Genomic DNA, 144,179 nt, shown 5'->3' with positions numbered 1-144,179 from the left:
CTGAGTCAGAGCTGAGTTAGGCTCTGTACCCCCTCTTGCCAGAAACTGGTAGTCAAAGACGAGGAACTTTCTTCTTGATAGCTTCCAACCTAAGACAGAGTATGCTTGATGGAAAGTATATCTCCATGATGGGTAAGGAAGATCAATCAAGAAGGACAACCTAATATAGGCACAGTCTATCTGAGTGGTCTGGGGGACCCATTTTTATATCAACAAGGGGAAATTGTGGAGACTCACAAAGGTTTCTTAGTGAGATCTGAGCTTGCTTCACCCAGAAGGGCTGCATTAGAGGATTGCTTGGCCACATGAGTGGTTACTAGGTTATTGGAAGATTTTGCATTTGCCTGTGCTGGGGGGGGGTCTTTGCTCCACTCCTTGGCATTCCTATAAAAAGCCCTTTAGAGGAGACAGAAATGGCCAGTGGATAAGGATCCAGGCCCTCATGAGGCTATCCTGAGTTTCTACCTGTCTCTCTCCCCTCTATATTTCTACCTAAATCTCTTATTCCTTTTTCCTCAAGAGTACCCTGGGGGAAAAGTGGGAGCTGGTCTCCCACATGGTTCTGTCTTATTTCACTTAATATTATGAACTCTGCATCCATTTTCCTTCAAACAACATAACCATTATTCTTTATATCTGAAAAGTACTCCATTGTGTACATAATCCATTGTCTTTTTTTAGCCATTATCTGTTTAAAGATACCCAGGCTGACTCTATAATCTGCCACTGTGAATATTGCTATAATCAATATCTATGTGAAAGTATTTGTGGGGTATATTAAAGTCCTTCATATACATACATATATATATGCCCAGGAGTGGTATTTTGGATCATATGGTACTTTTTAGTTTACTGAGTAGCCTCCATACTTCTTTTCATGCTGCCTAGATTATTTTTGCATTAGTACCAGCAATGTACAGGGAAAGCTTTTTCCTCACATCCCACAGTATTTACTCTTACTTATTTTGTTTTGTTTTGCTTTAAGGATAGCCATTCTGGCTCAGGAGACACAGAATCTCCATTTTGTTTTAATTTGTGTTTCCCTGATTGCATTTCTCTGGAGAATATTTATTTTATATGGTAATTTTAATTGTCCTTTGAAAACTATCTGTCCATTTCATTAGTGCCTTTATTGGTTGGATTGTTTGGTTTCTTGGTGTTTAGTATTTTGAGTTCTCCACATATCTAGAAGCTAATCACTTACCCCACATTTATCTAGAAATGCTTTTTCTTCCATTCTGTATGTTGCCTCTTCATCAATGATCTCTTCTAATGTACAGATGTTTTTTAAATTTTATACAATCTGATTGTCAATTCTTGGAGTTCTTTTCAAAGAGTACTTATATAGACTTATATCTTGAAATCTTGTCCCTGGATTTTCCTCTGCAAGTTTAAGCTTCATATCTTATATGAATGTCTTCTATTCATCTTGAATTGATGTTTGTACAGGGTAAAGGATGGAAACCTAGCTTTATTCTTCTACATATGTATACCCAGTATTCTCAACAACATTCATTGAAGAGGCTTTTTTTCTCCAGTGTTTGTTTTTGTCCTCTTTGTCAAAACCAACTGGCTGCAATGAAATCCTATATTCCATTTAATTATATGTCTATTCTGGTGCCAGTGCCATGATGCTTTTGTTAGTATGGCTCTGTAGAATAACTTGAAATTAGGTCCAGTGATAACTCCAGCATTGATATTTTTCCCCTAAAGATTGCGTTGGCTATTCTGAGTATTTTGCAGTTCCATATAAATTTTAGAATTGTTTTCCATTTCTATAAATAATGTCATTGGAATTTTTATGAAAATTTCATTGAATCTGTAGATCACTTTGTGTAACAGAGACAGTTTAAAAATGTTAATTTTGCTTAGCCATGAGCATGGGAGGTCATTCCATGTTTCAATGTCTTCTTCAATTTCTTTCTTTAGTGTAAAATCTTCATTGAAGAAGTCTTTCACTTCTTTGGTTAGGCTTAGCTTTGTTTTGTTTTTGAGGCCATTATAAATGGAATTGTTTCCCTGATGTCTTTATCAGAATGCTCATTATTGCCATTTTGGAAAAGTACTGATTGTTGTACATTGTATTGTATATATTGAATTGTGTGGTGATACTATTATATGGTTAATTTTGTATTCTCTTCATTGCTAAATATGTTCATCACTCCTAAGTTTTTTGGTAGCATCTTTAGGATTTTTTATGAATAAAACTATTTTGTCTGAAAGTAAAGATACTTTGACTTCTTTCTTTCCTATTTTAGTTCCTATTAATGCCTTCTCCTGTTTTATTGCTCTAGCTATAATTTCAAGCACTATTTTGAATAGAAGTACAGAAATTGAGCACTTTACCTTATTATTGATTTTAGTGAAAATAATTTCAGTTTTCTCCCTCTTAATATAATGTTGACTATAGGTTTGCCATACATAGTCTTTATTATGTTAAAGGATATTCCTTCTATATTTAGTTTACTTGAAGTTGTTATCATGAAGGGTTGTGAGACTTTGTCAAAGACCCTTTCAATATCTAAACAGATAAGCCTATTTATATAATGTCTGAAATCTATTGATCCACAGAACCATCTTTGCTTCCTAGATTCCTGGTATGAAGCCAATTTGATGATGATGAATGTTTTATTTTGTTTCAATTCTGTTTATTTATTTTGCCATCTACTCCAAAAAGAAGATTCTCTGTTGAGGGTTGAGAGATGTACTAATCCATGGGTATAATGATAAATCATTAGGAGTCAGTTTAACATCATGTCCATTCAGCATATTAAAAATAATAAGATCTTTCCTAGGGCCTATGATTTATCTAACCACAGGTTCTTGGCCTAATAGTGATGCCTAATATGGCTTCATCTTATGAAGCAGGACTTAAATCCAATCGGAAATTAGTTGGTTACTCCCATGATGTTTGTACCACCATTGCACTAATTGGCTTGTCCTGCCAGTTTAGTTGTTATTGTAGCTCACACAGTTTACACCTGGATAAGACTGATGATTTTTTTTTCTCCTCTGTTAGTGTACATGGCATCTTCTGGCATCATGAAAGCTACACCATAGACACAAAGCTTCCAGGTTAATACCAACTTGATTTCTTTGTGTTCCATGACTCAAATAGGTCCTATCTTCTGCAGTAAGGTCTCACCATCAAGTTCTGGATAGTAACCAAGAGCAATGGAAATAATAGCCTTTAATGTTTGGAGGTATTTGGAACCCCACTGATCCACAACTCCAAAACGAGCTTGGAACTGTGTAGCAGGAATCTTAACAGGTCTTATTAATAAAATCAACTCTGAGGCCAGTTATTGGGGTGAACACTGGAAGATCAGAGACAGAACAAACCACAGCTAACCTCACCTGGCCAACTTCTCAACTGATCTTGTTTCCTCAGACTGGAAGCTTCTCAGTCCTCATCCAGAATGAATCTCAGCTGAACTGTGGTGCTCAAAGCCTAAAAGCTTAACCAGCCAAATGCTTAACCAGCCAAATGCTTGTAGTTTCTGGTACTCACGCCTTATATACCTTTCTGCTTTCTACCATCACTCCCTGGGATTAAAGGCTAGCTTTCTGGGATTAAAGGCGTGAGTCACCATGCTTGGCTGTATCCTTGAACACATGGATTTCTGCTTCTGGAATTCTAGGATTAAAGGCGTGTGCTACCACTGCCTATCCTAAGTATCTAGTGGTTTTTCTGTTCTCTGACCCCAGATAAGTTTATTAGGGTACACAATTGTAGTGGGTAGCCATTCCAGCTTTGATCTGGAAGTTCCAACCCCCATTGAGACTTCAGTAACTGTCACGCCTACAAGGCGGGGCGAAGGGAGGCGCCTGGAGACCCGAGATCTGGATCGGCGGGGCACTCTCTCGGGTCCAGGACCCTGGATGGTGGAGGTGGACAAAGCAGAGCTCCAGAGAACACTGCTGGACTGTGATACACCTTCCCCAGACCCCGCGACCTACCTATCCATTAATTTGTAAGTTAGGCCATTAAATAAATCTCCTTTTAACTACGTGGAGTGGCCTTAATAATTTCACCAATACACAATATTTTGGGGAACACAATACCACCACAGAAATGAGCTTTTTAGTTGATGATCTATGGTGTCTAGAAGGAACATTGTTTCTCTGTTATTGGGTAAATTCATTAAACTCTTTTTGTATGCGTATATTTATGTACATATATATGCATATGTATGTATTTTAGGAAGATTCTACAGAACTAGTTTTCCATGTGACTTTCTCAATGGCCTATAGTGTGAACTATCCCTCCCCAAATTCCCTCCTCTATCTTGCCATTCTTTATTTCATCTGACTCAGTCATTGCTGTTCCATTATTCCCCATTCCTCCTTCATATCACTTGTCCTTCATCCCTCCCTCTTAATATCCCCCCATCAATTCCCCCTACCATTTTACTGATCTCCATTGGTACTCAAATTTAAATACAGTAATCCAAAGTTTCAGAGCTAACATCCACACATAAGGAAAAACATGCAACATTTGTCTTTCTGTACCTGGTGTGTCTCACTCAGGATTGATTGTTTCCAAATCCAACCATTATCTGAAATTTTCACAGTTTTGTTGTTGTTTTTTTTTTTGAGGAGCTGAATAATATTCCATTGTATATGGGTACCACATTTGCATTATTCATCAGTTGATGGGCATCTAGGCTGTTTCTATTTCCTAGACATTGTGAGTAATAAATGAGCATGTATTAGCAAGTATTTCTGAAGTAGGACATGAAGTGCTTTGGTAATAAATCCAAGAGTGGTATAGCTGGATCATATGGTAGATATAATTCTAGATTTTTTTAAGCATCTCCAAACTGATTTCCATAGTAGCTAAACGAGTTTGCACTCCCACCAACAATGAATAAGTGTTCCTCTTTCCCAACATCTGTACTACCATTTTTTTGTCTTTTTTTTCATCTTAGTCATTCTGACTAGAGAAAAATGAAATCTCAAAGTAATTTGCATTTCCCTAATGGCTAAGGATGATGAATATTTTTTAATATTTCTCAGCCTTTTGTAGTTATTATTTGAGAACTCTGTTTAGTTCCAATTTCTAATTTTTTCCTGATGTCTAATTTTTTGGTTCTTTGTATAACAGATACCAACCCTCTGTTACAGATATAGCTACATGATTTCCCCACCCCAATTCTTAGACTGCCTCTTCATTCAAATAATGGTATCTTTTGCTATAAAATGGGTTTTTTTTCAGTTTCATGAGGTCCCATTTGTCAATTTTTTTGTATGAATACCTAACTAAAAAGATTCTGTTCAAAAAGTCCTTTCCTGTGACTATAGTTTGAAGCATGATTCAGGGTATTATTAAGTCTTACATTGAAGTCCTTGATCTATTTAGAGTTGAGTTTTGTACAGGGTCAAAGATATGGCTCTGGTTTCATCCTTCTATGTGTAGCTACTCAGTTTGAGCAACACAATTGCTTCTCCAATGTGTATTTTTGGCCTTTTTCTCAAATTTTGAGTGCTATTGGCATGTAAACTTATATCTGGGCTGTCGATTTTATTTAATTGAGGTAATGTATCTGTTTTTGTGTCAGTACCATGCTGTTTTTATCACTAGAGCTCTGTAATATAACTTGAAATTGGGGTGATGTTGCCTCCAGCCCTGTTTTTGTTGTTCAGGGTTGTTTATCCTGCGTCGTTTGTGTTTCCATGTAAAATTCAAGCCAAAGGTCCCTTCCTGGAGGAGTGGAGCACAGGATACAGCGTTTTCAGGAGTGAGGAATGGAGTGGTAAGCAGGAGTTCAGGAGTTTCTATTTGGAAGAAGGGTCCTTGATTTATTATTTGTAGCTAGAGTTTTCCTGCCTGGCCCACGGTCAGGGCAAATCTCTCTCACCCGCCAGTCCCACAGCCACTCAGACCCAACCAAGTAAACACAGAGACTTATATTGGTTACAAACTGTATGGCCGTGGCAGGCTTCTTGCTAACTGTTCTTACGGCTTAAATTAATCCATTTCTATTAATCTATACCTTGCCACATGGCTCGTGGCTTACCGGGATCTTCACATGCGGCTTGTCATGGTGGCGGCTGGCAGTGTCTCCCTCACCCAGCTTCCTGTTCTCTCAATTCTCCTCTCTGTTAGTCCTGCCTATACTTCCTGCCTGTCCACTGGCCAATCAGTGATTTATTTATTGACCAATCAGCAACACATTTGACATACAGACCACCCCACAGCAATTACTTACTTTTCTTTCTTTGTTTCTTCCTTCTTTCCTTCCTTCCTTCCTTCTTTCTTTCTTTCTTACATTCATTTCTTTCTTTCTTTTGTTATTTTATGAGTATTTTGCCTACATGTGTGTCTGTGTACCACATTTGTGCCTGGTACCCTCAGAGGTCAGAAGGAGGCACCAGTTCCCCTGGGACTGGAGTTACAGATAGCTGTAAGACACCATGAGGGTGCTGAGAATTGAACAGTCTTTTATAAGAGCAGCTGGTACTATTTACTGCTGAGCCAACTCTCAAGCCCAATTCTTTTTTTTTTTTAACTTTTCCATTTTTTTAACTGATGTACCCTTGTACTGTAGAACTCTAGTGTCCTGCCATAGTCATCTACTTCAATGTGCAGTCACATCTTGGTGGCTTAGTTTTATGTCATGGAAGAAGGGGCAAAACTATTCTTTTACTCTGGTGTCCTGACCGGTTACTGAAGCAGGTTTGTATTCTTAAGTTTCTCATCCTAAGTAAGGATTTGCCCACAGTGTACATTAAGCCAAATGAACTCTAATTAAATAAATTATGTTGTTACATTTATCAATCAAGTAGAATTTTTTAAAGAATTCTTTTTATTTCTGTGTGTATGTGAGAGAGTGTGTGCCATATGTATGTGACTCAGTGGAGGCACCATAAGAAGGTGACAGATCTCCTGGAGCTGGAATTTTAGGCAGTTATGACATAGCTGATGTAAGTGCTGGGAACTGAACTTGGGTCCTCTGGAAGAGCAGCAAGCACTCTTAACCACAGACATCTCTCCAAGTCCCATCATCCAAGTATGATGATTCCATTTCCATTTCTATATCTTAGGAAAATTATTCTTTGATTAATAATTTATTTTCAAGCTGGTTTTGGTGGCACATGCCAATGGTCCCAGCATCTGAGAGACTGAAACAGAAGGATGGCTGCAAAGTTGAGGCCAGCCTAGGCTACATGGTGAGTTGAAGCCAGCAGGGGCTACACAGTAAAATCCTGGCTTGACAAAAATATTTTCAGTTGGCATTCTACAGCGCACTACTGTCACTGCCACTGACCACAGAGCAACTTACTATTTCAAAGTTGACTTTGAATTACACGGCCAAGGGTATGCAATCCAGCAGCTTGTGGAAGAGAAAAAATTGTACCATGTGGCCAGTTTTCAATCCTACGCTAACCCTCCCTTGCGAAGGGCTTGAAGAGTCAGCTGCCTCCCTAATTGTGCTGTATCTTCATAATCTCAGCCCAGGCTCTAACACAACTCCTGAGAGATATGTCATTAATATTTAAAATTAACATGATGCTTTTAGAGTGTCACTAGATAGAGATACGAAGTGAAATAGGTAAAGCATGAGGTTTGCCTTTATTCTTTGCATGGAGTCCAAAAGCTGGTCAAGAGTTCAAGCAATTGTAATAAAACTAATGTTGCTCAGCACTTATGGTTCAAATACATGATTATATCATTTAAGTTGAATATGTAAGAATTGGCATCAAATCTAGTTCTGGAACCAAAGCCTCTGTGGATCCAAAGCCCAGGCTCTTAGTACTTCCTTGCATTGTCTCTTCACAGGAAGAAGCCAGAAAACACTGTCCTAAATAGAGAAGCTCAGAGCACTTGGTTGTTAGAAAACCTCAGAGAATCAAGACAGTGAACAAGAGCAGAAAGGGGGATAGATTCAAAGCAAATAGATACACTCTGACCAAAAGTCACAAGAGGTAGAGAGAAAAGGTGTGGCCAAACCGAAAACATAGCCTGGGAAAGGAATGGGTATTGCCAAGACAGATACACACAAAAAACCACGCACATACATATGTAAAGTAAGATACCCAAATACTGAGTCAAGCAAGGTTGTCTGGGAGCAGGTCCAGGTCTGCCAGCATGATTGGTATTCAGATGACAGATCTGTCAACAGGAAAATCATGGTACTTTTCCCGCAGTCACCACACCTAAGATAAAGCAGTCACCTTCTTCTCTCAACCCAGAGTGTGTCCCCTCAATGAGGCTACACTCTGTATCTACACCTCAACAGAACACTCCCTCGCTGCTGTGCAGAGCATAATCCTCAGTTTTCAGAGATCATATCCTGTACAATAAAGCTGTTGCCTTATCTTCACACCTAATGCTCCTTACCTGTACCTAAGCCTTGTCACACCTTTTGAAATCTTGTTTTGTCCAATTCCAATCTGTTAGTTTTTGTTTTATTGTATTATATTGTATTATTATATTATATTATTAGAATCTCTTAGAAACCTTCTTACTTTCTAATGAGAGACAGAAAAGGAGTGCATATGGATGGGAGGGGGGCTGGAAGGAGTAGAGGGAGAGGAAAACATAATCAGGATATATTATGTGAGGGAAAAAAATCCATTTTCAACAAAAGAAAAAGTGTGAAAAATATACACATTGTAAATATAAATTTTGATGGGCTTTAAGAAATTTAAACATTTATGTAATGACTTTTCCAGACAAGATGAAAACTTTCATCACAATAAAGAAAAGAGAGAGAGAAAGAGAGAGAGAGAGAGAGAGAGAGAGAGAGAGAGAGAAAGAAAGAAACCCTTCTCCCAGTACAGCCTTTTTAATGTTGGTTCCGGCTATTAGAGCCACCACCAATATGGTGTCAAGCAGACACGCTTAGAACAACGTATGAACTGCTCTCTCTGGGGCCTTCCTCTTGAAGACACTGCAGCTTTTACAAATAATAGCAGGGATTATACTGGGGAAAATGTTCCTGTTTCTATGCTGTCTTCTGAGCCTTTCAAAGTGATTTCATAGGCATAATTACCTTTTTCTTTTATTAGTTACAAAATAAGGAACTCATTAGATGTACAGGTTTGTATCTCAACAATGAGAGTGCCAGAATCAGTTCTACTTTTTATTACCGTGTGACCCTGAAACATGATGTTCTTTTTTAGACAATAAAGACACCCACTTCTGCCTATTGCATAAGCTGTTATGAGGGTCAAAAATAAATATGAAGTATATATAAAATAATATTTAACCATGAGTTCTATAATAAAATAGAGTTTGAGTTCTGGCACCACTATATTTACATTCATAAACAAATTATTTAACCATTCTAATTCACATTTTCTAGTCTGAAAGATTAAATGAGCACCACTATTTTTGGATTACATATGAAAAGATTAAAGGTGCAGAAAATTATGAATTTAGCATACATGCAGACAGAACACTGTATACATCATAAATAAATCAATCTTTAAAATAAAAAGAAAGTTATGACTTCAAAGATGCCTTGTTACAGGGACCAGCACTCTTGTTCAACCATGATGGTATCCTGACTCTTAAGATGCAATTTTTGACCAATTATTCTGTTTAGTCAATGGTCTCTAGTATTTTATCCAGGACTGTTCTATTATTGGAAGAAGAAGGGAAGTCATGTGAGTATGTGACTGGAAATAAGACATTTTTATCTATAAAGTTCCTACTATATATCAAATTTCATACAAGACACACATTGTCATATTCCTTACCAACATTTATGAGGAAGGTATTGTTAATTTGCATAGGAAAAATCTAAATACCAAAAGTAATTAAATAAGGTATTCAAAATCAAAGAACAAATAACAAGCTCATTGTTCTAGTTACCTAAATCTTTTCTGTATGTTCCTATAGTTGGCATCTAGGTCTGGATATAATCATATGCATGGAATTACAGGACTAAAACATACACTAACATATAGACTAACAGACTATATGTGAGTATATACACAGGTGTTGTGAGTGTTAGATTTGATCAGGCATGAAAAGCGCACAGAAGGCTGAAGGTGCCAAGAAGATATTCCAGAGGAAGTAAAAGATGACCTGGGTTATATAGGAAGAATTGGAGTGTCAACTAACAACAACAACAACAAAAAAGCAGAGAGGGAAAAGGAGAGTAAAGGTTGTCGACTTCCTATGGAACTTGTATGGAAGCCCTACTTCTTGACTGGCATACTATGTGTGTCCTGTAACTCAATTACATTCCCCATCACCTAGGTACAGAGTCAACAATCAATAAATAATTAAGGTAGAGTGAACTACTTTTAGGAAGTGCTTGGCTGAGTTTCACGGCAGCTAGGTAATTTACAACCTGTAATAATACATCTTTGGCAAATACTAATTTCTCAAGAATCTCTTGATTCTTGACATAAATAGGGGAACTACAGATGTGTCCTCATAAATAAGATACAATTTTGGCAAGAGAAGGCTGGCTGGTCAGACCCAAAAGGTTCACAGAGAGGCTCCTCTTTTGGTATATATGGCTTATCAAAAGAATACATCCCGATACAGGCTGTGTCACTCTCCCAGAAGTGACTATATATGTACACATGCTGAGTTATGCAGATGAATTTGTTAGAACTGCAGAGCATAAGTTAAAAGACACATTTATTATTTAGAAAAATAAAACTGTGAAAAAGACCTATATCAACCTTTTTCCCATATGAATACAAAGTGCATGAAAGGTCAGACTGTGCCATAGCAGTCATTAGTTATAAGAATAATTTGGGGTTGGGGATTTAGTTCAGTGGTAGAGCATTTGCCTAGCAAGTGCAAGGCCCTGGGTTCGATCCTCAGCTCCAGAAAAAAAAAAAAGAATAATTTGGAGGTGAGTGGTGGGGAAACAGATGTTATCAAGTAATAGTCTTTCATTGTAGTAGTATTTGATGCAATTTATTAAAATAGTGTTAATTTTTTTAAAACATAGAACAAGATTGGTTTATTTTGACTATACATTTCCCCTCTCTTATTAAATACTAGATAATGTTGAGAAAGGTTTTCATTGAAATGTTTATAAGCAGGAAGATTCAGGAGAATTTATGGCCAAGTTGGTAGCATATCCAAGTAAGATACTCATAGTAATTATTCAATAAATCATAACCTGTTCTTCTAGACTCATCCATTTATCCACTTACTCAGTCCATAGAGTTTTGATGGTGGTGGAGAGAGATAAAATAATTATTTGACCCTAAAAAAGCTTATTTCTAGAGATTTTAAAAATACTGCAAGGCAGTCTCTCAGTAATTTTACAAAATAAAATATGAACTTACAAAAGATAGACACACGTCACTAAGAAACTAGTGTTATCTCTCTGCATATACCAATTACAATTTTATTTATCACCAAAAGGAGGTAAGACTGTATACAAAACCATACTCAATCAAAATTCCTAGCCTGTACTCTGTGTGCTTGGGTAAGGGGGTAACCTCCATTTGAATTCATCACCTACAAAGATTCAAATGCCAATGAGCTGTATAGAATGCCATAAACAAATCATATGCATTAAGCAAGGTAAGTAGGTGAATCTTCTTGGAGGGGGAGGATGGCTCTTCCTCTCACAAAGCTCTGACCTTTATCATAAGCACAATCCTGAGCTTACCACCTACTAAGACATGGGTGTTAACCAAGGTCAACCATCAGCATTTTGGCCCTAACTCCTCTTTAAATGTTGAGTTTTCCCTTTGGCCATTTATATGGGGATGGGAATGTGTTCATGTAGATTATGCTATGGTCTCTTCAAAAAACTTTAATGGCCGGGCGGTGGTGGCGCACGCCTTTGATCCCAGCACTCGGGAGGCAGAGGCAGGCGGATCTCTGTGAGTTCGAGGCCAGCCTGGGCTACCAAGTGAGTTCCAGGAAAGGCGCAAAGCTACACAGAGAAACCCTGTCTCGAAAAAAAAAAAAAAAACTTTAATGTTTTCATTATTTATTATGATCAATCTGATTTTTATTTGCATTTCTTTCATTTGTCTCTTTATCATAGCTGTACTATTTTTGAAGATGTGTGTAGTTCAGTGGTGGAAAAACAGATTCATTGTTACTAACACTTAAAAATATCATTTTATTAGGAAGTCTCGAAATAATTTTTTATTTTATAAATAATGAGCATTACCAATTTTACTATATATAAAGGATGGAGAAATGAAATTCTAACATGAAAAGTATTTTCCACTAAGCAAAGTGTTCTAGTTAAGCATTTATATGCATAAACATATACATTTATGCATATCTCCGCTACTATTGAGTCTATCTGATTTTGAGTATACAAAATAAATTAGATACATTACCTAGTAAGAAAGAAACCAAATCACAAAATGGAGTATGATCATGTGAAATCTTACTCTAGAGAAAATTTGTCTCAAAGGCATAGTATTTCATATTTAATTTTTCAAAAGGCCCACTACGTTCTATTGTGTTATGGAATGAAACTTAAGCTTTTAACTTTGAGTTATAATCAAGATAAAACTATGACCCTTTGAGAAAAAGTAATGTGTTAAGAAAAGCTTTTGGGCAGCGGTTAAGATAACCATGAATTTGAGGTCAGGGAGATTCCCCTCTCAAAAGAGAAAAGAAACAAAAGCTTTGATGTGGAAGAAACAATCAAACAAAAAAGGAGGTAAATCATATCAGGGCAAATGTCGTTTTTGGTCTAAGATGCACATGTTTTGAGCCATTTTGATCAATGCATAGGCAGCATTCCTGAGACAATTTGCTGGGCTGTGGTAGAATTCTTTGATGGAGGTATCAGAAACACTGCTTACATTTTTTTCCCTAAATATTGCCTCTTAATTTAAATTTTTATGTACATACTTTCCAACTCTAATATAATCTAGTTGTAGAGAAAAAAATTAAACTTCTAGAGACCAGAGGCTAACTACTATTTTATATTTCATAAGGTTAAGGAAGATGTTTCAATTCGGTTCATCTTCATCAAGACTGATATGATGATTGAACTATCTAACTATATTTAATATTGCATAGTACTCATTATTACATTAATACTTATAGGAAATATCATAAACACTGCTACATAGCATATATAATATTCAATTAAATATTGAATGCTTATTTTAAAAGCAAGCTTATATAAGAAGGGTGTAAACTGTTATCAAAAAGAATATCCTCATTTATTTGGCATAATTTTGTTTCTGTACATGCAAAACAAGAAGAATTCCTCAGATTATTAAAATATAAGCCAAAGTGGAAAATCTTTTGGAGACTTGAACTAGTTTATAATCTATAAAATCATGAGGAACTAGATTATAGTCATGCTATTCATATTCAAAGTCATGAAAACAAATCAAGACCAATAACAACAATATTGTGCTTCCTAGACTTCACCAAAAGTCCATAGAAGCTTGTCAGAAGTGCTGTTTAATAGTCATTCAAACAAGTGCATATATCTCTGTCATCATGCTGTCAATCAGAACAAGACACGTTTGAATCCTTTATCAAAACCTGAATGAATGTGGAGTAGTGATTAAGTTCTTCTTGTTCCAACAAGCTGAGCCTCACCTTTTATTCCATATTTGTGTAATTGGCATGAAATTTCCCATTCAACTGAAATGGATCCTAGGATTTGGATAATAGCTTCGTTTCTGAAAAGATTTCAGGGTGAGACCAAACAGAAATGCCTATATTGTGCTGGTATCTTAGGTTCTGTGGATTCACATAACCTCCATTTTGTGTTGCTTGTGTGGAGTTTAGAGCTAAAGCGCCTCCACTTTTTTAGGCATACATCTCTACCTTCTTTAAGGAAGAAGTTAAATGTTTCCTGGATCCACAAACTGATTGCTGCCAAAGTTTATTATAAGTCAAAGTCTTTTGACATGTGGGTCAGTTTCCTTTACCTCACTCCACCAGCCTTATGTCAAGAATTGGATTGCATCTCAACTGACTCATAGTGACAAGCTTCCCTGCATACTACACAGCTGAAGCCAGTACTTTCATACATTATTTCTGTGGATTCTCATCATGCTGTAGGTCTGGGAGGGGAGATCCTGTTATCTCTGATTTTGTCCAATAGGATTCTGAGCTCATTCTGCTTCCCCATTTGAAGCACTGGCATGAAAATGTTGCTGATTCCTCTCAACAATGACAGACACTAACTGCACACATCAATAAGACTTAGCCAAACTGGTTATTTGGCATCATGTAGACCACTATTTCCCAATCTACCAGTGCATCATGCCTTTGGTGTGCTGGGGAGACGCCTTGGGCGTGTCATAGTCCAAGGTTTCCTCATTTCCACCGGCTTCCTGTTTGTCACTTCTCTAGCTTCTAACTGTCACTGCAGCTGTATCTCACTCTTCAGCCTGATGTCAAAAGCAAAAGGACAGAAGTCCTCTGGACAGGTGAAGCTCACCTAACTAGGTAAGACGGAGATTCACCACAACCAGGAGGCAGATGAGAGTGGCCATAAGGTACAAGGGCTCTGCAGTGAGGCTGTCTGCATGCCCATCCTAGACCTGTCACCTGTTGGTTCTGTGACCTGGGGCAGATCGTAAGTGTCTCTAAGCCTTTGCTTTGCTATTGGTGAGGATGCTGCTCGTGTGAGCATTTGTGGAGCTTTCCTACATTTAAGTAACATAAACACTGAAGACTATCTTGGAAATTTTCAATAGATGCTATTTTTAGTGTCAGTTTTTAAATTACATGTAATATCTGTAGATTGCATTTTAAAGAAGATGTAATGTGTATAAGAGGCTACATGCATGAAAAGAAACTGTGCTTTTAAAATTTAGACATTAATTGTATATAGTAATGGATTTCTAGTATCAGACTCTCGCTCATTCTAACAATAAGAAAAATAGTAGAAACATTCCTAAGGAATTTATGTTGCCATGTGCCATGTCTGTTGTGTCGTGATCATCACTGTCACACTATGAGAAAAGTCATGATGTTATTATCTTAGGAATACTAACAAATAAACCTAAGACACAAAGTGACTAGCGTTCTTACCCACAGTCAGAAAGCTTGTTTGTGGAGAGGCTGACTGACTTCGGAAGCAGCCAGGACCAGGACATGAGCTCACTTGCTCAGATGGTGTTGGTCTGTCTTTGAAGATATGATTCTTTAAACTATGGCAATGGAGTGTGACTACATGTGGAAACGTGCAAGTCTGGACTTTGGGAAATGTTCATGGGAAAGCATCACATCTCTCAAAACTGATTACAAGTTTGATGACTTAGTGGAAACTCCATCTGTTCATTGTTCCTGTGTACTTTGTGGGATAAAAGGCAGAGATATAGACAACTGCACTGTTTAATTTGCCATGAGGTCAAAACTTGCCTTCTAAACTAACAGCTGAACAAAGATCAGGTCATAAAAATACCTTAATTAAAATAAAATTTGAAAGGCCTCCAGATTGGGTTAAGTTCACTCCATTAGATGACTAACACTCTAAGTACCTGTCACTTTATTTGTTTCTTCCCTGAAGCACTAGCTTTCTCTGTTGTTATTTGAGTTTTCCATGTGGTATTGTTTTAATTTTAGTCATCAACATAGATGGATAAGATTAACCCTTAAACATTAAATGTTTTATGGCAGGCATGCCTGTGATATGGTTATTTTTGACAACAGCATGTTTGATACATGGAACTTTAAGTATTAGTGAACTCTTGGATTTGGAAAATGGAGTGAATCCTGAAGTGCGGATGAATGCTGTAAGTCCAAACAACTTCAAATAAATGGATTAGTGGGTGGACAAATTGTAAAAGGCCCAGATCTACTATAGCAAAAAAACTTGGAAGAGAGAAATAGTTTGTAACATTTTTGTGTCAGGCTGGCAAATCGGCTCCTTTGATTTAATAGCTGATATTTTATCTATAAGAAGCAGAATTGTTATGTCTTTTATATTCATCAATCCCCCTTTTTATTTTTTTAATATTATTATATAATTTAATTTAATTTTACATATCAGTCACAGATTTCCTTGTTCTCCTCCCTTCTGCCCCCCCTCCGTCTTCCCCCCAGCCCATCCCCCATTCCCATCTCCTCCATGGCAAAGACTCCCCTGAGGTTTGAGTTCCACTTGGTAGATTCAGTCCAGGCAGGTCCAGTTCCCTCCTCCCAGGCTGAGCCAAGTGTCCCTGTATAACCCCAGGTTCCAAATAGCCAGCACATGCACTGAGGACAGGTCCCGGTCCCACTGCCTGGATGCCTCCCAAACAGATCAAGCTAATCAACTGTCTCACTTATCCAGAGAGCCTGATCCAGTTGGGGGCTCCTCAGCTATTGGTTCATAGTTCATGTGCTGGATCAAGAACAGAGAGGGAGAACAAGGAATAAGAGATCATGGTAAATGAAGACCACATGCGAATAGGAAGAAGCAAAGTACTAGAGAGGTCGCCAGAAATCCACAAAGATACCTCCACAATAGACTACTGGCAATGGTCAAGAGACAGCCCGAACTGACCTACTCTGGTGATAGGATGGCCAAACACCCTAATTATCATGCTAGAAACCTCAGTCCCCCTTTTAAATTCATACCTTTAAAGCCATTTGAATAATTCATGACAGCATTATCCTGGCATGGAATTTTACCATCATTAAAGCCAAGAGTAGAGTCAAAAAAGAAGTAACAAAGAAGTGTAGCCTAGGCAGATTGATCAATACTAAATACCCACCCCCAATATTTTAGTAGATAGCTTTTAGCGTTTTGTTTGTTTTTATGAAGACTTTGTGTAATAGATCTCACTTTACAACTACCTATGGCTATAGATATCATATAATCTAGCCCCATAAACTTGTTAGTCACTTTGTCTTTATGGTGTCTCCTGAGAGGAGGAGCTGAAAATAACTCTATGTCTACTACAGAGTGAAATTATCATCTACAACGGCTATCCCAGTGAAGAGTATGAAGTTACCACTGCAGATGGGTACATCCTCGCCATCAACAGGATTCCCCATGGCAGAGCACAGACTGGGCAGACAGGTACAGATGTGTCTCCTGGGAAGAAAGACGCATGACAGAAATTTAATAGTAGCTATTCATCGGGAGACGAACAGAACTGTTAAAATCGGTTTGAGTTATTGCAGTGGTCTTTTAATGGCTAACAAGGAGGCTTTATATTTTCGCTCCACTTCTGTAAAGACTGGAAGGGTGAAACACGTCTTGCTGAGGAAAATCAGGCCTGCTCCTCAGGTGTGAATGCCGAGGTGGAGCCCACCTTTATTAACTCATTGCTGACTTCTCTGGAAAGCCAGTTTCCTTGCTGTTAGAAGGAGGTTTGCCGGATGGAGTGAAGTTGACTCCAGTGAGGTGTCCAAAGGTCTCTTCTCTGATCCCTCTAGAATCAATGGGCTCCTTCTCTTACCACAGGGTTGAATAACTGCATTTCCGAAGGAAAAGCTTTCTCTAAGGATGAAAGTGAACATTCAGGCATCCATGATCATAGGGACAGCTTGTGAAATGAAAGAGCCAAACATGTGAAAGCATGGAAATTACCCTGTAGAAGGGAAGCTGGTTGCAGCTGCCCTGTGCAGAGGCTGAAATTAAGTGTAAACCAACAATTTTCAAAGGATGGAGGGGGTGCTATTCATTGACACTTGCCTACCATGTTGGTTCTGCAGCTCTTTTCCTCAATTCATACTCAGGGCAGCCAAAACCACCAGAATCACAGTCTTCCCCTCTGAGAAAGGAATAGGTGAATCAAAGGTTTTCGAATGAAAAAATCATAGTGGCATGTGGGAAGTTCTCCCATACAAAATATAGTTTTCCAAGTTAGACTTAAATGTCAAGAAACGAACAAATATATTTTAATAGAAGATCTATTCTAGGATATGGTTATACTCTTCATAATGCTCTGTTACCTTCATTTCAAATTAAAAGAGCATCTTGGACCTTGTATATTTTTAGTTTTGTCTTTTGTTAAATCATGCAACACACTTGAGGGAGAAACAGCTATGGAGAGAAGAATTTCACAGGAATAAATTTAAGGAGAGAAAGTTGTGAAAAGATGTGGAGTTCGAAACCATTTGTTAGTTGTAGTTTTCTACAAATTTTTAATCACTTAACACTAACCATCTCCATTTACAGATGATGAGGACAAGCAGCTTCTGAAACAGGCACAAAGTCACACAAATAACAAGTGACAATACCCGAATTTAAATTTGGGCAGCCTGACTCCAGGACCTTTATTTTTAGTCGTTAAATTATGGTGCTAGTTGATGCTGCTGCTGTTGTTGTTTTTGTTTTAATCAACAGCACCGGTTCTCTCATTTCACTGAACATTCACTCACTCTTGTGTTTTTTTACTCTTTTGCCCTTTGCTTTTTGGGGGCCTGCCCCCTAGCTCCCAAATAAATACATGGAGGCTTATTCTTTCTTATGAATGCCTGGCCTTAGCTTGTCTTGTTTCTAGCCAGGTTTTCTTAAATTATCCTGTCTAGCTTTTGCCTCCAGGCTTTTACCTTTCTCTATTTCTGTATGCCTTTCTTTACTCTGTTACTTGCTGTATAGCTGAGTGGCTGGCTCCTGGAGTCCTCCCCTCCTTCTCCTTTTGCTCCCAAACTTCTCTTTCCAAATTTTTCCTCCTACTTATTCTCTCTGCCTGCCAGCCCCACCTATCCTTTCTCCTGCCTAACTATTGGCCGTTCAGCCTTTATTAGACCAATCAGGTGTTTTACACAGACAAAGTAACCCAGCTTCACAGAGTTAAACAAATGCAACATAAAAGAATGCAGAATATCTTTGTGTCATTAAACAAACGTTTCACAGCATAAACAAATGTAACCATCTTAGTATAATATTGTACAACACTAAAAAATCAAGAAGCTGATGCATGCACCCCAGTCAGCTCAGAACCATGATATAGTATGTGCACCAGCAGCTGGTGATATGAATTTAATACTCTAAACTAATATACTAGTGACAAGGGCGGAAAGGTATGCTCTGTGTGCATGCGTGTGTGTGTGTGTGTGTGTGTGTGTGTGTGTGTGTGTGTTTCTAAAGCATTCCTAGCTATAAATTTCTCTTGCTTCTTCGCTTCACACCCCCTCGTCCAGGTCCCCGGCCAGTTGTGTATATGCAGCATGCCTTGTTTGCAGACAATGCCTACTGGCTTGAGAATTTTGCCAATGGAAGTCTCGGGTTCATTCTAGCAGATGCGGGTTATGATGTGTGGATGGGAAACAGTCGGGGCAACACTTGGTCAAGAAGACACAAAACTCTCTCAGCAAATGAAGAGAAATTCTGGGCTTTCAGGTAAACTGTATCTAAGAAAAATCTCCAGAAAATTGGAGGGGTTTCCTTAAATATAAATTCATAGTTAATACATAATATTTTGGGTTATAAAACCCCTGTGGTTTCTAACATATCCAAAGTGAAAAACAGAAAGCAGTATTAATTCTAATAGTACTTTTGCAAAATAGTACATTTTGCAAAAATAATGTGCATTTATACTTATTTAAAGAAACTGTTAGCTGAGATTATATTCTATACTCCCATGTATGGTGGCTTACACTTGTAATGCCAGTACTGGGGAAGCAGGAGGAATTCCATGAGTTAGAGGCTAGCTTGGGTTATATTGTGAATTCCAGGCCAGCCATAGTTCGGGCCTTGTTAAAACAACATGACTATACCTCAAATAACAAATAAATATGCAGCAACAAGAAAAAAAGAGATCCAGAGAATGGAAGAGAAAAAGATTACATAGTATACCATTTTAGGAAAAACTACAATATGATGTTTTAAAGTGTTAATGAACAGTTAATAAGATTTTTTTGGTATTTTGACAATTTATTTAGTAGAACTGTTTTCTGATTTCATTAGAGGACAGGGTTGTCCCTGATAGACTTCCCTTCCAAAGGTCCTAAGCACCAAGTTGACTGGCATCCTGCTATTAGATAGAGAGCATATCATTTTTATAACAATTAATAGTCATTGCTCCCTGAACAGGCTTGGAGGAGTAAAAGAAAGGAATACATTGTTAGGGCTACAGCTGTGTGGAGGGGCAAAATTTAGGAAACATTTTGAATCTAATCAATGGCACAAAGCCTGGAGCTGTTTCTCTGTGAGGCACCACAACAATTCTCCCGTACTTGGTTGTATCAATTTGTTGGTCCCTTCATGTACTTTTTACAAGGTCATGGGGTACTTGAACCTACTGAATATAATATGATCCTTTTTGTTCTCCTCCACAGATGCTAGATGAACGTAGGATTTTGGTATTGATATTATAGGATATTGAATATATATGTACAAATACTAACAATGACAACATCAGATTAAGTACCTACTAACAGGCAAGTCATTTCTTTCATACAATCCAAGCCCCATAGCAGACCTATAAGCCAGGTACTCCCTGTCCATTTTTCAAGTGGGCATACTTGTGGTCATAACATTTAAATAACTTCCCTAATGTTATCATCAGCTCTCAAATGATAGAATCATAAATGACAAGAGTGATGGGTATTGAATAACACTCATCAGTACCATAGGGAAATCAGAAGCAAAAAAAAAAGAGAACGAAAGCAAGAAAAAGGGGAGCTAGGAGGAGTGTGAGGAATGAGAATGAAGAACTTGAGAGAGTATGCATTAGTCCCCCAGCCATTCCTGCTATCAGAAAATAAACAGAATAAATGCACAAAAAGTTGCAATACTCTCGGTTTAACCGGGTGCGTAATGATACACGCACCAAATAAGTAGGTGGCAAAGAGTTCCTGTGTGAAAGAGTCAAGCCAGTGCCTGCGTTTTAAAACTATTGTTGTATGTGTTTATGTGTTGTTTCATTTTACAGCTTTGATGAAATGGCCAAATATGACCTCCCAGGGATAATAGACTTCATCGTAAATAAAACAGGTCAGGAGAAGTTGTACTTCATTGGACATTCACTTGGCACTACAATAGGTATGTTTACAAAGGTTAATGTTGTGACAACTAAATTAGAACTAAGTAATTGCCGGCTATTTATATTGCCCTTCATGCCCTGTCCTGTGCTGAGAATAACCCTCCTATTCTGTGTATCTGTGAACTTGTAGTCCAGAAGCTATGTGTATGAAGGGCCAACCCTACCCTTCCTTCATTTGGGGTCACACCCACACACACAACTGTCATGAAGACACTAATCTCCAGAAAGAGTTCATGTCTAAAGTCCAGGGAGGTGATTCTAAAGATAAAGTTTACAGATGCCCTTTTATGCTGAGAAAATAAAGCTTAAAGCAACAAGACAAATCAACAAATCGGAAGAACAACAGAATCCGTATCAGTCACACCCGCCTCACAATCCATATACACTCTAAATAAGTTAAAAGCAGGGGCTCAACTGTAATTTGAACGAATGAAAACTACTTGGTCACATTTGTTTATGAGTTGAAACACAAAAACTTACTGTAATAAATCAACTAAATTTATCTATTTATATGACCTAATATTTACAAAATAGCTATTAGAAAATAAAAATTAAAAAAAACTTATTCTCTATTTTTAAATGTAATATAATTTCCTAGACATTTGCTTGGTTTTTTCTGTAACACTGGGGCGAGAACCCAGAGCCCCAGACATTTTGGGCACGGGCCCTACCATTGAGTCACACACCCACCCCAAACTTTGCCCAGACATTTTGAAAAGAAATCGATGCTCTTATTCCACATGAAAGTTAAAAGAAAATGATACTGACAGAGATTTGAATTTATTACCAATCTTCCACTGAAATTTCCAATTTTAGGAGACTTAGTCATGAGAAGCTAAGGCATTTTAGATTGGGTAAAACTGCAAGAAACAATCAATCTTATAATATTCCCATTACTGCCATTACTATTAATCACCAAAAAGAAATGCCGATCAGTTCTTCATGCTGATAGCATTCTACAAGCCTGGGAGAGGAAGTGAGCAGAAGAGAAAACAGATTAAAAAATTATCAACATATCAATAAGAGAACCCCCAAAGAAGCCAGACAATTATATCACAAATATATCCAGCACTTTCTAAGCATTTGCTGTGTTTAGGGATCTGTGTTCAATATTTTTCCTCCCCTGATCTCCCAAAGAATCCCACTGATATAGACCGTAGATTCAGAGGAGGTTGGTTGGAGCCCACTAATGGGATCAGAAGTACTAGCAAAGGACTTGACTTGCAACTAGATGAGTGAACAGGACATTCATTCTTACTGATCTGCAAAGAACATACAGTAAATGAGACCCTCATGCCTGGTTGCATTTGAGCATGAGCATATTTCATTAAACACTTCTTACATTTGGGGCAGAATTTTTCTAAATGAAGGAAGGATCCATTTGAATGTTGTTTATTAACCCTGACTCTAGCACCTAAATATCCATCCATAAAGTGCATTGTCAGTGTGGCAATGAAAGACCTAACTTCCACAAATTTCCAAACATCCTCTGAAGGCAAGTTGTCTGTTTGGTACAGAGTCAGTTGCTCAGCTAATTTCCATGACCCAAACAGTGTTAACATTTCATTATTTCTACATATGTTTGTGGGTTGTATCTCCAGCAGAGACACAGCAATGAATCTTGGGAAACTAACCTGCCCAGCTACCCCCGGTAGCTTCCTCACATGCAGTACTGATCCCTACCCTTATCCTCACAGGCATATAAGTGGGTGTCATGCCTGGGCCTTACTAATATCACTGCAGATCCGAGGGAAACATCTTCACTTTGGGGAAGCTGGAAACGGTGTAGGTGGGGTATGAATATCCAACAAGACACCAAGGACAATGACAATGAAACCTTGTTCTAGAGCAGGCAAGAAAGCTTCATTTGTATCTTGTGAACTGAATGTTGACTTCTACAAGCTCTGCGACTCTCCTAACAACTTAGAATTGTGGGTGACCAACACGTTTACATGCTTAGGAAATGAGGTTCACCAAGCAGTAGCTGCTTTACCACATCATCCCTTACCCACCAGCTTACTACCATTTTCCCTACGTGAGTTAAGTGGTCCAGCAATAGCATTTGAGAAAGTCATTGATTTGTGACTAGCTAGAACTTAAGTCAGATTATCTTGGCAGAAGAACTTAGAACACCTTTCCAACTCACTGCAGTAGGAAGACAAAGGAGACCAATGCAGAATTCCACTCACTCCCATTGATAAAATTTTGCATGAGTATATCAAATTTTTACGAGATTGTCTTGTCTCCTATTCTCCCAGGGTTTATAGCCTTTTCCACCATGCCTGAACTGGCACAAAGAATCAAAATGAATTTTGCCTTGGGTCCTGTGATCTCATTCAAATATCCCACAAGCATTTTTACCAGTTTTTTTCTACTTCCAAATTCCATAATCAAGGTAGGCTCTTTGTTTTGCCAAAATTTATCTCAGGATCTCATCTTGTATCATAGATCCTTATTATTTTTTAATCTGTATGAAATAGAAGTAGGAACTTTAGTTAAAATCTATAGAAATCAGAGTCCATGAGGATGTGCCTGAGAGTGGTGTGTGTGTGTGCCTATGTGTGTGTCTGTGTCAATAGTATCTGTAGGTACCATATACAGTTCACTGAATTCAGTCACTTGCAGAGAAGCATGCATAGGCTTTCAGCTGAGCTGAGTTCTACACCGTTTATTGTCTACTAATATATATTTTCATGTTCTATTTAGTTAGGCAGGTCAATAAGTTCACAATGTCTAATTGGAAGATGTTCTTCAAATTACATATGAGTATGATGTCTTGGTTTGACATTAGAAAACCTTTACTAATATACATTTTTCCCTATGAGAGCTTACTCTTAATCTATTGAAGAACCTAGATTTATTCCATCACCTCAATATCTTACAGTTCAAGTTTTCACTTAAATTCTTACTGTTAATTTTTAAGCTGCAAAATAATAGTTCAGTTAACAATTGTGGATTTAGAATTTCATTCACTAAAGAGTTGTTTTTGCTTTTATCTTCTGTTGGTCTCAGTTTCTCTTTGTCATGGCCACAAATAGCATATCTTGAGGCATAATATTAATAGTTTGTTGATACTGTCCTTTGAGTTTTGAATGATTGTAAAAATGAATTTATACAAAAATGAAACCAGAAAGTGAATTAGACAATCACAATAATTCTTATAAAAGAAGACAAGGCCTTATTTTGGGATGGAGTTGTAGAAATGAAACATCAGTGAGCACATGGAAGCAAGCACATTAGTGAGCACATCTTCCATATGTGGAAGATGTTTTCCTACAGCCAAATGACTGCTTACAACACCAGTTTCACTGCCTTGTTTACTTTGAGCAAAGGTAATTTAACAACTATTTCATAATACGTTGTCATTGGTTAGTTTTGACTACTATCTACATCTGGACAAGTTCGATTGAATAAATTTGTTTATCTGTCTGTTCATCTGCCTGCCTTCTTTCCTTCCTTCCTTCTTTTCTTCCTTCTTTCCTTCCTTCCTTTCTTCCTTCTTTCTTTCCTTCCTTCTTTCCTTCTTTCTTTCCTTCCTTCCTTTCTTCCTCCCTTCCTTTTTTCTTTCCTTCCCTTCTTCCTTTTTTCTTTCCTTCTTCCTTCTTTTGTTGATTTTTGAGTCTCCCACTAAATTAGTATGACAGTCCTCGAACTTACAGCAATCCTCCTGATTCTAACTCCTGTACCACCACACTCAGCTGAATAAACTAGTTTGTTAAATGAAATTTGGAATAGACACATCCATCTATAAATACATCAGTTTTGTAAAATGCATTGTTCTTCTTACATACATCAGACGTAAGGCCAATAATGTTTGTGTCTTATCTCTGTATGCATTTCCTATTGTCAGAAATCCTGCCTCTTCAAGACCTAACTCTCTGACTCCCTCACCACTGGTTTTCTGTACAGTTCTTGAACTATACTGGAGATCTGCTCAAGCTTACATCATAAGCTCTAGATTTTTTTTTTTTTTTTTTTTTTTTTTTTTTGGTTTTTCGAGACAGGGTTTCTCTGTGTAGCTTTGCGCCTTTCCTGGGACTCACTTGGTAGCCCAGGCTGGCCTCGAACTCACAGAGATCCACCTGGCTCTGCCTCCCGAGTGCTGGGATTAAAGGCGTGCGCCACCACCGCCCGGCGAGCTCTAGATATTTTAACACACTGTTCTTGTGTGTGTATTTGATGCCCAGCACCAAATTCTCTTTGGTGCTTCATTCTCTACTTTTCATCATGAAGTATGGTTAGTTTAGGACAGTAATACACAGCCAATGCGTATGTGAAAAATAAAACCTGCATGTCCTTCCTGCTCAGTGTAATATTTCGTCTTAAATGAAAACCTCTTTTATCTTGCTTTTCACTGAATGACAACTTGGCAACCACTGATTAGACAAATTACAGACAAGATCCACCATGAAGAAGTGAATTTGGGGTCAAAGACTGCTTACTACAATTTATGATCCTCTGTATTTGAAAACGGATGCCTACTGCTCCTCCCCTAAGTGACTTTGTCCCCTCAACTATGGAAAATAAATGCAAATACAAATAGATTCCCAAATTGGTTCATTCTTATAACTAAGGGAATATCAAGGTACTTAAGGAGACATCTTAAAAAGATTTTTTTTTTATTTTCACAGAGTGTGTTTGGTACCAAAGGTTTCTTCTTAGAAGATAAGAAGGCAAAGGCATCTTACATCAAAATCTGCAACAAAAAGCTACTCCGACCAATGTGTAGTGAATTTATGTCCCTGTGGGCTGGATTCAACAAGAAAAATATGAATATGGTATGTATAGTAACTAAGTGGCCATTTGACATTTGAAGAAATTCCAGCTTTCATTTTTATGCTTATCTATTACACTATATAGATACACAGGTATTGCAAGTCCTTGAAGACAGATATTTGATATGCATGAAGGATTAGGTATCTCATGAACATGACGGCAGGGGAAGGAAAGGTTCATTCCATATTCTGTCAAAGTTAGGAGATAGAACATTATCTAATGAGTGCTAAGAATATTTTCACATCCTTGTAAGCAGCTACAACTTATGGCAATTTCAGTTTACTTCATTTTGGTATATTCAACTAAAAATAAAATTTCAGGAAAGGAGAAGTTTGAGTAAGCAGTGCACTTATTACATGGGTGCAGCCATTAATTTATGAATTTTGATTCAAAGAAAAGTCGCTGCTTAATGTGAAAAGTCTAGTACAGAACAGAAGGAAATGGAATCCCCTTCTGAGGAAGATGTTAGAGTTCTGTTTTATTAGCAACTCATTTCTCCTGCTACTGAGAATTCAAGAAGGAGGAGTTTAAGTTGTTCACAGAGTAGAGTGGTTGTATAGCTAAGCCTGCTGTATTCTAATGAGAAGTTGGCAATTGCTAATTAGAAAGAATACAAGACAGGTCCAGAAGAGATGTTCAGCATCCCATCTCATCCCTATGTCTTCAAAGGCTACACCCAAAAGAAACCACTGATCAAGCCTTCCTTGTTTGGATGTTAGGATGTTTAATAGTTTCCTTTTGTGTAGATCATAGTATCTAAGGTACAGGTATGGTTATTATTTGACTCCATCATTTTTGCCCCAATGATCTCCACAAAATTAAAGTAATCTTTGGAAAGATGCCTCCTTTATTCTTGCAGTATGTTATCTCTCTACAGGAACTTAGCAGGTTGAAGGCATGATTTTTAGTGCATTTATTTATTTGTTTCTGTGGTTATCTGAGACATAGTCTCACACTGTAGCCTAGATTGACCTTAAACTCATGGTTACCCTCCTGCCTCTGCATCTTACTCCTTCTACCCAGTGCTAGAATTAAAAGTATGCCCTGCCACATCTACAAGGTTAACATATTTATTTTGAAGGTGAAAAAATAAAACTCAAACTAAATAATTTGACCAAAATCCTAAAGATGGTAACTAACAACATGTAGACCTGAAATCCAGGATCTGTGATCTATCTGTGGCAGCCTACATGCCTGCTTTGTACACCCCATGCCTGTACCTTATACCAATTCCTGTGCTTGCGTGTAGCCCTTTTCCTGGTTGTTTTTGGCTTAGTGCAGATTTTTGTCCTCAGGAAACCCATGCCCAAGTCACCTTAGCTCTGATCACACTGAGATGTTTCACAAAGACACACACTCAGAGATGGTTGCGCTGTCTTTTTCAAAGCGCCAGTATTTGTTACAAGCTCTTAATTGTCCTTTGTTTCTGAGAGACATAGTTCATTTCCTCTGGTGGCTGTGTTTAACTTCCTAGAGTCGATTGGATGTGTACATGTCACATGCTCCCACGGGCTCATCAGTACAGAACATCCTGCATATAAAACAGGTAACATCTTTGTCACAGAAAGTCAGCCTCATCCTTGTCTCAGTTAATGCCAAAGGTCATAAGTCACCCTCTTCACAGGCTTGTTTCTAGAAGCTTAGAAACTGTCTCCATCTTTGTCCCTGTTGCCTCTCCAGACTTTGATTTGCCTGGAGTCAAGGAGAAAGGGTTTTTATGGTAGAGAGCAAATGTGTCACACAAATCAATCCCATTTTAAACTAGAGCTGGTAAAATAGGCCCTCAGCTGCAGTAAAGGGTGCCCTGAAGCAAGCTGAAGTTTCCTCCAAGAGAGGCGTATCTGGGATTTGACTTTCTAATGGGGCTTACTTTTCCACAAGTTTCTTCATCAAACCAAGAAAAACCATCTTAGTCTCTCTGTTTGACAACGTTCTCTGTATTGATAAGATGTTTGCTTCCTTCTGAGAATCCAGAGCCCTTTTCCCTCCCCACCTGATATTTCTCTAAGATGCACTGTGATTCTCATGATTCTTACCCTGAATATCCTCTCTGACACACTATTTCAGCTTTACCGATCTAATGAATTCAGAGCTTATGACTGGGGAAGTGAAACTGAAAATATGAATCACTACAACCAGGTGAGCTACTCAGAGACCTCACAGTAGGGTTTTGGGAAATTTTGATGAGAAGTTATCTGAGTAAGAAGAATTCTACATGCTAATTTCTAATATTTGTACTGATAGTTTTTTTAATTATTAGTCTGCAGAACCTTGTAATATGCAGACTTTCTAGAAATAAAAGGAACATATACAAAGGTGAATAAATTGTTTGCACTCCCTCTACACAGGGATGTTAAATATATTAATAGTTTGTTTTATCTCAATTTTCTTAGCATGTATATTATCTTTATATAACTGTTACTCTTGCTCCTTTTCTTTCAAATTACAGGAAGAAACAATCAATGTTTCTGACAAGTTTTTTAAACAAAAAATTTAAAGGGTGCATAGTATTGGAAATTGTTTCACAAGAATCTTTACTAGCATCCTGGTAAATAAATACACAGTTCTGATGGAAACCAAACAGAACTGTAGACTCATTTAGTCCTGTGCTTTGAATAAGCCATTAGCCACTTTTCTCTTCTTATGGTTGGAGCTGGACCTCTAAATGTGAAGTAAACACATGGATGCTAAATTTTGAACTGACTTTTTCTACAGTGTGAGTCATCAGGTTTTTATTTCATTTTCAAACCTGAGGCCCTCCAGTTTTCCCAGCACCATTTGTTGAAAAGGTTGTCCTGTCTCCAATGCATGATTTTTACATCTCTGGAGCTGTGTCATTAGTTTCCAGGTATCTGCTGTGTTCAGTTGGTCAACATGTCCTTGTTTTATTATTATAGCTCTGTAGTACAACTTACATTCAAAAATTATGATATCTCAAACATTTCTTTATCTGCTCAGAATTGCATTGGTTATTTATGTCCTTTTTTGCCTCCATACACATTTTATGATATTTTCATCTAATTCTATAAAGAAAGTCATTGCAGGGGGCAGGGGTTACTTTGAATTTGTAAAGTGCTGTGGTACCAGCTGCTCTTATTGCCTTACAGAAACTCCTGTCCTTTATAAGACATAAGCAAACAAACCTTCCTTCAATCCATTGATTCTACGAAGTCCCCATTTTACCCCTCTATTTCTCCCAATGCCTTTTAATATAGAAGTAGAAAAGGCTTACTTCCTTCTCCCTTTCTTTCTTGAACTTTGAAAAAATCTATTTGGGGTCTTTTTCTGTTATACAACAGTCCACTTAAAGTCATTTGCGGCTTTCAATTAGCAAATTTATTTTTCTAATCTCACATTTTGAAGTTCTTTATATTATTTTGGAACAATTCCCATTGTCCTGAATTTCTGTAGTCCAATGTTCTGGTTATTTATTTTTCCTCTTTTTTTACTTAATTTTTTTATTTTACATATCAACCACAATTCCCCTTCCCATCCCTCCTCCAGCTGTCCCTCACCCTCCTCCCCCCTCAGACCCACCCCCATCCACTCCTCTAAAAGGGAGTCAACAAAGCCTGGTACATTCAGTTGAGGCAGGACCAAGACCCTCCCCCCTGCATCAAGGCTGAGTATGGTATCCCACCATAGGGAACAGTCTCCAAAAAAATCAGCTCATGTGTCAGGGAAAGATCCTGATTCCACTCCCAGGGGCCCCTCAAACAGAGCAAGCTATGCAACTGTCTCCTGTATGCAGAGGACCTAGTCCAGTCCCATGCAGATTCCATAGCTGTTGGTCTAAAGTTGGTGAGTTCCTACGAGCTTGGTTCAGTTGTCTCTGTAGATTTCCCCATCATGATCTTGACCTGCCTTGTTCATATGATCCCTCTTCCCTCTCTTTGACTGGACTCCTGGAGCTAGGCCTGATGCTTGGCTATGGACCTCTGCATCTGCTTCCATCAGTTACTGAATAAAGGCTCTATGATGACAGTTAGGGTATTCACCAATCTGATTACAAGAGAAGACCAGTTCAGGCACCCTCTCCACTATTGCTAGTAGTCTAATCTAGGGTCATTCTAGTGGATTCCTGGGAATTTCCCTAGCACCAGGTTTATCCCTAATTCCATAATAGCTCCCTCTATCAAGGACAGATACTACCTCAGAGTAAAGGATTGGGAAAAGAATTTCCAATCAAATGGACCTAAGAAGCAAGCCGATGGAGCTATCTTAATACCTAACAAAATAGACTTCAAACTAAAATTAATCAAAAGAGGAAACATCCATCAAGATGAAGTCTCAGTTCTGAACTTTTATGCTCCCAATACAAGGGCATCCATGTTTGTTTTTCCTCTTTGTTCCTTATATTAGTTACTCATCTTCCCAACCCTCCTAAACTATTGGCATTCTCCTTAGATTCTTCACATCTTCCTCTGTTCTTTGGAGAATTCGGTTGTCTCTAGAGCCTGAAATTAGAGAATCCATACCATTTGTCCTTAGTTTGGTAGAATCAATTTTCTACTCATCCCTTCTCTAGTCAGCCCACAGCTTATACACTACCTGTCTTAACACAGAGCTCTGAAGAAAATGACTCTGCTTTGTCTCAAAGTTTCTAAAAGATCTAGATTCCCTAGTTTGGTACATTGATAAGTTAATTGCTCCTGATCATGGTCTGCATACTCTTCCTTCACTGGGAGGCCTTCCAGCATACATCTTTACCTGTTGTCTTCATTACTTTTCTATTGCTATAACACCATGACCAAGGCTTAGTTTGGGGCTCACAGTTTCAGAGGGTTAGAGTTTATGACCATTAGGATGGGAAGCATGGCAGCACAAAGGCAGGCATGGCACTGGAGCCATATCTGAGAGCTCACATCTTGAGACACAACCATGAGGCAAAAAGAGACACTGGGAGTGGGTTTTGAAACCTCAAAGCCCACTCCCAGTGATACATCTCTTCCATCAAGGCCACACCTCCAAATCCTTCCCAAACAGTTCCACCAGCTGGCAACCAAGTATTCAAATATATGAGTTTATGAGGGTCATTCTTATTCAAACCACCACACCTGTCAAAACCCAACCCCCTTAACATCTGTATTCAAGTGTCTGGTTAGGTATCTTTCCTTACATTTTTCCTTCACAAACTCCCTGAAGGCGGGGAACATTCATTTTGTGGGAGTTTCTCCCCCTCCACTCTCTCATTGTCTAACAGAATTGTGCTCATAGCAGATACTCATTTTGCAGGCTTTCTACTCATAGAAGTCCACATGTTGCTAATGAAGAGTGTCTTTTCATGATTGCTTTTTGTCTCTCTCACAGAGTCGTCCTCCCATCTATGACCTGACTTCTATGAAGGTGCCCACTGCCATTTGGGCTGGTGGACACGATGTCCTCATAACACCTCAAGATGTAGCCAGAATACTTCCCCAAGTTACAAATCTACGCTACTTCAAACTATTTCCAGATTGGAACCATTTTGATTTTGTCTGGGGCCTTGATGCCCCTCAAAGGCTATACAGTAAAATCATAAATTTGATGAAAGAATATCTCTAAACCCAATCCATCTATTTCTCAGTCAAAATTTGCCTCTAGGCCCATGAACAGCCTTAGGAAAAACACTGATGAATAGTGAGGTTGTCTGTAGCATTCACTTGCTATTGCTGAAGTGTGCCTGAGTCTCAGTGCTCCACTGGGGAATATGTGACTTGTGCTTCTCAAAGAAATGTCTAAATTTGAAATGTCACGGTGTTACCCCTTGACAAGGATCAGAAACAGGCTCTCTTTTCAAGCCAAGATGATCTTGTGAACTTTTCTCTGTTAAAGGTACAATTGAGAGAATTGTTATAAGAGGACTTTCTCAAAAGCTGAGGGTATAGCTCAGGAAGTAGAGGGTTAGCCTACCATGCACAAAGCTATGCATTTGAACCTCATAAATATGTTCTCCTCTTTTTCAAAGAATTTAATATAAGCATTGGAGTGTGGCCTAAAAAGAAAGGCTTGGTTAGGGCAGCCATTGGGGCACACATGTGGCTGTGACTTTGCCTTACCTGAAATCATACTTTGACCTAAAAACATTATAAACAAGACACAAAACAAATCTTAGCTCACATCAACAAGCCCGTAAGAAAACATCAGCATGGAAAACTATTAAATTTAAGTTTTCCAGAAGCTTATTATACTGCTACAAACTGGCAGGTGAGCAGAGACACAAAATTTGGATAAATGAACTAAAAATGAATTATTGATTACTAAAATTATCTACCATAGGACAATGTCTGAAACAAAGATGAATTGATAAGGTTAACTGATAACAGAAAGCCTAATGTAGAACTAGAAAAGGAGAAAGAAAGAAAGAAAGAAAGAAAGAAAGAAAGAAAGAAAGAAAGAAAGAAAGAAAGAAAGAAAGGAAGGAAGAAAAAAGGAGGAAAGAAAGAAAGAAAGAAAGAAAGAAAGAAAGAAAGAAAGAAAGAAAGAAAAGGAAGGAAGGAAGGAAGGAAGGAAGGAAGGAAGGAAGGAAGATTCAAATGGAAACACCAGGACAATTTTACTAGAGTTTAGAAGAAAAACCATGGGGCAGGCTGGGAGTAAAACCTCAACTCCATCCTAGAAGAAAATGGAGGGTAGAAGGGAAAAGCCACGCTACTCAAGCTGTCACGGAGGTCAGCCACATGGCTGACATACAACCACTCTGAAAAGGGTGAAGCTTTAGAGAAAGAGTAAGGAAGTTCAAAATGTTGTGCATGGAGGAGAGGGAGCCCCAAGAGCAAAGGAAAGCATGCTTTAAAAACAGAGAGAAGAAGAGATAAGGTATGCTTTACTGAATAGCTCAGAAAAGCAACTGGCAGGACCTATATGACCCTATATGACTTCAGCCCTTAAGTTTCTTAAGAAACTTAAGAGAAAGGGAACTTTCTCTTCTGGGAAGGAAATGCCCAGTATCTTGCTGAAGGCCTAGTTATTCTGCCCATCTCTTTAGCATGGCTTAAAGTGAGCACGCCTCCCTTGCCAAAGTGGTTGAACCAGCCCTACTGGAATGTAGGTCTTCACCCAAGCCAGAGACCCTAGTTTCTTCACCAGGAGGTCACGCCATCCCAGACTCCAACAGAGGCACTGAACATCAGTTAACATGGTTTATAGGAATACAGCAGGACGGCATTAACATAAAAATCTGATTAAAGAGAGGTAAGTTAGGAGAAATCCTATTAAAGCAATACAGTGGAACAAACCATCATTAACAACTCAGTGGCTTCGAGCAACAGAGTTCTTTCTCATGTTTACAAGTTTGTACTTTGTCTGCTTCTGGATGAAATCACTTGGGTTTTGGTTCAAAGCCATAGGATAGCTTCAAGCCTGTTCCACACATATTCCTGGAAGGAACAACTCTTGAGATTATTCTTCTTGTGACAGATCCCAGAAGAAGAAAAGGCATAAACCACAGTAGCTTATTTAAACCTCTGCCTCCTTCACATGGCTAATTCAGGTCATATGACTAAGCCTAATTCCATGGAATGGGTAGTTGACCTCATCTACCATGGAAGGCTGCAAATCACACAGCACAAAATAAATAAGTAGCCAGGGGTGCACAATTAAGAAAAATAATTCATTTTATCACACACAAGTACGAAAGATAAAATTGCAAAATAAACTATAAAGTAAATCTCCCCTGTACCCTGTCTATACATCCTTTCATTCAGAAACAACTCTTAGCAATGTATTTTGCACATCTTTCCAAGATTATATCACAAACCCCCTTTAAAATTAAGTTATCCACTTCATTTTATCACCCAATTATAGCATTCTATAGAGGCTTTCCTTCATCTTCATCTTTGATCACTAAATTTATGCCTACCAGCTCATAATCAAAAGCATCATTATGACTACCTCAAATTCATTATCAACAGACATTTAAACAGATTAGAATCTTTTATAATTATACCCAGTGGTATAATAATATAAGAATATTGTATATGTGTTCATGTAAATGTCATTTGTATCTATGACATAAATAAACTGTACAAATACTATTATATCTATAGTATAAGTATAAAGATATCAAAATGTTGGTTTAAAGAATATATGGAATTTATAATTCAACTTTATATTGTAATCATGGGAAGACTTTATTATTCACTATGAAATACCCTTTTTCATAGAATTTTATATGTTTGTGAATATTCTGTAAAAACTGACAAATGAAAACACAGTGAGAAATTGAGCTGGAGATAGAAACAGAGGCCCAGTTAAGTTTAAAGGTGTGTGTATGGAAAGAGTTTTCCTCCTTCACTGGCTGTCCTGGAACTCACTCTGTAGACCAGGCTGGCCTCAAATTCAGAGATCCCCTGCCTCTGCCTCCCAAATGCTGTAATTAAAGGCCTGCACCATCACTGCCTGGCTCCTCCTCTGTCTTAAAAGCAAGGGAAAGGCAGGAAGGCACTGAAGGGTGTCATCAAAGGGGACCTATTCATTAGACTGCTTCAAAGATCACTCTGGTTGCTGCACAGAAAGTGAAGTACAATGGACCAATAGCAGATAACAAACAAATATGTAAAACTAAGACAGGCCCATCTCTTCCTGCTGTACTATCCAGAAGAAACCATTTCTAGAAAAGCCAGAAGCAGTTCTGTGACCTGCTGGCAAGTCTACAAGCTGCTGGCTGCTTGTGAGAAAGCTGGATTGGAGAGGAAAAGGCACTATTCTCCCCAAACTAGCTTTCCAGTCACATTTTTATGAGCCCTGAAGGGTGACAGTGATCACCATGAAAATCACATTGTGAAATAGAACAATGCCTTTTATACAATGGATACGATGAGTATTATATTATTTTATTACGTAAATATTAAAATATTATTTGGTAAAATATACACAACAAAAACTGAAGCATTATTAAAATAGAATGTGGTGTTCCATGGTAATAACATGATGTCTAATGTATTTTATATTCTTATAGACGTGGTACAATTGTTCCAGCAGAAGGTGATTCAAATATTAAATTTAAGCACACATGAAATTAAATGTAACCCATGCATTTTCTTAAATAAATTGTGCATATGGATTGTTTGTTTATAACTAAAATAGTCTTCAATATTAAAGCTTTGTCAGTCTCAGCAGCAAGTGTGCTTACCTGCTCCCTGGGTTCTCAACATGTGGGTCACGACCCCTTAGGGGGTTGAACAACTTTTTCACCGGAGTCACCTAAGACCATCAGAAAACACAGATATTTATGATACAATTCGTAACAGTAGCAAAATTACAGTTATGAAGTAGTAACAAAAATAATTGTATGGTTTGCGGGGGAGGAACTATATTAAAGGGTCCTAGTATTAGAAAGGTTGAGAACTACTGATGTAGAGAATTCTGAAGTCAAACCTTTTCTAGCTCTTTTCTGCACTTATGAGCCATCTTGTGTGTGAATTATTCTGATAACCAAACCAATCAGCTAAGCTGAGAATATTAATTTTATTTTGAAGGCCACCTGCTCTTGATAAGCTTCAACATAAAGCCCTGTTAAAATATTTATTTCATGTCCTGAAATTCAACTCTTACCTAAGAGTCCCTGGAAACTACTAAAGGTGATCATCCAGTCATAAACCCTGAGTGGGGTGCAGAAGTCAGAATCACCAAGAGCGGAAGGTAATGATAAAAAATTGGAGTGGAGTAAAAGAAAAATTACCACGTCCATCTGTGAGCTTTGATGTGGGGGTACATAGAATCTGAGAATGGTATTCTGGTTTAATTTTGTTTGGTTTGGCTTTGGTTTGAGTTTGGGTTTTCTGAGAGACTGTCTTTGTATGTAGCCCAGGCTGTCCCTAAACACAATCCTCTTGTCTCCCAAGTGCTAGGACTGTGTGCATCACCACATTTGGCTTAGAATGTGTATGATAGTGTGACTACTTTCAATGCGATAAAATAAGATTATGTAAGTGATCGAGATTATGAAAATGCAAATATTATGAGTGGTTTGGTACTAAACAGCTCTTTAATTTTTTATGTTGTTGTAATATATATCTACATTTCTGTATTTGTTTAGCTTTCACCTTTTATTCCCTGTTATTTTTTTCCCACATCTCTCAGTCTTTTACATATGGCTTAAATATTTTTTTGGAGAAGAAAAATGCATTGAGTTTTCTTAAGTGTAGATACCTGGCAATGTCTTTTGTTGCTCTAACACCAAGCGACAAAACTCTTCAGAAATCGCCACTCAAGTTTTCCTCCTGGACTTTGGCATTTTGGCAAAGAAGTCCGAAGTCACAGTTGTCGTTAATACATTTTTTAGGTAACCTGTTGCAATTTTTCAAGAAGTATTACTTATTTGTTCCAATGTCTGTTTTATATGGTTGTGTATTTTATGTTTTATTATTAAAGTTATTCATATGCTGTCCAAATCCCTTCCTCTGATTTCCATTTTACTGTGATCTTTTTCCAACCCACAGGAGTAGGTTTTCTTCGACTTAAGTTGTCTATGTCATACATTTGAATATGTGTGTGTCCGCTTTTTGTTTCAGTCACTGGAGTTAATGTGGTCGAGGAAAATCAGTTCTCTTCTTTGTTTTCTGAGCATCTGCCGTCTCCTCTGCCATTTGTTGTCTCTATGGTTTGGTGATAAATTGCTTCTCAGGGTTGCTGGCGCAGCCATGTGCATGTTAGCTTGCAGTGTTTGTATCTGTGTGTTCAGCTCTCCTATGTGTTTTATCTTGTTCATTTTCCTTCTCTTCCATGCAATGGCATTTTTCATTACCAAAAAAAAATTATTCACACCTACAATATAACAAATGCCTACCCTGGTAAGTGTAAACAGAGTGTTATAAATGGGATTTCTCTCTCCACCACTTCTAGAATATTTTCTATATCATTTCATAAGCATCTCCATATCTTTCTATTTGTGAATATTCAATTACAAATGCATTTTCATATCACATATGAGGGTGCATATTGTGTTTACATGTAAAATGTTACATATGAAAGGTACCTTTTTGACAGTTAGGGGTCATGAAGTCCTCCTATTTTGGGGGGTTTGGGTTGAGTTGGGTTGGGTTTGAGATTACGTTGGCCCAGTGTAATTGCAGGAACCTTAAAAGGTAGAGGCAAGAAGTTTAAATTTAGAAATTGAAAGTTACAATGGAGCCAGGGGTTCGAGTTGTGGGCTAGGAGCTAGGGAAAGAAAACTGTTTCCTAGGAGAGAAAACTGGAAAAGGGAAGAAAGCAGATTCTCCCCTGAAGTTTACGAATCCCTCTGATACCTTGATGGGAGAATCACAACCCTCACCCTGTATTACAAAAAAAAAAAATGTATGTGAATTTAAGTCTTATTTGTGGTAATTCATTGTAGCAGCAGCAAGAAACTAAAAGTGCAGAAATGAATTGTCTCCTCATGGAACTCGGTGCTGTATAGTATCATGCCCAGCATTGCAGTTTAAATCTTGAAGGTCTCTGCATTAAAGGCTTGGTTACCAGCCTGACATGGCATTGGGAAAGAACCTTTAAGAGGTGGGACCTGGTAGGAAGGAGTTAAGCCTCTGAAGGAGACACTGGATACCTAGCACCTTCCTTGTTTCCCAAGTGCATGATGTAAAAGAATCCCCACCACACATTCCAGAAACAGTGAGGTTAACCAATGATTGAACCTTCCAAAACTGTGAGCTTTTTCCTTTTCACAAGTTGATTATCTCAGGCATTTTGTTACAGTAATGGAAAGCTGAGCAATGTACTCAGATATCAGTGGAAATCATTCAGAGCCTCAGTGGTGAACAGCCTACACAGGAAAACTAAACACTGCTGAGGGAACTCTCTTGGCAACCAGAAATAATGGTACTGGTAGATTAAAGCACTCATAGAGGAATTTGGCTTGAGGCAGTGAAGCTGTTTGCTGGGGTGATGGATGACTAAAGGGAAGCTCTGCATACCCATTGTCCTGTTTCCTTTTTACCTCGCCTCCGTCTGTACTACAGAAGACTCCACTCCCGAGCCAGGCCTTTGGGAGCACGGGAACTCTGTACCAAGGTAGGTTATGCCTATACTTCCTTCTGCTCAGAGACTGTACCATCTCTGTGTAGCCATTTTACTCAATGTGGCTGGCTAGTCTTGATTTTTTTTTTCAGTTTCTCACTGTTTTCCTTTTAAAGCTTTCTGCTAGCAATGGTGGCTTCTAAAATATATTTCTCATCTACAAATATTGGAATTTGGAGAACATATTTCCAAATTACCCATCACGGTTATAAAAATTTACATTGTGATTGATATTTTTAAGTGAATTAATTGCCTATTTGAGAGAATGAAGCAGTAAATAAATACTAACCTGTTTTGGAGAAAGAGAGAACTGTTCATTTTATACTATGTGGGATAGGTAGGAATGTCTGCCCATCTTTGTCTTGAACTGACTGTGTATCAGAGAGGAAACAGGGAAGGAAGCAGGGCTCTTGGAACTGGCAAAACTCTTTAAGGGGATAAAAGAATGATGAACCTTTCTCCTAGGGACATTTACATTCATTTAAAGAATTCTACCTTCAGAATGTTCCAGTTGGAGAAAGGTACAGTGGGTAGATAGTCCTCAGTACAGAAAACTTGGCCTTTTCAGAAAACTGTGTTGGAACACGACCAACACCGGACTGGATGACAAGAGACCTGAGAAGCCAGCTTTGGCCATCCACACAGATTGCTAAGCAGAGAAACTAGATGCTTACCAGGCCAGGCAGCTTTAGCTATACCATGATCTGCTGTTGGGGTCACCTAACCCAGTCTCCTTTTCACAGTTTATCTGAAATATAATGCAGAGAGCTTAAGTAAGAAGCTTTTTAATCTTTTTAATCTTTTCCCCCACAAGCCTACAGCTGATACTTGCCCTAATGATAACGATAATAACAACAATGAATGGTAATAACATATAAACCGGCTTCTGTGAGCCAGGAACTATGCTATGCATCTTCCACACATATTTTACTTTGGTTTTACAACCATGCTTGTTGTTATAACCAAGTCATTGTTATTATCAATTTATGAATAAGCACGTTGAAAAAAATCAATGAATTGTCCAAGGAGCTGTAGCTAGGGGAAGGCGTTTGAACCCAGGTCTACTCAACTTCACTGCTCTCTGTTTTCTCTTCTAGGTAGGTTTCTTTGATGAAGAACCCTGTGGCTTTAGGCCTCAATCAATATTGCCATATCATTCCAAACATATACAAGTTCCTATGCTTATCCCCATAATGACATTCAAATTTTTTTAAAGAAACCCAATGATGAGGTTAGAGAGATAACTCAATTGAGAAAGTACTTGCTGTGTAGCTACAAGGACTTGAGTTTGAGTCCCGGTACCCACATAATATGTCAGTGATTGTAATCCTGGGGGATATTAGGCCAGGAGGATCTGTGGGGTTTGCTGACCACCCAAATCAGTAATTTTAAAGAGACCTTGTCTCAAAAAAAAAAAAAAAAAGGTTGGCCTGACCTGACCTGGGCTGGTCTACATGTGCAGATATGCACACACAATGAAAGAAAGAAGGGGAGTGGGGAGAAAGATCTAGTAACGTGTAGCATCTTCTCTTCTTTCCTGGCCCCCGATTAGGTCTAATTACAAGTTTGAAAGATCAATGAGAGGTGAAGGAGAAACTAGTTTCCTTCCAGATTTCTAAGATCATTGAGTCCTTTTATTTTTATTAAAGTTTGTGAATTTTGGGGTGATTTGCTTTATTTTGTCTGGTGTGTACTAATATGATTAAGAATTTGCTGCATTTTTCTTGATGTGAAAATATACCAGGCATATCCCAGACAGTAAAACAGGAAGGACCCTTTGGAAAGAGCTTCTGGGAATGGTGTCTGTGCTAGTGACGGGGTGAGGTAGGCAACCTGCCGATATGTTCTAGAAGTGGGTGTGCCAGGGCATCAATACAAAAGGCAGAGCGCCCAAAAAGAAGGGACAGTCTCTGAAGATACACACACTGCTTAGAGCTCTTGGTGTGAGAAAATGGACATCATTTGGGAGTGTCTGAACCCTAGTTAGATGAAAGAGCCTCTGCTTCCTTCCTATGGATCTTTCTCCTCTTTCATTCCCTCCTTCCCATTACTCACCTCAGTCTCCCTGCAGCTCAAACTCATCATAAATACCTGGGCAAATGATTTCCCTTTGTTTTGCCCAAGGCTCTTCACCTATAAAGTAACAAGTTGCTCCACCAGGTCTTTGCTGTCTGCCCCAGCATTACTCAGTCTTATAACTTAATCTCTTGCAAATCAGGGCATGGTGAAGGCGGAGCTGAGTAGCACGCATTTCTGACAGCAGCTGGCCCTTTAGCAACCACCCAGAACTTGGCCCTCTTCATAAGGATTTGTGGTACCCTGTGCTGCTCTCAGAGTGCTCCTACATACTAACTTTGGAAGCCACCTGAGGCTGGCTCTCCTCCCAGAACTCCAGGACTAAAATAATCCCCAAACATTTGATGCCCCACCTCAAAATGTCCAAAAGAGCAAAGTGCCACAAAGAAACCAATGATTTCTAATTCATTAAAGCACTTAGAGGCACACAGAGAGGAGAATTATAGAAACTGTATCCTCCATTTTAAATGCAACATTTTCAAATAAAAATATCCCACATCTTCCAGCATGCATAGGATAAGTGAATAGAAAGTAGCTAATATAAATAAATGTACCACATAATATTCAAATGTATAACAGCTGCACATTAGAAAATACAGTGATAGAGAAGAGACCATTTTAGAGGTCTTCAGAATTAGAGGTGGGGTTGCAAATGGTAGTATGCTGTTGTAAACCACCTGGCACAGACATTGATGTTCCACTTTGTGTGACTGTCTGATATGATACCCTCTGCATATATGTAGTTGCAAGTTTTTTTTCAATATTGTGAATTTAACTTGCACATGAATGCAAAAAGAAGCCATAAGCATCAGGTCCTTAGAAGGTGGAATCAGAGGCATTTGTGAGCTGCCAAACCTGAGGGCTGGGAATGATACTCGGGTCCTCTACAAGAACAGCAAGCCCTTCTAACCGCCAAGCCACTTCTCCCATACCTCACAGTTATTTTTAAATAGTGACAATCTGCAAACAACTTGAATTTTACATGATAACAGAGAAAGAATTACTCTAAGGCTCTTGAAGTTAACAAATTCTTTATCTAAGTTTTTTACAGTTAGATGTTATGTGTAAAGCATGTTCCTCTAAGTGGGTGGCATCTGGTGATAGATAGCACCTTCCAATTTATGACCTGTAAACCTAGTTTATGTAAGCTGAGTTCTAGGCTTGCTAATAAAAGTCTGTGAACTATGAACATTTCCACGGGTACCCACCAGGCACAAAAAAAGTTCAGTGTTTTTCTAAACCGGAAAACAAACAGTAGATCCCAATGAAAAACAATTTCAGGAAGATTTGTCAACAGATACCACTACTGACTGGCGAAACTTAAAGTATAATTTTTAAGTGAGAGTATGTGTTTTTCATACATCTGTATACAAAGAATGCCATGTCTCCTTAATATCTCAGCTTGTTTGACATAATTGACTTGGGGGGAGGGGGCACACACTTTGCTGTGGGGCTGCCCTGTGTATTTTAAGGTATTTAGTGTCATCTCTAGCCTCTGCCACTAGATGCCAGCAGCACTCCCCTAACAGTGGCAGCCGAATTTCTACAGATCTTGCCAAATGTCCTTCCTCTGGAGAGCAAACAGCTCCAGTTGAGAAAGCCTGCTGAGCTACATATCTCTGTTACATAAGATGAGGATAGACAAGTGACTCCCATCCCAGAGAAATCAGAGAACACTTATAATGTGATCTCTGTAAAATTAATGACGTTAGAAAAATAATATTCAGACTCAGTACCATTCTATATCGAAAAGGAAATTTCAATTGATCTAGAATCAGCTGAAAAAAAAATCTGTGAAAATATTAAAAATATATGAAGAATATAATTTAACCTGAGGATGAAAAAGATCAGTGTGAGTGAAACAGAGATCCTAGAAGGGAAAAGTTCAAATCACTTAACTATGGAATATCCATAATGAAATACTTATGAAATAACTACACATCACAAGCCAAAGTTTAAAAAGAGAAAGCAAATGTGTTAACTAACTTGTAACAAAGTGAAGATCAATATCCATAATAAAGAAAAGGCTCAAGGTGATTGTTCTTTGAAACATTAAGATGAAACAGACTAGTAACTCAAAAGGCAGTCCACAAAAGAAAACTCAATATTTGAAATATATTAAAGCATCATAATCTGCCTCTAGCTCAAGAAAATGAAAGCAAAATCACCATGAGGTGTCACCCCATGAGACTGACCAAATTATAGGGATTTTTGAAATGTTACTATTGAAGGAAGGGTGGGGTCACGGTCATGTTTCTACCAGTCTTTTTGGGAACAGTTTAACAGGATCTTACAGGATATAGACTGTGCATACCTTTGCCTAGGGTTCTGTATTTATAAATGTGTCCTGTGATGATATTTTATCATGTACATACAATATATATAAAATACCTTGAAAGTATATACCAAATTGTTAATGAAAATTAATTTCAGGGAAAAAATTAGAATGTACATCTCTATCTATGCATATCACAGTGGTCAAAGTTTTACACAAATGTGTATTCTATGACTTTTACTACATTACATATTATATGTGTTTAAAATACAGAAATGAAAGTAGCGTGCTGAAATAAGTGGGTTCTGAAATCTGTGATTTTCGTTCTAAATACTATGACTTAAGTCTAGTCTACAAATAAATTCTCAAAGGTAATCCATGATGTTTATGTTCATACCATAGATTCCTTTAAGAAAATAAAAGGGGGGAGGCAAGTGTCCTGACACACCCCAGCAACCCCAGGGCTGGGGAGGTTAAGGAAAGAAAATTAGTAGTTCCAGGCCAACCCAGACCACAGGAGACACTATCTCAATAAAAACAAAAACGAAATCAGAAAAGCTAAAACGAAGATAGGAAAAGGAGAAAGGCCAGGCAACTCTGTAAATCCCTCTAGATGTTTGGTTCCTGCCTTAGATGACTATGCTGGTCCTCCCAGCATCTTTTAATGTCAGGTGGTCTCTGGCTATGAAAGGTTGAGTGCTCTGATCAAGATCACACTGGCCTAGGAAAGGAGGGAGCCAGAAAACACAATTTAATCAACAGATGGGGAAAATGTGATTGCTGTTCTCTCCGTCAGAGATGTGTTAATACCACAAGCTGATGGAGAAATACTGCTTTATCTTAGAAGCCTTGGGACAGAGAGTGAGGAAACAGCCACCAGGCAGCACAAGCCTTCAAACCTGCACGAAGCAAAACTGCTGAGCACTCATTCTGCATCAGGTTCTGCAGTGCGATCTGATGTAACCCTCCTGGCAGCCTTAAGAGAAGGTGCCATTACTGTCACAGCTTGCAAATGAGGATGCCGAGGCTCAGAGACCGTGGGAACATGTCCCAAAGCCATCTCGGTAGTAAGCAATGACATTTGTTATATGACTTCACAACCTGTCTTAATTACTACATACTGAACAGTGTTTGAAATAGTGTTTTTAAAAATTGGTCTCTGAGGAGGGAGAACTAAACTAAGATGGTAGGTGCTGAAGTGACGCCGAGATCCCTGGTTGGAGGCAGAGATAAAGCTGCCTGTTTGGGGAATGTGGAATGGTTTCTAATACTTCATTACTGGAACAGAGTCTATGAGGAACCGGGGCACGCTGGTTGATACAGCTGAGAAGATAATGGAGTCTCAATGGGAACCATGCCTGTGCAGGCATGTCTGACAAGACAGGAGACAGATGAGCCATGCCCATTTGCCTGAATGCCTCCGAGTCTCCTGAGAAGTGAGCCATGTTAAAAGGAGTGGGTTGTGAGTTTGACTCAACACAAACATCTTAGTCATTTGATCCTAAGTCATTGTGATTCAGGTGACACAAGAACGTCGACTCGATGTGTGTCAGTCAAATTGTTCCCATGTCAAACACCCAACTGGTTTCAAGTTACTTGTAATAGCCGAAAGAATCACTTTAATAAAAGTCAGTTGAACACTAATTTGAGAGCCCTCTAGCCTGAACTTAGACAGACAGGGTGGTTAGAGAAAATTTTGTAGATTCACTAAGAAAACCAGGTGGTTAAGAGGTTTCTGTTTTGTTTTGTTTTGCCATCATTAGTCTCTACAGAATCCAGAAGCATATTCAAAGGTAAGGACTCTCTTACTTGAGCATATTGAAGCAAATATGTGTGACTTACGTATGTTAAACACATATGTATTTAACATGTTTAAGTTCATTTTAAATCTAGAACCTGAAGAAACAACTTAAACTGCCTAGCATGCACAGGGTCCTGGGTTGAGTTTCTTCCTAGCAGTGAGAAGCAATTCACACAACATGGCATAGTTATTATCTAAGTCCATCCTTTCGTGAGGAAGGACATGTTGAGGGGACTTTCCACGTGACAGTAATAGTAAACAGTGGATTAAGATACCTGTTTGTTTTTAAGATTTATTTTTGTGTGTGTGTTTAATAATGTGTGTGTGTGTGTGTGTGTGTGTGTGTGTGTGTACCAGCACGTGGGCATTGAGTAGGGGGTGCAGGTGCCCACTGAGGCCAAAAGATGTCAGATCCCCTAAATCTGGAGTAGAAGGCAATATTCAGCCACTGGACCTCTGTACTGAGAATTGAGTTTAGGTCCTCTACAAGAGCAGCATGTGCTCTCAACCACTGAGGCATCTCCCCAGTCCCAATATCTAAGTTTTACTTCTGGCTTTGCCACAATCTAACTTGATAATGCTGAGGGGATCATCTAATTCTGAAATGAAAATGAAAGCCACCTCCCACCCCCATTTGGGCAACACAGCATTTTAAAATCTTAAAATGTCAGCAGTGGGAGGTGAAGTTCTCTTCTGAGATCTCCTTTTGCTTTACTTTAGAGCAAGCTCAGTGGCTTCCAAGGAGAGGATGTGGGGCCTTGTGGAGATAGTCTTTCGTTTCTCTTTTCGTCATCCGGTCAAATCACTCCTCTCTAAAATATAACAATCAACAATACTGTGGACGAATGCTCAGCCAGACTCAGATAAAGACACTTGCCTCTTCACACCTACCCAGCCAGTGGGGATGGTGAAGGATGAGTCATCTGGGCACATTTCCACAGAGTCGTCTTTCCAGCTTTGACTTTGGCTTCTTCACCCACCACATTCCCAAAGTCTGCAAATGGGTGTGGCTGCTATTAGAGCTGAAGAATTGATGTAAAAGTAGAAAAATTACCTTAGTTTTTTTTTTTTTTATTAACTTGAAGCACAGTCTTTACTTAAACTAATGAATCTTCCTTCTTGGCATGCTCAATTAATAGCAGGTCAAGGAACTGTTCTCACATTGCCTCACAGTCTGCTTAACTAGGACATTTGGCTCATAAAAATAATGAGGCTTCCACTCATTATTTGGGTTACTTCAGGTGATTTAACTACTAGGTGTCACTGTTAACAATAACTAGTAACTACAAAGCAAATTTAAAATGTGGTGTATATGTATTGAACTAGAGAGAAGCGGGCTAAACCTAGATTGTGCTCTTACAATTAATATTTTTGTCCAGCACTAAAAATAAGAAGTGTTCTTAAAGATTTTGGCATATCAAATAAAAGTAGTTAGCCCTGCATTTCCTGTTCAGCAGCAGGACAGTGATGATGGAAGCCACCAAATGCTACTGTAGAGACTTGCAGTGTGTTCTGCATGGTCCATGTCTTGCTTTTTATCAAACAAAGATAAGAACTGAGCATAAGGGGGAGGTGCTTCATATGGCCCTCACGTGGAGATGGCCAGCAGGTGTTTATGGGCGACATAAAGCGTGCATGAAACTCCCGGTTGCAACAAGGAAAGTTAGACACACCTAGAAGTGGAAGGATTGGTGTTTACAAGATGAGTGAGAGAGGAACAGGAGGAGCCAGATGGGACTGTGACATTCTAAGCAATGTTTGCAGCCTACACCGTGTTGTTTCATTCCTATACCTAAACCTGCTTTATCTGCTTCAGATTTTTTGCCACTGGAAAATACACAAAGATGTTTTAAACCTACAGGTCCTTCCTCTAGATGTAGTTGTTACATCCTTAGGAACAAAGCAAATGCAGGTGTTGGACCATGTCAGAAATCTTGTCAAGAGCATGGACTGTTTCACACAGAGTGGAGATATGGCTTCTGATCCTGGTGGCTTATTTACTCCAACGAAACGTGAACTCAGGACATATGCCAACGAAAGCTGCGGATCCGGAAGCATTCATGAATGTTGTAAGTTGGGGTTTGTCATGTTTGGAGGAAATGAAGGGTTATGTGTTTTACCATCTGCATCTCTGCAGTAGCTGCATGCTGTGTTATTTTTATGTAGTGAGATGTTTCAGGCTAGAACAGTATGGTGGAAAACACCAGAACTGGAAGAAAACTAAACTGGTTGTCAATTGATCTGAGGGCTTCCCAATCACATCCAGTGATTTCAGGTGAATGATTTAATCTCTTTGGGCTTTAAGAACAACTTAATTTGTCCTTGAATTCTCAGATTCACCCAGTAAACAAGGAAAGAATTGAAACATTCTTGATGATTTTCGGTCTGTCTTTGTTTTCTTTCCTGCTTTGTCCCTTTTATCACCCCTGACCTCTTGCTGTGCAAGCATATGCTTATAGTAGCTTCGTACTCTTAGCCTGCTCTAGATGCTAACGCTGTCCAATAGCAATGAGAGGTCCCTGTTTGTGTTGGAGAAGATGTGTGAGTAAGGTGCACAGAGTCCAAAGACACATGTCTTTGGAAGTCTTCTGTAGAATTTTTGTGTTTACTTCCAAACCCCCCGTTGGTTTTTAGTACATGATCACCATACAGTACCATTTATTCCATAGACAGTATTGAAATAAAAGTGGTAGAGACACCATCTCCTTTTCAGTGCTCTGTCCTGGAGGGATGATTATCTATACTTTTCAAATCAAGGCAAAGGAGCATCTAAACAAGTTAAACAAGCCCTACCGCTGCTCCTTGGTAGACCTGCAATTTAAATTCAGGCTCACCGAAACACACGACTGTAATTATAACCACTATGCAATAAAGCCTACCATGTGACAGGGTGGAGAGTCGACTTCCAGATGGGTGTGATGATGTGCTGGATGCTCCTTAGACTCACCTGATAGCCCCACCAAGAGAGGTAGCTTAATGTTTTGTAACTGAAGACCCTTTTTATAGAAACTTTCTTTTTTTTCTAGTGTTTTTTTGCCTGGTTTCTAAAACTAATAGCCTATAACAAAAGAGGTTTCTATGAATCTCCATAGGTCTATCAAGCTTCATCTGCCATCTCAATGGCTGCTGTCACAGTTTCTGAAACTCACAGACTGTAGAAGCATTCTGAGTCTACAGAGTATGGATATAGGGCTTCTTCCAACCATCCTACTGATTACTCATGTCTGTCCTCCCAGGACATTATTGCAGATCTTCCGGAATCCTAAATGTCCCACACAAAGTCCTCTAGCATACAGAGAGTCCCTTTGGCAAAGATTGCCTTCCTAGACCAACCCCTGCACATGCCCAGTACCTCCAGGCTGCCAGGATTTCTGGAAGGAACTGGATTCCCCCACTGCAGATGCCTGAAGCTGTGCTATGCACCAAGGCTACAAAGAAATCTCAGAAAAATCAAACACCTGGTTTCACTGAGCTGACAGTCCAGCACAAAAGACAAACTCTCAATTATTGATCACAAGACTGAGATAAAGGGGAGAAAAAGCATAAAACAGGGGAAATTAAATTTTGTAGTCTGAAACCAGAAAAATAAATAGGAGCTGGGAAGGGGGTTGCTGGCAAGGAGGTCAGCATGTTGAGAAACTGGAGCAGCTGAAATCTCGCCGTATTCAGGCCTTATTCACAATGAGAGTAGGTTATTGTGCAGTTGACTTTTAAATTCAGTACTTTTATTATAAGAACATTATGATTCCCTTGTATGAAACCTAGGAACTTTGGAGCCAATAATGATTAATGCATTAATACGTTAATACACTGAGCTAACCACCAACAGCTCTGTCGAGTCCTTTAATTTTCTTCTAAATCTATGAAGTTTTCTGTTTTCTGAGAAGACTAAAGAACATCATACACAATTTGCCATTTTCCAACATTTTCTATTAACAATATATATTGCGAAGAATTTCCCAAGGTTTTAAATAAGCTCTAAGAACATTATTCAATTTTCTGTATCACATTATACTTAGTGGTGTACGTATTTGTCCCAGGTTGGTTTCTCAGAGAGCAGACATGTTTTAAAGCATAATTCATGTGCAAGATGTTTATTAGGAACCCTTGTGGCTGGGCATAAGTGGCACACACCTTCAGTCAAAAGCTTCTAGGGGAAGCAGAGGGGACTCTTGACCCCACAATACAGCAACACACACACACACACACACACACACATACACACAGGCAACATTTCTAAAAAAGAACAAACAACAAAGGGTAAATATTCTTAAAGTAATGTTTTAATTCATATAACTGATTTTTTTCCTTCAGGTAAATATTTTGAAATAGAAAATTAGGTTGAAAATTAAATATTAAATATGTTTAGAATTTTTAATTTACACTTAGGAGAGCAAAAGCATTCTAAGCTTCGACTCAGCTTTGACTGTACAGTGAGGTTCTGATTCAAAATGCATATATGTATGTGTGTTAATATACATTATATATGTACATATACATTGATAGATGTACCTTCAAAAATGCTTATGCCGCTGGGCCTTTGGCACATGGTTTCATCCCAGCACTCAGAATGTAGAAGCAGATGGATCTCTGTGATTTCAAGGCCAGCCTAGTCTATATAGCAAAGACACCCAAGGCTACATAGAAAAGGAGACCTTGCCTCAAAACACAAAGGAAAAATTGTTATAAAAACATCTTTAGAATATGCTGGATCTGTATTTTTATGTAGACAAATTTATGTTTTAATATTACCCTGTGTAAGCTCTCTTACCAAATATAGTGTCTCCTGACCATCTGTTGACAGTGTTCACTAACATATAATCCTTTTCTTTCTGAGATACCCATGTCCCTAGCATCTACCTCCTAGGTTCTCTCGTGTTATTCCTATTCAGTCTTAGATAAGCTCAAATTCTCCCTCCTCCATAAAAATTTGCTGAACTAGTCTGTTCGTGGATCTCTCTCTGCTCAGAATTCCTTTCCTCCTTCCTTCCCTCACATCCTTCAGCCATTATTTACCCCTAACCATTCCTCCCATAACAAATTGCATAGCCCTTCTCAGAAACCCACTAACATTTTAAGTGTGTATCTTATCTCTCCAAGTTGTCCCCAACTCTAGAAGGATACCAGAACAAACAGCTTCTTCAACATCTGGAAGCTTGTTAGAAACATCAGTGCCTAGTCTTACTGTATCTTGTTATGTTGTGTTCAGTTGACATCCCAGGGAGGCCTGCTCTTTTATGAAGGGAAATGGAGGAAGAGATATAGTGGAGAAAGAAAGTTGTGGGGAGGGACTGGGAGGAGTGGAGGGAGAGGAAACAGCAGTTGGGATGTAATGTACGAGAGAAGAGTACAAATAAATAAATAAATAAATAAATAAATAAATAAATAAATAAATAAATGCATGCTTTGGGTCTATCCCAGACCTGCCAAAACTCTGAGAATGAAATCCAGCAATTTGTGTCTTGACAAACCTCTAAGTAGGTCTGATGTATGATCAAAACAATTTAACCATGCAATGGTTTGCACACCACACACACACAAATCCATAATGCTTCGTCAGTTGGGTTTTAATTGTGTACTTATTGGATTTTTAATTATATATAATTCCTACTGAGTGCCTATTGTTGGTGTCAGGCATTGCATTAGTGTTCTGTGCATTTTCCTTGCCTTATCCTATATATCATGAACTAGCAGAGAAATCAAGTAAGGAACAGTAAGTAGTTAAGGTTTTCAATATTATACAGCCAACTTGTGTGTTAGGGTAGAACCCAGCGGGGAGACTTTATCATTTGCTTGTTTGTTTGTTTGCTTGCTTGTTTGCGTGCTTGCTTGCTTGCTTATTGTTTTTTCAAGACAGGGTTTCACTGTGTAATAGCTCTCCTGCAACTCGCTTTGTAGACCAGGCTAGCCTTAAAATCACAGAGATTCACCTGCCTCTGCCTCTGGAGTGCTGAGATTAAAGGCATGCTCCACCACCCCTGGTTTGGCATTTCTTCTTAGTGACTATGCTTGCTACTCTGGATTCAATGCTGGGCCTTTGGCACATGGTTTCTCCTCTCTGACTCATTTTGCAGCAGCCCCTGATTGAAAAGGTCCCCTCCTCCTCTGACTGATGAGATGGTGACAAATGGTAAGAGCTGTGAGCGTGCTTAGGAGGCAGAGTTTCAGCGTGCACTTCTACCTGGAGTGGAGATGTTTAGCGAGTGGTCCAGGGTAGGCACGAAGGAGTCTGAGACTCCTGAAATTGCATACAAAGGAAATGTTTATGCATAACATTTTTATAGTTATCCCCAAATCTAAGGAGGGTTTTTACATCTAAAATCTTAAGGATTAATGTTCTTCAGTTTGTAAATTTAAAACTGAATGAGTTTGAGGAACTGTGGGGCCCAGGAATGTCCCCAAGTCATCCCCAGAACAGGCATGCTATTGATTGCAGTACAATGGCCTGATTTCTAACCTGGCCGGAGCCCAAGATTCTATACATTGGCCCTCAATGATTCTGAGACACATCCAGGCTTTGGAATCTGTGTTTTGGTTCAGTGTTTGTCAAATATCAGAATTCTGTGAAGACCTTTTTGAAACAGATTGCTGGGATCTACCTTCAGAGTTCCTAATACAGTAGGTTCAATTGCCATGTTCTGCCTTCCTAGCAAGTGCCAGGTGAGGCTGGCAGAATTGCTCCCAACTACTGAAAACCATGGTCTAGTTCAGTCTCTATATGAAGAGCAAAAAGAAGTGAGAGAGATAGGGTGTAGTTTAGGGGCAGAGCACTTGCCTGGTGTGCAAGGCCCTGGGTTCGATCACCAGTACTGAAAAATATAAAAACTAGTGAAGGTGAAGCCTAGGAGAATTGGCTGGTTTTACTAAATATTATCAGTTAGAGAATAATAAGGACCTTCTTGCAATACCAAAGAAGCTACTCTTAAGATCTTAAACCATGTAAACCTGAACTCTAAATAAATTGTGAGGTTTTTGCTTGTTTGTTTTCTATAGAGTGAAATCATCCAACACAAGGGTTATCCCAGTGAGGAATATGAAGTTGCAACTGAAGATGGATACATCCTTTCTGTGAACAGAATCCCTCAAGGTCTAACACAACTAAAAAAGGAAGGTATGGTTTACTCAATATCACCCCAGTATGACCCCAGTATGCTGTCTTGCAGCACAGACTTTCTTGGTATTTAGAATTAAGTTTGGTTTGTAGGATAGTCTGAGGTCTCTTGGTTAGGCTGAAAGATAATGTCAGTTCCCACATAATGTCTATCCCCATTACCACATTACAGCCTATCCATCAACTATCTCAGACATATGTTTTCTTTTCAAAATTACCTTTGATCTGGAGAGGGAGAGCAGGGGTAGAATGCATGCCAAACATTTGTGGGGCCATGGATTCTGTCACCATTACTAAAAAAAAAAATAAAATAAAATAAAATAAAAACAAAACAAAACCCACAAACAGAACAAAACAAAACAAAATCTTCAAGAAAAATTCATTTTAATGGATTTTTAGAAAAAAAATAAAAATCCGTTCTGGCACTTAATCCATTTCCAAACTTCTTCTACATAGAAATTCTAGAACATTCCCTGATGATCCCTTGAAAAGACCTGGTCATAAAGAATGAAAGCTCCAATGAAGTGTCTGAAGCTCAACACTGTACAATGTGTTCCTCCTCCAAAGAGTATTTCAGATATTTATGACGTTGCCTCATTTTCCACTAAGGACTAAGAACCAGGCTCTAAGTGCACATATTTTAATTTTCAGTGTGTGTTTATGCCATTTGCTTAATTTTGTTTCTGTATGAGATTCTCGACTGACACTTTTTAAACTTTTGTCCTCATCAACAAAGTATATGCCCACTGGTTTCCACTGATCTCTGTGTCTTTTATATTCTGGCTCTACCTTGATAACAGTAACTGTATTGTTGGTCGTGGGTGCCAAAATATAACTTTTTTGGCCCTCTCTATATGCCCACTATAACACCAAGTGCTTCATTTTCTTAATCTCATGTAATTTTTATTATAACTCTGTCACACAGTAGCCCAGAAATTACATGCTAATACTTGCTAGTATATGTCATTCAAATTAAGATGTTTGTAAGAGTGCAAACCGTGTTTGTTGTGGAATGTTATTTTAAGATGTGTTACACTCGTTTATGTTGTGGAACATTTGTTTTAATGATGCAAAGATGTGTTGCATTCTTTTATATTGCATTTGTTTAACTCTGTGAAGCTATGCTACTGTGCCTGTCTAAAACACCTGATAGGTCTAATAAAGAGTTGAACGGCCAACAGCAAGGCAGGAGAAAAGATAGGAGGGGCTGGAAGGCAGAGAATAAATAGAAGAAAAAGAGAGAAAAGAGAAAGAACAAGGAGAAGAAGGCGCTAGAGGCCAGCCACCCAGACAGCCACAGAGTGAGAGTGAAAGTAAGATTTATAGAAATAAGAGAAAGATAAAAGTCCAGAAGCTAAAGGTAGATAAGATCATTTAAGTTAAGAAAAGCTGGCCAGGCGGTGGTGGCACACACCTTTAATCCCAGAACTCAGGAGGCAGAGCCAGTGGCTCTCTGAGTTTGAGGCCAGCCTGGTCTACAGAGCAAGATCTAGGACAGGCACTAAAACTACACAGAGAAACACTGTCTCAAAAAACCAAAACAAAACAAAACAAAGCTGGCTAGAAACAAGCCAAGCTAAGGCCAGGCATTTATAGATAATAATAAGACTCCATGTGTGATTTCCTTTGGAGCTGGGTGGCAGGCAACCAAAAAAGCCAAAAGAAAAAAAAGCCAACTAACAACACATGTTCTTAACTAATAGTGGGCAAATGCTATTGGTCTTTGATATAAAAAGTTCAGAATTCTGTTTATCCCAGTTTATACTTGTACAGCCTTGAAAATGAGTGCTTGTTTAACACATGTTTAACCTGATGTGGGTCTGCTTGGTTTCCACCCCAGTGCCTTTGAACCTACAATTTTCTTTACAGCTTTCAAGACCCTTCTTCTTCCCTGACCACACTACTCAGAATGCAGCTTCACACCATCTATTAACATCTGCCTCACTCCCTCATACTTTCCCTTACAATGTCTGAAGACTTTCCTTATAGTAGCTACTTTCTGGATGGTTTATTGTCTTCTGCTTCTCCACCAGAGTGGAAACACAATGAAAGTAGGGTCTTCTCCTACTTCCTTCAAGGCCTGTGCAGCAGCTAACACAAGACTGAGAGCAGTCTAGGTGCTGATAAATTTATTTGTGAGATAGGGGAATGAAATGTGCAAATAAATGAATACCCTAGGAACAAACTTTTCAATAGGTTCCACAAATCTTACAGGCTTGGGCAAGGCATGGTGCTTCCAGTCAAGCAGTTACTGTTGCTCAGTGTGGAAGAGGACACCTGCACTGCTGAAGGGTCAAGTGTTTGTACTCACAGACTGCTGACTGGCTTGAGTTTGACCTTTAAGAAGCCTTTTAGTCCAATTGGTGTGCAATACAGCCCCCTACTGGCCGATATTCTTACGGTTCCTGTTACTTCCTAATGTGCTGTAATTGATTATGATTATTTATTTGGGTTTTGACAGCGTTTTGCTGTGGTAGCCCTGGCTGGCCTCAAAATCATGATCCTCCTGAATGAGCCTCCTCAGTTCTGATATTATATGTATATGCCACCATACCCAGCTTAAAGCTTTATTCTGATAGACACATTTCTCTGAAGTGTGGGTCCTTTTTACATGTAATAGCCTTAGTCATTAGACCATTTTATATATGTACATGTGTATATGTGTGTGTTCATCATTATAAAATATCCTCTTCTGAAACAGACCAAATATTTTCTGAGGACCTAATACTAACAGTTTCATACTTAAAGTTCCTCGAAAACCAAGTATGGAAACTGTATTTTAGTTGTTGTTGTTTTTTTCCCCCTCTTTAACGGGCAATATGCTGTCTGTCACTTGTGATGTATCTTATTTATTCATAACAAAAATCCTATTTTCTGGTGGTGAAGAAATTAAAACACACAAAAAAAAGTCAACTAAGATAACAAACTAGCAAGCGGTAAAGGAAAGATTTGCATATAGATTTCTTGGGCATGCAAGTCCTTGTTTGGAGAGAAAGCAAGAAGAGAGAACATTTCATGGCAGTTGGAATTTTCTCTTGTCTGCAGGATCCAGGCCAGTGGTGTTACTGCAGCATGGCCTTCTTGGGGACGCTAGCAACTGGATTTCCAACCTGCCCAACAACAGTCTGGGCTTCATTCTGGCTGATGCTGGCTTTGATGTGTGGATGGGAAACAGCAGAGGAAATACCTGGTCTCGGAAACACAAGACTCTCTCCATAGACCAAGATGAGTTCTGGGCTTTCAGGTATAAGAAAACTTTGAGGATGGAAGTGGACATAGATGTGCCATGAAGAACTGAGTAAAGAATGGTGACTTGTAGCATTTGGATAGCTCATTTGGTTGTATCACCAAAGTCTCAACTTGATATCTCCCAGTTTTCTTAACTATCTTGTGATGCTTTAGCTGAGAATGGAGAAGACTACCCAGTCTTCTCAAGGTCTGGCTAACAATGGGGTGAGAACAGTGGCTGCTGTCGGTTGATGGAGACTGGAGTAAGAAAAGCGTAGGTTCATTTGCGTGTGAGCGAGTATCTAGGACTAACTCCCTCATATGTGACATATGTGACAACTTGGCTGACACCCCCAGGAGAGGAGACCAAGTGTCATTAAATGGGGGTTTGTTAATCTTTGTGTGCCGTCAACTTTACTAGTGTTTCTCATAACCCCACTCAAGTTCCTAAGGTCCTTACTTACCACTGATATTCAACCCATTCTTTATCCATTTCATCAGGTAAAAGTTCTGCTACACTTTCAGTATTTGTCCTACAAAGAAATCTGCATCCCCCTGTGCTGTTCTACTTATGGGGTAGAACACTCCTCACATTAGGACGTGGCTTGTGTGTCCAAAACTATTCAATAATTATCACTCTATTATAGCATTTAGAGAGAATAGACATTTCTATCAGCCTGTGGCCTCACAGAGTCACCACAGGTTTGAAACAAATCCATCTTGAGGGTTAATGAGGGGCACAGTAAGTTAGCAGAGCTGACACTAGGGGGCGCTTGTTGGCAGATTCTGGGTGTGGGAGGTGAGTGATTTTGACTGTGTTCTGTTTATGTTATAATTATTGTCTAACTTTGTCTTTTCCCCTTGTAGTTATGATGAAATGGCTAGGTTTGACCTTCCCGCTGTGATAAACTTTATCTTACAGAAAACAGGCCAGAAAAAGATCTATTATGTCGGCTATTCACAGGGCACCACCATGGGTAGGTTCCCAGGAGAGAAGGTTTGTATCTGCAGAAGTATGAGCCTGCGACCCAAGCTGTGACTGAGCTCAGTCAATTACTCCCCTCACCTGGCTTTCTCCTCTTCAGTGGCTCTAAAAGCTTCAGGGAACAGAGGCTGAACTGAAGAAGGCCTGGGGTGTGGCAGAAAGAGGAACTGATAAGGATGCAAATACCATCTCTGTCACTCTTTCGATATCCCAAAGCAAATCCTTTAATCATGCTCAATTTCCTCATCTGCAAAACAGAGATAATAGTTCTCTCTGAAGGGTATTCTAACTAACTGGACTACTTAATACAATGATGTATGTTAGCTCTGTGAAGGTAGGTATTTTGTCTAAAAGACAGTTGTAATAGAGGTTTATAGTCCATGGTATGCACTCAGTGAATGTGTTCAGTTTTCTAAGGAATAATACGTACTTTTCAGCCAGGGTAGCTGTGTCTAGCTACCAAGACAGCATTTATACTCATTAGAATGATGAAGCTAAGTGGGTTTAATACCATCTTTGTATTGTTTTAGCCTTCATAATAATGATAATTGACTTACATGAATATTTACTAACTGGTTGCCATTAGAAAAGCATCATTTTGCTTATCTCTGAACAAGAGCATTTGGGAAAACTTCATGTCCCCATCTTATAGATGAGTGAATGGTAACATAATGAAAGAAGTAGGATCTTAACAGTGAGCCAATAAGCTGATAACTGCACTTGTGCTTGTCAAATAACTAATATACAGTGGGGACAACACATTGAATGAGAAACACACACACACACACACACACACACACACACACACACACACACACCTTCCTCAGCTCCTAAAAGAGTCTTTCTTCCACATCCACAACCATTGAGGACTATCAAGTCCAATCTCTCAAGGAAGAGACGTGGATACCTTTGAAGCCTGCTATCCTACTGAAGCATTATGAATCCAGGCCAATAGACCTCAACCAGCACTGGGTTAACTCATAGCATGTGTGTTGTTGCCTTAACTCAGCAATACACCATGGTGCCAGCAGACCATGCAGTCACTCTGGTCATGGGTACTGACTTCACCAGATGGTTCCCTTCTGCCAGAGTTCTCACTGATCAATAAATGATCTCACCAAACTTACCTTTTTACTAGCTCCAATTTTCCCCAATGAATACAGTGGCCATTTTCTTTTCTCTGAAATTCCTCAGGTTTATGCTCTGTCCTCACTCTACTAAAGGAATAAAGGACTTAATGTACTTACTTTGAGAAATTCAAAGGAGAAGGAGCCAGAATGAGGAGGAGAAAATCTATTTCATGTGCAAGTTCAACATGTTATAGGAGAATTCATGTGTATCAAATTGTCAGCATTTTCCCTAAAATTTATTTAGCCCCAGGACACACATCATACAGAAGCACAAAGAATAAACTGGTTATAGGCAAGCCCTAGACATCAGTTTTGTTAAGCAGACAGCATAATTTATACACAGAATTAACCTGACTCTGAAGAGCAGTGAGCACAGCATAACTGCCTATTTTTGTTTATCTATCTTTCTCTCTTGATTTGTATCAATCACACTGCTGTCAGTATCTATTGGGAACTATGTGGTTCACTGGGGATTCTTGAGTTTTATTCATGGAACCAACTTGTTTCCTGTAAAAATTTCCAACCATCACTAAGATCGTTACTCACATTGACATCATGTAAAAATAAAGTCGTGTTGGGAATCAAAAATTCTAATGACTGTTGGAAGTGAGAGTTCAAATTCAGTGGGCTCATTTTTAACCCATGCTCCAAAGGATGAGAGAAACTTAGGTTTCACGCTTTCCTTGTCTTAGTTTCAGACAACAGTAATGGGCGGTAGTGTTGCTCACTCTCATCAAACCAGAGACAGAAAGGTTACAATGTTTCATATCTCTATGACTCAGGGGTCTTTTTAAACTGGTTTCTCTATACTCAAATTGTTAATCTTCACACCAAGGCAGAGGTGCCAGTGACAAGGCTTGATGCTGTTTTTGAGAGGAACGAATGAGCGAGAAAGCATACGTTAGTCTAGTGGTAAACCATGGGGCTGTTAAAATAAAAACCTTGAATTTGTTTTGCATGTTCCTGGGAGAGGCTATTTAGGGTTCTCAGATCTTATCATTTGAGGGGAGTTCTAATCTGGTCAGGATTAATCTGCTCAGGATAGGTTTATGTATTCCCACCCACTTGTACTCACAGCATCGCTGAGAGAGCAAGAGATAATAACAAGTCTCCCCTGAGTTTGACTTCGCACACAGCAAGCAAACCCAACCAGATGCAGAGGACTAGGTAGAAAGATTCTGTCTTCTCTCACACCCATTCGCTTTCTGGGAACTGAACAGAGGTCATGAGTTGACTTTTTCTCATCTCCAACCCTCACACTGGAAATACCAGCCTAAACAGAGAATGTGCATATATACATGATTTTAAATGTAAGACCATGCCCTTACTTCACGGGACAGACTTTCTCTTCCATAGGTTTAGCAGAGATCTTCATTAAGTAAGAGCGTTTGGGGAAATTGCTCTCTCTACTCTGGGTGTAGAAGCCAAACAATTTAGCTCAATGAGAACGCACTACCTGAAAACAAATATGAAAGGTGTCGTATGAAACACAGGAGTTTTTGCATTGGGCCCCACCCCCACCCCACCCCAGACACACACTATATCCCTGAAGCCTACAACTGCACCGGAGTAAGGTTAAGATACAATTATACACAATTATTAGAAGATTTGGACACAAGTAAAATACACATCTTATGGATTCTTGGACATTCGATACCCACAGTGATAAATTTTTCTCTCTTACAGGCTTTATTGCATTTTCCACGATGCCAGAGCTAGCTCATAAAATCAAAATGTATTTTGCCTTAGCCCCTATAGCCACTGTTAAATATGCAAGAAGTCCTGGTACCAAATTTCTGCTACTACCAGATATGATGATCAAGGTATGTGACAGCCCAGATGTCTCTGTCTGCAGGGAAGTCTTTCAGCCCAGTTTCTTTCAATGCATGCTCTAAATAGAAGCCGTTTTGTTCCTGGGTATATTGCCATGAACATTATTTCATCTCTTATCTTTACAGGGATTATTTGGCAGACAAGAATTTTTATATCAGACTAGATTTTTCAGACAGCTTTTTATTTACCTTTGTGGCCAGATGATTCTTGACCAAATCTGCAGCAACATCATATTACTTCTGGGGGGATTTAACACAAACAACATGAACATGGTGAGTAAGAATTTCATTTCCTAAGCAAAGCTGGGAGTTCTAGGTCCCAGTCCTTGAAAATGAGCTAACACCGGCCAAGGGTTGGAGAAATGATGTACAACATGTAATTTGTGATTTCCTAATTGTGAGAAAAGGTTGGGCAAACTTCAGGAGGAGTCTTGTGGGCCACAAGAATATATTATAGAAATTCAGCTGTGTATTAAAGCTATACTTTGACTGGCCAAAGGTCTGTCAAAGGCAAGCCATTTATTATGAATATTTGGTGCTATCCAGCCTTTAATATTTCAGCTGTCTTCTGCTATGAAATTCTTGAGTGTCCAAATATTCCCAGACCATTTGGTTAACAGTTCAGCTCCCCAGATCTGCTGAACTTCCTTCCCTGATGGAGCCAGTACTTGAATAAGGTCATGTAGGCAAAGACAAGCTGGGGAAGACACACAGCTTTGTTTCTTGTGCAAATGAAGCTCAGACCATCTCCTTGCCTTGAGGCCTAGTGGCTCATAGCCAGAGAGAAGAGAGGGAGACAGAGGTTGCATAGAGGGTAAGCAGATCTCGGGTAGAGTTTTCTGAGTGCCAGGAGTAGAGGGTAGTGGAAATGGAGAATGAGGAAACAGAGGACAAAGATGAGGCTGGAAGCACAGGAGTTTAGTTGTTAGCAGGACTATGAGCTAAGAAATTGGACAGAACTAAAGCTATGTGGACAGAATCTCATCCCAGAGAAATAAAGTAAACGGATAAAGAGCTTGGTATATCTAGAGTTATTCCTGCCCTGAATGCCTGATGAAGCTATAGATGTACTGATAGAATTTTGTCTTAGAGGAATAAAGTTAACAGACGTAAGAGTATAATGTATGTAGATTTTTTTCCCTCAGACATCCCACGCTGGATGTAGCTAAATCCCTGGATCCCTGGGTATTCCATAGAGGGGATAATGTAAGGTTAATGTGAAAGCATTACCAGGTCCTAACTTGACAGATTATAGGCAAGGTTGGAAACCTATAGGAAATAAATACATGGAGAAAAGTAACAAGGAAACCAGAAGTCAATCAACCAGACATCATTCATCTCTGCTCTCCACATGGGGACTTTTGATTTGAATTTCTGTGATGGAAATGGGAATTTCAGCTTGGCTTAGGTATGACTCTGATGACATCACCAGGTGAGTTCTCTAGCATGTATGAGTTAGAGATTAATGTACAAAGTGATTTGGCTCTTGAGATAATTCCTAGAGAATGAAGGAAAATGGACTCGGCAGATAAAAGGCAGGGCTATGAAGTAACTTCAAAACAAGCTGAAGTTGACCCTCTGTCTAGGACGGTGATTCTCAACCCTTGGGAATCAACTCATGATTCCCACAGAGGTCACATATCAGATATTCTGATATTTACATTATGATTCATAACAGTAGCAAAATGACAGTTATGAAATAACAACAAAGTAACTTTATGGTTAGGGGTCACCACAACATGAGGAACTGTATTAAAGGGTCACAGTATTAGGAAAGTTGAGAACCACTGCTCTAGGATTTGTGAAGGTGGACTAATCCTACAGAGATGATAGTGAGGGAGACTTTGGCCAAGGCATGGAGATCCTTGTGAGATCTGACAGTGGAGATCTGCCTACCTGTAGCATTCTCAGTGAGTGTAGTAACGTCTTTCATTCCTAAGAAATTTTCTCTTTTTAAAAAAAATAATAATGAATTAACTTATAACCACCATTTAATAGGCATCGGTACTGTGCCAGGATAAATTGTTCCTGACAACAAACCCAAGAGACAAGTATTATTAATATCTCCACTGTATGGGTTAGTATACTGAATTCAGGTTTTAATTAACTTGCCCAGATCCACCCCAAAATTAAATAATAGGTCCAGTACTCAAGTTCTTATCCTAAATTTCTCTAGTAAATTTGCTATTTATTATTGTTTAGTCTATTTCGGCAGTGCTGGGGTTGAAACTTGTAAGGTCTTTTTAATGAGAACCTATTCTCGAATGAACAACATTGTTTCATGGGAAGGCAGTGGCAGTTGCTTTACACGCACGTGTACTTTTTTGTTCAGTATGATTTATACGCACGTGTACTTTTCTGGTCAGTAGATAATGGCTGCTGATTTAATGATGATCCCATCTCTTAGCCTGATTCCAGGGAGGTTTGGTCTTGACAAGACTGACATCTGGTCCCTTAAGTCATTATGCTTTGTTACAGAGCCGAGCAAATGTGTATGTCGCCCATACACCTGCTGGAACGTCTGTGCAGAATATTCTCCATTGGAGCCAGGTAAGAATGCCCAGCTTGCAGCCCTGGATCAGGATCCTTGCACATTATCATATAGCCTGACAGTTTCTGTTTATCCTGAGTTAGAATCTGGCCACTGACATTAGAATGTGAACTTATTCAAAATTTCCAGTGACAGGAGGCAAGGGCAGAAAGTGGCTTAAGCCCGTCTTTACTGCAGCTTGAAAGTAGGGCGATTCAAATGAGACCCTTCTCTTTCTGGAGTCAGAGTCACAAAGACTGATGAAGAAAATTATGTTTCTAATTGTTCTTATCGGCTTTTTGAGTAGCACAGTCAAGCCAGAACAAAAGTGTTCAGGTGGGCCAAACTGCAGAAAGAAATTTTCACAGGAGTTTTTGGTGTTGTAAACTTTACAGTCTAGGGAGAGAAATGTGTGTGTGTGTGTGTGTGTGTGTGTGTGTGTGTGTGTGTGTGTGTGTACATGTAGGGAGAGAAAGAGAGATGGGAGAGGAGTGAGAGAAGAAGGAAAGAAGGAAGAAAGGAAGGGAGGGAGGGAGGGAGGGAGGAAGGAAGGAAGGAAGGAAGGAAGGAAGGAAGGAAGGAAGGAAGGAAGGAAGACACAGAGGAGGTCAGTAGAAAAGCAATGGGTACTGTCTCCCATTAGCATGACATCCCACAGTGCAATGTGCAGGCCTCTCATGGTGTCTGGAATTGTACCAAACACCCATCCACACTGATACACCAGAGATGCACTTCCTGCAATAAATGTAATAGCAAAGCTCTGCTGCACGCAGTATTTCTTGCTAAAAGAGCCAGATTCTTGCTTTGCACTCTTCCAAAAGGACTCCCAGTGTGGAGTGAGAGAATAGCCCAAAGAACTTTGTTCTCTGCTTTTCTCACAATCAAAGATGGGGTGCACATTTGAAAACCCCATTTTCCCTTTAAATACCTTGGGTTTTTTTTTTCTTTCTTTCTTTCTAGGCAGTGAATTCTGGTGAACTTCGTGCCTTTGACTGGGGAAGTGAGACCAAAAATCTGGAGAAATGCAATCAAGTAAGACTGTCCAATACCACCTGCTAAAAATACATCACTCTTCAGAAATGTGTGAGAGGGAAGTTACAGTGACATGTTATTCCAGAAATAGGAATAAAATACAGAAATTCAAGCAGGAAAGAGCATAGTTCAAGTCTAACTGCATCTGGAAATAGGAGAGTACTTAGCCAATAACCTCTTCTTTTCCACAAGGCGTGGGAGGCCTGTTTCATTGAGCCTGTCCCAGGAGTAAGGCATCAGGGCTTCTTGGGAGATGGGGTCCAGTTAGTGAGGGATGAGTGCATACTAAAGGGATCCTTTCAGGACCAAAACAAACATGCACATGGAGATGCTATAATGAAGTGACGCAGTAAAAAGAGCCTGAAGCAGTAGATGGAGATTCCTGTTTGTCATGGCTCTGTACCTCAAGCCTGTGGGATTGTGGGTAGGCTGCCGTTATTCAGGATTTACTCTATCTAAAATAGAAACCATTCTACATGTAATCCTTAAGATACCTGGGGAGAAGGCTGGGGAGATAGTCCACAGTTAAGAGTACTTGTTGTCCAAACATAAGGACCTGGGTTCCACCAGAACTTCCATAAAAAGCCAGGCATGGCCAAGCATGTCTAGAACCTCAGTGTTGGGGACTGGGTGTAGAAGACAGGAGGATTGCTGGGGCTTACTGACCAGTTAGTTTAGCCAGAAACACAGTGGACTCCAGATTCAGCGAGAGCTCTGTCTCAAGGGGGCAGGACAGTGTCAGACAAGCTACCCCATGTCCTCCTTTCGCCTCCATTCATGCACACAATGCCTCATAATGTGTGCACATGTTACACACATATGCACATAGATACCACACGCACATGTGGGCACATGCACATATGCTTTCTGATCATACTTTTAATGAATATAATTTTCAAACTAAAATACAAAAGAAACCCACACAAATATTACTACATTATCAGGAGTATGAAATAGAAATGTGGAGAATCAGAGTTGAGCAAGTATGCTCTTTTGAGTGTAAAACACTCACTGAAGATGCCTGGTTATCATGAATGTAGAGATTAGTCATACACAGTTTAATCTTTCTTTGGGGTCTCACATTATACTTAACATCCAGTGCAGTAATCCACCTAGACATAAAATGTTGGGAAACTGTGTGGTTGCCCTTAGATACCAAACTTAGTCACATTTCTCAACTCCTTCTTTTGAGATCGCCCTTGACTATCTTCAATACCACGACTTTAGAGAGAACATTCAGGTTCTAAGATGTTTCTCATTTATAAGGCTTTTGTTGACTGATTTTCAGGGACAATGATGAATGCAGAATCAGCATGAGGAAATGGCAATGAAGGGAAGAAAAACAGATGTGTGGGAAGATGCCATAGACGGTGTCAGCTAGAGCTAGGTGGGACATTTAGCTCAATCTTTTCACCCAGAAGATGAGAAAGAGCATTACTCATACCAGAGTGTCCTTCTGCTCTGCCTCTAAATTAGGCAGCCACTTAAGTTCTTAGGGAGCCAGGAAGACAAAGAAGCTATCTAGGTCTGAAGCTGGGACTTGCAGCTGATTTTATGCTAAGAAACTGGCCTCCCTGATTCTATGGAAATTTCTGAGTGTTGACTGATCTCAATGACCCAAACTGCCAGGAAACTCTACCAGCCTTGTCTGAACAGAAGTTCCCTGGATAAAGAAGACTTCTTTGGATGATTTAGGGGGGAAGCTGGGTGGAGGTTGGGACAGGTATTTAATTTAACACCCTCCTTAGTTTGGAGTAGCTGAGTGCCTGAGGTTGATTTGTAGTTTCTCCTGGTTTGGGAGGTTCAGTGACGCTGAACCTGAACTGTGTCCCTTGGGGATACACAGGCCTTTGTAATAGGTTCCCTTGTCTTTCCTGTGAAGTATCTCCAATTCTTGTCCCATAACTGTAACTAACAAGGACATTATTTTAAAAGGAGATTTATGCATAAAATGTTTAATAACAAAAATTACACATTATTCAATTTTTAAAATACAAGTGCAGCTTAGTGATAGAACACGTGCTCAGCATGCGTAAGGCCATGGGTCAAATCCCTGTGGACACGCGCGCGCGCACACACACACACACACACACACACACACACACACACACACAGCTAATTTGTATGCCTTCTCACAGGATCTAGTAAGGTTTTAGAGTTACTATCTCCATTTCACAGTGAAGAAACTAAAGTTGAATCATGTTAACTAAGTTTTCCTTGAAACTGGATCTGGAATAGAAACTCTTAGCAGAGTTCTAAGTGACTCTAACTCTTATACACACTTTTATCACAGCCCAGAACATGTGCATTATGTTTACTTGAAATAGAAGTTGTAAATTTGGATGAAAAAATATTATGTGAATTCAAACTATTCTTTTTATCTAGCCAACTCCTATAAGGTACAAAGTTCGCGATATGACGGTCCCCACAGCAATGTGGACTGGAGGTCAAGACTGGCTTTCAAATCCAGATGATGTGAAAACACTGCTTTCTGAAGTGACCAACCTCATCTACCACAAGAACATTCCTGAATGGGCTCACGTGGATTTCATCTGGGGGTTGGATGCCCCTCAGCGTGTGTACAATGAAATCATACATCTGATGAAGCGAGAGCCCAGCCTTTCCCAGGGAACCTGCAAGGTCGCACTGTGAAGCTCCTCCTGTTTGCAAGTCTTGGAACAATGTCGCACAGTATGGGTTGGGCTATGGGAATGCCAGAAGACCTGCTGGTTCAGAGGAAACTTCAGGGTCCTTCCTTTGACACTAAAGCTGATACTTACATGTTTTTTCAGTTAATTAAGCTAAGTTGGTGAACAGAGGTTTCCTGTGCTCAGGACCTTCTGCCGTCTTGCAGTGTAGCTATTACTTCACCAACAGAAAGTATCTAGACATTCATTATATCATTCAACCTTTCCAAACTGATTCTTGTTCCTGTAACTTAAATATTGGAGCAATAAAGTAAAAGGAAGAATTGGGACAGAGATTAAAATTGTAAATATTCAGACTGTTGACTTGGATAAAATGAACTATATGTTGTCATCTTATTCCATTAAGACAGGGTACTGCTTCAGGAAGGCAAGCCATTTGGACAACACCAGAAAAATGAAATTATGGCAGGTGGAATCTAAGCTAAACAACCTAAGAATAAGGTTAAGTTTATAGCTGAATCTCAAAGATTGTTTTTTAGGGTATTTATGAGTTTTTCAATAAATTAATTGTGTGTCTCATATAGCATATCTGTGTGTCAGTACTGAGATTTTCAGCTGCTATTAGGAGACTAGCCAGTCCAAATGAAAGCTACGAAGAAAAATTTATATCATGAGGAGAATGAAATAAGTTGTTGTATATTTTATCTTTTAATCAAAGCAGAATTACTTGTAGATAATCTCCCAACACATTCATAAATCTAGATTTAAGTCCTTAGAAAACTCTTTAATTTTCACACAATTGCAAAGATGACAAGTTGTAAGTTATGAATATTATTTTGCAGTCTACTCTGAAGACAGATCAAAGCCCATCTGTGCCTGTTGGAGGTACCCACTGAGACTATACAGTGTGTGTTGAACATATATTAGACTGTGAGGTTCATTTGTCCTCACTCCCCAGAGTTACCTGGTAGCTTGGTACAATGTTGATGCATCTTATGTAAGTTCCTTAGAGACTTTAGGACCCTATGTGGACCCTTGGGCTCTTTACATAGCTCCATGAACATTTCCAGGTTTGATATTATTGATCCCTTTTGTATTCAGGGATAGAAAATCTTTCATTGTTTATTGTTTTGGCTGCAGTATGTAATGTGGCTTAGTCCATGTCTACAGCTATGCCTGGATCATCTGGATTTTCAAAATTCACTCATGACGTAGATTTAGTTCCATTCAGTGTCATTCACAAAAGAAGTAAGACAGATAGTTTAGTATTCATAACCTCTCAATTAGAAATATAACCCAAATACTTCTCTGTTTCTATGAAAAGGCAAGACCTTTAAACAAATAAGTTATAATATTTTAAATTTTGTCAATAAAACTAAACAAAATTGGGGCTGAGTGTGTAACTGTGGTAGACGACACACTTGGTAGGAATGAGGCTCTTAGTTGAATTCCCAATGCCACAAAAAAAGGAAAATAGATAAACAAATAGCAACTAACTTGTGTTCACAAGAAGATTATTTGTGGTGGTGAGGATTAAGCTCAGGACTTTATGCATACCAAACATATGCTCTGACCACTTGGCTACAGCTTCAACCCCATAAGGACAGACATTTCTGATACTTACATAACTTATAAACTGAGAAGACACTTACTTATAAACTGATGGTGAACTGCATGCTGGTATGTAAGTCAACCAGCCCCTGGGAAATGATGACAAAAACCAGTTCTGTGGAACATGTACCAGTTTCTATGGTTTAGACAAACTCATAACTGACAACTGACAGATGTTTTTACTGAAGTTTTCCATCAAAGGAATATTTATGCTGGAATCTCTAACTCTCCACACATATATGCCATGCTGTTCAAATGCCACATGCTTTGGTTGTTTGGCTTAGTACGTCAAGGGGCCTGTGAAGAACCATTTGTCTCCCAGGACAGGATGTAGGGCAAAGTCTTTGGAAGGACGACACAACTAGGAAGAGAGAATGCGACCTCAGGCAATCTGGCTTGTTCTGAAAGGACACTGAATTAGAATTTTTAAAAAATCAATTTTGACAGTAATAGAGATTCCAACAAGTGTAATGGGTCCTTCAGAAGGATCGTGGCCATGGTGACCTCCACTGAATGAAAGTCATTATAAGTCCAGTGCTTGTCACAAGGCAGATGCATCCAGCTTGGGTGTCTGTAGAGCAGTCATCCATGAAAGCGACAACATCCAGTCCTTCAGCTGCATCTCTGTCACCACACAAGAAGTCACAGGACTATGAGGCTTTCTTTAGCATTAACACGATCTGGGAAAATTTTAGTCTCTGTGCGATATCCAGTGAACTCTCACCATGCTGCAGAAAAGAGAAATCGTTTACTTCCAGGAAAGACAAATGTCAATGAGGACGAGTCAGCAGTTTAGACAGTCGACTCTCAGACTTTGTAGAGGCTTCAAAAAGCCTCCTGTTCAAATAAATTAATAACAAAAAATAAAAAATAAGAGACTGGAAAGCATTCAGTGCCCTACCTGAGCAGCTGAATGAGACCCTGTCTCAAAATTTAAAGAGCAAAGGGGTGTTGGAGATGTAGCCCAGTTGTAGAGCACTTACCAAACATATTAAATATGCTGTATTTAATCCTAAATATGAAAAGTATTAATATTTTAAATTCAAAAGTAAAACTAGTGCAATCCTTCCTTCCTTCCTTAAGAGGAGCAATTAATTTACTGAGACTAACACAGGAGACAGTGAACTTACTTCTACTAAAGGCCCAGATGAGAAGAGCTTGCCACTTGGAGGACCACAGTTGCTAGGCCCTTACCTTGTTCCTTATCATGGGGTCTGCACGGGCCTTCAGAAGCAGAGGGATGAGAGTCTGGTTTTTCATCTGGCATGCATAATGCAAAGCCGTGTAGCCATGCTGAAATACAAAGGACCAATCTGTAGTTCATCAGTTAGGCTGTCCACAGACTTCAACACACACTTCTATAGCAACTATTCACATTTTGTAGTGGACGACTAACCAAGGCCAATCTGCTAGCCATCTATGGGCAGCTGCATTTCTTATATTATGAGCATTTTCTTCTTTTCCTCACTATGTATATGAAAATTCAGTAAGTCATTGTTATCTTCCCCTTTCTCATTTCTACTCTAAACTAAAATGTGAAACTTATAAAAAGATATTAAACTCACCTTGATTTAAACACAAATAAAATATAACATCAAATAATGTAAGTAATTAATAGAAACAAGAATGAAGTGGACATTTACCACAGGACAATGGTAACACCCACAGAATAAGTTAGGCATCACAAATAGGCGTTCAATTCCTTTTAAATCAAATTTCAACTTGCCCTTTTTGCTAAAATATTGGAAATCTAAAATTTTCTCTAACCAGTATAAGAAATTAAACAACAGGATAACAAAATTTCAGCTGACCCTGAGCATTAGCAGAAGTAAATTTGGAGTAAAAGGTGAAAACAAAACTTCCACTTCCTTATGGAAAGGAGGGAGCCGATGGTGTTTCAGTTATTGTGGCTCCGGCCAACAATGGGGTATTTCTCTGAACTTTGAGCTTATCTCCCTTCCATTTGTGAAAGAGACCTCTCTTCTAATGACTAGGATCATGACTGCAGCAGCAATTAACATGAGGTGAGTACTGACTACATTCTAATCTCTTCTGAGGACTTCACAGCAATCTGCCCTATAAGGTCAGTACTAATTTCCAATTTACAACTAGGCACGTTGGGCAGGTGTGTAATTCCAGATACTCGTGGGTCTGAAGCTGAAGGGTCACAAGACCAAGGCCAGCCTGAGTAATAAAACAAAAGGTTGTCTCATAACAACAACAACAAAACAATTTTAAGGAGGATAGGTATAGCTCAGTGGTAGAGTATTACCTAGCATGTATGATGTTCTGAGTTCAGGCTCTAGTACAATTTGTTTTAATCTCCATTTTATAGATAAGAAAATTGAGCCAGATATGTTTATAGTGTTCCAAGCCCACTTAACTAAAAAGTGACGAGATTAAATGTACACATAGACTTTCTACCTAACTCCAGCTGCCAAACTGCTAAGGACAGTATTTTAGTATCATTTTCCATAATCTATCACTACAGTCAAATGCAAAATATTTTAAAATTTTCCTGTAATCAACAAATATTTTACGCTCATGAGTTTAGCCGAACAGAATATCAATAACTTCAAAGTTACCTGACAGCAATGAGAAAAAAGGAAGCAAAACTATGTGTGAACATCTAGAAAAATAAAGCATGTAACTTTGTCAACAGCAAGTATTCTACCCAGGTATATCATTTGAGTAGTATTTCAAAATACAAACATACACAGTCAGTAGCATTAACTTCGACGCCAGCATCAAGGAGCATGCGTACAAGATTTTCATTCTGCTTCGTCTTTGATACCTGTTACAAACAGCAAGAACAAGACAGTGTTTCACAAATATTTTGTACATCTTGCTTGGGACTGCTCCAATCAACTGGCTTCATGTTAATCCTATGCTCAACTGGCTTCATGTTAATCCTATGCTCCTACTTCTTAACACACACACACACACACACACACACACACACACACACACACACACAACAGTATCAGTTAGGGACACAGTACTCAAGCTGTGCTTCAGGAATACAAATTTTCACACCCAGGAACTTGTTCAGAATGCGTATCCACAGGCCTACCCCCTTTCTACCACATCTTATGAAAGTGACATTAGTTCCTATCTTCCCCTTGCTGGATCAGAAGTTTTATAAATTCCCATTATTATGGGGAAAATATTTAAACTCTTGAGTGACCCTAGAGCATACAGCCTTAACCTTTTCACGTGCTCCACTTCCTGGATCCCCTACTCAAGTTACAATGGATTTTGTTAAATCTTCATTTCCTATCAAGTACCCTCCCTACAGAGAATCATGTCACAGTATATTTCTTCAACTAGAAGCTTTATCTGCCTAGAAAATACGTTTGTGATATTCCCAATCCATGCCCCTTTTCTCCCACTTTCCCTGGCCTACCTGGCCAGGTGAAATCCCTTTCTTCTAGGCTTTTGTAATGCCCATATCCTCTGTGATTTCCTACAAGTCCACACCATTTGGTAACAACCACCTTTCCATCATGCTGTGACTGATGAGGGCAAAGAATGCCATGATAAACATATGGTGTAGGACAGAAGAAGTAAATTGCATGATCTGAGGCTCCTCAGAAATGTGCTCGCTCTCTCTCTCTCTCTCTCTCTCTCTCTCTCTCTCTCTCTAGCCTGTTAAGACTCTGACCACATTATAGTAGGAACCTCCCTCCAACAGCCTGTCCCCTGAGGACACAAAGACCTCACCACTCACATAAGCAAAGCCTGGCATTTTCCCCATTCAACTTCTGAAACTCCACTTAGGTGTCTTCCCCACCATGCTGTACTCCTGTGTCACCTTCTAAATTCTTTCTGCCCTGGCCCTTCTCTGAAATGACTTGGTCCTTTCTAGTCCTTTCTGTGTAGTTCGTCTAATGCTACCTATTCCACATGCAGCGCAAACTTACAATCCCAGGTCCCACTAAGAGTGTAGGGATGCAGGTAGGTACAGCTGGACTACTGATTACAGTCGTATCTTTACAGATAGGCCTCCAGCTTCTGAGTCATGTTTGAAAGCAGAGTTGTGTGACAGTGAATTCTGAACAAGCCTTAGTAACCATCTTGGAATGCTTGTTTTCAAAACTTCTAAAATACAAATGAATGTCAGATTCTTCCTGCCCAGAGATTACAAATGTTCAAATACTGTCAGATAAAGATATAGACAATTTTTTTCAAAAAGCCTTCAAAGATGTGTGTTCAAATGGTTTGTTCAGAGTGAATTAAAGAATTCACACCACATTCCTTAAATTCTGTATCCTTTAAGTACCTTAGTAGAAAATAGCATTTTTAACTGGCAGAATTTATATGGGAACTTGTGTTAACAGGAATAATTGATATCTATTATCTGCTAGATACATAAAAGAGGTAGCATAATCATTTAACTTGGGTAAGTGATACATTGTTTTCATTATCTCTCAACAGTGGGACTGGTCACCATGGGACTCAGATAAGAAAAAGTGAACAAATCAGTGTAGATTAGTCATCATATTTGAAGAAAACAAAAAACAAGCAAAATAACCAAGTATGACCTTCTACTTACGATTCCTACACTACCTACCTATTATTTATTCAAGAAAATCATCCTGCCAAAGACCCATGCAAGGGTGATTCAGTTCCTTGAGGTGAAAGACTGGGACAGAACCTTCAAAAATACCTTCTGTGTTTGTCAGCTTCCAGAGGCTGAGGACTTGGGATTTTTCCTCCAACCTTCCATTATGGTGCATCCTTAAAATTCAGAAACTTGGGGAGAGACGACATAAAACAAAAACCTCAGCCAGTGATTTTAAGACTCTTGTGCTGCTGGGCAATGAAGGTGAACTACAGCTTCCAGTGTGACCAGATGGTCAACACCTTGTATTTATTCTAGAACGTACTGAGGTGCTGAGACATGGCATTTGATAGGCTGGGTAAAGTAATGCATTTCTACCTACAACATTTGCATCTCTGAGAGGTTTGTTGAGACAGGAACCCACTGTAAGTCAAGAAATACATGCATAAAACAAGGGCTTATTTTATTGTCCTTTCTTTCCATTACACTGCCAGGGGAAGCTTTATGAGTCATCCCATGGCCCTCCTGAACATCTGCTCTTTGCCCTTCCAACAGTACTCACCATGAGGAAATATCCAATAAGCAAGACAGGCATTAAAAGGATAATGAGTAGATAATCAAAGAAGGTAAATCTCTTCTTCACAGCATAGTGTAGGCAAGTTCTCTCCTTCTGTAATTAAGAAAAGAATTCTTTAGCTCAAGTTCCATAGGTTTTAGATGACCATACCAAAAGATTTAGTTCATGAACTTTTTTCATTTCTAAAATACCCATTTCAAGTAGTGCAGATTTATTACTGACGTTATGCCATATACCTTCAAGTCTCTCAAATACACATATATAGAATTTTAAAATGTAGGACTACAATGCACACTCAAAACCATATTCTGCATATACATATTCAGCCTAGGTACCTCTTTTATGGTATACAACTGGTTAATTAACTCAGAGTTTTGTTTACCAGAATGTTGAATTTGTACACTATGAAGGAAACGCTAGGGAAGGACCAAAGACAAATGACAGAGATAGGTATACCTATGAACCATCACAGGATAGATCCCCATGCTTGTTTTAGTTTTTGAGATATAGTTAGATATAAACATAGGAAGAAAGTATGAAAAGACACATGGATATAGTTAGCCCTTGTTCATTGGTGATGGAAATGTATTCATTTTATGGTTTATTGTGCAAAGTTTTAACTACTTGGCAATTCTCCCATGTTTCCTACCACACAAGCAGTACTAAAACACTGCAGAAGATTGAATGCCTTAAATATGTCAGTATTAGACTGGGTAATAGACTTAGGCCTTGAGGGGTGGTGGGGAATGTACACCTTCAGGTCCTCATCATTGAAGTAGGACAGAAACATGCACAAATAAGTATAAGGCCTACAGGCCTGCAGTGTTAGCTGGAATACCAACCAAGCAAGTAGAAAAAGAAAACAAGAGAGGCAAGTGATCACTAAGGAGTAGCACTGTTCCCAAGTTATGTCTTATCTCTAAAAATGTCAGCAAATAGTCAAGAATATAATGATAGACTTTTAAATTACCATTATTTAGCAACCCAGAGTTCATTATTGACATTATGCTGTTTTCTTTATCTTAAATAAACATATGTAGAATTTGAATATTTAGATTATTCAATATTTTAATATTGCATTTCAAAACTATACATTGTTTTCATCTGTTTACAAATGTGTATCTAGAATATATACATCTTCCATGCCGTCAACACATTTAAGCATGAGTTTGAAATGGCTATTTGGTTTCTATTAAATGGAACTCTTAAAACTTCTTTAGTTAAATCCACTAGTTAGACTTTTCAAGCTGTTAAAATTTAAGTCCTATAAATAATATTGCCTAAATACCCTTGTTTACAAGCCTTGCCAGCAATTCTAAATTTGTTCTTTGCATAAATTTCTATAAATTGACCTCCTGACATAAAAGATATGAATGTGTATCACATGATGCTACCAACTCATGCTACAGTGAAGTGATGATTTAAACTTCCTTCCTAGTCAACATTCCCAGTCAACATTTGACTTTCTTTTTAATCCTAGCCAATTATCAGACAAAAAAAAATATGGAATGCTGTGTTTTAATTTTATTTCAACTTGCTTTCCATTGAGCCAATGTTCTGATGTAAATTTCTGAACTAACAACAGGGCTTTTTGATGTTTTAAGGCTTTTGTCCAGTCCTTATTAAATAATTCTTAAATGTATTCTAAAATATTAAATATTGGCTCAAATTATTAATGTACAACTAATATCTAGGAAAAATAAAAATTAAACATCAAACCATTAAAAATATATGAAAAGCCAAAATGCCTCTGCTAGTCTACAGTGGGTAACTAAGGTCCTTTCCATGATTTTTATCCCATTAGAGAATCCTATCAGGATAGCTGAGGTATCTGCAAAGCAAAGCTTCTCCCAAGCCTACTCCTGGGCTGTCAAATTTTTCCCTTCCTCAGCTACCTACAGCGTGCCTCTAGAACCCACAGACATCTGATTTCTGACAGAGCTGCTCACCACAACCCTGCACACCCACCTCCTCTGCTGTGTTCCAGGAAGGTCCTGTCACTTTACTGAGCTGCTTATCTGTTAAACTCAAGCATGACTTGACTTTAAACTTAGCCAGGCTATAAGCATGACTCAGTGGCAGGACATTTGTCTAGCTTGTGCAAAGCCCTATGTTTCATAATGAAGCACTGGTGGGTCCAGTGGAGACCACCCAAATATACAGTAAATACAAGCAAGAAAATCTGGCAATTATTTTTAATTAAGATTTTTTATTTATGTGTATGAGTGTTTTGTCTGCATATATGTAAGTGCACTGCATGCAGGTCTGATGCCCGTGGAGGTCAGAAGAGGGTGCCAGATCCCCTGGAACTAGAGTTAAGGATGGCTGAGTCACCATGTGGGTGTGGAGAACTGAACCTTGGACCTCTGAGGGATCTCTCTAGCCCCTGATTAAACTTTCAATAATGCATTGTTGCTCCTAGTTTTCTGGTCTTTAACTGACTTGGAAGGGACAAGTGGGTCCCTACTAACTGTTTCTCACATTGAAAGCGCTTGAGTGGGTATAAGACATTTGTAATTATTGCAAAAGTTCTTCGGATATTTACTCAGTACAGTTTGAATGTTGCCTCTACTCAACGGCAGATGTTAGGTCAGAAAGGGTGCACAGAAACATTCAGAAAGACACTCTCATGCTGTTCTCCCTTGGTTCTGAAGCCTCCAAGACAGCTGATAGTGCTTTCTTAAACACATCCCCTATGAGTCTGTGTGTCTTTCCACAGCCTCTACCTCACCAGCTCCTTTGTCTGCAGCAGGTTTCATAGTAACATGCTTAGGTTCAGCAAGCACACTATAGGACCTTCTGGAGACATTACAACAGGAAGCATCCAAATCTGAATACTGGATGACACACAAGAATGGTCCACTAGAATCTCTAGGGAATGAACCAGGGAATTCTGGGTAACACCTGTCAAAATAGGCGAATGGGGCCAAAAATCTCTCATTTCCATAGAAAAGTAAAATAGAAACTTTACGAGTAGAATGGGAAGGAGTCCAGAGTCCACACCAGGGAGACTGGTACAGTTAGGGGAGTTCTTGCCTATCAATGAGAGGCAATAAAAACAGAACACTGCTGGACCAGAGCCATAGTGTCAGACAGAGAAGGTCAGAAAAAAATCTATGCTATACTTTCAGTTCTAGACATAAAAATAAAAAGAAAGAAAGAAAGAAAGAAAGAGAAAGAAAGAGAGAGAGAGAGAAAGGAAAGGGAGGAAAGAGACAAAAGTTAGATACGTCGGCAATAGAGGAAGGTGGGGTACTAGAAAAACCATCTCTGCTGAGCACTGAGGCACCAGGCCAGCAGAACATCTAGCCTGCTAGGAAGAAAGAGTATCAAAATAGTACAGTATTCAGCAGTGTAGAATTAGAGCCAGAGTCTGCAGGGGAACAGAGACAGGAGTTCTAAGAGCACATGAGACCTTAGGAAGGACCCCCCCCCCCCAGGATCAACAAGCACTAACAAGGGCACCTGTGAAGGACCTCCCACTGATGGCATCAGCTCCCTTGAGGGCACATTTAGGAGTGTGATTGGATCCAGAAGTCCATTAAAATATACTAAGAGTCCAGGGTGGGTCAACAAGCAGGCAAGTGACCACACTCAAAACCTACACCGTCGTCCAGCTCGCTCTCTCTCTCTCTCTTGACTTTTATTCCTTTTTTATTTGATGTCCAGTGTCAACTTAGCAAGCCAGCTAATCAGATCTGTCCTGTTCTGTTCTCATTCTCTCCTGATCTCTCCTCTTCCTCTCCTTTTCTTCTTTTTCTTTCTTCTGTCTTTTACAATAAGATCCTTTTCTTTTCTGTTTCATTTTCTTTCTGATAGGTTTTTCCAAAGAACAGTCTGGCCTGATGGGGCCTCCCTGCCTCAGCCTTCTGAGAGTTACTATTATTCTAACACATCTGATGGCATTCCTTTACCTCTTTCTTCCTTTCTGAAGAAAGTAAAAAACAGGAAAAAGCAAAGTGTGGTAGTTTGAATCCAACTGCCTCCATAAACTCATAGGGGGTGGCACTATTAGGAGGTATGGGCTTGTTGCAGGAAGTGTGTCACTAGACAGGGCTTTGAGGCCTCATATATGCTCAAGCCACACCCAGTATCTCAGTTCACTTCCTGTTGCCTGTGGATCAAAATGCAAGACTCTCAGCTCTTTCTCCAGCACTGTGACTGCCTGCATGCCACCATGTCCCACCATAATGATAATGGACGAACCTCTGAACTGTAGACAATCCAATTAAATGTTTTCCTTTATAAGAGTTGCTGTGGTCATGGTGTCTCTTCACAGCAATAGAAACCCTAACTAAGACAGGTCAGAAAGAAACAAAAGTGGATGCATTAGCATTAGAGCATCCTTATCCACCCTCCCCCATCCCTTTTATCCCACCCCTTCCATTTACTGGACTTCTCCCTTCCCTGTGCTTTGCCTACGATCCCAATACTAACCACTAATCTTCCTCTGCTTTCTTCTGTCCCAGCAACACTCACATTAAGCAGTCCCTTGGTGCATACAGTACTGTCGGGGTTCCTTTACTTCCTAAAATGATGGCCAATCAAGAGGTGATCATTTTCGAAACTGTTGCTGTATTTTCATAATGAGCCCACTGTTTGATAGTGGCTATTTTTCGTAGACAGTATAGTGCTGAGGACTGACTCTGCTGCCTGAAACAGGGCCTAACTACTGAGCTAGATGCACAGTCCAGCATAGAAAACTGGCACCTCAACAATGTACTTCCTCCTGAAGACTGCAAACACTTCCAGTTAAAAAACACATATGTAAATATGGATGATTAAAAAGAAAATCACCCAGCATGCAAAGTCTCAATTCAAAACCATGAGAAACATGGAGAATGAAGGCAACATGTCTTCAAAACTTTCTAAACCCACAGTCACAGTCCCTAATGAGGGTGAAGTAGATGAAATCCCAGACAAAGTGAGATGTGGCTCCACAAAGGTGTCCTCCAACCTCCATACATTACTGAGACACATGTCACTACACACACATCATACACATACACTAATAATTAATAATAATAATAATAATAGTAACAATAATAAATAATTTTAACTAATGAAATGAAAAAAACAATAAAATGAACTGGTGAAACAAGAATTAATATTTTGAAAAAATAAACAAGATTGACAAACCCTAAGTTTCTCTTGATGATGAACTGTAATCTGGAAGCAAAATAAACCCTTTCCTCCCCAAATTGTTTTTTGTTAGTGTTTACCACAGAAAACCAAACTAAAATTGGAAACATTATAACAGATATCAATGAAATTTGAAAAAATTATTGGGACATGAAAAATTTGTATTCCACTGAAGTGAAAAAATATAAAAGAAATACAAGAATTTCTGTATGTATACCAAGATTAAACCAAGATGAGGTAAACAAACAGACTTATAATAAGCAATGAACTTGAAGCAGTAATTAAAAAATAAATCTCTAGACCAAAAAAGACTTGGCCAAGATGGGCACACTCCTGAATTTTCTTTTTTGTAAAGATTTATTTATTTATGATGCATACAATGTACTGCTGGCATATATACCTACATGCCACAAGAGGGTACCAGATCTCATTATAGATGGTTGTGAGCCACCAAAAAGTTTACAGTGCTCTTAATCTCTGAGCCATCTCTCCAGCCCCCTACACTTCTGAATTCTATCAGATGTTAAGAAAAACAAAGACCAATGCTTTTCAAATTATTCTCTAAAATAGAAACACCAAGATCTTTTTAAAGAAGCCAGTATTACCCTGGTAATCAAACCAGATAATGATACAAAAAAAAAGAAAAAAGATAATTATAGGTCAATCTCACAAATGAACACAGATGCAAAAGTCTCCAACAAAATGCTTGGAAAGCCAATGAAAGAGCAAGTAAAAAAGATTATCCACCATGATTAACGTGGGTTCATTTCAGAGATGGTTCAATATAGAGAATAAATCAGCCCAAGGTCAAGAATCACATGGCTACCTCAATAGGTCCATAAAAGACTTTTGACAAAATCCAGGTTCTCTGAATGGTAGAAAGTCCTAAGAACTAGAAACAGAAAGAATTTATCTCAACATAATAAAGTCTACATGCCACAAATCTACAGCCAAAGATGCACTAAATGGGGGAAAACTCAAACCAGATGTAGATGAAGGTGTCCACTTTCTCCACTCTTATGCTGTATGCTTGAAATCTTAGCTAGAGTAATAGAACAAAAGAAGTTATAAAAGGAATATAGACAGGAAAGGAACAAGTCAATATCCTTATTTGCTAATGGTATGATTCCATCTGTAAGAGGTCCTAAAAATTTCAACATCAAACTCTTAAATCTGATGAACACTTTCATTTCAGCAATGTAATAGGGTACAAAATTAATGTACAAAAATCAGTAGGAATCTACCAATCAATGACAAATATGAGAAAAATGTCAAGAAAACTGTCCCACTTGCAATTATTTAAAATATATTTGAAGCCGGGCGGTGGTGGCGCACGCCTTTAATCCCAGCACTCGGGAGGCAGAGCCAGGCGGATTTCTGTAAGTTCGAGGCCAGCCTGGGCTACCAAGTGAGTTCCAGGAAAGGCGCAAAACTACACAGAGAAACCCTGTCTCGAAAAACCAAAAAAAAAAAATATATATATATATATATATATATATATATATATTTGAATAAACCTAACAAAAGAATTGAGAGGTCCCTGTGTGCTCTGCATGGCCCCAGGGATTCACCCAACTTGGGGGTGAGGGAATGAAGAAGGGACAAATACACATATGGTATGATCTGTGTGATCAGGGCTCTTGAAAAGAGGAGCCATAACACCCCAGAAACTCAGGGTTTTATCATATACAGTTGAACATAGAAAAAGGGTTATTTCATATGGCTAAACAAGGAGGCAGGTTTAGTTAATCTTGATAGAAGCAGTCTCTTGTAAGGGAGCAATTAAGTTAGTGGTAGTGGGAGCTGCTGTGTACATTTTCTATGCACTTTGTCAATATTCACAGTTGGGCTTAAGGAAGGCTTTGACATCCTCCCAAGCCTCACCAGGGGAAGGCTTTGCCACTTCTTTTATATTAAGGCATTGGGGTCTTTGACATGGCCATCCCCACATCAACAATACATATTCACTCTCCTCTCTCCCTGTAGATCTGTAACATGAACTTTAAAACACCAAAATGGGAAATTGAAAAAGACATCAAGAGCTGGAAAGGTCTCGTATGTTCATAGAGTGGAAGAAATAATATTGTGAGCATGATTTTATTATAGAAAATGGTTTATATATTCAACGCAATGCCCATCAAAACTCCAATGTCGTTATTCACAGAAATAGAAAACAAATCCTAAAGTTGAAATAGAAACACAAAAGACTCCAGTAGTCAAAGTAATCGTGAGCAGAAAACAATAATGCTGTATGTTTCACTAAACCTGATTTCAAGTTATCCTACAGAGCCATAGCAACAAAAGTGGTGTACTGGTACAAAAACCAACATGTAGATCAATGGAATAGAAGAGAGAGTACAGATCCAAATCCCCACAGCCACAGATACCTGGTTATTGTCCAACATGCCAAAAATACACACTGGAACAAATACTGCCTCTTCAACAAATGGTTCTGGTAAAATTGGACGTCCACATGTAGAGGAATAAAGCTACATCCTTGTCTTCCACACTGTACAAAAATAAGTCCTGCCGGGCGTTGGTGGCACACGCCTTTAATCCCAGCACTCGGGAGGCAGAGCCAGGTGGATCTCTGTGAGTTCAAGGCCAGCCTGGGCTACCAAGTGAGTTCCAGGAAAGGCACAAAGCTACACAGAGAAACCCTGTCTCGAAAAACCAAAATAATAATAATAATAATAATAATAATAATAATAATAATAATAACAATAATAATAAGTCCAAAGAGGACAAATAATCTTAATGCAAAAGTGTTCATGTCATAATACCCTGAAACTGCAGTGGTAAAGTAGGGTAAACACTTCAAGATGTAGACATGGGCAAGGACTTTCTGCATAGGATTCTGGTTGTACGAGAACTAATGACAACAAATGACAAATGGGACCTCCTGAAATGAAAGCACTTCTGCATGGTAGAGGAAATAATGGGTCAAGAGAAGATGCAGCCTACAAAATGAGACTGAGTATTTTTTTCTAACTCTACAAGTGACAGAAGATTGATATCTAGAATTCACAAATAACTAAAAAAACCCCGAAATGACAAGAAATCAAACTACTCAGTCAATAAAGGTGCAAGTGAAAAGACAGACCATTCTTAAAAGATGATTTATAAATGTTCAACAAACAAAAAGAAAAGATGAATGTCACTAGGCACAAGAGAAATGCAAATTAAAATGCTGTTACTATTCTATCCACCCCTGTCAGCACAGCAGTCCCTAGGAATACAAATAAGTAACAACAAATACTGGCAAGAACGTGAACAAAAGGGAACCCTAATACAGTGTGGGAATGTAACTAGTATTTCCTGCAGCACATTTCATGATAGCTAAGTTATAAAACCAAATGAAATGCCCATCAGCAGAGGAAGAGATGAGCCAAATGTGGTGCATATGCATAATGGAATTTTTTTTAGCCATGAAGGAGAATGAAGTCATATCATTCACAGGAAAAAGGATGCAACTGGAGATCATCAAGTGAAGAAATGAACTAAGTCAGTCCCGGAGAAACATCCACTCTCTCTCACTGGTGGGCCATACATTTTATAAAGATACATACAGTGGTGTACAAATATTTGAGATGAAAATAGAAGCAAAACTGTCTTGAGGAACAAGGGAGAGAAACAGGAGAGGAGAGAAAGGAGAAGGTAAGGAGGATGGAGAATACGTTCAAAGCGCACAACAGACTGGAGTGAAAATGCTCTCGCGTAACCCAGCACCAGGTACATGAACACATGACAGTGAAAAAGATGTATAAAGAATCCCAACCTATATTAAAACAATAGGTAAAAATCTAAATAATGACAGGCACAGTGTTTCTCCCCCCCCCCACATGATTTCCATAATACAGAAGAGAGCAAGAAGACAGGCTGGAGGGAGCAGATCAGGAAAAGGAGAAGCTGCCTACAGCCAACACAGTGGACCATCCTCTTCTTCAGAGGCTCAAGGACATTGCTACAAAACATCCCTGCTGGATGAATGCTTTATTTATGCTTTCAGTCTAGCAAAATGCCCGTGGGCTGTGTTAGGCAAAGCAGGCTAAAGAGAATCTTGATATTAGAAGCTATAAGAAGATAAAAACGATGTTCACCAATTCCAGCAATTTGAGGAGTATCTTCACAGTTACATTCTCCCCTTCTGTCACGGTCCTCTGGTTCTGTTTGCTTGCTTGCTTTGTTTTATTTGTTTATTCTAACTTATTTTATTTGTTCTTCTTTTGGCAGACATCAGATAATATAAGAGAAACTGCATTGCTCATTATAGTCGCACATTCTGTTTTTTTGCTTTATACAAGTGGTAAATATATCTATGTGGATAAAGTATTTGGCTAAAGACATAGGCCGGAACGTTGCATGTATTTTTCCAAGTAATGGCTATAGAAATTACATAATGGAAACTATACCATTCTCATTAGACCGTCATCACCCAGCAAACTCACCAAGTTTTTGAGGTTGACATCAGCATTTCTCCTTAAGAGGAAGGAGACGATTCTCAAGTGTCCTCGCCTGCAGGCGCAGATGAGGGGAGTATCTCCATTGAAGCCATCTTGAACATCTATGTAATGGTTGTCCTCTTTTACCCACCGCCACACTTGCCCCAAGTCATTCTGGTAGGCTGCCTGGCAGATGGGCTGAGTCAAGAAGAGCAGAACTGTTCTTAAAATACGGACATGAATCACCGGGGGGAAAAATCAGTACTCTTAAGTCTATAATACATCTGCTTACATTTTCCAAAAATTGCTTGCCACGTGGGATAGACAAAAGGTAAATGGATGAATGAGTAAATAAATGGGTGAAATACTATGAATCTCATTCATTGAGGGAGTTTTTACTGCAAATTAAGAAGAGATTTTCAGAAAAAGCAAAATCTGGCTAGAGCAGAATTATACATTAGGGAAGCGCAGTTCAGGGCAGCGGTAGATGATTTAAAAAAAAAAAAAATCACATGTGACTTTCTCTGCAGCCGGTAAAGAAACTTGCCTCCAAGCCTGATGACCTGAGTTCTGCTGTGGGATGGTCTGTATGTCAAGTGTGTTGCTGATTGGTCACTAAATAAATCACTGATTGGCCAGTGGCTAGGCAGGAAGTATAGGCGGGACAAGGAGGAGAAAAAAGCTGGGAAGTGGAAGGCTGAGAGACACTGCCAGCCGCCATGATGACAAACAGCATGTGAAGATGCTGGTAAGCCACGAGCCATGTGGCAAGGTATAGATTAATGGAAATGGATTAATTTAACCTATAAGAACAGTTAGCAAGAAGCCTGCCACGGCCATACAGTTTGTAAGCAATATGTCTCTGTGTTTACTTGGTTGGGTCTGAGCAGCTGTGGGATAGGCAGGTAAGAGAGATTTGCCCTGACCGTGGGCCAGGCAGAAAAACTCTAGCTACAGAGTTCTAACCTAGGAACCCACAACGAAGAAGCAGAGGACCGACTTCTGGAAGTAGTCCTCTGACATATACACCTGCACTGTAGCATAGCATGTACACACACACACACACACACACACACACACACACACAAATAAGCAAGTATAAAAACCAAATGATGGACTCCAGACTCTTCTGCCTTTGGATGCAGATTACCAGTGTCTCTCCAGGGGACTTCTAGGCCCTAGTCTCATCCGGGGCTATATCACTGATTCCCTCCTTTTTGCTTTTGTTTGCTGGTGTCAAATTCCTTGAGCTTTGTTGGCTCTGGCATCCCAGGCTCTGTAGCCTACAAGTAGCCATTGTGGGATTTTTTTCAGCCTCTGATTGTGTACACTAATCTAATAAAAATCCCCTTAAAAATTATAGATGCAGTCTATTGGTTCTGTGCTTCTGGAGTACTAAGTCTGCTCTGGAGAGCCTGGGAGCAGGTGACTTTAAAGGTATATTCTCTTGTTCAATTTTTAAATCATTTTACAACAGTTTATCTTCTTGTTTCTCTTTAAATTATTATAAATTTCATAATTCTGGACCATATTCCAAATAGGACACCAGCCAACTGGTAATTACTGGCAGTTGTTTCTAATTGCCCAAAGTTCCCACAAGTCCCCATTACACCACACCTAGTCCATTTCAACCATCCATGCTGCCTGCCTGGCTCCTACTCCCAAGATCAAATCCCTTTTCTTAGATTCTTTAAAATCTTTACTGAATAAAACTAAAAATAGGAAGATCAGAAGACAGATAATTATATTAAGAGTTACTAGGGGCTTTCTCAAGGAATATTATTTAATTACGGCCTGATCTTCCCTTTGGTCTCTCCTATGCATCCTGTAACCTGAACATACTTTCTATTTTTGAAAAGTAAGTGATAGAGGCCAGGGGAAGCTCAGTGTTAGAGCTGATGCTGAATGTATGCAAAGCCCCGGGTTCACTTTCTAGCATGTGTGTGTGTGTGTGTGTGTGTGTGTGTGTGTGTACAAAAATAAACAAGTGTGTACCTCACTGTGATGGTTTGAATGAGAATGGCCCCCATAGGTTCATATATGTGCATGCTTAGTCCCCAGTTGGTGAATGGTTTGGAAGGATTAGGAGGTGTGGCCATTTGGGAGTAGGTATTGTAGGGATGTGACAGCCAGCCCTAACCTGATGGCACTGTGTAGTTGGCTGCTGTATCCCAGTTAATTAGTGACACTCCCTCCAGAGTGCTCAGACCTGGATAATAATTTATGCATAACTCCCGTGTGATGGCTAAAGAAACGTAATATGGTACCAGGCATCTCTAAGGGTCCTGCAACACCTGTAAGGGCCTCGTGACCTGCAGGTGAGATAAGATGGGCTAATGGTGTTCCTGCTGTGAAATATTTAACCTATTTGTCCGGTGGGACTGGGATGAAGTGGTCTTTTTATTACTATACAAACGAGAGGAGTAAACCGATTTTCTTGCTCAGCTGTGGATTTCATAGGTAATTGTAATGTTTACCTTTGATATCCACCTTTATAAACGGTTGGGATTTCTGGCCACTCCCTCAGCTGCATGACAGCTCATGTGCAGTTCAGTAGCCAAGTAAGGGGCCTTATGTCCTCCGTAATCTGAGTGCTGCGTGATCACACAATCTGCGCATGCGTGGCTTAGCTCGATGAGCCTATACGCGCATGTGCAGGGGAATCCATAAGAAGTGGGGCACAGACCCCTCCTCGTCCTCTTCTCTTTCTCCTTCTCCTCCTCACACCCTCTTTCTCTGCAAGGGTCTCTTCCACAGGCCTGGTCACACTCTCTTCTGTCCCTCCATCCTCCTAATAAAACTCTGCTCTGATAATTGGTTTTGTCATGCCTCGTGACTTCTTGCAGAGTAAAAGCGCCTCAATAAAACCAACATAAACCCCTCCTTTAGCCCCCTTAGGTATGGCATGTTTGGCTCTAAGGCTGTCATCCTTCTGCTAGCAGTTAGAATAAATTCATTTAATATAAATTTGAATTGAGTCTTAGTCTTTGGTCTTTCTCAGGGGATTCAAACTTTCGCAGTGTGGCCTTGTTTCTCTAGCAATGGCTTTGAGTTTTTCTCTCTGCCTGCTGCCTACATATCATGATATAGCTCTCAGCTACTACCCCAGAGCCGTGATAATAATGGACTGACTCTCTGAAATGGTAAGCAAGCCCCTAATTAAATGCTTTCTTTAATAAGAGTTGTCACAGTCATGGTGTCTCTCCACAGCAATAAAACAGTGACTAAGATAACTCACTATTCTGTATGGTCCAGAGGATTATCTACACTAGCCGTAGTTTGGTTTCAAATGAGCCAGTTTACTAAGCAAGTAGTGAACAAAAGGAAAAGAACAGATATGCAAGTGGCAGGTAGAAGCAGAGTGTAGATAGCAAAAGATTAAGTCAGAGTTCACATCTGAGACGGCTGAAGTGGATGGATTGAAAGAACAAACCAAGGTCACGCCATCAAATCGAAGGCTTGCAAATGTCTAGCAGAAATCGACTGGGGAGGCTGAAGCAGTCAGCTGGGGTTCTCAACTGAGCTCTCTCTCTGTTAGTGAGTCTCCCATGTTGAACTTCCGGTTTCTGCTCGTTGTCCACCTAGCCAAAGGCATTTTACACCATGGGGACAACAACTGTAACTTCTGATGGAAATCATTTACCTTCCAGTTGTCCTCAAGGACACGATCTTTTATCCTTGACCTATTTTGCTGTTCCTTCAGTAACAGCCAGCTAGGCAAACTGTCCCTGGACAGGGGGTCTTGGAGAACACTTAGAGACTAACACGCTTGAAATGTGGGAGGGGCGACCCCCACTTCCGGGGCCAGCTCCTCAATGAGCTTAAACAGCAGAGGTTGTTTTCCAGAATAATGTACATCACACTCCCTAAATCGAAACCCACAAGTAATTTCTCAAGCGTGAGCTAACAACTGAAAAGATTCCCTGCTGTTTTGCACTGTTTCCAGTAGGGGGCAGCTCGGTGTCAGGAAAGCGCACAGCAGGGGAAGAGAATTCCACCAGAGAAGTGGTAGTGATTGGCCTGTCAGTGTCTACAAGTGCTCTACAGCGTAGAAGGGTGGCTACAGTTTGAAACAATTTATTATATATTTTATAAGCAAACAGAAAAGAGGGGTTCAGAGGTTCCCAACATGGAGAAATGATAAATGTTTAAAGAGATGGCAGAGACACTCTGATTTTGTCAATGTACATTGCACAAGAGTCAAATTACTCCATTGTACTTCTTAAATATGCAGTTTATATTAGATAAAAGATTTAAATTAGAAAAAAAATCTGATAAAGTAGAAAGTAAACAAGAAGACAGTATCCATTTGGGCAGAAAGAAAAGCTGTTTTGGATTATTGAAGGTCATGGAACCTAGAGGCACTTTAGATTAGAGTAGTCCCACCTGGAAAATTACCTTGCAAACTCTGCAATTTTCCTGTATGCCCAGCACCAACCCTCCTTCGGGGCTCATTCCCCTGTTCAGATCCTCACTGCTCTCTACCCATGACTGTGTTATCTCTCTCTGTCTCATCCATCCGGTCTCCAGCTCACCCTCCCAACCCAGTAGCTGCTCATCACATCCCTGCTGAAGACCCTCCTCCATGGCCAGTCAGGATGCTGTCCTTAAGTAGACAAAGCTGCTTCTCAATTCTCATAAATCCTGTCTCTCTAACTACTTTTCCTACTGATCCCTTAGCTTCACCTTTGGTCCAAGTTAATCAATCCTGTTTGCTATGGTTTAAATGTATCCTTCAATTTTCTGTATCAGAAATATGATCCCCAGTGTGGTAGTTTGAATGCAATTGGCCCCCATCATCTCATAGGGAGTGGCACTATTAGGAGGTGTGGTTTTGTTGGGGTGGATTTGGCCTTGTTGGAGGAAGTATGCCACTGTGGGGCAGGCTTTAAGAGTTCCTATACTCAGGATACCACTGAGTGTCTCTGTCGACTTCCTGTTGCCTGCAAGATGTAGGACTCTCAGCTATTTCTCTAGCACATCTGCCTGCATGCAACCATGCTCCCCCACCATGATGATAAAGGATTGAATCTCTGAAATTGTAAGCAAGCCACCCCAATAAAATATTTTTCCATTATATGTGTTGCTGTTATCATGGTGTCTCTTCACAGCAATAAAAACCCCGAGACGCCCAGTATGGTGATGCTGAGTGGTGGGCACAAATATCAGGTTTTTGGATCAAGATGACATGACTCTCATGTCAATAACAATGAATGCATTCCTTATTTTGGTGGTGGGTTTTTTATATTTTAAAAGGCTAAGTCTGCTTCCGGTCTGTTCTCTTGCCCACCCTCTCTTTACCTTTCTGCCATGGAACAATGGAACCCTCACCGAGTACTGACCCTCAGCCTTACACTTCTTTTTTTTAGTGGTGAGCCAATACATTATAAATGATCTGTAATTGTTGTATCACCTAAAAACAGACCATTAGTGTTATTGGCAGTCATCTCCCCAACTAGTCCGCTAGCAACATGAGCGCAATTATTGTTGTCCACACTTTCTCATTGCATTCCAGCACCTAGCACAGGGTGTGACACCTCATGGGCATTCAACATCTACGTCGTGAGTAAATAAATGAATGAGTGAATTCTGAAATGAACAAACATTTATGGAGTACCTCAGCTATTCCCAAAGTCCTCAAAACCACCCTATAAGGTAAGTAATGTTTTTTTTATACTCACTACACTCAGGTGAAACTAGGAGAGATTGTTTCCTTATCTCAAGTCATATAGCTCATAATTGATAGAGACCTGTGTCAAACTGTAGAGCATAACTGTCATTCATTCTACCTCTAGATACTTCTGTCTTAAGTGTTTCTCTGGCTGCAAGACTTGCTGCCAACAGTAAGCTACGGTTTATACCCTCAGGATCCTGATCAGTCTTCTCATGCCACTGACCTGCTAGTGCTTGGCTATATATTCAAATGCTTTCCCCAAACTGACCTAGAATTAGCAGTATCTGAGGTAGAAAGAAATGCTGAGTATGGAGGCAGCTGCCTGTAATCTCAGGACTCAGGATACAGAAGCAGGAGGAACAAGAGTTTGAAGCCAGACTAGATCCCATAATAAATCTGAGGTCAGCCTAGCTACACAAAGAGACCCTGTCAGGAAACAACAACAACAACAACAACAATAAAAGAAAACAAAACAAAAAAACCTGTAGAGATACAACCTAACAGCAAAATAGGAAAGTTTCAAGAAAAAGGAAAGCTTTAGAACAATTTAGATGTGATCACTATTATGAAATCATCAGTTTCATATGACAGGGCAGGAACCAACCTTCTTTGAACAACTAGAATCAGGGAGAGGAAGTTACAGTAACTTTAGCAGGGAAAACAGTTAGTAAAAGCTAGTGAGTATATAGCACACAGAGTCTAGCCAGAATTCTGCACATTTTGGTGAGCAATGGTGCTTTCCAGTAATTACAAATACAAGCTTTGGATGTGAAAGTCCTGTGTTCTAATCTTCACTCTCCCACTTAGCAGAGGTGTTATTTGGACAGTTCACCTGGACACTTTAAACACTTGTGCACAGTTTCCTGCATCCACTAACCATTCCTTCTGCATAATGCTATAAAAAGAATCAAACCTGACTGTGTGGACGAAGCATTTTCTTCGGGACTGACTCATCTGAAACCCTCAATTAGTGCTAGAAACTTTTCTAATTATTGAAGCATAAGGATCCAATTAAGATGAGCAGGAGTGGTTATGAAATAGGAGATGATTGCTGAAAGAGAGTGCAGAAATAACAGGACAGGGCAAAAATGCATTAGCATGATGACCCAGAAGGAAAATTCTGGCTCCAAGGCCAAAGCGATGGAGAAAGGACAGATAAACTCAGTAGAGAGAGCTGTAGCTCGGCTGAAATATTTTTGTAAGAAAAATCTGAAGTTTGCTCACCACACTTTATTTTAATAGGCATTTGTCATAAGGATATAGACTGGTAAGCATAGCTAGGCAAAGGAATAACATTGATGTTTACCATGATGAATGGGTTAATGACATAGGAGACGGGGTGGAGACAAGGGTAGAAGAGACTCCTGAAACACGGGGCGGGGGAATTAGTGCAACCCTAATGACTAGTGTCATCAAATGTGTGATCACAGTCATAAACGACAGCTGGCTGAGCAGGTGTGGCAGTGTCTTCAGCCAATCTATGGCTGGAGAAGGGTGGAGTGAAGGATCCCTGAGTGGAAAATGGGAAACCTGCCCGTGAGCTGGGAAAATGCTGGTTTACCACCTCACGCATGAATTAGCAATGTGGAGAAGGGTGGACGGGAAAGACAGAAACCAGCAGAGGGGATGAGAGCCAAGTTAGATATGTGCTCTAGCAGGAAGAGTGGCGAGAGCAAGGCGCACGTGCTAGGAAACCATGAAGCCAGATTTAAACTACGGGGAAATCCGCTCTGTGCATCTCTTTGAGACGTACCAAAATTAATATTGCCCATAAGTACTAAGAGACTAGGAGTGAGGCAGATTCCCTGGTAGGCAGAAAGGTGGTAGAGCCCAAGTGGCTAAGTAATAAACATGGCAAATTTCCAAGATGGCTGACTTCCTCCTCACCCTCCTGATTTGAGGCAAAACCCTGACAGCTTAAAACAAGGCCTTATAGGCATTTGTCTCCCTCCAGCAGACCCCTTGCTGTGGCCTGGCTCAACCAGTTCAAACCGGATCAGGATTTGTTACACCACAGCCATGGGCCATTCAACCATCCTCAGAGACTTCAGAAAACCCAGCTGTCTAGAAGGGACTGGATTCTTGGCTTCCCAAGCGCCTCCCTCCTCCCTCCTCTTCCCCTCCCCGTGAGTCCTCATCTCCATCACCACCACCACCCCACCCCCGCCCCCCTGCTCTGCAGAGGGTCTTTGTCCCTGTCTGCTGCGCATGCATGTATCCTCACCCCAGTAAATAAGTGCCTTTCGTCAGCAGGCTCTGCTGCTGTTTGTGGTGTTTGAGATGGCTCACCGGCCACCTGTTGTTGCACTCAGGATTGCTTCCTGCCTTTTAGTTCTTTAACCAGCAGAGAAAATGCACTCCATCAAGACCCCTAGACTGCGCCAGTACCACACCTTGCCTTTCTAAGAGCAAAGTGCAAAATTCTGGCCAGAATATTTGTCGTTGTCTGTGTGCTTCAGGGGTTCTTCAGTTTGATCAGTTTGCATAATGGAATAAAACAGACACAAAGGGCATGGATCCTTATATGGTGTAGGTAAGCTTTCTTTCCTCTGACAACACTTAGGCTATTCTAAGACAATGGCAGTCTTAATAAAAAAAATAAAAATAAAAAAATAAAAAAATCCCGTTGGAAAGTTTAAAGTGGAAGCTGGCTCAGAAGGTTTCCCTGGACACAAACGGTTTTGTATTTAATGTAGAGAAGAGTTAAGTGAAGAAAAATTAAAAATGTTCTCTGTGTAAATTTCGAAGTACAACGGGGCTTAGGCTATTGTGGTTTTAGGAAAAACTGTGGGCATTATTTTATATATTCTCATTTGGGGAATGAACAAATCTCTGAAGAATTGGTTGAGTTACAGTGGCATGTCCCTGGGATCCCATGCAAGCTTTGGTCCACTTCCCCACCCAGCGACAGCCTGTTCCTTCAGCTCAATGCCCTGCAAAGTTTCCCAGGTAACACACGCCTACAAAGAACTAAAAGCATTCCCTGTGACAGATATTGATGCCCCTGACTTGGGCATGTGTGCTTAACTGAAAGCATTTAAACCTGTAATCTGTCCTTGGTATGTCCTTAGAATGCTGCTTTAAATACTCATGGTATTTTTCTTACCCTTTTTGAAAATTTTCAATTTGCTAGCCATAGGGTTTTTTCCTATTAAAATGGTTTCTGACCCTGGTGTGGTGCTAATCTCAGCACCACAGAGGCAGAGGCAAGAGGATCTCTGTGAGTTTGAGGACAGCCTGGTCTCCAAAGTGAGTTCCAGGACAGCTAGGGCTGTTACACAGAGAAAAACCAAAAAGAAAAAAGAAAAAATGTTTTTTTGATGAAGGAGCTGGAGAGAAGAGCTCAGATGCCTTGTAAGCACGAAGACTTGAATTCCATCTTCAAAACCCACATCGAAAAAAGCTAAGTATGACGCTACTCACTTGTCAGCCCAGTGCTGGGAAGGTGAGGTAGCCAGATCTCTGGATCCCACTGGCTATCCAGCCAGGCCCTGGCCAGTAAAAGCCTATCTCTAAAGACAGTGAACAACTCCTGAGGAAAAACACCCAAGGCTGTACTCTGGCCTTCCCATGCACATGCATCATATAACTAACACACACATGCACACACATATACACACACATACACAAACATACACACACATGCACTCACACACACACACATTTACTCGCACACACAGGCACACATACACACACACACACACACACACACACACACACACACAAATATGATAAGAGATATTACCGATAAACTTTGTCCAAGAAAGAAAATTTGAGTAGTCATACTGAGACAGATTGGGTGCCAAGATAGAGGCCAAAAAGGAAAAGGAAGACTTCTTGTAGATTTTAAGGTCACTGAGGATAACTTTAGAGAACAGAAGAAATGTGAAACTGTGTTTTGAGAATTTAGAAGTAGATTTGGAGTAGCAGAGACAAAACGACACAAAGGTAGAGAAAGAACCATAAGCAAAAGATTTCAAGAAACTGATCATATATATAAACCCTGGCCACAAAAGAAGACAGAAGATACACTGATAGGTGAGGAAGAGGAGAAATACTTGCTCATAGTGTGCTTATGTTATGGTGCTCTGCACAGCTGAAAAACTAACGTACAGAATTAGTTGAACCTAAGCTGATTTTTCTCTTAAACTCATCCACTACTCCTCTCTTTACTTAGAACATTCCAGCTGTTCTGGAATATTCTATATTCTTAACTGATGTCAGGTCTTCGCTCTTCTTGGGATCTGTAAGGTATCTGGCAGTTTCAGCAACATGGGTCAGCCACAAAAAAGATTCTTGACCACTGCACCTAAGGGACCATTTCCTAGCCCACTTCTGGCAGTATCACCTTGCTTTATTTTTTTGAATTATGCTTTTCATTATAGTAAGTGGGCATTTTTACTGCTTCCAGGAGAGTGAAGTAGCCAAGATATTTGTTTGTTTGTTTTGTTTTTAATTTTCAGAGTCTCTGGGTCAGCCAGTTGTGGAGAACACTGCCCTCTATGAACTCGTGTCTGCCATCGGGCCATCCCTGCTGCTTCCAGGTTACCTGCTGGTTATCCTTCTGCCTTTCAGACTGTGCTGTTTGCTCCTCAGGCTCATTTCCCAGGAAGCCCTTTAGCGTTCCCTACCACAAAACAAATGCCCAGAACCACAAGTAGCTCCCAGGCCAGGCCCTTTTCCAATGGAGATGGTTGAGTCTCCCTAACTAGACTGTTGCTTTCCTAAAATTGGACTTCTGTAGGGGTGTGTGCCTAGAACATGGATGAAAATCCCTTCTTAACTAATGCACAGACCCACCTGACCTGGCTGAAAAGTAAGGGTCAGGAGAAGAGGTTCAGGTTTAGAAATTAATATAATATGTGAGAATTAGGTCAGTGTTTGAACTTTGTGATTATAAATCCTAATTAAGTATTGTAGTATCTTAAAGCATGGCTCGGGTCCCATTTGAGAATATTTGGGCATCTGGTGAAAGTATTGTGGCTGCCTCAAAGATCTCTAGGAGATGCTGATGCACAGAAGGGCTGGGAAGCCCTGCAAGGTGAGCAGAACAACTTCTGTAGTGAAAGTGAGCAGTAACAGCATCGCAGCTTGTAAACTCACACTAGCTGAGGACTATTCAACTGAGTTACATCCCCCAGCCCTGGTAGCAAATGCAGATTTCTCCCCTGACATCAAAGGGAGATTCTACATATTGAGAAATCATTTGCCAAAAGCAAAAACACCATATTTCTGCAGTGACTAAGATTTTCTCGGTGACTCACGAGCTTCAGTTTGCCAATCCTGAAGCAGACTACCGAGAAAAATAACAGGGAAGGGCCTAAAACCTGCCTCCCCTTGCAATACAGCCACAGTATTTGTTTCAACCATACTCCACACTTGAGTTCTGTATTATTGCTTATGAGATTCGTTAGTGGTATTTGTATATGGGTATACTTTAGATTTCATAAAAAATTTCATATTAATATATGTTATCCCAGCCCTATTTCTTTTGCAGTGAACTAAATAAATCTTTCTTTTAAAAAAATTTCAATAGGAAAGTAAAAAGAAAACTCCAATTTATTATTTTGTCCTTGAGATAGCTGAAAAATTAAACATTTATGTCACTTTGGGATCTATTCTCACTTCTACTTGGAAGTAGTTAAACATGCCTGACCTAGCCTGTACTTGCCTTGACTCAACTGCTTGACAGATCAACACCGAACTGACAGGCAATTACACTGCTTGGGTCTCTGATAGACACTTAAAAACCACAAGCTACTCACAGTACTGTTTGAGGGGCCATCTACATATACATGGAATTGGAGGGCCAAAATGCATGATCTTAACCTGCATTTGAACGAAATTGGGGTTATCTCCATGCAAATAAGGGTCTGATTAACACCCTCTTTGAGACAGAGTTCTGTCTTTCAGGACGGTAGTGAACTACTCACACCCACCAGAGTTATCTGGCATTCCACTCTTTGAAACTAGTTTTCTGAATCCTACATGAGATGAATCAGAACTCTGGAGTGGCTGTCCTAAAAACTTCACTATAAACAAATTTCTCTTGCTGACACCTAGATAATTTACCAGAGTGGAACCTTAGTACATTGTATGTTTTGCCGTCCTCCTATATGTGTGACCTCTTCATGAGATCAAAATCACTGAGCAAGTCATTCCCAGAATGGTAAGATGAGCAAACTGTGCATTTAGTCAAGAAACACACACACCTACACACACACACACACACACACACACACACACACTCAAACACCCATGCTCACATAGTCACATTCATGCTCACACATGCACATTTGAAGTAGGTACCAAACAACTACCTTTCATACCCGAAGATCAAAATCAAAGAAGTTCCCTTGAGCTTGGAGAATGGAATGCAGATTAGCAAGTTAATTGTGTCAGAGAGGGAGTAAGTCATGAATAATAATAATAATAATAATAATAATAATAACATCACTGTATCTCTGCTACTCTTGTTCAAACATCACCCTTTGAAACATTACAAATGTATTTGATTCTGGTAAGTGACTTTCAATGTGGGAAAATGTCATGTCTATCAGCTATGAAAAGGAATTAATCAAAATACCAAAGCTGTACTGCCTGTCACCTCTTGTGTATTTGATAATCTGTATTAATAATTACCAGAGTTGAACTTCCTTTCACATAACAAGCTTAAAGGAGTTACTTTGTTCGTGGGTTCCATAGAAAAGCCTGCCAATTTTTGAACTTTTAGAAAATCCAGTTAGGTACAACTTTCTCTTGCCCTCCCCCAAGTGTTAACTGAGACACAATATAGCTGCAACTCCATTATTCAAGGTTTGGATGTCCTCTACAATTAGGATGTCAGAAAATGTATATCCCATCGTGCTCAACTTAGGTCTAGCTAAAACCTTAGTATTTCAAGCTAACTTGTGCTGAAATATTAAAAAATACTAAACATCCCAGCACAAAAGAACTTCCTGACTTAATACCCACAAGAAAAATTAAACGGAATTGAAAAGAAGACATAATGACAAAGCTAGAAAATTATATGTGAAAAATAGGAGCAATTGTTTAGCCCCTTTGGATTCCTATGTTCAGAAATATGACGTACCTCAGAATATAGGATCCCCATGCCGGTTCTTCCTGGGTTTGCTCCCCCTCTACTGTGCAGTAGTGAATCTTCTGGAGGCGTTTTTTAATTAACATTAAATTTCTTCCCGGAAAGAAATGTCCCTGGAAGTCCAAGGCGGTGGCGAGCCCTCTCTTTCCACACCTGGGAGTGCTTTCCCAGCAGTCTGACAGCAACACACCTTGGAGAGAGACTGGCTGATGGAGCCAAGGCATTGGTTTACCAGGTAATGATCCCAGAGCTGTATCATTGTTACAGCCAGGGGAACCGGTTTCTGAGTCATGTGCACTCTGCCAGTGGAGGCGTCCAATAAAGAAGGAAGCAAAGGTGGGGCGCTGGGTGGAGGAACTTCTCAGACTAGCAGGAAGAGTTCAAAATAGGACGCTGTGTTTAGGAAATTTCTTAATCGAAATCTAGCGTTCAGTGGCCATTATGGTCGGCATACTCATTAGTGAGTGTTATGGGGTCTAGTTGGACAAATAATCCTCAAAATACTCAAAACTAATTTCTAGCAATTAATACCTTTGCCAAGCCATGTAAAGACTCCTATCAGCTAATAAATTAAACTTAATTTATTAATGTTTAATTTTAATTGACATGTGCTAATTACATACATTTACATGCAGTACTATGTGATAATTCAAAACAAGTATTATATATCATGGTTAAATAAGAGTAATTAGCATTTCCGCATTTCAGTATAATTCCTGTGCATTGAGAACCTTCAAAGTCCTCTCTCTTACTTCTTTCTAAGAATAAAATGCATAATAAGTCACTCTGAGGTGCTGTGGAACACTAAGCCTGACTCCCTCTCAAACTCTATTATGATACCTGTTACTCAGCCTCCTCCATCTCCACCAGCACCATCCTGAATTGCAGAGGTCACTGTCCTGCTCTCTTATTATGGTGCTGTGGAGATCAGCCAGCACCCTCCTCTAAGTTCTTTTGTGTTGGGTAAAACTGCCTTGCCCAAGAGAGACTTCATTTTACAGGCAACATTTGACTCCACTGTGAGAATGGTGAATGACTGTTCATCTTGCTGAACAGATAAGCACCACCTGAGAGGTGCAGACTGACTGCTAAGTAGTTTATTCCTGAAAGGAGGAAAGATGTCGTCCTATGCAGTGGTCATTGTGAACTGGGACTGCACAAGCCCATGGGTATATTGAGATCATTAAGATGAGACTGAGGACTTAGCAGACACTCCAGACTGAGGAATGGAAGCAACTCTCACCTGGACTGATGGTGATGCCCCCCAGATCATTCATCTGACCTCCTGCCATGTTCATCAAGAGACCAACAGAAGAGAACTCATGATTGCCCCAAGATTTCAGCTCAGCTCAGTCCCTATCCTTGATGCTGCCAACCTCAAGTTTCTATCCATCCATCTCCTGGTCCTACCTTTCCCTGTCCAGTCGCTGTGATCTAGGTCACATGTCTCATGTCTGAAGCTCCCCTCTGACCCCGCAGCCTGTGTCTACCACCACTACAGCAGCAGGGGCTCTGGCAGACTGACTGCTTCCTTATTCCTGCATAGACTCTCTGATAGCAGTGATATATGTGTGACATACAATGTGTGTGATCTGAGAGGGACTATTAGTAATTGAGATTGGAGCAAAAGAATCCGTGCTTGTCTCATGGAAAGGGGGACGTTTGGGCAAAGTGCTGCCAGTAAAACAGATCTATCTTGTGAATTTGTTGTTATTAATGGAGGATGACATTGGAGAAAGACACAAATGTGTTCATCTATGTTTCTGACATAACAGGCTAATGACACATGAAAATTCCTAAATTGTTTTAAATGTCTCAATATTGTTTCTAAAACCAGTTGCTGAATTATACATCTAAACATTGACTCATCAATTTATTTTGTCACACATGCTAATATGCTAAATCCCTTAAATATTATAAACATTTTATGTGTTCTGTATAGTAGCAATTATTTACTTTTTCTCTTAAAAGTACTGCTTTAGGTGGCTCATTGATCTAGGGGTATGATTCTCGCTTAGGGTGGGAGAGGTCCCAGTTTCACATCCCAGACGAGCCCAAATTTATAGTCCATACAACAATAAATTGTAACCTGGAAATACAGAACTCTGGGAACACTTTTTAAAAAAGTACTGCTTTAGACTTCTCCAGAATTAAACATCCCTTTCCACACTTTTGTACATACCTATGTAAAAGACAGTGTTGTTGTTGGTTGTTTTTGCTCTTTTAGGGGGACCACCACCCAGCTCCCAAATAAATCACACACAGAGGCTTATTCTTAATTATAAATGCCCAGCCTTAGGTTGGCTTGTTTCTTGCCAGCTTTTCTTAAATCACCCCATCTATCTTTTGCCTCTGGGCTTTTTCCTTTCTCTATTTCTGTATACCTTTCTGTACTTCTTACTCCATGGCTTGCTGTGTAACTGGGTGGCTGGCCCCTTGAGTCCTTCTGCTTTTCTTGCTCCTAGATCGTTCTTTTTTTTTTCCTCCTAGATTTCTCCTTCTGTTTATTCTCTTTGCCGGCTATCCCTGCCTATCCTTTCTCCTGCCTCGCTATTGACCATTCAGCTCTTTATTAGACCATCAGGTGTTTTAGACAGGCACGGTAACACAGCTTCACAGAGTTAAACAAATGCAATATAAAAGAGTATAGCACATCTTTGCATCACTGAACAAATCTTCCATGGCATAAACAAATATAGCACATCTTAAAATAATATCCAACACAGTGCAACAATTTCAAGCTGATTGATATGGCTCATGCATGCTAGGCAAGTGCTCGACCACTGAACTATGTTCTTAGTCCTCTTGAGTTATTTTAATGATTGTCTTAAGAAGAATTACATACCTCTATTCTGAGGTTGCCATTGCCAGCCTCCCAAGAGTTTAAGAATTAGTTAATTCTTCTCTTAAAGGAAACAGATGCCTATAATACCCACCAAAATTGCAGTTGATGTCCTCTTCAGTGTGGTTTGATTTTGTATTTCTTCCATTTCCTACTACACTTAGGCATCTTCACCCACCCTTTCTCTACTGGAAAAGTCATTCTCTGAAGCAAACTCTTTGTGACCCTGTAAGGACCCATTTGTCACATCTTTGTCGCTCTCCTTTGATTTCTGATATCTTTAAGCATCTTACCATTGGCTTAGAAAAATTAAAAAAAAAAAAAACATTCACCCTGTCTCCACTGGGAAATTCATTCTTGGAAGCAAATCTTTTGTAGCCCTGTAATAAGCCTTGTAGATTCTTTCAACTGATTTGTGAAAAAAAGAACTTTTCATTTACCTGCCCCACAGCCAAGGTTGCTGCTCACTTTTCACCCAAGCCTCCCTACCGGACTGAACCGTAAAGGCTTATTTAAGAGGTGTTCTACGAGCACCACAATTCATCTAGTTGGAGTCTCCATGCCTTGTTGATGCCATCTAGTTTTAAAGGAACCGTATACATTTTATAACTGTGGGAAAAAAAAGTAACTGTTTCAATGGAGGATTAACTCTGAAACAAAACAATAAAAAGGCAGTTGATCCATACAATTTGTAAAACACAGTAACTCTAGCTCACTAGATCCTAACCATGAGAACATCAGGTATGTTGAGTTAAATTTAAGCTTCAACTTTACGAAATCACATGGAACACTTCATGCTAAAAGATACTGCGTTGTTTCACTGAAAACTAAAGACCTTTGGCAATGCCTGAAGATGCTTTGATGTCACACCTAAGGCCTAGGAGGTTGCTGTAGGGCAGGTGGAGAGCAAGGACATTGCCGAGCATACCACAGCACACGAGGCAGCTCCTCACTGCAGGGTCTGTCCAGTCTACAATGGTGGTCAGGTAAAACAATCCAGGTCTGAACTAACGAGTCAGTTAGAGGTGAAGGAAGAGAATTTAAACAGCAATGGTGTTAAAATACAAAGTAGAAAACTGATCTCAGAATAAAGCCTGCTAAAACCATAACTATTAAAGAAGCATGTGAGGGTCACTTTGCCAAACTGAGCCCATTAGTACAAAGTCATGTGAGAAAAAGAAGTTCCAGAAATATTTTCTGTCAAGAAATAATGTCTGAATCAGACACTAAGGTCTTAAAGTTAGAAGCTCCCATCAGGTCCTGTCTATAGAAGAAGACAACATTGGCTACCCAACAACCAACTCCCTGTGAGGAAAGGCAGGCTCCTGTAAGCTGTGTGGTACAGACTTCTGCCAGAAAGGTTTAGTAGAGCGATCATGGACACTCGGGCTTTTCATGAGTTCTCCAGCATTGTCTAATGGCTCCTACGGAAAGGGATTAAGTACAGGAATGTGGTAATCAAAAATGATTCATATCAGTAAAGTTTAATCTGGCTACTGTGTCAGGGTGGATGTAAGGCCACTTCTTTCTGCAATTCTCTTTCTTATGGATGTTCTATATTCTGTCTTTTAACTGAAAATTAAGTACTGGATCCAGAGGCCAAATTGCAATAAAAAACACTGATTTACCTCCTTTTAAAAAGCAAACTGAGGGGGAAAAAAAACTGAGGGGCTGGAGGTATGGCTCAATGGTTAAGAGCACTGGCTACTCTTCCAGAGGACCTGGGTTCAATTCTCAGCACCCACATGGCAACTCACAACTGTCTGTAACTCCAGTTCCAGAGGATTGGGCACCCTTGCACAGACATACATGTAGGCAAAACACCAATGCACATAAAATAAATAAATCTTTAAAAAAAAAAAAGCAAACTGAGACACAATACAGTTTTAAAGACTTCATTTAAACACTGAGCCTGGTGGTACATGCAAGTAAGCCCAGGTTCTCAGGAGACTGAGACAGGAGATTAGTAAGTTCAAAGCCAGCCTCACTCAGCTACAGAGTAAATTCAGGTCATCCTGTGCCGAGTACTGAGATGTTGTCTCAAATAATAAAATACAAAATTTAAAAGAAAAAGCAAAGATGTGGCTCAGTGGTAGAATGTTTGCTACTGGCCTAGAACACACAAAGGCTTAGATTTAAATCCAATACTATAGAAAGAAGAGGGCGGGGTCAATCATGCAAACAGTGCTTCCCAAACTAAGCAGCTACGAATCAGAAATTGTTCAAGGAGCCCTTGGAGGGCATTCCAGGGGAAGGTTTTCCTGTGGCACACAGAGAGAGAAAATGGTAGCAGCCATTGGTTGTAATCATAGGGCTGCCATATTGTCTATCATGTGGGGAAAGTCTCCAGTTATACAATGCATCTGGCCGTTTCCAACCAGGTTGTTCTTCAGTTTTGTTTTCCCTTACTGTAAGAATTTATAAGAAATATCCCAATTTAAATGTTATCTCTATTTGCAAATCAAACAAAGTTATCATTACTTATGGGGCCCGCAGGCTGTTTCTACTAAGGCATTCATCAGAGATGGTCCACAATTTAATGTAATACTTTAAACATTTCCAACTTAAATAGTCTTGCCAATTTTTAAATTAATTTAAAAATTTTCAGTAAGTAAGAAATTTGGGAAAATGGAGAATTAGCTAGTGTCAACCAGCTCTTAAATCAGGAAATATCAACATTGTACATTTAAATATAAAGTAGGTCACATCGTTGTTTAGCACTTAAGCAACATGTACTTAATCCTGTGGTGTGTTTTATTCTGTGTCACAATCTTCTGTGTATTCACATCAATTGTGATCATTCTAACGGAAAGACAAAGAGGCCATGTCATATTCAAAGGTCCCTGGTCATTGGAGTTTATGGTTTGCATATCCTAATTTGTGAGCTATCAACATATCCTAGGCAAGAAATTTCACTTATATTTCTTGGTTTAGAAAGAAAAGAGAGCCAGGCATGGTGACTCACATCTAGAATCCCAGCACTTGGGAGACTGAGGAAGGAAAATCAAGAGTTCAAGGCCAGCTTGAGCTACTTAAGAGTCTGTCTCAAGCTGGATGGTGGTGGTGCACGCCTTTAATCTCAGCACTCGGGAAGCAGAGCCAGGCAGATCTCTGTGAGTTCAAGGCCAGCCTGGTCTACAGAGTGAGATCCAGGACAGGCACCAAAACTACACAGAGAAACCCTGTCTCAAAAAACTAAAAACAAACAAACAAACAAAAATAGGTAGATAGATAGACAGACAGACAGACAGATAGATAAAAAAAAAAAAAAAAACAACTAGGAAGTAACTCTATTGTTGATCAATTTTTTTTTACTGGATGGAATTTTCTGGAAACAGTTACCTACTTTACAAACTCCATTTACTCATCCAGTGGCTCAGGAATTAGCTAGATGTCCTAACACTGTAAGTCTGTTTCCCAGGAAAGTGAGTTTCACAGCATGAGACTGGGTGTGAGTTTACCAGCTCAAACAAGGGGAACAGAGAGCTGCCTCCTTGTTGCATGATAACTTTTCTTTCCTTCTGGTGCCTTTTATATTTGAAAGTAGCCTTGTAGGGGGTCAGTGTTGATAGTGTACATTATCTGTTACTTTTAGCTTACTTTAAGATAAAGAATTATTGAGTGATTTGGGGAGAAAGAGGACTTCTTTTTAAAACTTGACTTGCTAAGGTCAGGGCTGTTAGTCCTAAATTGCCCAGGTTCCTGTCTTTGCTCTCTTGAAGTTGATTTACTTTCAGCCTTGGGCAAAGTCCAGATCTTCTCAACCAACCACTCACCACAGATTGAGAAGTAGTATCCTGAATCATTCTATCAAATCAACAGGCCGTTACTTTTCCTTAATTACTTCCTTAATCATTCATTAATTCATCAAAACAAGTGAACAAACTTATTCACTGACTCACAATAAAATGTTTTATCACAGTCAAAAAATTGGCTTAGCAAGTCAAGTTTTATCACAGTCAAAAAAGTATTTGAAGGACATAAGCCAGTTCTTGGTCCATGGCCTCCATTTTATAAGGAGCTTAGCCTACTGATTCATAGAAATTGTCTTTTGTTTTTATTGATCAATTAATTGATTGGTTGATTTGACACAAAGTCTTGCTCTAGCTCAGGTTAGCCTTGAATTCACAAATCCAACCTGTCTCAACCTTTCTGAGTGCTGGGATTGCAAGTATGAACCACTATGTCTAACCAGACTCTTTCTTTGGTGTCCTTAACCTCTCTTTCTCTTCTGTAGTTTATATTCCTTGTCCCTACAATTGTGACTGGAGCCCAGTGAGCGATGAAGAGTTTAAAGAGGCCAATGAAACTGCGGCAGATAGGAAATCTACGTGGCACTTGAAGAATAAAAACACACATCTTTATTTTTAAGCAAATGTGTTATTTAAATTTTTATTTGCCGGACGGTGGTGGCGCACACCTTTAATCCCAGCACTCAGGAGGCAGAGCCAGGCGGATCTCTGTGAGTTCGAGGCCAGCCTGGGCTACCAAGTGAGTTCCAGGAAAAGACGCAAAGCTACACAGAGAAACCCTGTCTCGGAAAAAAAAAATTTTTTTTATTTGTGTGGGTATGTATAGGGTGTGGGGGGATATGGGTATGAAATGTGAGCAAGAATTTTTGGAAAGAAGCTATGTCTATAACAACTGGTTGCCTAATATAAAGAGCTTGGATACTGCAGGTCCAGAGCCTAATTACACTTTATCTTGGGCTAGCTTTAGCCCCCTACATAGGCATTCCTTGACCACCTCTATGTCAAACTAACATCATGTACCTAACAAATAAAAAACCTTTTTAATCCATTAACCTAGTAGACCACTAACTTACACCTCCCCAAAAGCTAAAAATGTCATCAGTTTACAAGAGAGATTCTCCCACCTTGAGGTAACGCCTGCCTCTCTGATGTTTCCACCAATGTTCTTTGAAAAGCCTTAATTTATGATTCTCTTTGTTCTCTTGCTAGGGAACTGCTTCCACATCGGAAAGTTAGATTTGGGGGACGCCAAAATGTCTGTGATCAGGTCATGGAATAAATCATATCTTTCACACCTTTGAGAAGATAGCTGTTTCTTTCCACAGCAGAACCTACCTGTGGAGGCCAGAGGACAACCCTTAGGAGTTGCTGAGACAGGGTTTCTCCTTTAGTTTCTAGTTCTGTGCTGTACACTCCAGGCTAGCTGCCGCCTGATCCTCTGGGTGATGCCCCTGTCTCCATCTCCCATCTCATCATAGGGATGCTAGAATTACAGATGCTTGCCACTGTATCACACCTTTCACATGGGTTCTTAGGATTGAACTCAGCTTGGCAGGCTTGAACAGATAATGTTTTTACCTACTGGGTCTTCTTTCCAGCCCTAAAAAATATTCTGAGATGTGTATTTATCTAGGTTTCCCCACAAAGGGACATACAAACAAAGCGAATGTGTATCAGCCAGGCAAAACTGTGCCCTTGATCAAGAGGGTGTGTTACTCACAAAATGGGAAGATCAAGCACGCAGAGGCAGGCAGTGCGTTTGGGTTTGTTCTCATGAAGGTGGCAACTGTGTCTTTTCTCCATTGGTCAGAGTCCAGCCTCACAGTTTTCCCCAACAACTTTATGAGTTGGTGCAGGGGAAGTGAAGGAAAGAAAGTGGTGAGACTCGTAGATTCAGAGAATGAGGCAGGGCCTTGGTGTAAACAAACGTTTTACCAGGCAGGGGGATTAAAACATTTTCATGAAGAGTTGGAAGGTGGGGGAGATAAAAAGATTTTCATGAAAGTCTTACAAGGTAGTGAAGGTGAAAAGATTTGAGTTGCTTGTTTTAAGCAAAAGTTTCAACGTTTCAAAGAAAAAAATAATAATTAATGTTTCTTACGCTGAAGAAATGCAAAAACTTTTAATGCCTTTACCCCTTTTATCATTATTATTATTAGCATCATCCTTATAATTGTGCAACATGCCTGTGAATAACCCCAGAGCTTGTAAAATGAAAATCCCTCCACCCAATCAGAGGTGATGAATCAGTCTCTAAGCTAGAGATCTAAAACTAGGATTGGGCAACTTGATGGGTGGGCAAAGCCTGGAAGAAGGTACCCCAATGATAATCCTAACAGTTTACCTGGCTTCAAATGTAGTTTTGAATTTGTATCTAAATGTGCTGGAGTTTAAGAGTCTGAAAATTCTTCAAATAGAACAAAGGACATTGAACAATGAGTGGCATCCATTACCTTCTTTCCCAACTCTGAACAGCTAGCCTTGGAGGGATGCCTTTGAGCCAGGGCTACGATCTCATCTGGATCCAGGCATGAAACCACATGATCTCTTACCATACATAATCTGTAAAAATCAGAACAGGTTATGGAACATGGATTTTGACCTGCTAAATTTCCTAGACACTACTGTACTCTCTTTTTAGGTTGTTTTTCTTATTTTGATTCATACCTTCTCAGTGTAAATGATATTGCTCCCCCAGGAGGAAGATGGTCAGAAAGAAAAACAAGACAGTTCATTTACTGTGTGACAGACTACATATGAGATCTCAGTGACAAGTAACTTGAGGATGGCTAGAATTGGAGACTTTAGACCAGTGGTTCTCAACCTTCCTAATGCTGTGATGTTTAATACAGTTCCTTATGTTGTGGTGACCCCCAACAATAAAATTATTTTCATTACCACTTCATAACTGTAATTTTGCTACTGTTATGAATAATATGTAAATATTTGTTCTTTCTGATGGTCTTAGTTGATCCTTGTGAAAGGGTCATTTAGCCGCCAAAGGGGGCAAGACCCATATGTTGAGAACAGCTGCTTTAAATCATTTACATATTGGAGAAAAAAGGGTACTAATGGGAAATGAATGGCTTTTTGGAAAGATAAGTGGGTTGTCAAGAGAATTGACATAATGTTTGTAAAACTATGTTTTATTGCTTTAATGCCAATAACACTTGCCTGGAGCAGGGATTTAGGGTAGATGTCATTTCCTCTCTGGAAGCAGATTGATCCTGAAGAGCATTCACAGCTGTCTTGTTTTCTAGGAGTTGGCTCTTTTAGTCAGAAGAAGGAAGACTACCAAGTTTTGCATGGCCATGGCTTTTGCATCTGTGGACTCTTGAAGACTTTAGCTTAAAATAACCTTCATACAAATATGGAATGTTTGAAGTGATGCATCTGGTCCTTTTCATTTACCTACATGGATATAGAATATATCTGTAGATCTAAAAGGATTAAGGCAATTAGGAACAAATTTCCTGTGTGGCTGGAGATATAGCTCAATTGGTAAAGTGCTTGCCTTGAAATCACAAAGACCTGAGTTGGATTCTCTGAATCCACATTAAAACCAAAGCAAAACAAACACAAAGGCCTGTACCACACATTTGTAATCCTAGCATTGAAGAGGCAAAGCTGGGCAAATCCCTGGAGTTGGTGGCCAACCAGCCTACCCTACCTGATGAACTTCAAAACAGTAAGAGATTTTGTGTCAAAAAATAAAGGGGGTGGACAGCAGATTAGGAACGACTTCTGAGGCTGTCCTTTGGCACACACACACACACACACACACACACACACACACACACACACATTCACACAGGTGGCTCATGAAGTCCTTAAATATTATACAATATTTGTTGTGCCAAGCAATAGACACACCCTTTACTTGTATTAACACCGTTCACATTGCCAACAATCCTACATATGAGGTACTAACAATCCTTTTAAAAGATGAGGACTTTGAGATACAGAGACCTGAAGCAACTTGCCCAAAGCTACACAATAAATGGTAACACAAGAAAGGAAAGCCAGGAGATTCAGCTTCAGAATCTTCTGTTTCAACCATTACAAGATGTGATCTTACTTCTTCTGCCCATGAACGTGTACATAATTAACTTATTTGCAAAATCCAATAGCTGGACCTTTCCGAGTTCATAAAACAGATTTCTTCAGTGTCATTTTTAACTACCTGGCATTTCCCTGCTGTAAGTAATAACCTTCATTTATTTAGCATACCAGAACCTTCCACCATGAACAAAGCACATCACATATTTTTATAGTTTAGACATAATATTTCCTTGAGACGCTAATGAAAACTGCTACCATCCACGATGCAGCCTAAGAACTTAATCCACATGGCCTCATTCAGTGCTTTTTTTACAATAACCCCATGAGATTGTTGCTATTATTATCCCCATCTCACTGATAAGGAAACTGAACCTCTGAGAGGTAAATTTATCCTCTCAAGATAACAGTCAGCAAGAGGCAGAGCCCAGACCCAAACTCAGCTCCACCTCTGCAGCACTCCTCTGTAAGGACAGCTGTGCATTCCAGCTACCCAGAGGACAGAGGGCGATGCCATTCCTTTTATCTCAATGGGTTTTATTTACTCCTGGTGGCTAGTAGACTCCCTGCTGCTGTGATGGCTTCATAGTTTCTTGATCATGTCTCATTGTACTCCCCTAAGCACAACTAGACCACTGATACTCCATATTAATATTTCTGATTTGAACTTCTTAATTTTTTTTTTTTAAGTCAATCAGACCAACTATTGTCCTGGCGTTACTAACTCTGGCCATCCAAATGCCAGAGCTGATAAATAACTAATACTTAGCATGCTTCTGTTTTATGATACTGTTTTGGGGAAGACATGAACAAATGTCTACTTACTTCAGATCAGGAACAGAGGACAAACCAAAGTGAGGGTGGAAACCACTGAAGTCCAACCAGGTGGACCAATGAGTTTATTAGGATTTGTCTTAGCTTATTTTCTATTGCTGTGATAAATACCATGACCAAAAGCAAATTGGGGGAGGAAAGGATTTATTTCATCTTACAACTTCCAAGCCACAGTTCATCACTGAGGGAAGTCAGGGCAAGAATTCAAGGCAGGAACTGAAGCAGATCCCATGGGGGAATGTTACTAACTGGCTTATTCATTATTGCTTGCTTAGCTTGCTTTCTTATATAACCCGGGGCTATTTGCCATGGTGTAACATTGCCTATAGTGTGCTAGGCTTTCCCCTAGCAACCACCAATCAAGAAAATATCCCACATACAAACCCACAGGCCAATCAGATGGAGACAGCTCCTTAACTGATGTTCCTTCTTCCAAGGTGACTCCAGTTTATGTCATGTTGACCAAAAAACTAACCAACATAGGATTTCTTGTACGGATATAGGTTAGGGATTATTTACAGGAACAGAAATGACTCAAAGTCAGCTGTGACACCAAACATGAGTGGCACTTCATGAAATCTGGAAACCTGGAGTGCAGCACACACCCTGCAGACAGCTCACTGGGTGTCTTCCAGGCTGATCTCAGCTGATCTGGCTTTTCCAGGAAGCTGGCCTTGTCTGGAAGTATCTCTCAGCAGTCAGTCCCCGTGGCTTAAATATGCTTCCAAAGGGAAGGGGCTGGTGAATCTGGCCAGTTTCGGCAATTTCCTGAAGCTATGGATTTGTTTCCTGAGCTTATGATGCTTTCCTGAAGGAAGAGAAGTTTCACCTCCTCCCGTTACCATCCTGCTGTTTCCCCTGCCCCTTAACATCATCCAAGCTTCCTTCCAAGGCTTTACTCTCAGATGAAGTTGCTGGACAGCAGCCTCTCTCTCAGAGCAAAGCTCTCCTGAAATCCACAGCTGCAAACAGCAAGAAGCAACATTTTAGCCAGTAGACTAAAAAGGCCAGATAAATTAGAATCTGAGGTCAGATCTTTTGTTGTTGTTGTTGTTGTTTTCGAGACAGGGTTTCTCTGTGTAGTTTTGGTGCCTGTCCTGGATCTTGCTCTGTAGACCAGGCTGGCCTGGAACTCACAGAGATCCACCTGTCTCTGCCTCCCCAAATGCTGGGATTAAAGGCGTTTGCCAACCCCTCCACCACCCCTACACACACCCCGGCTGTCAGATCTTCTGTACATTGCCGTGGCCCTTCCCTGAGGACTTCACTTCTTTCTCCATGGTTCCTGATAGCACAGAACAGGTAGTCCTCCTTATTTACTGGATGGCAGAGTGTGCTTACCAGGACCAGCAGTCTGAGCCATCCCAGCACCTAGAAGCCTAAGACAAGAGGATTGTGAGTTCAAGGCCAACCTGAAGCACATAGTAAAAGACTGTGTCTCACAAAAAGTAAAACAAAACATCAAATGAGTTAACAATTTAAGGTATCCAATCATGAAGTGAAAGAATTAAACATGAGAAAGAGGAACGAGTACCAGCCTCAGGCCCCCAAATCAGGTCCCCAAACCATTAGCCTCAGCAGAAATATTCTTGTCATATTTCTTGTGGCATCAGCAGAATAACCTTGTGACATTGTCTGGGTCTAGCAGAACATCCTCTGGCTATTCTAGGAAGAAAAGCAGCCCCCATGGAAAGTCCCCATAGCTGTATTCCCCCTCCCCGGTGCTGATCTTTAAACTAGCCAATTATGTATTGCCCCGAATGCTATGCTAATATTATGATTTTCGCCTTTAAAAGATGCCTGCAATTATTGTTCGGGGCTCCTCTCACTGAATAGTAGAGAGGGCCCGTTTAAATAAAGCTTCTTGCTGATTGCATCAACTGGTCTGGAGTCCAGGTTTCTGGGGCGCCCATGGGAGAGGGTAGTGCCCTGAGTCTGGGGTCTATCAGAAGTACACGGGGAACTGTCTCCAAAATAGCTGCCAATAATTCCTGCCATCCCTGTGCCTGTGTACTGCTCCAGGAATAACCATGTGATTGACTCTCACACATGCTCCATCCTATACCAGACTAAGAGGATTGTCAGCTTCTTCTTCATTTTTGTTTGATATTTATTTAACTACCTGCCAAGTAAAGAGCATTCAGTGTTGGGGGCTACTAATTCACTGACAGAGAGCTTTCCTACGAGTGCTCGGATCACCAGTGCATAAGGATATGACTGGGACATATGTTCAGAGTGTCTTCCCAGATATAATATCTCCTGGAAGCAGAGAAAAAAAACAGTAAAAGCAAAGGAGCTTGCTAGACTGAGGAACGGGCTACACCTGCCTTCATGATGAAGGGGCATGTCTTGGATGGAATAACCTGCTGACCCTGGATGTTCCTTGCAACTCTTGATTCTCTAATCCCTTGGGTTTAGAGCTGTAGTAGTTGTATGTTGTATTCAGGACAGTAAACACTGAGTCACGTGCACTTGTTTGCAGGACTGTCAATAATACACTTTCATAGACGCACCAGAGATCCAGAGAGCCCAGGAAACATTTGGAATTCCCTTTGACTGGATCTTACCTCCTTACAATCTCTATCCACCTGTGGCCCAAGAGTTCTTTAGGGGTCTTGCTGTGGGATGGTCTGTATGTCAAATTGCTCTGATTGGTCAATAAATAGAACACTGATTGGCCAGTGGCTAGGCAGGAAGTATAGGTGGGACTAACAGAGAGGAGAAAAGAAAGAAGAGGAAGGCAGGAGGAGTCACTGCCAGCCTCCACCATGACAAGCAGCATGTGAAGATGCCGGTAAGCCACGAGCCACATGGCAAGGTATAGATTTATGAAAATGAATTAATTTAAGCTATAAGAACAGTTAGCAAGAAGCCTGCCACGGCCATACAGTTTGTAACCAATATAAGTCTCTGTGTTTACTTGGTTGGGTCTGAGCGGCTTTGGGACTGGCGGGTGACAGAAATTTGTCCTGACTGTGGGCAAGGCAGGAGAACTCTAGCTACAGGGTCTTACTCTTGGTATAGTCTCATTAATCTGTGTAGGGGCTAAATAGATTATTCTTTTGTTTTGTTTTGTTTTGTTTTGTTTTGTTTTGTTTTTCTAGACAGGATTTCTCTGTGTAGCACTGGGTGTCCTGGAACTCACTCTGTAGACCAGGCTGGCCTTGAACTCAGAGATCTGCCTATCTCTGCCTCCTAAGTGCTGGGATTAAAGGTGTGCGCCACCACAGCCAGGCAGCATGTCTCTTTTCTTTTTTTTTTTTTTTTTTGGTTTTTCGAGACAGGGTTTCTCTGTGTAGCTTTGCGCCTCTCCTGGAACTCACTTGGTAGCCCAGGCTGGCCTCGAACTCACAGAGATCCGCCTGGCTCTGCCTCCTGAGTGCTGGGATTAAAGGCGTGCGCCACCACCGCCCGGCAGCATGTCTCTTTTCAATGTTATAACCCTAGCACATACTCCAGGCTCAGAAAATTGTGTCCATTGCCAAAGAAGCTTGGATTCATTACTTTGATTTGTTAACTCATAGAATAGATAGGAAATGAATTAAATAAATAAATATAAATTTAAATACATATTATAGAATATATACATTTAAACATTCTGTATGCCTCATATTTCTTTGGATGTATTTTATGAAAAATTTTCAAAATAAGTATTTCAATATAAAAATGTAAAACATATAGAATGAATTTTTGCATTTTGTGTTTATGATAGTAAATAGAAAAATAGGTAATAAAAATATCCCTATTCATCTATAGATAGTCTTATTCTATACCTCTGATGAGAAGATAATAAAACATTGTTTTCCCACTACTTTATGTCAATACATGTCTCAGAAACTGTAAAAAATTAGAAATATACAAATCTGTCTTCTGAGTAAATTTTAAGTAGTATTACCTACGAGCTTTTGAACTTGGTTTGAATCTAATCTAATTTTGACCCTTGGTTCATAATTATGACCATTAAAGAGCCACAGTCAGGAGTTTCAGCAGTAAGGGAACATAAGACCAGGGAACCATCTGAAAGATTAAGGGGCCACTAACCTGATGCTAGGTCCTACCCCTGCAACTAAGCTCTCTACACAAGGGAGCTGGTGATCCAACCCAGGAAATTCCACACATCTTCAGAAGCTAATACTGTTGGTTAATTGCGGTGCTCTTAACCTGCGAGGAAACTTCACAGAACACGACAGAATCCACTAACAAGAGTTTTATTAAGATAAGGTAAAGAGACAGAGGTGCACAGGCCTGTGGAAAGGACACCTGAGTAAAGATGGAGCCAGGAATCATGGCGCCGGCTTATAAAGGCTGGGCTGCGCCTGCGCACACAGGCCCATGTGGCTATTCCACACATGCGCGTAGATCACATGGTTGTGCTGCTCGCTTTACGCAACCACCAAAGCCACAGGGTCCTGGTCACTTGAGATGTTTTGACCTGGAAATGACTAGGCAGAAGTGACTAGGTCCTGACGGGCATGCACAATCATGCCTAACCATGGGGGTGTGGTGAGAATCCATATCAGATACCTCTCAGGGTTCTACCTAGTGCACATGGGAGTGTAGACATGTAATTACTCTGGAAAATGACTTAGAAATGTACCATTCAAATCTTAGGTATAATCCCAAACCAAAATGTTTGCACTGTGATATTCAGAAATATTCAAGCAGTGCTATTTGCTGTAGACAAATATTAGAACCAACCAGAATCCCCTCAAATGCAAAATGAATAAATAATACTTAAGATATTAATGAATTGAATACTGCAGAGCAATTGAACATAGCTTTATAAATCTGCTGACTTTATATTGCAAATACCCTCTGCTCCCTCCCTCCTTCCCTGCCCCCCCTTAGAACAAGGGGATTTAAACATGCAATCAGTTCTCAACTGTTTTCTAGAAGTTTCTTCCCCAGTGCTGTTCCCCCCTTTTCCACTACCATTCACTCACCACCCTGGATCTTGTTTCTCCAGGTGGAGATGACTGTTCCTTCTCAAGGTGATGCAAGGCCTTGGCCACATTCAGAGCATTCCTCACCTCAACCCTGAGTCATATGTGGCAAAGTGGATCCATGTTATTTGAGAAACATAACAGGAAAAACTGGGATCTTTCTGTTGGCATATCTGTAATTGTCCCGAAGTATCTCTCTGTCTCTATCTGTCTGTCTGTCTATCTGTTGCTCTTTCTCTCTTTCTCTCTCTCTCTCTCTCTCTCTCTCTCTCTCTCTCTCTCTCTCTCCCCCTCCCTCCTAACTGCTCCCTCCCTCCCTCCCTCCCTCAGGTAGAAAAATCAGAAGAATAATTACTACTTAAGAGTGACTTACCCCAGCACTCGGGAGGCAGAGCCAGGTGGATCTCTGTGAGTTCGAGGCCAGCCTGGGCTACCAAGTGAGTTCCAGGAAAGGCGCAAAGCTACACAGAGAAACCCTGTCTTGAAAAAAAAAAAAAAAAAAAAAAAGAGTGACTTACAAGCGGCACAGTCAGCTCTGCTAAGAGCCTGGAATTGACAGCCTGACCCTGAGGGGTGTTACAGATCTCTTTGACAGAGTCCTTAAAATTCCTACATGCTATCAATGCTAGAAATACAAAATGATTACTAATGAAGTAGAAATTTTAACTATTGTTTTGGCTGCAATCCTGAAAAAAATATGTATTTGGAGACTTTCCCACTCCCAAACTGTCAAAAAACAAAAATTAAGAATCAGAGCAGAACTAAGCAACCAAAAGGGGAAAGAGTTCTCAGATTCCTTTCAACTTCCGACACAGGCACCAGAGTGGAGGCTCTGTCCTTTGCCTTCCAGTGTTTATTTCCAGTTTCTAAAAGCAGTAGGCAAAAATGGAGCCAAAAATTCTGAGAGATGTGAAAGGACTGAGGTGTTTTGTTTTGATTTGGTTTGTTTGTTTTACTGGTCCCAGGCTAGTAAGTAGTCAGCTTTAGAAATACTGGCAAGTAATATAACACTTGTGGATCAAAAGACTATGGCACCCCTGAATTTGAGCATGCGTACCTATTCCCCATCTTGACCATAGCTCTAATGGGAGAGGTGCGAATGGACTTGTAGACAGGTCTGGACACGAGGTGGCTATGTGACAGGGCTAGAACAGGCATACACACACTAGCTCTGTAGAGAAACGCTGTATCTACCTTCTGTCTCTATGTGAATATATTTGAAAAAAAAAATCTTAGAACAAAGGCAACAAGTGCTCCATCCTGAAAGAAAGGCAGCTATGAGAATCACCAATAGAAAATTATTTCCCAATACAGGCTTCAATGTTGGAGGTACTACTGGTAGTGACTCTACCTGAGAATGGTGTGTGTGGTATCTCTCCCAAACCAGTTCTGTAGCCTACCTAATCCCAGGTAGGGATATTGGAGCATTATCTTCCAGGATACATTCTCAGACCCCTCTGGAGTTTGGGAGCTCTGTTCTCCTTTTCTTTGGATCACAACTATTGATCGTGACTAATACTCTAAAGAAGCGGTGGCTCTTTACTTGAAAATGCCTACTCAAAACCATTTCCTGTCTTCTGTTTTCCTTGGCTCATTTAGCCTCTTAGGTGTATGGTAAGGCAGCTGCCTTCCAACCTATTACAGCCAGGTGTAAGATCTCTGGTGTCTTCAGTCTTAAGAAACAGGAAGTGAGTGTATGAATCATTCAGAGTCTGGACCTGGAGTAAAATGCCCTCAGGAACAATTTCTGAAGGTGTTAGATCCCTAGACTTTCGGTCTCTAGAACTTGAGGAGATTCTGTCATAATCTACGTCAAGAAACTCAGCTTCTAAAGGACATCATGAGTGGGACCATTTGTTGACCGCTCCCTCTACAACAGCAATGCCTCCTAGAAAACCATTTCTCAGTTCCTGAAAGATAATTTTTGTTCATTGATTTGTACAAGAATGTAAGCTGATGGGATGGTTATCTCTGTGTTAATATTCCCTCTATACACGTTAGTGCTAAAACTCATAAAAAGGTATTATATTTGAAGGATTGTCTCTAGAATTAATATTGGTTTAATAGTTAATGCTGGTTTTCATCTCTAAAAACGTTTCACAACGTCTTTACAGTGAAGTTCTTTCTCATAATTTTCCATGGTTACTTACATTTACTGTATCCTGATACCTCTAAGACGAGCTATTTTATCTTTCCATTTCTGCGTTGCGCATTAATTAAATATCACACAACACACTGCAGTCTCCTTCGACTGTTGGAATAAGGAGTCCTACCAACCATCTTACAGAATGCTCTGCTCAATTAAAAAAGAAAGAAAGGGGCTGAGATAGAAGGCTCAGTGGTTTAGAGCACTTGTTGCTTTTGCACAGGCCCTAGGTTTGATCCCCAGAACGCACATGGTGACTCACAACCACCTGTAACTCCACTTCCAGTGGATCTGAGGCCCTCTGGCCTCTGCAGGCACCAAGCCCACATGTGGTACACATACACACATTTGAGAAAACCACAAAATAAAATAGATACATCTTTTTAAAAATGAATGAAAACGGGATGTCCACACGCTGCCAGTTGTAGTATTCTCTTTGTTTCTCCATGAAACATGCTGTTTATAAGATCTTATTTTAAGCAAATTAGTAGTACTTGTTTGTTTATCAAAGATTTATTTTATGTGTATGTGTCTGTGTAAGAAAATGTACAGGTGAGTGTCATGCCTGTAGAGGACAGAAGAGGGTATTAAATCCCCTGGAGCTGGAGCTATATGGTTGTGACCTACCTAAGGTGGATGCTAGGAACTGAACTCGGGTCCTCTGCAAGAGCAGCAAGGGCTCTTAACCACTGAACCACCTCTCTAGCCTCAATATTCACTATTTTAACTGAGCAATAAAGGAACTCTTTTAATCATAAAGAATTCATTGTTTATATCCATGTGCCATTTCCTGATCACTTGATTTTTTGGTTGTTATTAAAAACTGTATTTCATTTACATGTGTTTTTAGAGAACGGGGAAGACAGATTCTAGATATAAAGTTCAGGCAGCTGGCCTTGAACTCAACCTTCCTGCCTTAGCCTCAAAGTACTTGGGTTACAGAATCATGCTGACACATCTAGTTCTTCCTTTTTACCTTGTCTATTTTCTCACTATGTAGCATATAGATTTTTCTTTTTCAAATACCTGTGCTGTGTCGGGAGCATAGCTCAGTTGATAGAATGTTTGTTTAGTACACACAAAACCTTGGGTTAGATCAGAAGTAATACATAAGCTACACATAGATTCATGCTTAAAATCCTAGCATTTTAGAAGTGGAGAAAGGAAAATTAAAAGTTCAAGATTATCCACCCTAAGCTGCAAAGTGAGTACAAAGCCAGCCTAGGATGTAGGGGAGCTGTCTTTTTTTTTTTTTTTTTTTTTTTTTTTTTTTTTTTTAATGTGTGTAAGTGTTTTGCCTACATGAATGTCTGGTATCATCTGCATGCATGGTGCCCAAGGAGGCCAAATGAGGGTGTAAAATCACCTGTACTTGAGTTATAGATGGGTTGTAAACCACCATGTGTATGCTGGGAATTAAATCTGGGTCCTCTGCAAGAACAAACAGTGCTCTTTACTACTGAGCCATCTCTCCAGCTCCAAACGAGATCCTGTCTTAAAAACAAAAACCAAACAAAACTTCAAATGCAACTAACCCTAAAGCTTTTTCTCTCTCCTCAAATAGTGAGGAAAGTGAGCCATTTAATAAAGAAATGTTATGAAATGGTTAGTCAATTTATTTTCTTATTTTAATACTGTTAGTCTATAATCCCTTCCTAAGAAGTAGTTTTGAGTTAATGAGATTTCTTAGGTTTATATGAGACTGTGGCAGTTAGAGAATATTTGCCTAAACTAAAATACAAAGCATGATTTCCTGTGTCCTAACTGATGGTAGTGAAGGCCAGTTGCTTAAAGACTAACAAGTCGTTAATGTTCCCTAGCACTATCCAACTCCTTGAGAAAAAAGTATGGGAGTTTCTACAGAAACAGAATAATCCTACGGGGTCGAGATGATAATTATCATCAAAAGACCTGGCCAAGGGGTGGAGAGATGACTCCAGGGATAAGTGCTTTGCATACAAGCAAAAGTACCTAAGTTTAGATCCCCAGGGCCTGTGTTAAAGCCTAATGTGTTACCGGTGATCCCAACACACCTATAGTAAGATTGGAAGTAGAGACAAGAGAATTCCTGGAAGGTCCCAGGCCAGCTAGCCTAGGGTATGCACCAGAGAACAACAGACCATTGGAAGGTGAGGGCTGACACCCTTCTGACCTCAATCTACATGCATACACACAGTCCACACATACATACTCATATATACACACATATACACAACACACATAGCACATACACATGTATAAACACACATACATGCCACACACACATACACACATATACACAATACACTACACACACATATACAACCCATATCTGCACATATACACGCAAACACACACACACACACACACACAGAGGAATGAAAGTTCTTGGAAAGAGCTCTACCTTACATTGAAGCTTCTACAAGACTGATGACCGTGGGGAGTTACAAGCCCAGAGCTTAATCACCGTTTTTTTGGGTTATCTTTAGCCCTCTGAGTAGCCATGCCTTGCCCTCCTCTGTCTGACCTAGCACCCTTGAGACCAACAGGTCAAGTTTTTTGGAATGTAATAGCAGACCACTAATTTTCACCTGTCAAAAGGCAAAGACAGCTGCCACATAGCAGCTGAGGCCCATGATGGAGATTTCTCCACCTTGCCTTAACCACCCATGTGACTTTCCACCAGTGTATTTGAAAAGTGCCTTAACGTGTGACATTCTTTGCTCTGCTATAAAGCTTTCATCAAGCTGTTACCACATTGGAACCTGAAATTTGGGGTGACCTGGATATGTGTTTCCAGGCCATGATCACTCGTATTTGTCTCCAGGATAAACTAGCTCATATCTCCTCTGAGGTGAGAGCTGTACTTTTGCATTGACACACACAGAGATACACACATGCACACATACACACTTGCACACACTTGTCCACACACAAAAATACTGTCCAGACAAGCTTAATGATATTATTAAAGGTCAAAAGTCATTTTATATGGTTTGTTACAGTTTACTACTTAATCAACACATTAAATGAATTGTGTTTATTGAGTTTTCACACAAACAAGAAAGATAACATTGTCACTATTTTTAAATTAATTTATTCTTTGATAACTATACATGTCTATAATACATTCCGGTTATAATATTCATCTTTGGATCTTCTCTTATCCTCCTCTTGTTCCCAAGACCCACCCCCTTCCTCCTACTAAATCCTCATTCCTCTTAAGTCAAATTCCAGGAGGTACCAGTGGTTTTCAGTCCTGAGCCTTACAGATGCCTTTTTTCTCAATGCCACCTCGCTCTGACTCTCAATTCCTATTTCCCTTTGGAGGGGAGCATCCTGATACCTTTGCTAGACAACAATATACAGACTGTGTTGCCCTGGGGGATTCAGAAATAGTCCTCATTTATTTTCAAGAGCTCAGGAAGGGACTTCAAAGAACTCTACCTAGAGTCTGAGGCTGTTTTTCAGTATGTGGATGACTGCTTATATCTTAGGTGCTACCCTGGAGATTTCTAACAAAAATACCATAAAGCCTTTAAACTTTCTAGCTTCAAGGAGATACACAGTGTCAAAGAAAAAGACCCAAACCCTCCTCCAAAACAGTTGATTTCCCAGTTACAGGTAGACTGTCTGGGACTTTGCCTCTCCAAACACTGAACAACATCTTAGGTCCTTTGGGGAAATGGCAGGATTATTTCAGGGTTGGTTCCCACACTTTTGCTTAATGGCCCTTATAAAATTAGTAGGGACCTGGGACTGGACTTTTAGAATGGACCCCTGAGACACAAGAGGACGTCTAGTCCCTAAAATTAGCGCTAAGTTAGGCCCCAGCTCTGTCATACCAGTCCTAAAAAAACCTTTCACTCTCTGTGTTACAGAAAAACAGAGAATTGATACAGGTGTATTGACTAAATGGCTGACCTCCAAGTTTCAGTTTCTTGATGAGTAAACACAACCTTTACGACGATTAACTGAAATTACAACTATAAAGCAGCGAGCACTCTGTAAGAGGATGCCAAGGAGATCCTGAGCCTTGACTGGAAAAGCAGTAGTGTTGTCAGTGTTGGACATGGAAAGAATAAAACCAAAATAACAAAGGGAAATGCTGATGTGTTTGGGATGAACACGGGAGAAACTTCAGCAGTTTTGAGAAATTAACTGCATGGTATAGACTTGGGAGAGTATCCGCCGAGTGTTAGCAGGCAGAACCTAGATAATGGGTGAGATCCTGAAGGAACAGGAGTGGGGTAAATCGAAGCATCAAGGATTGATCCTTAGCAAATGCCTGCCTGTATCTATCTGGCCATTCAAGGACAAGGTCAGGCTAGTGTGATCTGAGAAAAGCGGCAGGGACTGGGGATATAGTTCATTTGGTAGAGTGCTTCTTTAGCTTGTACAATGCTCTTGGTTTGATCACTAGCAACACATAAAGCTGGGTGTGATGGCACAGGGCCCTAATGCTAGCACAAAGGAAGAACAAGTAGGAGAATCCAGAGGTTAAGGTCATCCTCTGCTACACAACAAGTGTAACTACATGCTAACCTGAGATGCTTGAGCCCTGTCGAAAAAAAAAATGAAAGAAAGAAGGAAAGAAAGAAAGGGAGGAAGGAAGGAAGGAAGGAAGGAAGGAAGGAAGGAAGAAAGAAAGAAAGAAAAAGAAAGAAAGAAAGAAAGAAAGAAAGAAAGAAAGAAAGAAAGAAAGAAAGAAAGACCGGAGGGAGGGAGGGAGAGGGAGAGGGAGAGGGAGAGGGAGAGGGAGAGGGAGAGGGAGAGGGAGAGGGAGAGGGAGAGGGAGAGGGAGAGAGAGAGAGAGAGAGAGAGAGAGAGAGAGAGAGAGAGAGAGAGAGAGAATGAGAACCAGGGGTGGAGAGACAGACGGCTCAGTAGGTAAAGGCAGGCTGCCCAGGAATGAGAATCTGAGTTTGGATCCCTGGCGCTGACATAAAAGCCAGGCATGGTTACACACCTCTGTAATCCCTGTGCTAGAAGGTGGAGACAGCTTCTCAGAGCTGGTTGGCCAGCCATTCTAGCCAATTAATGAGCCCTGGGTTTATTGAAAGATTCTGTCTCAATTACTTAAGGTGGAGATCAATAGTAGGTGATACCAGACATCAACATTGTCCTCCAGAAGCACATGCACAAACCCACACATGTGTACACATATGCATCGCAGTTGCACACATATACACTACACTGCACACACACACACTAAATGTAAAATAAAAGAGCCAGGCACAAGTAAATATAATATTTACTACAGCTGTTAACCTTTAGCCATCCTTATTTATGCTAATTCTGAATGATCAGCTCTCTTAGGTCTCCACTCTCTTAGATTACAGCACTCTCTGAGGTAGATCAGATTAGCATGCTTGTGCAGAGGCATATCCCCCTCTCAGTTCTGAGGTTACAGGTGACCACAGCCATGCTTGGTTTTTTACGTGGGTGCTGGGCATTCAGATTCGGATCTCCATGCTCACACAGGAAGCCTTTTATCCACTGAGCTATCTGTCCAGCGCACATTTTGTATTTTGTGATCACATTTTTCACTCCAGTAATTATAAGTGTGCCCCCTCATCTCAAAATAAAAACATTCTTTCTCTGAAAACAAATTGTAAATTTAACCAATGCAATGCCACCTTTTATGTCTAACATGTTTTCTTTTAAAAGTAAGTTATTCAAATCTATTAAATAGCTGAAACATATTGTTTTGATTATGTTCTGTTATATTGTTTTGTGTTGTTAGCAATGTTATAGAACAATAAACTCACCAATTAAAGAATCTTAGTTACATTGGAGCAGCCTCAGCAAGGAGAGCCACAGCTAAAGGACACGATGGTGATGAAGAAATGTCTCATCTCTCCTCTGATGAGCCTTTTCTTCTTCCACACACATTCTTGTATATGTAAATCAGACTACCAGAAGAGATCTTATTAGAAAGACAACCCAAACATGACTACTAATAAGTCAATATCTTATGTACCTAAAGCCAAGAGGTCAAATAAATATTAGCAGAAGAGGGAATTTTCATTTTTCACCAAGGGCCTGCCTGCATATTGAAATGTTTCCTAAAATAAGCATTTTTTTTTTTTTTGAGACAGGGTTTCTCTGTGTAGATTTGGAGCCTATCCTGGAACTTGCTCTGTAGACCAGGCTGGCCTTGAACTCACAGATATTCTCCTGCCTCTACCTCCTGAGTGCTGGGATTAAAGGCGTGCACCACCACCACCTGCCCAGAGTGTTTCAATATTGAATAACTTCAAATTTAATTTCCAAGTTCTTTTGAGCTATAGTTCTTCTTTTGCCATGGGAAAACCTGAGCTCATGGGAATGAGGTCCAGGACAGTTTGTAAATGGCAGCAGAGAAGAAGGCTCCAGACATTTTCAAGTCTCATCTGGTACATAGGACACGGAATGTCATGGATATAAAATTGTCCGAGTTTAAAGTAGCAGGGGAAAAAGACACCCAAATAAAGCTCACATGTGGAAAATGTCAAATGTGCCCACGGTTTCCATTCTCAAAGGTTCTTCCTGTGCTGACAGGCTCAGGCTAAACTATCATAGCTCTAACTGAAAATGGAAAATACTCTTTTTAGCATGGATCAGTGGCTCTCAAAGTTTTTGATCTCAGAATTTCTTTAGCTTTTTGTTTTTCTTTGCAATGCCGGGATGGAGACAAACCCAAAGCCTTACATGAGCCAAGTCAGTAAACTACCAACAAGCCACACTCCCAACCCTGTTTACTATCTCTTTCCCGCCCAGCTTGAGAGATGGCTGGATTTTTCTATCTGTATCTGCATTCAAGTTGGGTCAACGCCACACATACAGATCTGGAACTCCCTACTGCAAACTCATGAGAGAATGAGAGAGAAACTGTCAATTAATGCCTTTTGTATTCATGAAAATCCTTTTGCGCTTTTTGACTGAAAGGATTTCATGGACTCCCCAGGCCAATCTAAATGACTGCCGAAGCAGAACTGTAAGAATGAGTATTTTCTAGAAGGTTCTCGTTACTTCTGAGCATACAATATTCTTAAGTCTTTAAGTAGGGTCAGTTGGGTGTTTTCATGCTTGCCTTTGTCCTGAGATTTGACATTAAACATAAGCCAGAGCCAGGAAATTCTAAATCTACAACCAAGTACAAGGACTTCGGTCAGTCTGGAGCCACTGAGTAGGGCTGAACCAAGACCACCACTTTTTTTTTTTCTTTTGGTTTTTTGAGACTAGGTTTGTCCATGTAGGTTTGGAGCCTGTCATGGATCTTGCTCTGTAGACCAGGCTGGCCTTGAACTCACTGAGATCCGCCTGGGCTCTGCCTCCTGGGTGCTGGGATTAAAGGCATGCGTGTGCCACCACCGCCTGGCTGAGACCATACCTCAAACTGCTGGAGTAATACATAAACAGTTTAGCATCCCGACTAATGCAAATTCAACCCTGCATACTTTGTACTGCCAGTTCCAAGAGATAAGATCCCAACAAACAGGGAAATTAGAGACCACTCCAAGTTCTTGGCATCGGGGTTCCCTAACTAGAGTGCAAATCTCTGTGTTATAACCAGAGGCAAGAAGAGACCTTTTGGTTTTGAGTACCAACACACTGAGGCTGTTCCACATCTCAGGACAGATCATCTCTTATGTTGCAGGACAGGAAAAATCTGTATCTGGCTATATTGCATGTCCGGTGGGACTCATTTGTCATCAGTTGAGAAATTCTGAAATGCAGTGTTGCTCAATGAAGCAATTGGAGTGCAGTGCCCTGTTTCTGTGAATGAGAATGACAGCAACTAAGCTAATGACAAGGGAGTCACGTCCCTTAATTCATGGCCTTGGTGATATAATGCATGTTTCATTCCTTCTTCCTTCCTTTATCCTTCCCTCCATTTCTTTGTCCTTTTCCCAAATATCTGTGATGCGCCTCTAAGGAACCAGGTACTGTGACAAGCACAATTTCACCACCATCTGGCTGCATCATGAGCTTATAGAAAAATTGAAAATATGATTCAGTATAAAGGAGACAATAACTGTCCTAACTAATATCTAGGAGGTAGTTTTAATGAATTCTAGAGTTTTTTCTGTATTATTATACACTTGATATTACATAGATAGCAATTCCATGACCTTGTTTGATTAACACAGTATCCCCAACAATTTCAATCTCCTTAAAAATCACCATAAACGAGCTGGGTGGTGGCGGCACATGCCTTTAATCCAGCATGCAGGAGACAGAGGCAGGCAGATCTCTGTGAGTTCGAGGCCAGCCTGGTGTACAGAGTGAATTCCAGGATAGGCTCCAAGTTACAGAGAGAAACCCTGTCTCGAAAAAAACAACAAACAAACAATCAAACAAAATCACCATAAACGCTGTGATTCCCACAGTTGGTCATAAATAGCTTGATGGAAAACTCTCAGTCCTCATTTCAGACTCCCACTGGATACATTCCTTCTTAGAAATGGAATTACAAGGGAAAGGAGCATGTACATTTTATAGTTTTTATTAACATACAGAAAAATCCATTTCCCATCAATTGCACTAAATGATACCACAAGATGAGGGAACCCCTTTAATTGTACTCTAGTCAGCAATACAGAAATAGACAAATAGACAAAATGGCTGTCTGTAAATAAGCAGCTCTGCTGATATGGGTTTTTAATTTTAATTTTTTTAAATGTATGTGGCAATAGAGGCTGAATCTAGCAACCCGTGCATATTAAGCAGCGGTTTTAACACTGAGCTACATCCCCAGTCCTTTGTTTGTTTGTTTGTTTGTTTGTTTTTTCAAGACAAGGTTTCTCTGTGTTGTTTTGGTGCCTGTCCTGGATCTTGCTCTGTAGACCAGGCTTGCCTTGACCTCACAGAGATCTGCCTGGCTCTGCCTCCCAAGTGTGGGAAAAAGGCGTGCGTCGCCGCTGCCGCCGCCGCCGCCGCCGCCGCCACCACCACCACCACTCGGCCCCAATCCTCTTTTTATCATTTATTCGGAGAAAGAATCTCACGAAGTTGCTCAAACTGGATTTGAACTTACTCTGTAGCCCAGCCTAGCCTTTAGCTAGAGATCATCCACTCTCAGCTTCCTGAGTAGCTAGGATTATAGATCTCTCTCTCCCTCCCCCCGCCCCCCCCCCCCTCTCTCTCTCTCTCTTCCTTTTCCTTTAATTTTTCCCTAGACTTGTAGATTTTGGGGTAATCTTGAAATTGTATCTTTTAAAATGAAAGGAAAACTATACTAAGGATTAAAATTTGAAATCTAAGATAAAAATTCTAGACTCTTGTAGTAAGTACCTCTTTATAAAGTGCTTAAGTCACCCTCAAATTTTTGTGGCAAACTGAAACTATTTCCACCTAGCTTAATTGGAAAGGTGCAGGAAGGCCATCAAGTTGCATATCAAACATGCATGGAAGCTGCCCAGTTGAAATCAGAATAGGCTTTACTACTCCAACAGCCCACTCAGACATCTGTAGACAACTGTAGCCCATACAACCTCTGTAGAACAGTACCATTGTAACCCTGGAGCTACTCTCCCTAGACACAAAAGCCTTTTTACAGATAATAGAACTTTTTCTAAATTTTTTTTAATAACAAAATCTAGATTCAAAGCTAGCTTGGAGGCTCTGATTAGCTGAATTTAAGTCAGATAATAGTGACTGCCGAAGATGAGGACGAGTCATTTGGACTCTTATCAAATTTATTTAATTCAGCATTTATTTATTTACTCATTTATTGTGTGTGTGTGTGTGTGTGTGTGTGTGTGTGTGTGTGTGTGTGGACAGGAGAGGACAGTTTCTAGGAGCTGGTCCTTTCTTCTATCTTGTGGGAGGGATCAAACTTTGGTCTTCAATCACGGCAGCAAACATCTTTATCCTCCGAGCCATCTTGTGGTTCCAGATGCTATTTTTGTTCTGAGACAGGTTTTCCTCTGTGTTGGCTACGCTGACTGGGAACTCGTAAGTCTCGTCAGTTCCCCCACCTCAGCCTCCAATTAGTTAAACTACAGACAGGCATGCACCACCCTACTCTGCTTTCAGGTGGGACTTTGGATGTTAGGTAGTAAGTCACATGATCAGTCACTATTATAAATACACATGTGGAACTATAGAATATGACTATTTTTTTTCACTACAATCACCAGAATGCATTTTGTCTAGTAGACAAGATTATCCCATCCAGAACATAAGACTCAAATGTCTACGAAATCTTCAAATGTCATTGAAGTGCAGATATCCACAGGAGTGATGATGGCCCGGGGAATGTGAAAAACTCAAGAATCTAAAGGAGCAACATGTTACTCAGCTATAACAGGTAGAGCATCTTCAAACTTAAAACCAAAAAAAAAAAAAAAAAATCAAAAATCTGAATTTTGGAGTGCTAGAGATGTTGCTCGAGGCTAGAACTCATCCTTAGCCCTCTTACAGCTCTGGGTTTGATCCCTCCCACAGCACATAAAAATAGAATTTAAAAATGTGAATATTTGGGGAATTTTCTGGTTTTGATATTTGGAACAAAACAGCAACAACAAAAACCAACACCATTGTCTCCTGAAAAGCAAGGCTTCAGACTGTCTCTGACACTTGAGGTTAATTTTACACCACAGTAGGGTGGAGATGCCTTAGAAGGGGACAAGGGTGATCTAAAACAGCTCAGGAGGTGGCAGACCCAGGGTTGAAAGTTTGGTTTCCAAAGGAAAAGCCAACCAAGACAGCCAGTGTGCCCGTTCCACCCCTCCACCCCCCACCCCACACACACACCTGTGGTCTTTTCTCCCACTTGGAGCGGGGTTCCCACCTAAGCTGAAGAGAATACCCCCAGTCTCATCAGTAGCAGACAGCAGTGTTCCTAGAACGTTGGCCAGCTGGTAGGATCTGCTCCCTCAAAGAAACAGCTTGGCCATGACCATGACCAAAATCAACTTAGGGAGGAACGGGTTTATTTCACTGCCAAGGCCCAGTCCATTCTCGAAGAGTCATAGCAGGAACTCAAACACGCAGGAATCCGGGGCCAGGAGCTGATGCAGAGGCCCTGAAGGTGTACTGCTTACTGGCTTGCTCCTCGTGGCTTGCTCAGTAGGCTTTCTATAGAACCCAAGACCATCTGCCCAGAGGCAGCGCTACTCACGGTGGGCTGGGCCTTCTTCCCACATCCATCAGCAATTAAGAAAATATCCTACAGGCCTGCCTGCCTCCCTGCCTTCGGCTCTATCTTATGGAGGCATTTTCTCAATTCAGGGTCTCTCTTCTCAGATGGCTCTCGCTTGTGTCAAGTTGCCACAAAACCAGTCAGCACAGATGTCAAATCACAGTGGCTTCTCCCCACCCTCACTCCTTCAGTCCCTCCTCTTCCTCCCACGCTCTCAGAGTTAAAGTGTGTCTTCTACTTTGAAGCTGAGCAAAAAAATCATTGATAAATGATTTTACTTGTCTATGCCCTATTCATGGAAAGAGTATAAGACGCAGCTTTTATACACTGGGCTGTAGCAAATATGTCAGATCGCGTGTACTGCGTGTCTGGCATGGGTGGAGGGCCATATTGAAGACACTGCATATGGTGGTAACTATAGTAATAATGAGCAATCTTTTCCTATCTCAAGAAGGTGGAGAGAGGGAGAGTGTTTCGTGGCGTGAGTGCTTAGTCACAGACAAATCTCAAACTGGGATTCCTACATAAGCTGTATGTAACCCTATATCCGGAGCCGTCCCACCGGCAAATCCGGCTGCATCATGGCTTGTGTACTCTGCCGTTTTGGAGCCGCCCAGCCATTCCCTTGCTTTCTAGGTGAAGCTGATGGTTCACTGGACGGTTCAGGTGGTCCAACTTTGGGCAGCGAGCGAGCAGGGTGTCTGGGGTGGGGTGGGGTGGGGGAGTAAACCACAGGCGACCGTTTCACTCCGGCCCTAAGCCATCCACAGGGACCCGCCACCCGCCAGGTTTTTCTGCAGCACGTGGGAGGCTGTGGCTACGGTGGAGGGGGCGGAGGCAGAGGCGGAGGCGGTACCCTGGGGCCGGAGGCCGGGACCATTGCAGTGACAATTTCTTGCCTGGTGTTGCTGCCACAAAGAAGGCCGCCACAGATTCGGAGGTCACCGGGCCGGTGCGTGGGTTTGCAAGGGCGCTGGGGCCGTCCGGCCAGCAAGAGCGAGCCCAAGACACGGAAGGTAGCAGGGCTCGTCCGACCACGGGCAGAGAGAACTCAGAGAAGGCACGGCCCGGACCAGCCCGCGGGCGCCTCCCAGCCTGGTGCCACCGTCACCAAGCGCCGGTGCCTTGCGGAGCAGCTACCGCCACCCCGGTTGCAGCGGCCACACGGATGCCCGAGCCACGCGGCCCGCGCGGGGGCAGCCGCCGCGGTCGCCGTCCCACGCGAGCTCCCGACACGCAGGACTGCTGGTGAGTGGCCGCGCACGTGTGCCCGTTGGCCCCGGAGGTGCGTGGAGATGACTACTGGCTTCCTGTCGCCCTGCAGTCCCCGCCCCCATGCGCCCCTCTCCGCCCTAGGGTTAGTTTCTTGCTGGGGAAGGCAGGGACGGTGGTTCCTGGCCTCCCGGGCGGTGACCTGGACCCGGATGCGCGTGCTTTTCTGGTTCGGACTTGGGATGCATCCTTGCTGGTGATGTCAGAGTTCTGAGAGCCCACCTCACTGGTTTTGCGTGGGGCTTCACGTCGGCTGCGCTGGATGTCAAGGAGGGAGGGGCGAGAACTGGTAAAACATCTTCATACTGGGGTGGGGATGGGGGAGGAGAGAGCTTTCTAGATGCCATTTAGCCTGAGACATATTCTCTTATCGGAATAACTAGAGTGTTCGCTAAAAGCCAAAAGAGAAATGCATGAAAAGTGCAATGCCATGAAAACGTAATTGTCCAGAACTCCCCGAAACAACCCAACCTGCTGGGAGTCTAGAGCCCGAAATGCTGTGAATAATTGAAGTGTAAAAGAAAATTTCACAATGAAGCAGCAATTTAAGAAACAGAATCTGATTTAGAGGATTGGGGGAAAAATCTCTAGGTTAGTGTGAGGGGGAGCGGCTGGTCTGTCTTCCCCAAATGAGTGTTTGGTAGCAATTAAGCTCCGGTGAGCACGCCGCTTTTCCAGACATCCAGCTAGTCATTGAAAATTAAACGAAGTCTTGAGTTTTAAAAGCATTTCCAGAAATAAGGTTAATTTGAGCTCCTGTCAAGGTCAACGCGGACTGTGAGAGCAGACAAATTAACACTTGAGTGTTTGACTTCCGGTTTCAATTTTTAAATAGTATTTGTTTCCAGACCCTTTTCAATGGGCAAGTTTTGTTTTCCTGGTGGATGCTAAATTGAGCCTTACAAATGTGCTCTGTAAGTAGACTTTGCTGGGCATTTTTTAGATCGACTCTAGAATATCTGTGTTCATTTTAAACACCTTAACGTCTCAGCAGTAGGCTGATCCGGTTAGAGCAGTGGTCCTCAACCTTCTTAACGCTGCGACCCTTTAATATAGTTCCTCATGCTGTTGGCACCCCAATCATAAAATTATTTTCGTTGCTACTTTATAGCTGTAATTTTGCTACTGTTATGAATCGTAATGCCCTTTGATGGTCTTAGGTGACCCCTGTGAAAGGGTCACTTGACCCCTCTCCAAAGGTTGCCACCCACTGGTTGAGAATCTCTATAGCAGAGCCTCTTTATTCAAAGGCAGGGACTGTTATTAGGATCAACCAGGAAAACTAACTGGATGGAAGAAGTTATCTGTTCTGTCTGCCCATAGCAGTGTTTAGTTCATGCAAATCGACTGTTGAGTACATCTCAGATGTAATGCATGCATTAGCTGTTTCTTGGGAATCTTAAGAAGCACTTTATTTTCTTGTTTCCTTGAGTGAAATATGCATCGTTTAGCCTATAAAGGCAGATTCTCAGTCCCTTACCCATTTGCAAGGGGTCTTGACTTGGAGGGAACAGTGAGGGGCCCCAGGTTCTGTGGGTGTCCTCAGGAGCAGAATGTACTATGAATGCTGTCTCTGGGTTGGTTCCTGAAAGGGCTGATAAGACGTTAAAGAACTGCTAATAATAGTTAATATTTTTTACTTTCCATTGATTGAGACCCTTCCCTTAAGGATTCTTCTCAGGCCTGCTTTACAATGGTGGTGCATGCCTTTTATCCCAGCAGTCAGGAGGCAGAGGCAGGCAGAGCTCTGTGAGTTCGAGGCCAACCTGGTCTAGAGAGTGATGTCCAGGACAGCCAGGGCTGTTACACAGAGATACCCTGTCTCAAAGAAAAACAAAGAAAGAAAAGCCTGATCACCCTCAAATTAATTTTTTAACGTACAAAGAAATAGGTTTCATTCATACATGTATGTTATTAAACTGTTCTTGTTAGCTCCCCGCACTGCGTTTCTGCTCACTCCTCCTGTGATCCCCTAGATAGTTCCCTTTCTGCTTCATGCTATATATATATTACCCTCTCTTGTCCCCTTCTCCCCCTTCCCTTTAGACAGACTTCTCGCTCTCAGGTCCCCTTTCCACTTTCATATCCTCTCTCTCTCTCTCTCTCTCTCTCTCTCTCTCTCTCTCTCTCTCTCTTTCTGTGTGTGTGTGTGTGTGTGTGTGTGTGTGTATACTGAAACGTAGACTCCGCACACAAGAGAAAATGTGCAATTTGTCTTTCTGAGTCTGGCTGTCTCATTTTGCTTAACATAGTGACCCAGTTTTTTTTTTTTTCCACATTTCTTTACAGCTGAATGAAAATAACACTATAGAGCTGGGCGGTGGTGGTGCACACCTTTAATCCCAGCACTTGGGAGGCAGGGCCAGGGGGATCTCTGTGAGTTCAAGGCCAGCCTGGTCTACAGAGCCAGATCCAGGATAGGCACCAAAACAACACAGAGAAACCCTGTCTCGAAGACAAAAACAAAAACAAACAACAACAACAACAAAATAATGCTATAGGTTCACCACATTTTCTTTATCCATTTATTCATTAGTGGACATCTAGGCTGAAAAGTTTTACTCAAAATTATGAGAGGAAGTAATGTAGATGCCACTGAAAACATATCGAGTGCCCTTCTGGCCATTATGTTTTCAAGTTAGAGACATTTTTCCACTTATTTATTTAGTGTGTGTGTGTGCACATGCACACTACTTACGTGGAGGTCAGAGGACAATGTTGGGGAGTTGGTTCTCTTCTTCCACTGTCTGGATTCTGGGGATCCAACTCAGACTTGGTGCAAGCAGCTTTACACACACGGAGCCATCTCTCCAGCCACGCCCGTTAACACTTTAATCTACTCACTGGGTGTCTCTCTGTGTGTGTTTCTGCTTAATCCAGTAATTTTTTTCTTGACCTCCTTAAGGATTTATAAGTTATTTCCAAGGAAACTATGAGAAATGACTCATGGTTGTTGCTGAAAATACCAGAGTGGATTTTCCATCCCTTGGGGCTGATGGGTTTCAGCTGTTGAACAAATAATTGTCAAATGAACAACAGATTCTAGAACATCTTTGTCTTCCCAGCCTAAGCTACATTGACTCTTCTGATTTTGATTTTCTTTTTGGAGATAACTTTATATGAATCACCAAACACGCCATCAAATCAAAGCACAGTCAATATATTCGATAAAGAAGATCAGCTTCGTTGAATCATAATGTAAATATCTGAGATGCAGGATATCTGGTATTCCACCACTGTGAAAAGGTGCTTTGACCCCCAAAGGGATCATGACCCACAAGTTGAGAACCACTGTTCTAAAGCAACATAAAACACCATATTGGTACCTATTGATCTGTTTCTCCCAGCTTCCTGAATGCGTGAACTGTCTACTGGACTGTGCTGAGGGCATAGTCAGAAATCCTGAGCTGACATCACAGAGTTCCATTCAGGAATAATCTGGATGGAACTACATCTGGGTGTGGCTTTTGTCAGAAATAATTTGCATTTCTAAGCAAATCCACTGGATGGCTAGTACAGTCCTCCTGCCTCTTTAGCTAAGAAGAGAGACCAGTTTAACATTTGGCAAGCTGATTAGTCTTCAAACCACAGATCATTTGATTCTCTTTCTAATTTTTAAATTAAGTCAGTGTTAGTTTTGTCTATTGAAGTGCTTGGCTTAGAGACATTAATTCAGATGGGCAGTACCTTCATAACCCTTAATTATGAAAAGCAGTCCCTTAATCCAAACAGTGGCTGGCTGGCGAGTTCTATGATTTGTCTAAGGAACTCTTTTGGAAGGTTAGAAGTTTATCTTCTTTTTGCTGTAGTTCTGACTTTCTATCTCTAGTCCTTAGCCATTCTCTATGTCATTCAGGATCCGATTGCTGGATGAAAGTTAGAACGCTACTAGAATCAACCTAGATATTAATATTGTATTATTTAACAATAATACAAATTTTCTTTTCTTCTTTTTTTTGTGTTTGTTTGTTTTTGTTTTTTGTTTTTTGGGGTCAGGTTTTCTCTGTGTAGCCCTGGCTGTCCTGGAACTCACTCCATAGACCAGGCTGGCAGATCTGCCTGCCTCTGCCTCCTAAATGCTGGGATTAAAGGCATGCGCAACCATGCTTGGCAAGGCATGTTTTCATAAGAGCATCTGGCAACTGAGTAGGAGTGGGTTAGAAAAAGGAAAAAGAGAAAGTGATAACCGGACCAAAATTTCTTAGACACCAAGATAAAGACAGCTTCGGTGGCCAAGCATGGTGGCACACACCCTTTAATCCCAGCATTAGGGAGGCAGAGGCAGATGGATCTCTGTGTTTTCAAGGCTAGTCTGGTCCACAAAGCGAGTTCTAGGACAGCCAGGGCTACACAGAGAAACCCTGTCTTGAAGGAGGAAAAAAGGCAACTTAATATGTCAGAATTCCTTAAACGAAATAATCACCAACATGTTACATGTTCGGGCACCACCAGTTGATCCCAGCATTCTTTTCTTTTTCTGTTTCTTTTTAATTTTTTGTTGTTGTTGTTTTTTATTTTTTGTTCTTCGAAACAGGGTTTCAAACTCTGTGTAGTTTTGGTTCTTGTCCTGGATTTCGCTCAGTAGACCAGGCTGGCCTTGAACTCACAGAGATTCACCCGGCTCTGCCTCCCAAGTGCTGAGATTAAAGGTGTGTGCCACCACTGCCCAGCTCCAGCATTCTTTTCTGCTGAGTCTTGATACAACTTCAGAATCCTGAAAAATTTAGGAAATATTAAGTTATGGAGTGGTTAGAAACATGAATTTATTTTGCTATTTGCTGTAGCTAGTCTTTCTTGTTGGCTGCCAGTTCCCAAATAATGAGACTTATTATTAATTATGAAAGCTTGGCCTTTAGCTTAAGCTTGCCCCCAACTAGCTCTTATAACTCAAATTAACCTGTTTTTATTAATCTACGTTCTGCCATGTGCCTTTTACCTCTTTCACAGCTCCCAAATTAAACACAGACACATTATCTGCAATTTAGAATTGGTACCCAGATTATTGTACTTTTTAGAGGATTATTTTTCCTTGATGTTTTAGTATTTTCTAAATGTTTTTTAGTAAGCTTATTAAGAAGTATTCATATATATACATATATTGTTTTATGTGTGTATGTATACATAATGGGGTCCATATGTGAAGATTAGAAAATAGTTTTCAGGAGTTGGTTCTCTTCTTCCACCTTCTAGCTCTTGGGAATCAAAGTCAAGTCGGTAGATGCAGTGGCTAGTACTTTTACCAACTGAGCCATCTGATTGGTTCTAATTTGTGTTTTTACATTTGCTGTAAAGTGAGTTCTTTTTAACTTTTCTGCCCAGTGCAGTTGACATACACAACACAGACATCTACCATTATACTCAGTGACTGTGCTTGAGATAAGGAGGATATTCCTTCTTAAAAAGTGCAGCAGGTCCCAAGTCCAGTATTGGCTATCAGTATTCTGAGGACCTCTGTGCCATCTACCTCTCACTGTGATCCAGAATCTCATATAGCTTCTACTCTCCCAGCTCGATGCAGTAATGATTGTATTTCTTTTTATTTAGCTTGTGCAGAAAGTTCTGGGGGGCACAGACAAAGAAGTTTGAAGCTGTTCTTTGGCTTACTTAACTGACTGCACCTAGTTCCAGGAGACCAGATTTAGTTATTGCTGGGGAGACCCTTGTGGTAGTGAAGAGTGGAAACTGTCAGTTTATTCAGATCTTTTCTAGCTGGATCTAGTCTGCCATCACCGATTGATGGACTTTCACAACGTTACATTAAAGCCTTTTGAGTTCTGTTCTTGTAGGTGACTTTGAGAAGTCTATAGTTTTTAGTTTGTTTTTGTTTTAGTGCTGGGACTTAACTCACATATTAAGCAAAGACTTGATCACTGAGCTATGTACCTCCAGTCCCGATGTCTTAGTGTCTCACTAAGCACATGAGAGTTTTTCCTGGCTTTGGATAAAGTCTTCAATAAACCATGAATTATTTTCTTGAAGGCATTTTAAGTAACATCTGCATCCTTTGATTTGGATATTTCTTTATTTAACCAAAGTTTCATTCTTTCCTAAAGAAACTCTTCAATTTCTTGAGTTTTAGCTTGACTACAGACAACAGAACTTGAGATTTGGTGAATTTGGTGTTTTGGTTTTTAAACATTTGCCGTCACTAATGTTTTAATGGCATCTCAGTTAAGCCAGAGATTTGTTCAAAAGTTTCTATGAGAGGTAACTTTAAGTGAGCCATTACAGATCAGTCACTGGTGATTTGACTTAAGTGATTCATTGGGCCAATTTGGAAACAGGAGGTCAGGATGACTCATTTTAACCCTTTCTGGCTCCCTGTGTGCTGACTTCCTGTTTTGCATTTGCTTATGCACAGAAAGAAGCCCTGGTACAGGTCCCTTTTAGAACACTATCTCAAGCTCAAATGGCTGAATGGTAATCAGCCATGCACCTCTAATTAAAAGCAAAAGGAAAACTATATTTAGTAATGGGATTAGGGTTGAATTGCTCTTATCTACTGACCTCGTGATTTCATTTTTTTCTGGATAGGATACTATTCTGTGTCCTACCTCTAAAGCTGTCACTCTTAACATTAGTGCTCTGTCTTTCTGTGGCTAAAATGAAACCTAAAGAACTCTAATTTGTTCTTTTTTTTTATTCTTTGACTCTTTGGGGGCCCACCACCCAGTCAAGTAAATACACATAGTGTCTTATTCTTTCTTATGAATGCCTAGCCTTAGTGAGAAGATTGCAAATAAATCCATATCTGTTGCCATGCAAAAAACTCAAGTCCTAGTGGATCAAAGATCTCAACATAAATCCAGTTACACTGAACCTGATAGAAGAGAAAGTAGGAAGTAGTCTTGAATGCATTGGCACAGGAGATCACTTCCTAAATATAACACCAGTAGCACAGACACTGAGAGCAACAATTAATAAATGGGACCTCTTGAAACTGAGAAGCTTTTTTAGGGCAAAGGCCATGGTCAATAAGACAAAATGACAGCATACAGAATGGGAAAGGATATTCACCAACCCCACATCTGACAGAGAGCTGATCTCCAAAATATATGAAGAACTCAAGAAAATAGACATCAAAATACCTAACAATTCAATTAAAAAATGGGCTACAGAGCTAAACAGAGACTTCTCAACAGAAGAATCTCAAATGGCCAAAAGACATTTAAGGAATTGCTCGACATCCTTAGTCATCAGGGAAATGCAAATCAAAATGACTCTGAGATACTATCCTATACCTGTCAAAATGGCTAAGATCAAAAACACTGAAGATAGCTTATGTTGCAGAGGATGTTGAGCAAGGGGAACACTCCTCCACTGTTGGTGGGAGTGCAAACTTGTACAGCCACTTTGGAAATCAGTATGGCAGTTTCTCAGAAAATTGGGCATCAATCTTCCTCAAGACCCAGCTATACCACTCTTGGGCATAAACCCAAGGAATGCTCAATCATACCACAAGGACACATGCTCAACTATGTTCATAGCAACAGTATTCATAATAGCCAGAACCGGGAAACAACCTAGATGCCCCTCAACTGAAGAATGGATAAATAAAATGTGGTTGGTACATATACACAATGGAGTACTACTCAGAAGAGAAAAACAATGACATCATGAAATTTGCAGGCAAATGGATGGAACTAGAAAATATCATCCTAAGTGAGGTAACACAGACTCAGAAAGACAAACATGGTGTGTACTCATAAGTGGATATTAGATGTAAAACAAAAGATAACCAGACTGTAACCCACAGCTCCAGAGAGGCTAGCTAGCAAGGAAGAACACATGGATCACTCAGTGAAGGAGAAATAGGTAAGATCTACATGAGCAAACTTGGGGTGAGGGGGAGTAATGGAGGGCAAGGGATGGGGAATGAGAACATAGGGGAATAGGAGGTTTGAGCTGGAACAGGTAGAGTGAGAGAGCAAGGAAAGAGGTACCATGATAAATGAAGACATCATGGGAATAGGGAGAAACAGAGTGCTAGGGAAGTTCCCAGAAATCCACAAGGATGAACCCACCTTAGACTACTGGCAATAGTAGAGAGGGTGCCTGAACTGGCCTACTCTGGTGGTCAGATGGCTGAATACTTTAACTGTCATCATAGAGCCCTCATCCAGTGAGTGAGAGAAGCAGATGCAGAGATTCATGGCCAGGTGCCAGGCCGAGCTCCAGGAGTCCAGTTGATGAGAGAGAGGAGGGATTCACCAGCCAAACTAGTGGAAACGCATGAACTGTGGACCAATAGTTGAGAAGCCCCCATGGTACTAGACTAGGCCTTCTAGATAGGTGAGACAGATGTTTAGCTTGAACTGTTTAGGGGGCCCCCAGGCAGTGGTGTAGTGGGTAGCCATTCCAGCTTTGATCTGGAAGTTCCAACCCCCATTGAGACTTCGGCAACTGTCACGCCTACAAGGCGGGGCCAAGGGAGGAGCCTGGGGACCCGAGATCTGGATCAGCGAGCGCTCTCTTTGTTCTGGGACCCTGGATGGTGGAGGTGGACCAAGCAGAGCTCCAGAGAACACCACTGGACTGCGATACACCTTCCCCAGACCCCACGACTTACCTATCCCTCAATTTGTAAGTTATGTCATTAAATAAATCTCCTTTTAACTACGTGGAGTGGCCTTAATAATTTCACCAATATCTGGTGCCCCACATTGGGCGCCATTTTTAGCTGGAGAATTTTTCTCTAGCTCCCACCGCCAAGTCCCGCCAGCCCCAGAGCCCACTTATAAAATAAACACACAGACTCTTACATTATTTAAACTGCTTGGCCATTAGCTCAGGCCTATTATTGTCTAGCTCTCACTCTTATATTCAGCCCATTTCTATTAATCTTTACTTTGCCACGTGGCTCGTGGCTTACTGGTACTTTACATCTTCCTTGTCTTGGCGGTGGCTCCAGCCGGTCTCTCTTTCCTTCCTCCTTCCTCAATTCTCCTCTCTCCTTGTCCCACCTATACTTCCTGCCTGGTCACTGGCCAATCAGTGCTTTATTTATATAGAGCGATATCCACAGCACAGTGGGATCAGGACGTGATCCCTGGTGCATGAGGTGGCTTTTTGGAGCCTAGTGCCTATGGTGGGACACTTTGCACAGCCTTGGTGTAGGGAGGAGGGGCCTGGACCTGCTTCAGATGAATGTACCAGGATCTGCTGACTCCCCATGGGAGACCTTGCCTTGGAGGAGGTGGGAATGGGGAGTGTGCTGGGGGAGAAATGCTGGGGAGGGGGAGGGAGGAGAGGGGAATCTGTGGTTGGTATGTAAAATGAATAGAAAATCTCTTAATAATAAAAAAGGTCTTTTAAAAAAAAAAACAAAAAACTCCTCCACTCTCTCTCTTTCCCCCTTCCTCCCTTCCTTACCATGAGGTGTGCACATCTCTGCTTCCCCCTTTTCCCCCTCTTTCTCTTTCTTCCTCTCTCCCTCTTTTCCTCCCCTCCCTTCTCTGTCTCTCTCACTAACAAACTCTTTCCACATGGATGCTGTGCAGGGGGTGTGAGTGACTTTCCAATGTGCCACGCTGCAGCCCACCCCCACATCTATATGGTGTGTCTGCCTCACTCACTGTGGGGCACCTTGGCCCAACCTGCCAAAGCCTCCCGTGCACCTATATGATTACACTTAGCTCGGCTTGTTTCTAGCCAGCTTTTCTTGACTTAAATTACCCCATCTATCTTTTGCCTCTGGGCTTATACCGTTCTCTATTTCTGTATGTCTTTTCTTTCCTTCTTGTTCCATGTCTGGCTGAGGCTGGGTGGCTGGCCCCTTCTTTTCTTGCTCCTTCATCCTCCTCTTGCTTCCCAATCCCTCTTTTCCTCCTATTTATTCTCTCCGCTTGCCAACCCTGCCTATCCTTTTTCTGCCAAGCTATTGGCTATTCATCTCCTTATTAGACCAATCAGGTGTTTTAGGCAGGTAAAGTAACACAGCTTCACAGAGCTAAACAAACGCAACATAAAAGAACGCAACACATCTTTGCGTCATTAAACAAATGCTCCACAGCATAAACAAAAGGAACACATCTTAAAATAATATTCTACAGCTCTTCCTTGACCATGGGTCCATGCTTCAGTCTAATGATGGATTGACTCTAGTCCTTTTTCCTATGTGTTTTGTCCTCAAAAGTTTGTTTCTAAACGGCCCATATTTTTTTCTCTAACAGTAAAAAAGTGGAGCCAGGAGATGGAATGGGATTGGAAAGGCCTGGAAAGGGCCCTGGAAGTGTGGTTGTTTCTATGGTACAGGGAAACTGCTTACTGAATCGATGAAAAACTCAAGTACATAAATAAGATTAAAATTAACTTGGAATCAGGTGGATTTACTAACTGGAAAGCTTTGCTTTTCTAATTAGTAAAATATCAAAGTGTTGAAAGAAACAGAGCTGTCATGTTCTAATGACAGACATAGTCAGTTTTCTTTCATTAAGTATGATATTGTCACTTATGAAATGACTTATAAAAGTAATCCTCAGGTTAGTCCAAAAATTGTCTTTCATCATCCCTATATAGTTTCTCTTTCAGAGGTTGTGGTGGAGTTTGGCAGACTCTGTCTAAAAGTCTCTGCAAGAAATGTGGATATAAGTGATTAGTAAGACGTATTTAGAGAAACATAACAGTGAAGTCTAATTTCATATTCAGTGCTTAGTTCTGTTTTTATTTTTGAGCATGTATGCCTTCTGCCTTAAATATACATTTTCACATAATCACACACGCACTATAATCCTCAGGGCTGCCTTGGAGTTCTTAGAATAGAATGGTATGGTACTTTTCATGCACATGTCTTATGTTCAGAAACTCTCAGTGTTAGCAGGCGTTTGTAGAGATAATGTCAAATGTCCTTTTGAGTGGCCAGTGTTTGGAGATAGATTTGATCAAAGGAAGGCTACAGAAGATGTAGCAAGCAGTGCAAAACAGTCCAATAGTGCATAGGAGAGGAGAGGACCAGAACAGGAAGGCCTTCAAGAGCTGGCCAAGGTGCTTAAGCCTTCTCTGGTATACACAATCGCACAATTTGAAATGGAGGATGGACTAAATGTAATACAAATAAATGAACTCCTCAGCTTTAGCCACATAGTACTCTATCTATAAACAGGGGAATCAGTTGAGCAAAATACAGGCTTGTCACCATAAAAAGCAGATGGGAACATGAGTAAGGACTCAGGGCTGTGAATTTAGTAGAGCTATCTTTGAAAATTTTGCAATAGGGTTCTCCTTCTCTGTGTCCCCAAATGTCTACAGCCAGAAAATTCTTCTTTCCGGCAATTGGATGTCATGATGTGTAACATTAACATCATCCTGCTTAATCATCAGTTCGAACATAGAGAAACTGGCTAGCCAAGAAATCAAGTCTCAAGCCACCCACTCAAACGTTACAGGCTTAGGAAATGTCAGTCGTAAAGTGATATGTACATGTAGCAACTGATACAGGAAATGAATTGAAAGTTTCCCATGATGCCATCATTGAGGGAACTAAGGTAAATTCAGCTGTGTACCAGATGCTTTAATTCTCAATGCCAATACAAGTTAAATACATGTGCATCCACACTACAAGCATGATATCCTGCCTTGAGGGCTTCCCACCACTTGCTCTTTCACTGGATGCTGTAACTTAGACAGTTTAGCAGTCCAGTATGCAAGCATTTAAATCTTCTTTAACAGCATCATCTGTCAGATCTTTTAAAAGACTCTCGTTTGATGGCTATTTTTATTTCAAATTTTTAATATTTTAAAAACATGCTGTGGTGTGGGGGGGTGGGTGTGGGTATGCATATGTGTGTTTATTTGTCAGGGAATCTAAAGAACAATTTTCAAATTATACTTTGGTCAATGGAAACATATATGCTCTTCAGAATAATCAATATTGTGTCTGATCAGTTATGTGAATTTTATCAGTCCAGTAAATGAAATTACCTAGTTTAAATTCAAGGTTTTATTTTGGTTTGTTTTTGTGGTGCCAAAGACCCAACACCTGTATCTGGAGCATTGTGGCTAAACACTGAACTACTGACCTACAGCCCTGTGCTGAAATTCTGTATTTTTTAAAATTACTAGTGAGATTAAACACTTTTTTTTCACATCATTATGTAGCTGTTTATGTTTGCCTAAAAACTTGTTCGCATCATTTTGCTCATTTTTATTTAAGTCTGTCTCTTTACTACTGATCAACAAATTTTCATCTGACGTAGTGATAATGGGCATTACAGGGGCTATAACTAATGCAAATATTAAAATATTATTTTACTATATATAATAAATATAGTTAATATATAGTTATAGTTAATATATATAAATACATAGTAAATATACAGTTAATATATCATTTTTTGACTTTCAAAGATACTGTTTAAACACTTAAAAAATACATCATTTCAGCACAAGGTGAAGCCAGACGAAATCCCATCATGGAGGGGCCTTGGTGGGCATGTTGTCCCAGCACTAACTGAACAGCTATTGGCATCTGACAGCTGCTGGGAGAGGGAGAGTCAGCTTTCTTTGATGATGTGACTCCTAGTAGGTCAACCACACTCCAGGGCAGGCCCCACCCCCAAGAGTAGTAAGAAGCTAATGTGAACTGGACTCAGTGGGAGGCGGGTTTGTGATTTAAAGTTGGATGGGTAGGAAGGTGCAGGTGGAGAAGGAGGCTGTGGGAAGACTTGAAGGGCTGAATGTGAACATTGTGTGAAATTTTCAAAGTTAATACAAATATTTAAAATATTTAATTTAAAAATAATTATAGGCGTCCAAACGATTGTGGAGGTAGTATACAAAATTTCTTTACATTGTTTACCCCGATTCTCTAAATATCAACAATCACAGAAGTGAGAGTACTGCTCTCTAATCTTTGACTCTTATTTCAGATTTTTACCAAAGTCCTTCTTCTGATGGAGGAACCAGTCCAAGATCACACACTACACTTAGTTGTCTTACTGCCTGCCTCAGTGGCTTTAGTCTTGAGTCATTCTTAATCTTTCAGGCTTTCATGATTTTTATGCTTTTTAAGGGCATTTATTGTTTTTTGTTTTTTTGTTTTTGTAGACAATCCCTTGATTCTGGCCTATTGATGTTTATCCTGTCATATATAATCAAGAGTGTAAACTAGTCTGCTGGTATCTCAGTTACGGTTTCTATTGCCGTCAAGAGATACCATGACCGTAGCAACTCTTATAAAGGAAAACATTTAATTGAGGTGGTGGCTTACAGTTTCAGAGATTTAGTCCATTATCATCATAGTGGGACATAGCGTCATGCAGGCAGACATGGTGCTGGCTACATCTTGATCAAAAGGCAACAGGAAGTAGACTGGCTCACCAGGCATGGCTTGAGCATATATAAGAGCTCGAAGCCCACCTCCACAGTGATTACACTTCCTTCAACAAAATCACACCTACTCCAACAAGGCCACACCTCCTATTAGTGCCATTCCCTTTGGGGGCCATTTTCTTTCAAACAACCACAGCTGATGATCTAAACATCCTGCTTGAAGAAGAGATGTTTAAGCCATCACTGGGAGGAGGGGTATCCAGAAGGGTAGACTCCTGGTGGGGATATTTGCATTGACTTTTCATGATGCATCTCAGTAATCTTACATGGAGTAAGGGTGTGAATGAAGGCTAGTGAAGAGGCAACTGGGTCAAAATGACCTTTGCAGGACCTACTATAGATACTCAGTTGTCTTTTTTTATCCATGTCGTTGAGTTCTTTGGTTTCAGCTTCCTGTGACCAAGACAGAAAAAAGAAGTGAGTATAATACAATATTTTGAGAAAGCAATTCCAGATTCATAAATCTCTCCTTAATTTTTTATTAGTTCTTTGAGAACTAACAAATACATTTCATACAATATATTTTGGTCGTATTCAACCCTTCCCCAACTCCAGGTGCACTCTCCTTTTCCTACCCAACTAACTTTGTGTCCTCATTAAATCTTTTGCTATAATTATTCTATTTTATCATTAGTTACTATAAATATTTTATGTGTCTAATATATACTGTTATAATTATTCTATTTTGTTATTAGTTATTATAAATCTTTTATGTGTCTAACTTTTAGTTAAGCTGTCTTAGATACATATGCTAAAGAAAAAAAGAGCATATACACAAAATTTGGTGCTATCTGTGATTTCAGGCATCCACGAGGAGTCTTAGAACCTACTTATAAGGAGAGATTGTTCTATGATATTAATAGTGGAAATCTATCAAAGAGCTGTAAGCAAAGGAATGACAATGTCCAAGACAGGTATTTAAGAGGCAGACGTTACATATAGAGTTAATCAGAGACAAACAAGGTAGTAGCAGATAAACATAGTACAAGAGCTCTTCTAGCAATGTGGACTGCTGTGGGATGTCGTTTTGTATGCTGTGAATGTGTGTTGCTCTGATTGGTTGATAAATAAAATGCTGATTGGCCAATAGCCAGGCAGGAAGTATAGGCAGGACAAGGAGAATTCTGAGAAGAGGAAGGCTGAGTCAGGAGTCATCAGCCAGACACAGAGGAAGCAAGATGTCAAGGCAGAACTGAGAAAAGGTACCAAGCCATGTGGCTAAACACAGATAAGAATTATGGGTTATTTAAGTGTAAGAGCTAGTCAGTAATAAGCCTGAGCCAATGGCCAAGCTGTTATAATTAATACAAGCCTCTGTATCTTTACTTGGATCTGAGCGGCTGCAGGACCAGGTGGGATACAGGAAAACTTCCAACTACAGTGGACAGAGAAAGTGGCAGATATTAAGGGGTCTCCTGACAAGGGAGAAGATGCAGTCTTGAGAGACATTTTGGAAAGCAAATCAGATTTGCAGGTGTGGTTAGTAGGTAGAGTCTGGAGTTGAGGGAGGGACAAATGCAGGTTATCTATTTCTAGGGTTTGCTGTGTGCTATGAGATTGGTTGGACATTGGAAAGGAGCACATTCTTTAATCCTTATCTCTGCTGACACTTACAGCATCTTTATGTTTCTATATCCCATTGTTTCTGGGTTGGTTCCAAGTTCCACGAGTATTCTTCAGGATGTCCTCCCAATAGCCATATTTCCCATTCCATTTACTGTCTCTAGTTCAGACCTAGGCTACTTCCTTCCACAGTGATACAGCTGCCTCCAGTCTGGGCCAACACATCTTGTGTTCTTTATGACTTTATCCATCATAGCCTGATAATTTCAAGTTTGTAAATATGTACTGGATGCCTTATTTAGACAGACCACTTTGATAGCCAGAATTGAGAACTAAACAAGAAGCTAAATATATCTCTGGAGACTCACGGGTCATTTACCAATTATAGTTTGAGACCAAAAAAAAAAAAAGACATTTTTCTTAGGGAAAAAAATATAACCCTCATTTTATTCCTTATATTACAATAAGTTAGACATGACCAAGAGCTATTTATCCAAAAATGTCTAATCATAAAGGTGTCAGAATAAAATAAATAAGGTAGACATATTTTTAAGTATCTTCTGGTGGGTGACTCTGAAGATCTACCTTAGTCAGCTTTGCTTCCATGGTTGAAATACCTGAGACAGACAAAAGGAGGGAGGATTTGTATTGACTCGTGGTTCCAGAGGTTGTTTTAGTCCATAGTCAGCCATCTCTTTACCCTGGAGTCTATGACAAGGCAGAGCCCCAAGACAAGGGGCAAATGGTGGTGAATAGCTGCTGTTTCTCAGAGGCCAGGAAAAAGAAAGGGGGTGGGGAAAGGGGAGGAAGATGGAAGAGAGGAGTAGACAGAGATAGAGACAGAGAGACAGACACTGACTCATGTCTGGGCATCCAACATCGCTATCAAGGGATGATTCCACCTACCAACCTCATTTCTTTTCACCAGACTGCACGTCGTAAAGATTCCACACGATCTCAGCGGTGCTGTCTTCTAGGAAGCTAGCCTTAACACGTGAGGCTTTAGCTACCCTTAAAACAGTAGATGGCAGCTGAGGGAAAGACTTGGAGACAGAGAGTTTGAGAGGCCCTGTGTTCGCCCTCAGTATCTCTCTCTCTCCATGGATAGATTCATTCGACAGTTTAACTTTTTAAAATTTTATCTAAAAACGAAACAGCTTTCATCCAAAAGTCCTGCTAAACTAATAAATACGCAAGGAATGATGTCAGTAGAAAAACCACCCTTTTCAAACATGGCAATGATTGTCTCAAACAAAAAAAAATCATCTTTAGTTGCTAATGTTAGCTGGTAACAGAATATTTGCATACTCTTAAAATAACTGCTTAAAAAGTACTTTTTAATTGCTTTGCAAAAAAATAAAATGGTCTCTTTATAAAGGAAAAACTGACAGACACAATTTGAATGATCAAAGTTCACTTCACCAATAGTCAGACAAACCAATGCCGTGTTTCCAGATGCCCCTGGGACACACCATCACTTCTGCAATATTTTTGCTCAAAAACAATGCTAATCTCTTGTAGTAGGAATCTTAAAAGTTCTTATTAATAAAATCAAACCTGAGGCCAGTTATTGGGTTGAACGCTGGAAGGTCAGAGAGATAGAACAGGCCACAGCTAACCTCACCTGGCCAATTTCTCAGCTGATCCTGTTTCCTCAGATTGGATACCTCTGAGTCCTCATCCAGAATGAATCTCAGCTGAACTGCTGCTCCAAAGCCTAAAAGCTTAACCAGCCAAAATGCTTCTAGTTTCTGGTCCTCACGCCTTATATACCTTTCTGCTTTCTGCCACCACTCCCTGGGGTTAAAGGCTCGCTTTCTGGGATTAAAGGTGTGAGTCACCATGCTTGGCTGTATCCTTGAACAGATGGATTTGTGCCTCTGGAATGCTAGGATTAAAGGTGTGAGTGCCATCATTTTCTAGCCTTTGTATCTAGTGGCTGTTCTGTCTCTGACCCCAGATAAGTTTATTAGGGTGCACAATATTTTGGGGAACACAATACCACCACAATCTCTAATTGATCTTTATGCCGACCTTGTAGTAGGTACCACGATCTTTTTTTTTTTTTTTTTTTGGTTTTTCGAGACAGGGTTTCTCTGTGTAGCTTTGCGCCTTTCTTGGGATTCACTTGGTAGTCCAGGCTGACCTCGAACTCACAGAGATCCGCCTGGCTCTGCCTCCCGAGTGCTGGGATTAAAGGCGTGCGCCACCACTGCCCGGCGTAGTAGGTACCACGATCTTTTATTCTCCAGTTGTTTAACACTTTTCCCTGTCTGCCGTAGCCCTTTCCACTAGTATACGATAAGCCAGAAAGCTCCCACAGTGTTTTTGTTCTCCATTGTTCCACCACCTTCTAGTCCATGGTCAGAGCTGAAGAAGAAATGGTGAATAAATGAAAGGAGAAATAAATGTATTCGGAATAGGCAGTATTTGTAGGAAAGATATATTTATGCTTGGATGATAGTGAGTGAGAAATCACAGCTGGATGTCCTGGTGGAAATGAAGAAATACAGCAGCAACTCAAATGAAACAGTAGCCATAAAAAAACCACTGTGTTTCATGGGATAAAGACATGTCAAATGCAGAGATGGAAAATCAGTGTTTGGGATGCAGATTGAGGGGTGAGGAAAAGGAGAGATACCTCTCTAAATCATGGAAACCATAAGTATGTTCTAAAGAAATGTCAGCTGAGTGAAGGTTAGATATTTTTAGGTTATTTGTTACTGTCTTAGAGGAATTTGACTTGATGCAGTGTCTTAAGTTTTGATGTTAAGGTTGATGGATTAAAAAAGAGAGACAATGAGAGAGATGTCAAGGGCACCCTTCCCAGAAATTCTAACTCATTTGGGACCTAAAATTTCCCTGGTGTTGCCAGCATTTCCCTCCTCACCATGTTACTGTGGTCCAGGTAGTCCAGGAACTACGGTCAGAGAAACATTACATTAGCATGAGACACCACCCACAGGGGAGGAAGGCACGGACTGAGAGATAACAGCAGGACTAGGAGATGGTCACATTTTAAGCATTCCAGTGTCATAAGGACTTCGTGAAGAGTATTTGGTGTATTACTAGAGAGTGCCAGGAAAGGGCGTGTGAGCAACCCTGTGTTCATTCTCAGTACTTCACCCCTGCCACCCTACGGGCAGAGCCATTGGACAGCCTTTTGTGGCTTTTGTCTACTGCACTGAAGAACTCATCTACTGCAAAACCAAATATAATAGAACTGCTCCCAGAAGCACACTGAACAGTGCAGAGCCCTGTGGCTGGAGAACCTCGGGGAAGCAGCCGGGAGATGTTCAGGATATCTGGCTTTTGTTTTGTGTTGTTTGCTTTCCAATAGTAATGTCAGACTGAGACTGACATCATTTGTTGGAAAACTCTCTGTAGGAAATTTATGCAAATTAAATGAAATTAATCATAGCCAAGGACAGGTCCTATCTATCTCAGAATTTCAGTCATCTTGGCAAGCAAAAAAAAAAAAAAAAAAAGATGTCATTTAAAAATGGGTTTATTGAACTAAGAACCTTTGAATAGTATTTTTAAAAAAGCAATTTGGAATAAAGGGAAACATTACAACAACAGTACAAGTTAGTGGCTTGTATTTGAGATGAATACTTTCAGATTTTTTTTTTTTTTGGATTTACCAACAGGCAAGTAAAATTATCATCCTGAATTTATGATTTAAAAAATGTGTTTAAATCTAAGCATCTTCCTGACACCTTAAATTTATTTACCAAATGTTTTATATTGCATATTAATTGATTACCATATTTTAAAAGCTCAGAATCACCATATGTTCAAGATGACAATGTTGCTCTCCTGCTAGTAAATCTGTTTATAAGTTTGTGAAATGTCTTTTGAGTACCACAAAATTTAGGATTTATCTTAAAAGCTAGTGACTACTTTGAATTAAATCATGTCCTGCTAGAATAGTTGTGCATTTAGATTTCTTTTTTTTTTTTTTTCTTTTTTTTCAGGGCTGAGGACCGAACCCAGGGCCTTGCGCTTGCTAGGCAAGCGCTCTACCACTGAGCTAAAACCCCAACCCCTAGATTTCTTTATTTACATGTACCAGGTGGCCGACCAGGCACGGACACTGAATCATTCTGCCTAAGAAAAACATGTGAATGAATGCCCATCTAATATCTTGGGTACAGAGATTATGAATCACAAATTTGTGATGCCAGACCAAAGTCCCCTTTCTGTAGTCAATTCTGTCATTCTTGTCTGAGGCCCACTGATTTGCCCCTTCCCTGGATCTCACCAGTAACTTTCAAAGGCTAATGGATTACTACTATCCCTGGAGGACTATGACTGGACTCTGGGCTCCTTGTTTTACTTCCTTCCTCCATCATTGCTCAATTTTATTGCTTCTTCTAGAAGCTTCTGTTTTCTCATGCATAAGATGGAGAGGGAACGGTAGTGAGTACTGTGCTGCATGTTTGTCAAGCATTACCTCACCCTAAGAAGGCTTGGAATTTGAACTCAGGTGTTCTGGCTGTGGGCTACAGGTCTTATGTGTAAGCCCATGTGTCTGTTAAGCTCTGAGCAGGCTCTCTTCATGGCAGTCTGAGGTCACAGTGTTGGTGTTGATTCCATTAGGGAAGGAGGTCTATATTAGCAGTGTCTATTACCATCATGGCGGCTGTCTTGCTATTATTTATGTTAAAGGAGACAGGTAGCACTTTATTAGTTCCTCCTTCGCCTAGAACTCAGCTGGCTCTAGAAGACAATAGAGCAGCAGTTCTCAACTTGTCTTGAAAAGGTCGCTACCCTTTCACAGGGGTCGCATATCAGATATTGACACTACAGTTCATAACAACAGTAAAATTTCAGTTAAGAAGTAGCAACAAAATAATTTTATGGTTGGGGATCACAACGTGAGGAACTGTATTAAGGAAAGGGTCACAGCATTAGGAAGGTTGAGAACCACTGCAATAGAGAGAAAGAAA

At 40.3% G+C, this 144,179-nt stretch overlaps 3 protein-coding genes across 3 annotated transcripts; 2 read left to right on the top strand and 1 right to left on the bottom strand.

The window, feature by feature from the left end:
* Positions 1-15,546: 15,546 nt before the first annotated feature.
* Lipn (lipase family member N) lies at positions 15,547-31,167 on the top strand. Its single transcript, XM_059253764.1, has 9 exons — positions 15,547-15,660; positions 16,814-16,931; positions 19,004-19,202; positions 20,737-20,846; positions 23,106-23,242; positions 25,479-25,625; positions 27,098-27,169; positions 27,691-27,762; positions 30,934-31,167. Exons 1-9 carry the CDS (start codon positions 15,547-15,549, stop codon positions 31,165-31,167), a joined length of 1,203 nt encoding a protein of 400 aa, XP_059109747.1.
* A 14,506-nt stretch (positions 31,168-45,673) lies between these two features.
* On the top strand, positions 45,674-64,798 carry Lipm (lipase family member M). The gene is made up of 9 exons (XM_059247245.1): positions 45,674-45,838; positions 50,763-50,880; positions 53,926-54,124; positions 54,976-55,085; positions 57,910-58,046; positions 58,182-58,328; positions 60,534-60,605; positions 61,546-61,617; positions 64,003-64,798. Exons 1-9 carry the CDS (start codon positions 45,692-45,694, stop codon positions 64,267-64,269), a joined length of 1,269 nt encoding a protein of 422 aa, XP_059103228.1. The 5' UTR covers positions 45,674-45,691; the 3' UTR covers positions 64,270-64,798.
* Positions 64,799-65,009: 211 nt separating this feature from the next.
* Ankrd22 (ankyrin repeat domain 22) lies at positions 65,010-94,669 on the bottom strand. The gene is made up of 6 exons (XM_059253763.1): positions 94,621-94,669; positions 80,608-80,819; positions 71,003-71,110; positions 68,593-68,670; positions 67,071-67,169; positions 65,010-66,604 (listed from the first exon to the last, which is right to left on the bottom strand). Exons 1-6 carry the CDS (start codon positions 94,667-94,669, stop codon positions 66,527-66,529), a joined length of 624 nt encoding a protein of 207 aa, XP_059109746.1. The 3' UTR covers positions 65,010-66,526.
* Positions 94,670-144,179: the final 49,510 nt, after the last annotated feature.

Source organism: Peromyscus eremicus, chromosome 1 (genome assembly GCF_949786415.1).
Source record: "Peromyscus eremicus chromosome 1, PerEre_H2_v1, whole genome shotgun sequence".
Lineage (NCBI taxonomy): Eukaryota > Metazoa > Chordata > Mammalia > Rodentia > Cricetidae > Peromyscus > Peromyscus eremicus.
The sequence above is the reverse complement of the archived record's forward strand: the minus strand, read 5'-3'. Positions and strand labels throughout refer to the sequence as shown.

Excerpts from the sequence above, each read along its gene's own strand:
- Lipn (XM_059253764.1), top strand. The coding sequence starts at position 15,547 with ATGCCTGTGATATGGTTATTTTTGACAACAGCATGTTTGATACATGGA. Across the intron at positions 20,847-23,105 it reads TTCACTTGGCACTACAATAG|GGTTTATAGCCTTTTCCACC; the intron begins GTATGTTTACAA and ends CTATTCTCCCAG. Across the intron at positions 27,763-30,933 it reads ATATGAATCACTACAACCAG|AGTCGTCCTCCCATCTATGA; the intron begins GTGAGCTACTCA and ends TCTCTCTCACAG.
- Lipm (XM_059247245.1), top strand. The coding sequence starts at position 45,692 with ATGTCAGAAATCTTGTCAAGAGCATGGACTGTTTCACACAGAGTGGAG. Across the intron at positions 55,086-57,909 it reads TTCACAGGGCACCACCATGG|GCTTTATTGCATTTTCCACG; the intron begins GTAGGTTCCCAG and ends TCTCTCTTACAG. Across the intron at positions 61,618-64,002 it reads ATCTGGAGAAATGCAATCAA|CCAACTCCTATAAGGTACAA; the intron begins GTAAGACTGTCC and ends CTTTTTATCTAG.
- Ankrd22 (XM_059253763.1), bottom strand. The coding sequence starts at position 94,669 with ATGGCAGGAGGTCAGATGAATGATCTGGGGGGCATCACCATCAGTCCA. Across the intron at positions 80,820-94,620 it reads GGGCATCACCATCAGTCCAG|TTCTGCTCTTCTTGACTCAG; the intron begins GTGAGAGTTGCT and ends TTTTAAGAACAG. Across the intron at positions 68,671-71,002 it reads TTATTGGATATTTCCTCATG|GTATCAAAGACGAAGCAGAA; the intron begins GTGAGTACTGTT and ends TGTTTGTAACAG.